Source organism: Equus przewalskii, chromosome 3 (genome assembly GCF_037783145.1).
Source record: "Equus przewalskii isolate Varuska chromosome 3, EquPr2, whole genome shotgun sequence".
NCBI classification, from domain to species: domain Eukaryota; kingdom Metazoa; phylum Chordata; class Mammalia; order Perissodactyla; family Equidae; genus Equus; species Equus przewalskii.
In genome coordinates, this window is record NC_091833.1 from 99,591,354 (window position 1) to 99,718,490 (window position 127,137).

The 127,137-nt window shown below is 40.8% G+C and overlaps 1 protein-coding gene and 2 long non-coding RNA genes across 5 annotated transcripts; 2 read left to right on the forward strand and 1 right to left on the reverse strand.

Annotated features, from left to right (window-relative positions):
* Positions 1-36,462: 36,462 nt before the first annotated feature.
* Positions 36,463-59,565, reverse strand: LOC139082345 (uncharacterized). 2 transcript variants are annotated; one of them, XR_011538248.1, is made up of 3 exons: positions 59,122-59,259; positions 56,908-57,038; positions 36,463-36,888 (listed from the first exon to the last, which is right to left on the reverse strand). It is a non-coding gene; the product is annotated as an uncharacterized lncRNA (long non-coding RNA). The 2 variants fall into 2 exon arrangements; XR_011538247.1 differs by lacking the exon at positions 36,463-36,888 and adding an exon at positions 49,526-51,745 and having other exon boundaries at positions 59,122-59,565.
* On the forward strand, positions 51,440-93,427 carry SEPSECS (Sep (O-phosphoserine) tRNA:Sec (selenocysteine) tRNA synthase). 2 transcript variants are annotated; one of them, XM_070613051.1, is made up of 15 exons: positions 51,440-51,560; positions 52,511-52,613; positions 53,448-53,511; positions 57,563-57,891; positions 58,694-58,827; positions 60,386-60,540; positions 62,629-62,747; positions 63,068-63,226; positions 65,672-65,825; positions 69,656-69,758; positions 77,354-77,483; positions 77,617-77,708; positions 88,141-88,234; positions 90,175-90,265; positions 91,924-93,427. In XM_070613051.1, exons 6-15 carry the CDS (start codon positions 60,452-60,454, stop codon positions 92,228-92,230), a joined length of 1,338 nt encoding a protein of 445 aa, XP_070469152.1. In that variant the 5' UTR covers positions 51,440-51,560; positions 52,511-52,613; positions 53,448-53,511; positions 57,563-57,891; positions 58,694-58,827; positions 60,386-60,451; the 3' UTR covers positions 92,231-93,427. The 2 variants fall into 2 exon arrangements, with proteins under 2 accessions (XP_070469152.1, XP_070469151.1); XM_070613050.1 differs by lacking the exons at positions 51,440-51,560; positions 52,511-52,613; positions 53,448-53,511; positions 57,563-57,891; positions 58,694-58,827 and adding an exon at positions 59,330-59,575.
* A 27,367-nt stretch (positions 93,428-120,794) lies between these two features.
* Positions 120,795-125,083, forward strand: LOC139082672 (uncharacterized). Its single transcript, XR_011538882.1, has 3 exons — positions 120,795-123,146; positions 124,410-124,553; positions 124,913-125,083. It is a non-coding gene; the product is annotated as an uncharacterized lncRNA (long non-coding RNA).
* Positions 125,084-127,137: the final 2,054 nt, after the last annotated feature.

Below are 127,137 nucleotides of genomic sequence, written 5' to 3' on the forward strand. Positions count from 1 at the left end.
TGACCCACATACAAAATAGAGGAAGACTGGCACAGATGTTAGCTCAGGACGATCTTCCTCAGCAAAAAAAAAAAAGAGAGAGAGAGAGAGAAGAAAAAGAGAATTGACAGAGTTGAGGGTGATAATGATAGCTATTAGGCTCTCTGGGAGAAGAATGCTCCAAATACATGGTTAACTCTAAATCCCTTCTATATGGAAATTCTGGAGTTTCTACTTCCATATGCATTTTTGTGCTATTTTAATTTTTATTGCTTTTTACCAAAAAATTACATTAAAAATGATTTTAGTGCATTACCAGGTTTTTATAGCAATGGAAAAGAAAGAAACAAGAACTACTTCAGTGAAAGTCTTAATTAGATGTGGTTGACTTTAAAGGTTATGATTCAACTGATGTGCAATCAGTAATCACAGAAAACAGAAAGAACACTAGCCTTTGAGTAAATCTGATAATAGCCACTGGGTTGATAATCTGTACTGGCTTTGTTTAGCTAGCTGCAGTGGACTTTTGCTTCATGGGGAATCTATTATTGCCTTGAGGAAACACAGAGAGCCTCGGGATAAGCCCTCCAGTCTTTGTATTCTGCTCCACTTTGATATTTACATGTATATGCTGTGATTTGAATACAGATATAATTAGGAAAAACTTAATTCCCAGTTTTCTGTCATTCCCCAAATTTATCTTATACTGATACTGGATCTTGCTTCAAGCAGAATCTGTTCCCAAAAGCTTATGTACAAATAAAATGCCTGTGAAACAAATGTTGCTTTAATGTGGTAATAATGAAGGCTACAGTTTATTGAGAGCCAGATGCCGTTCCATGTGCTTTGGGTTTATTAGCAGCAATACACCTCACCACAGCCCACTGAGGCAGGGGTTCTTATTATCCCCTCTGTAAACACAGAGAAACTAAGGCATATAAAGGTTAAGTGGTTTGTCCCAGATTACCCAGATATAAGTGGCAGGGTTAATACTGAAACACAGGTGGTCTTGTTCCATCCTCGTAGCCATTCTATTATGCAGCCTCTCTTCACTTAGGAAACAAGTGGAAGGTTCTTTTTTTTCTTTTCATTTTTGCTGGGAAAGATTCACCCTGAGCTAACATCTGTTGCCAACCTCCCTCTATTTTTCCCTCTCCAAAGCCCCAGTGCATAGTTGTATATTCTAGTTGTAAGTCCTTCTAGTTCTTCCATGTGAGCCACCACCACAGCATGGCAACTGACGGATATGGGTTGTGGTTCCAGGACTGGGAACCAATCCCAGGCCTCTGAAGTGGTAAGAGCACCAAACTTTAACCACTAGGCCATCAGGGCTGGCTCTGGAAGGTTCTTTCTAAATCCAATTCTGATCGTTGTCACCAACTTCTAATGTTATCCCACTGCTCACCAAAAAACAAAAACAAAACAAACCTAGAAATTTACTATGGCATGTAATTCCTCCCAGACTGAACTCTAACCTCTAACATAAGCTTAGGTTTCACCTTGCCCCAGCTGCAGCCATTCTGAACTTCACCCTATTTCTAGAACCAGTTATTTCATGCCTCTTTGTCTTTATTCTTGCTGTCAGGATATGTTCACCCTGTTCTCCATTTGACCAACATCTTTTTGTTAGTGCCAAAGAGTCAATTCCAACTCCCAGTGCCCCTGTGGACAGCAGAGCAGAACCCTGCCTGGTCTTTTTGCACCATCCTCTCACTTTCTGGTGCTGTATCAGGCAATGCTTTGCTGCTACTCATAGGGTTTTCAGGGCCAAATTTTCTGGAAGTGGGTAGCCAGGTCCTTCTTCTTAGTCTGTCTTAATCTGAAAAGCTCCACTGAAACCTGTCCACCAGGGATGACCCTGCTGGTACATGAAATCTCAGTGGCAGAGCTTTCAGCATCACAGCAGTACACAGCCACCACAATATGACAATAGATAGATGACCAACATCTACCTGGCCTCTCAATCCTAGTTTAATGTCAATTCTTTTGGAACACTGTCCCCAGTTTCCTCAGCAGAGATTGTCATGACTGTCTTGTATTCTCCCCACATCCTTGCTCTGACCTCTGATGGCGCCCTCTCCCACTGAAGGTTAATTATTTCCCTAATCGAAGATAGCATGAAACTGTGTGAGCCCCTTGCAAGGAGGGATCTGATGTTCTCTTCTCTGTATTTCTCTCTCACTCCCTCCAATTCCTAGGAGAGTGACTAGAACATAGTATGTGCTTGACAAAAGTTTCATAAATTAATGAACGAATGAGTAAAATTATATTTAAAGGAATTCTGTAAATAAATTTTGTAGTGAAAGGCATTATCCCCCAACTTCTCTTTGGTAGTATTGATATTTACTCCCCAAATATCACTAAGACAACCTGTGTTGGAGGTCCTCAAGAGCACCCCCAGGTTTGACAATTCACTCGGATGACTCACAGGGCTCAGCACATAGTCACATTCACATCAATGACTTGTTATAGTGAAAGGACACAAAGGAGCATCAGCAAAGGGATCAGCAAAGGGAAAAGGCACATGAGACAAAGTCTGGAGGAAGCCAGGTGCCCACTTCCAAAAGCCCTCTCCCAGCGGAGTCACAGAGGACACTCTTACCTCCCCAAACTACAAGTTGTGAAAACATGTGTGAAATGTTGCCTACCACAGAAGCTCATTAGAGACACTGTGCCCAGGGTATTTATTGGGGCTGGTCATGGAGGCACCCTCTGCCTAGCATCTACCAAAGTTCCAGATCCCCAGAAGTAAAGCAAGTGTCCGGCATAAACCATATTGTTTGCACAAACAGTTTGCATGAGTCACTCTCATCAGGAATGGTGAGAACCCTCCCCAAATCCAAGTTCCCAGATGTCAGCCAAGGACCATGACGACCCCTTCAGCAATGATCACAACTGCCCAATGAGAAGAGAAACCTCCGAAGGGAAGGATATATCTCAGCAAGAAAAGAGGGAGAGGGTTGGTCAGCCCCATGCTCCAGAATGAACATAAAGGACCAAAGCCTAGTTCCTCAGGGACCATCTTAGAAGGGAGTTAAGAAAACAGCTGCCAGATTTTCTGTCCAAAATGCTGGTTTTGGATAGGGGTAGGGACGGGGATGAGTTCATGGGATGCAAGGCTGTGGTGGTGGTTAAAAATACGTGTACCTAATTAAAATGCATCAGTTTGTGCAATTTATATTATTTTTTAAACATTTAAAATATTTTATAACTGTGTAGAAGTATACAATTCAAATTTTGTTTGTTTTTCATTTTAACAGATAAAAAGTTAAAATACCCAAGTGCCAATTTAATTGCAGACACCAGATAAATCCACGAACTGAAGTGCAGGAACTGGTTTAACAAGTTTTGCAAACTTTGTAATTTCCCCAGGATTCTTTTTTATTTAGTTTATTTTTTTATTTTTAAAGATTTCATTTTACCTTTTTGCCCCCAAAGCCCCCTGGTACATAATTGTATATTTAATTGTAGGTCCTTCTAGTTGTGGCATGTGGGATGCCACCTCAACATGGCTTGATGAGCGGTGCCATGTCTGCGCCCAGGATCAGAACTCGAGAAACCCTGGGCGGCCAAAGCAGAGCATGTGAACTTAACCACTTGGCCACAGGGCTGGCCCCTCCCCAGTATTCTTATTTTTATGGTTGCCTGTCTGTTTGTCCGTAGTTACTAGTAAAAAAGCAATGAAAACAAAGAGAGGGCTATGAGCTCGTCAGCAGGAAAATGGGGAGCTGGGGAAACTGGTTACCACCACAGTGCTAGGCTTGGATGCAAGGAGGCTAGTGGATGATGGCTGTTGCTGAAATATCTCTTGAACCATCAACTTCTTTTTCTCTTTACCACTACCTCCCTAGTCCAAACCATCATCATCTCTGTCTTGACCACTCCAACAGTCTCCTAACTAGACTCTCACTTCCACTCTAGTTCCGAAAATAGTTAGGATGTCATGGGCAGCAAAACGAGAAATCCCAACTCAAATTGGTTTAAAAGAAATTTATTGGGGCCTGCCCAGTGGTACAGTAGTTAAGTTTGCATGTTCTGCTTCGGCGGCCCGGGGTTCGCCGGTTCAGATCCCGGGTGCGGACATGGCACCGCTCACCAAGCCATGCTTTGGTAGGCGTCCAACATATAAAGTAGAGGAAGATGGGCATGGATGTTAGCTCAGGGCCAGTCTTACTCAGCAAAAAGAGGAGGATTCATGGCAGATGTTAGCTCAGGGCTAGTCTTCCTCAACAACAACAAAAAGAGACATTATCTTGCGTAGTAGGAAGGCCAGCAAGAAGGCAAGTTTGGGAGCTGGTTGGCTTGGGCTCATCATTGTCACCAGAGACCCAGATTCTTTCCATCTTTTAGCTCATCCATGCTTAGTTTGTTGTCTTTACTCTTAGGCTATCACCCTCAATGGTGAACGATGACTGCAGCTATTGTCAGCAGCTTCATACCCAGACATGGCCACATCCAGAAATAGAAAGGGACTATCTCCTAGTTCATTCCCACAAGTGAAGATGCTGACCTCCCCTCAAATCTCATTGGCCACAACTGGTTCACATGCCTACTGTGGAACTAATCAGTGACAAGGAGATGGGGGCCATTGTATTGACTTGGATGAATCAGAATTTATCATTAGAGTTGGGAATATGATCTCATTTTCTTGAGTCACCTTAGAAGAGATGTACATGAGACCAAGTTATAATTCTGCCTGCAAGAAGTAAGGGAGGAAAATATGTCAGACAAGCAACCAAGGATGTCAGCCAGGACTTCTACCCTAAATCTCTTTTCTGTAGAGCAGCCAGAATGATCTTCCCAACTTGTGTTTGCAATTATGTTCCTCTTCTGCTTAAAGCGTCAGTGACTTCCCATGATACTTAGAATATAATCCAAAAACTGTATTTGGGTTTACAAAGCTGTGTAAGCTATGGACACTTCCCTCCTCACTAACTGTAACTTGTCCTTCTGACGTCCTCTCCCACTAAGACCTTGTGCATGTGCTTGCCTGTGGACTGTGTCAGTCAGTGTTCTCTAAAGAAACAGAACCAATAGGATATAAAAGATTTATGTCGAGGAACTGGCTCATGCGATTGTGGGGGCTGGCAACATCAAAATTTGTAGGGCAAGTCAGCAGGCTGGAAACTCAGGCAAGAGTTGATGTTGTGGTCTTGAATTTCTTCTCTGGGAAACCTGAGTTTTTGCTCTTATGGCCTTTCAACTGATGGGATGAGACCCACTCACATTATTGAGAGTAGTCTCCTTTATTTAAAGCTAACTGATTATTGATGTTAACCACATCTCCAAAATACCTTCACAGCAACACCTAGATTACTGTTTAATTAAATAAATGGGCACTATAGCCTAACCAAGTTGACACATAAAACTAATCGTTACATGGACCTGCCCTGTCTAGGCAGACATGCCCACCCCTCATCCAGGTCTCAAACTCCCCAGGAAGACTTCTGTAAGGGCCTCCTTCTCCAACTGGATTAGGTGCCCCTCCTCATTGGCTCCAAATGAATTCTCTATCTCTAACACAGTGCTAACGTCATATAATTTTGTCATAACCTGCATACCTGTTTACCAACCAGAACTTAAGCCTAAAGAGCAAAAACCGGGCTTAGTTCACTGTTGTGCCTTATTGGCCAGCACAGAACTTGCCACATATTAGGCTTACACAATAGTTACCAGTGAATGCACCTGGTCCAATTCCATTCTATGGTTGAAGTAAAAGGCTTAGAGAGGATAAGCCCATTACTAATGATTACCCTACAAATTAGGAGCAGAGCTGGATTAGAACTCACTGGCTCCTGCCTGTAACTTCAGGCTTCTCTCCACATTGTTACTCCTCTTTGTGTGGGAAGGTTAAGATCCACCAGATGTGGTGAGGTTTAGTTTTTAGAGTGTGTGTGTTCAGCTCTTTTGTATTAAAAAAGAGAGGCAGACTCAGGTTCCTGCAATAGGGTTTTATGTTTTTTTGAGTATACGCAAGATGATAGGAAGCTCATGTGCCAGGAACTGCCATCCAGACAAGCCTGAGGGAAACCTGACCAGGAACTAGGTTCTCTCCTTGCCATTCAGCAGCAAGGGGTCACCAATTCCCAGTCATCCTGCTGACTCAGCGCTGCCCATCTCTTCTGCTCTCTTTCTGCTACTACCTAAAAACGACTCCCCATCTGTTCAGGCCTTCCTGACCTCATGGCTGCTGCTTACGAGTAATATGGGTTCATTCATGACTTTTCTTTGCAAGTTTTCAGCTTCTCTTGCTGCCACACAATTGATTCTCTCTTTATATTTTCTGAATCTAATTTCTCACCGAGGCATTCCGGTTGGCTTCTTTTGCTACGATCTTTCCTGTTTGGCTAGAGCTTTTCATACCTGGCCACTTCACAGCTTAGCCCTAAACTGGCTGCTTTTAGGTCCAGTCGGCTATGATGGAGGAGGTCAAGAGGCAGATTACCCGGAATAGAACATCCTAGAGGCTGTGGGGGAGGCATTTTCTGGTGCCTGAAAATGAGGCAGGTACCCTCACCAACCTGTCCAATACAGCAGAAAAAAGATTACAAGAGATTTTGGATAATAGTCCAAAGTGTTACCTCACGGCAAGGTAGAGTAGTATTTTAAAGAGGTACAGGGTCCTTCATTTCTGGCCTATGGTGACTCTAGATTTTCCTTTTCCAGTTAAGAGGCTGGGAGTAAAACATGCTGGGGGTGGTGTGAAGAAAATGGGGGAAAAATGGAAAATGGAAAGAAGTAAAACAACCTCAAGATTATAACATTATTTGACTTGGACAATAACAAGCGAATTTAAATGAAGCTAGATCTCAAAGTGATTTCTATGAAAACAGACAACTAAGTTTTATTTTTCTTCCTTCCTTTTTTTATATAAAGATTTTAATCTAATCTGGTAGAGTAGAAGAAAATAACTCAATGTTCTGAAAATAAATTTCCCAGAGGAGGCCATTAAGGCAGCCCTTTTGTTTCCTGTCATACTCTGAATCAGTTACAAGGACAAACTCTATTTGTTTGGGTACATTAATTTTGCTCGATGGCCTTTCTATAAAATGAGCATCAAATTGATGGGACTGGACCTCAGCAAAGAAGAAGTTCCAATTTTCTCTGGGTGGATTGTTCTGGACGTGCAGTGGAAAATTATTATTAATAGCAATTCATGTTTACTATCCAGTGAGCACGAGAGAAAGATGAAATTTAGAAATGCAGCTGTATCCAACTAAGCAGTGAGCATCACAGGACAAATTACTAGGGAGTGATGACCTCAATCTTTGGCTCCCATGTGGCTAGTATTTGGGCCACATTTGGTGTGTTGGACCGTAGGTTTTATCTGACTGTGGCTTGGTTCAGGAACTTCAGGGAAGCAAGATAGATTTTGATATGATCTAGTTATTTGAGTTGTCTTCTTGCAGTTACCATGTGATGCTTATGCCCTGGATGCATCCATGTGTTTATTTCAATCATTCAGCTGGGCACATGGAGAGGGGCTGAACAGACAGGCATGCTCCCTTGCCTCACAGAGTTGATATTCTAGTGATTAAATCTGCCTCATAGGGCTTCTTGATTCTGATTCAGCCTTCAAAGTGTGTACCCAGCTAGTCCCTGTGGTCGGTGGGGTAGGAGAGTTGCTATAATGCTCATTTCTCATAAATGTATATGCCTTTGTCATTTGCATTCTGCATCTTAAGCTCATCCCGGAGTTCATTTCTCTTTCACTTCTCTGGAAATAAATGAAGACCAACCAAATGAGAATAGGCAAGGTGTCTTTATTTAGAGCTTGCTACAGCAAAAGAGTCAGCCACCATCACTTGTGTTTTGGCAGAGAGTGAAAGGCAGGCAGAGGGCTGAGAAAGCTTTATAGTGGAGAAAAGGGAAGACCTCAGGTGTGCCCTGATTGGAGGCTGTTGCGCTGGAGAAGCTGGAGGTGAGCTATCTAGAAGCAGGGCATCCTATGTGATTGGTTAGGGGTGCATATTGGGCTGTCTCTAGTTGGTCGTAAGTTAGAAGTGGAGACAAAAATAAGGGAAGCTCAGTTATTAATTTATTCTTAGATGTTTTAAGCCAATTGCTACAGAGGTTATTGTTTAGCTTCCTGGTTGACAGAGATAGTGGTCTGACTTATGGATAGAAGATTGGCTTCCTATACTGGTTATTATAGATAATGGGTTGGTTTCCTGGGTTGGTTGCTGCAGGTTGTGGGTCAGAGTTCTATTTTTATATATAATCTGGCCATTGTCTGCTTGTATTTTCAATCTCTCACTTATTATTTTACTTAGGTTGCTTCATCTACCTTATCTTTTAAACCCTTTACCTTATATATATTTATTAGTAGCCATCAATTCTGCAACTTTCATGGTACATTTTCAAAAAACCTTTAATTATAAGAATAATGCATGTTCATTGGTTAAAAATTTTTAAAATAGAAATAGGCAAAAGAAAAAATAATTTTAGTCCCTCCAATCATGTCCCTACTAACAATTTGTTGTGTGTTCTTTCTGTGTATATATATCAATATAATTCGATAGCAGTGTGTACATTCATAACACTCTTTATAAATAGTAGTTGGTGTATGGTCTCCCACTGGGGATTAGCAGAGATGGAGAGTATTTCTTATTCAATCCTTACTCCCCAAATCTTGCATAGTGCATTGAACATGGTAGTATGTCCAATAAGTATTAATTGAGTATTTTATATTGAACTACATGAAGTTGCCTTTTCTGTAAGTTAAAAATAATCAAATAATGACAATTTCATGTGGTTAAACCTAGTGAATGGATAGATAAGTGGATTGGTAGTTGGATGGATGGATGGATAGATAGTCAATGGATGGATGAATTGTAATACCTTTACCATTGTCAGTTCTATTCCACATAACTAAGGATTTAAGTATCAAAATTCTGGATGAATATGTTGTGGCCTCTTGACAATGACAGGGAAAAATTCTGACTTTTGCTTTCAACTTAGTTATTTCTTCCATTTGTTTCTGACTGTTATTTAGCCAATTACCAAATGGCAGTGTCAATTCTTTTCATCCATATGTGCATTCAACTTTTTTCTAAGACCGCAATCTCCCTGTCATGAGTAGATGGATTATTTTCATTTTTCAATTACTTGGGCTTCAGTTTAGGACTTTTGTTAATGGTTTTGCAAGACACTGATTAGAGAGGTCTTTTTATTTTCTGATTAAAAGCATGTATGATATCTTCTCTCCAGCTCTCTTTTATTTGTATCTAGTAATTGTGGATCTAAATATATGACTATGGTGATCTGTCGCATACTATATCAAGTGAATTTTTCAGGGCGCAAAATCATTTTTTAAAAAATCATTTCAGAAGGTTGTCATTAGTCAGACTAAGGATTTTGGAAGTAAATCTTAAGTAAAATGAATTGCTTTCAATAAAACACTATAATAGCAAATCACTGCTGCCAACTCCTATTCAATATTCCCCCATTATAATATTCGTGTATAATATCTAGAGAAGAGTTGCCACATAAATTATCTCTAAGGCTGTTGTCCTTAGGGCTTGGTCTTTAAAAACTACAACCAGTTGGTAGTTTAGTATGGTGGGCAAGAGTACAAGGTTAGCCGTCCTGACTTCTCTTTCCTTCCAGTTCTGTGTCTTACAAGTTCTGTTACTTCAGGCATGTTACCTTCCCTCTTGGAGTCTCAGTTACCTCCTCTGTAAAATGGTGCTATAGACCGAATGTTTGTATAACCCAAAATCCACGTATTAAATCCTGACCATCAATGTGATGGTATTAGGAGGTGGGGCATTTGGGAGATGATTAGGTCATGAGGGTGGAACACTCACAAATGGGATTAGTGCCCTTATAAAAGAGATCTCACAGAGCTCCCTCTCCCCTTCCATGATGTGAGCACATAGTGAGAAGACAGCAATCTAAGAACCAGGAAATGAGCCTTCACCAGACACCAAATCTGCCAGTGCCTTGATCTTGGACTTCCCAGCTTCTAAAACTGTGAGAAAAAAATGCTTGTTGTTTATAAGCCACTCAGTCTAAGGTATTTTGTTATAAAAGTCCAAAAGGACTAGGGGGTAATGTTATGGGGGTAATGTTATCTTGGAGTATACAGTCATTCATTCTTTCATTCAATATCCACTTACTCATGTGTCCAGGCCCTGCTGTTGGCAGTGCTATTGGGTAGCTCAATTCTATGCACAATACGTTCACAAAATACATTCACTTTGCTTTCTAGGTTCTGGAGATGCAACTGGAAAAAAGGCAAGCAAGGCGTTTTTGAATCTTTTGTTCTAGTGTAATATCACTGTCAACTCAAAGATCTAAGCCATTTCTCAAAACCAGCATGTTGCAGTTGGAAGGAGTACTTGGGTTCAAGTCTGTGGTTATTCAATCGTGGGAAACTTCTAAACTCTTCCCTCTCGACTCCCTCCTGGGCAAAATGTAAATAACGCTTTCTGCCCCTTTACCTCCCAGAATTGCCTAGGCGATTACATCTGTTAGCAATTTACATAACATTGTCATAATTTAATGAGATCATCAAAAGAGATTATCTCCACGAGTGCCCTTCCTAAACTGTAAATATAGAAGTGGCTGTTAAAATTCTTAAAAAAAACACAACTCAGGTTGGTTTGAAGAAACCAATGTTTTCCCAGTTTTCTGGTTAGAGTGAAATATTCCTGGAGGAATTTTAGAACTCTTCCCTGCTCTTGGTGTAGAGAATTTATCCACGGCACCACTGGAAGGCATCAGTCTCCACTCTGCTTATTAGCATTAACTGGGAACCATCTTAAAATACCCATGCTTGCTGGGGCCTCACCCCAAGGAATTAAATTCTAACATTTGGGGGTGGGCATTTAAAACAATTTCCCCAGGTGATTCTAATGTGCAGCCTGGGCTGAGAAGCATAGCCCCAAGAAATGCTTTTCTAATCTAACACCTGAGGTTTTGCCAAAAAAACCTCTTAAGGATTACAATTGTTCTAGGTGGGCAGGTGGCGGTTTGCCCAGACTCCCTTCCACCTTCCGGAAGGTGGCAGCTGTGGCAAAACTTAAGTGGTTGGGCCATTAGACAGAGGATCTGCCCTCTGCCCTTATAAATAGCATTGCCAGCATTTAATGTTTTACAGTAGTAATAAAACCACTTTTATAATTGAATTGCTTCACAGATTACAGAGTGCTTTCAAATGCCTCATTTCATTGAAATAAGTTTATTTTGTTCAGATATAAACATATGCTCATCATAGGAATCTTAGAATAGTATAGAAAAGCGAAAGAAGTATAGAAAAATGAAAGAATAGTATAGTATAGAAAAGTGAAAGAAGACATGAAAAAATCTCTCAAATCCCATTATCTGAAGACAACCATTGTTAATATTTTACAAATTTCCTTCCAGTTGTTTTTAATGAATTAAAATTTTATCATAAACTTATGATTATTCATTATTTTAAAAAACCCGAATACAGAGTTTACAAAGCAAAAAATGAAAGTCCTTGTCCTCTCCTAACTTCCTACCTACCCCAACTCCTATGACCACCTTGAGAAATCATAGTCCTCAGAGGCAAACATTGTTAATGTTCTTTACATGCAAACAGTTTCAGGCTTTTTCTTTCTATAGGCGTAAGTTTAAAACTTTTCAATTTTCATCATTGTGTTCTTAAGGTAAATGCAATTTCTATTCCATTTTACCCCATTGAACATTATATCATAAGCTTTCTTGAGCATAATTTTTAATGGCTGCATAATATTCTATTGAATATATGTAATACAATTTGCTTAATTATATGCTGTTGAATAATTAGGTTGTTTCCAGTTTTTCATTACTATAAATTCTGCAATGACTCTCTTTGTACACAAAGTCTTCTCTGTTCTACTCAGGCAATTTCTATAGAAAAATCCACACTCGGGGAGAGTATTCCTGGGTTACAGTGATGATTCTTTCCATGAGCCTGGGAAGCTGGCTATGCAGGTGCCTGCCTGTTTCATAGTAAGACAGAGAAAGAATCATGGGCTTTGGGATCAGATAAACTTATATTCAAATCACAGCTTTGACACTGATTAGCTGTGTGACCTTGGAAAGTAACTTAATCTCTCTGAGTCTCATATCTGTATTTGTGGTATAGAGATAGCAATGCCTACTTAATGGTGTTATTATGAAGGTTATTTTGTAGGACACTTAAGGTAGGACCTTCCTTGAACAAATACTGAGTAAAAAACGTTTCCCATACCTCCTTTAAAAGAAAAACAAAACGTTTTTTGGCCTTAAAAAAATTGAGGTGTAACATACACAGTAAGTTGCAAACATTTTAAGTGTACGGCTTGATGATTTTTCACATATATATAAACCCATGTAACCACAATTCAGATCAAGATATAAAAACACTTCCATCACTCCAGGAGAGTCTCTCATGCCCCTTCCCTCAGTAACCATCCCCCTCCCAGAGGTAACCACTGACGTCTCTCACCACAGATTAGTTTTTCCTGTTCTTGAGCTTTACTTAATGGAATCAAGTAGCATATACTCTTGTGTGTATGGTGGCTTTTTCTCAATGTTATGTCTGTGAGATTCATCCATGCTATTGTGAATATCAATCGTTCATTCTTTTATATTGTTGTATAGTGTTCCAATGTATGAATATTCCAACACTTATTTGTCCATTCTCCTGTTGATGGACATTTGAGTCATTTCCAGTTTGGAGCTATTATGAACATTTTAATCCATGTCCATGGTGGACACATAACACTCATTTCTTTTCTATATATACCTAGGAGTGAAATTGCTGGGTTATATGGTACATAAAGGTTTAGCTTTATAAATATTTATTTTTTTAATTTAATTCTTTTTTTTTGAGGAAGATTAGCCCTGAGCTAACTACTGCTAGTCCTCTTTTTTTGCCGAGGAAGCCTGGCCCTGAGCTAACATCCATGCCCATCTTCCTCTACTTTATATGTGGGACGCCTACCACAGCATGGCGTACCAAGCGGTGCCATGTCCACACCCGGGATCCGAACCAGCAAACCCCAGGCCATCAAGAAGTGGAACACACGAACTTAACCTCTGCGCCACCAGGCTGGCCCCTGGTAAATATTTCTTTTATCTTCTATGAGGACAGGTTTTGAAAAGTTAAAATCATTCACTTATTCATTCAATAGATGTTTGTTAAGTGCTAGTACGTACTAGGCACTGTTCTAAGTCCTGAGTTAGAGAGGTTCCAGGTTAAAAGTGGAAGTTAAAAGATGTCATTAAAGGCTACTTTTCCTTTTTACCATCTCTAGAGTGTTTTACTGCATTCAATTTCATCTTCAAGTTTATACCTTCACAGTCTCAAGAAGACTGCTGCAACTCTAGGTATCACATCATTACAAGACTCAGCCAAAAACAAAAAGTAGAGGGAAAGAGAGTCCTTCTTAGTGTGCATTTTATATTATTTTTTGATTGGGAGAAAACTTTCCCCCAAATCCCCAGCAGACTTTCCCTCAGGCCCCACTGACTAGGTTGGGTCATATGCTTATGATCTAGCAGCAAAAATGCGTAAGATAATGTGTATTCAGCATTTTCAACTTATTTAATGAGAAGCATGTTCAACTAGCAAAGAAGAAGAAGGAAAATAGTTACAGATGAGTAGCCAGTATCTGCCATAGTTATTTTATAGTTATTTAGACTTGGGTAAATGACTTCCCTATTTGAGAGTTTCCCATAAGAAAAATGGGGGCAATGACACCTGCTTTAAAGGTTAGGACGAGCATTAAATGAAATAAAATAACATATGATGTGATGAGCACATAATAGATGCCAAATACCCTCCCTTTATACCATTCTTATGCCCATGCCACTCAATGTTGTGGAGATTTCATCAAGAATTGTTAAAAGTCAAAGGGAATTAAAGACTTGAATGTAAGACCTGAAACCATAAAACTCCTAGAAGAAAACATAGCTAGTAAGTTCCTTGACATTAGTCTTGGCAATAATTTTTTGGATTTGACACCAAAAGCAAAGGCAATGAAAGCAAAAATAAACAAATAGAACTACATCAAACTAAAAGGCTTCTGCACAGCAGAGGAAACCATCAACAAAATGAAAAGGAAACCTACTGGATGGGAGAAAATATTTGCAAATCATATATCTGTTAAGGGATTAATGTCTAAAATATATAAAGAACTCATACAACTTAGCAAAAAAATAAGCAATTCAATTGAAAAATGAGCGGAGGATTTGAATAGACATTTTTCCAAAGAAGACATACAGATGGCCAACAGATACATTAAAAGATACTCAACATCGCTAATCATCAGGGAAATGCAAATCAAAACTGTACTGTGAGGGGCTGGCCCCGTGGCCGAGTGGTTAAGTTCGCGCGCTCCGCTGCAGGCGGCCCAGTGTTTCGTTAGTTCGAATCCTGGGCGCGGACATGGCACTGCTCATCAGACCACGCTGAGGCAGCGTCCCACATGCCACAACTAGAAGAACCCACAACGAAGAATACACAACTATGTACTGGGGGGCTTTGGGGAGAAAAAGGAAAAAACAAAAATCTTAAAAAAAAAAAAAAAAAAAAAAAAAACTGTACTGTGATATTACCTCACACCTGTTAGAATGGCTGTTATCAAAAATACAAGAGATAACAAGTGTTGGGTGAGGATATGGAGAAAAGGGAACCCTTGTGCACTGTTGGTGGGAATGTAAATTTGTGCAGCCACTATGGAAAACAGTATGGAGGTTCCTCAAAAAATTAGAACTAGAACTACCATATGATCCAGCAATTCTACTTCTGAGTATTTATCCGAAGAAAATGAAAACATTAACTCTAAAAGATAATGTACCCTCATGGTCACTGCAGCATTATTTCATTATTTACATGTCCAAGATTTGGAAACACCTAAGTGTCCATCAATATGCATATACACCCATTTTCTCAATTAATTCATGTGTACATATGTATACATATACATATGTATATACACCTGGAATATTATTCAGCCATAAATAAGAATGAAATCTTGCCATTTGTAACAATGTAGATGGACCTTGAGGGTATTACGCTAAGTGAAATAAGTCAGACAGAGAAAGACAAATACCATATGATCTCCCTTATATGTAGAATTTAAAAAAAACACACACACATACCAAACTCATAGACACAGAGAACAGATTGGTGGCTGCCAGAGGTAGGGAGTAGGGGAGGGTGGGTGAAATGGGTGAAGGGTCTCAAAAGATACGAACTTCCAGTTACAAAATAAGTAAGTCATGGGAGTGTAAGGTACAGCATAGAGACTATAGTTAATAATACTGTGTTGCATATATGAAAGTTGTTAAGAGAATAAATCTTAAAAGTTCTCATCACAAGAAAAAATTTTTTGTAACTATATATAGTAACAGATGTTAACTAGACTTATTGTGGTAATCATTTTGCAATATACACAAATATTGAATCTTCATGTCGTACACTTGAAACTAAAAAATAAATAAATAAATAAACAGTTAAAATGAAAGACCACTTGAGAAAGGCTAAGAGGAGAAACAAAGAGAATGAATTTCCTATTGTAAGATGTCTATGTAAGCTATAAATTGTATGGCCAGAGAAATTGTAGCTTATTATTTTAGGACGTAATAGAGAATGTGGAAATCGGAATCAGTCACAAGGAGATGTACTGCAGTTAACCAAATTCCGTTGCTTCACAAATACGTGAAAAAATATGATCATGTGAAGGATATTGGATACCAAATGGGCTTTATTTTTAACTGTTTGTTTTAATAGCTCATGAAAATATGGTGGTGCTTTTTATGGCTGTAATGAATTTTAGGGATATGAGACTTCACTGCGGCTTTCTAGTACTAAATCTTTTTAGTGGAAAGATAACATACTCAGTATGCTGGTGTCTCTCCATGTATCCTGGTGGCCAATTCCTCCTTCTGTTGCTATTCATGTTTTTCTAAAAATTTCAGGCTCTGAGTATGGGTAGAAGGGGTGATAATTTTAGAAGTTGGTGTCTAGGAAATTGGTATAATACCCCATGAGCTTCCTTTGCCTTCCTCAGGCTTATTGTCATTTTTTAAATACAAAAATCCTTCTCCCTTCCTGTGTGGGGCATATGATTGCTTCTTTGGCATTGGAACTTTAAAAGGGGGAAGAATAGGGGCCAGCCCAGTGGTACAGCAGTTAAGTGAGCACGTTCTGCTTTGGTGGCCCCGGGTTCACAGGTTCAGATCCCGGGTGAGGACATGGTACTGTTGGCAAACCATGCTGTGGTAGGCGTCCCACATATGAAGTGGAGGAAGATGGGCATGGATGTGAGCTCAGGGCCAGTCTTCCTCAGCAAAAAGAGGAGGATTGGTGGCAGATGTTAGCTCAGGGCTAATCTTCTTCTTCAAAAAAAGGGAAGAATATATGGGTATATTAAGACTCTTTGATTTCACTATCAGAAATTCAGCTTAAGTTCTTAGCCATAAAAACCGAATTAATTGGCTCCTATAATTGAAAAGTCAAGGTCATACTGACCTCAGGCATGGCTGGATCCAGGAGCTCAAATATCATCAAAAAGCATTGGTGTGCATGTCTTGTTTCTTGCCTGCTTTCCTCTATAGTGGGTCCATTCTCAGACACGCTGATTTCTAGTGGTGACGGGACAGTTGACACCATTTTGTCTTCAAACCCAGCAGAAAAAAACCACAGTGCTTCCTCAATAGTTCCAGGAAAAAGTGTCCACTCTGGAGGATGAGGGGTAAGAAGAGGGCTGATGCTGAGCCAGATAGCACCAGTACAGGTAGGACAACAATTTACAGTTTACATTAGATTGGGTTAGGGTTAGGGTTGATTTTTTTAAAAAAAATATGCCAACGTGAGAAGGTCATATAGATATTATTGGTCTACACATGTGGACGCTGGAGGCTGGCAGGTCATTGATGACACATGGAAAACCACACAGCACAAAGGTGATTGCAGAGTTTTTGGGCAGAGGGTGTTTACTTTCTGGTCCACTTTATACCTCTCACTAAATATCAGCGGTCATGTTTCCTCCTTGTTATGTGGATGCAAACGGGATGTCAGAAACTGGTGTGCTAAATGGAGGAGGAGTGTTATGGGCTGAATTATATCCCCCCAAAATTGGTATGTTGAAGTCCTACCCTTGCACCTCGGAATGTGACTGTATTTGGAGATAGGATCTTTAAAGAGCTGATTAAGTTACAATGAGGCCAGTAACATGGGCCCTAATCCAATCTGACTTGTGTCCTCATAAGAAGAGGAAATTAGACACACGGAGAGACACCAGGGATGTGCAAGCACAGAGAAAAGACTATGGGAAAACACAGTCAGAAGCAGAGAGGCCTCAGAAGAAACTAAATCTATTGACACCTTGATCTTAAACTTCTAGCTTCCGGAACTATGAGAAAATAAACGTCTGTTGTTTAAGCCATCCGGTCTGTGGTATTTTGTTATGGCAGCCCTAGCAGACTAATACTAGGATACTCACACTTTTAAGTTTTTGCATGTTGAAATGTGTAAATATTTCCACTCAAATATTTTCACAGATGCGCCTTTTTTTGCCTTCATTCAGAGTACTTTTCTTCAACAAATATTTCATAAGAAAAACCTCATCAAATAAGTTGTCTCTATTTATGATTCTGCATAATTACAGGCCTCCTACATTTCATTTCATTCCAGTACAGAACATAAATTTATCCAATTAAAAATAGGTGCTTCAGCAAATGATTCATCCCACAAGTTGAGATATTCCAAAATGCAATTACAGAAGTCCAAAATTAATATTGTATACTATTTGAGGGCTTATTGTTCAATTTGTCCAGTAGCTTCTGTGCTTATGAAAGGATAAATTTCAAGTCTCCCTATTTGCAAATCATGCTTTCCAACAACTGCATTTTGGCAATTCATTTGATAAATACTTTGATTAAAAATTTTCATAAGCACATGAAAAGATGCCCAACTTTATTAAATGTCAGAGAAATGTCAATTAAAATCACAATGAGATACAACTATACACTAGAATGGATAAAGTGAAAAAGACTGCTACTATCAAGTGTTGACAGGGATGTGGTGCAACTGGAACTCTCATACATTGCTGGTGGGAATACATTCACTTTGGTAAACAGTGTGGCATTATCTTATAAAGTTAAAGATTCATTACCATACGACCATACCGTACAAACAGAAGTTCTACTTCTGAGTATTCACTCAAAAGAAATGAAAACACATGTCCAAATAAAACATGCACATGAATGGTTGTAACAATATTATTCCTAATACCTCCAAACTGGAAACAACTCAATGGTTAATCATGGATAGATAAACAAAGTGTGGTGTATCAATACCATGGAAAACTACTCAGCAATAAAAAGGAAGGAAATATTAACACAGACAACAACATGGATACATCTCAAAAATATTATGCTAAGTGAAAGAAGTCAAACACAAAGATTCCATACTGTATGAGCCCATTTATATGAAATTCTATAATATGCAAAACTATAATAATAGGAAGCAGATCAACAGTTGCCTAGCGCCAAGGTAAGGGAAGATGATTGAATACAAATGGGTAAGAGGAAACTTTTTAGGGTGAGAAAATGTTTCCAATTTCTTGACTGTGGTGGTTTTTAAATGATTGCACAAAATTACAAAAATTTACTAAACTGGACACTTAAAATTAGTGTAAATATTACTTTGATTAACAAAAAACAGGAAAATATTTTCAACTAACTTTGAAAAGCATACAACCAAAATTCAGAGGACTTGTTTACAAAATGTTTGATATACTGGTAGAACACATATTGATTTACAAAGTAGTTATTTCAAGGCTCAAATATTTTTAATATCAGATTGATGTGTTGGTTCGTAACTCTGGAGTTCCCTGGTAAAATCTGAAACTGTTTCCTGTATATAGAGGGCAAGGAGAGACCAAAGAAAGAGGCAGGCCACTTCAGATGGGTAGGTGGCAGGTTTAAGAAGCAAAGGAACTTACGTATGAGGCTTGTCTCCGGCAGCCACAAGACGAGATCTCCACACCTGCCAGCCAGAATCTTAAGAGTTTATACAGAGGCCTTGACAGGGTTCAGTCACTTATATAGCCCAGATGGTCTCAGTAAGACATTGCTGTCTCAAGGCTATGTCCTTGAAGTGGCTCCTAGTGTGGGAACAGTGGTGGAATGTATATTCCAAGGACAGGGGAGTGGGTAAGGAGCCTCCGACTGCTAGAATCTAGCTCTCAGGTCAACCAGCAGTCACATCCTCTCGATGACCTCCTACAACATGATGACATCCCATCAACGCTTTGAGGAAGTATGATCTTCATTTTGAAGATGATAAAGCAGGCTGAGAGGACATGAGTGATTTGCCCAAGGAAATAGCTAGTAAGTGGTAAGGCTGGGATTCAAATTAGGTCTGAGTTCAAAGCTGACATTCCATCTTCTACATGCCTTTGACTTCTTAATTGGACCTGATGTTAGTGTTTAACATTGTCTTTTGGGGCCATTTGAACATGTTGTGACTAGCATTTAATGATAAATCTCATTTTTAGCCCGTTTTAAATGTTGTTTTCCTATTGCATCCTCTACTACAAACACGATGCTCTGACAGTGGTCCAACGATGAGTCTCACGTGTCCCTCATCCACCCTTAGTCTCCTCCATTTGAATCACCCTCTCACATTCCCTTTGCTAGCCATCAGTGGTTCACACCCAGGAAAGTACAGTTCTCCAGGGAGTATTTGGAGATGTGTGTGTGTTGAGGAGCACTTTGGATCCAGAGGAACTTAGTGGGCGTGAGTTGGGGATGCTAAGCATTATGCGTGCATAGCACGTGAATGAATCATTCAGACCAAATTGCCAATAGCACTCCCCCCAAAACTTTGGCTAAATCCCAACTATCTTTAGAAACTCAACTCGAGTCATCCCTGTGAGGCTTTCTCTGCTCAACCTGGCCCCAAGTCCTCTCTCCCTCTTGAATGACTTCTTCAGGAAGTCGGTCTGCTATTCAGGTGTATTGAGCACTTCAGAGGCTCAGTGCTTTGCTTGCTCAGTCACTCAGTCACAAAGTGATTTTAAAACGGTTCAGTTCGCAGTGCTGTGGGAATTTCTTTAGCGATAGTAGCTAGAGAGACTCAAAAAGGGGTCCTTTCTAGAGAATGAGTATGAATATGTATGTGACAGACGCCTAGAGAGACCTGGGGGTGGGAGGCGGTTGGAGTGGGGGACTTTAGCCACGGCTGACCTTTGCTGAGGGGGGTCCAAGAGGCATCAGAGATGGCTCTCCTGAAACCTGTTAGCACTTAATTCTGCGCGGGCAGTCACCGTGATTCATGCACCAGGCCATTAATCCAGTAAGAAGACGCTAAATGGATAGACGAACAAAAACAGGAGGCCTTTTGAGAGCCATAAATTAGCTCTCATAACAGCTTTATATACTTGAAAGTGAAGGGTATTCAAGGAGCACCATGGAAAGTACCTGGCACCTCAGTTTCTAATAGAAACCTAGGAAATTTGATTCAACCACTAACAAATTGAAGACATTTTATACAGGTGGCTGGGCTGGCATAGAGATGAATAAAAAGACAGTACTTAATCTTCAGGAGTTCAAAAACTCCGCAGAGTCATTCTCAAACACTACCTTTCCCTCTCCTGCCCCCACATCTAGTCTTAAGAACTAGCCCCTTAACACCCTCTCCAGACTTTCTCCTCCTCTTCACTCCTACTGTGGTCGCCAGATTTTCCAAAAGTCTGAATGGATGGCTGCAACAGCCTCTTAACCTGATTTTCCTGTCTACTCCTGTCCCGTTCTGATCCAGCATCCACACACCAGCAGATGAATGTTTCCAAAAAGCAATGTGATCATATCACTCAGTAACGGATGCAAAACCCTTGAACGGTGCTCTGTTGTTTTAAGGATGCAGTTCGAACCCCTTACCAAGGCCCTTCACCATAGTGGCCCTGTTTGCATCTCTAGCCTTTCTGTAATATAATTCTGTAATCCAGACATACTGACCCTCTGGCAGTTTCCCGAACCTCTTTGCTCTTGCTCCTGCTCCCTTACACCATGTGTCCTAGCCCCCAGTCCAGCTAACCAAGCTTTCAAGATTCAGCCCCGGTTCCATCTCCTCCTCCTCTTGTACACTCTCATTCGTGCTCCCACCACCACTGTCACCACTGTGCTTTCTCACTCATCACATGCACCAGATCTACGTCCTTATTTATCTCTCTCAGTAAACTTTGATTTCCTCAACTAAGCCACAAAAATTATACCTGATTCCTCTTTGCTCAGCACCTAGCAGAGTGCCTGGCACCTGCTTGGTGCACAATAAATGCTGCTGACTGTATCTGAATGAGTGCCTATGCAAGTTCATAAGAAATAAGACAAGAATGGCTTGTTCAGAGATGCTGTGATGCACATTTATCTCTATGTGGTCCCTGCTTTGTTTCTAATACTGCATTCGGAAAAGATGTCATGGACAATTGAATGCCTCATTGTTCCTGAATGATGTATGGGAGTCGTAAGATCTTAGAAAAGAGATAAGGTCTGTTATCTTTGAGGAAATCAAAATACAAGTCTCCAAAATCATTCCGCCTCACAAATGGTATGAACATTCATGTTCAAAGTGATATACGAACAGAAAATCTATAGTTTAGTAGGTCGAACATTTTGGTTAAGTAGCTGAGTTTGAAAGTCATGATTTTATTAAACAATCTGCCTTACTTTTGACTCGGTTTTATTAATTTGGACAGTGTATTGGTTTCTAGGACTACCATAACAAATTACCACAAACTTGGTGGCGTAAAACAACAAACATTTATTGTCTCACAGTTCTGGAGGCCAGAAGTCCAAAATCAACATGTTGGCAAGCCGTGTTCCCTCCGAAGGCTCTAGGAGAGAATCCTTCCTTGTCTCTTCCAGCTTTTGGTGGCTCCAGGTGTTCCTTGGCATGTAGCTGCATCACTCGGATCTCTGCCTCTGTCTTCACATGGCCTTCCCCTCTTCTCCCTGTGTCTTTTCCTCTTCTGTCTCTTCTAAGGACACTTGTCATTGGATTTAGGTAATAACCCAGGTAATCCATGATGATCTCATCTTGCAATACTTGACTTGATTATATCTGCAAAGACTCTTTTTCCAAATAAGTTCACATTCATGGTATCCAGAGATTGGGGCATGGACATAACCTTTTTTTGAATGGGACACAATTCAAGCCACTACTGACTGAAATGGTATTTTAAATACATTTATAAAAGCCATGGGGATGAAATTCCAAATTACATGATTATTTCACCTTAATTATAAATAACTATTTTGAAATGCTTGAGAGGGGTCTTATTTCCTCAAGTTGGAAGGGGCTGCAATTGAGTGAGCATTCAGTATTAATATTAAATGGGAATGCCACCTGCTGGTTGCTAAGATCCACCACTGGGAGAGCCCAGAGCTAACACTGAATGCAGAATTACATGTGGTGGTACAGATAATAAACCTAATTATGTGGTGCCTGTTAGCACATTTGAAAATGTAAAATGGTTATTCAAATACATTGGATATGTTGAGTCCAATCAGGACACTTGGCAGATTTAGTTTTCTCTTGAGTTTTGAAGCCATGAGCTTGAAGGGGTAGGGTGGAAGCCATTTTTTTCCCTTAGAGCTGAATACTTCATGTTCATTAAGGAAGAAGCAAGGAGAGGCAGATTAACTCTCTCGGAATCCTTAACCATCAATCTCAGGGTCTATAACAAAAAGGATGGGAAAAGTAGTTGATTAATATTACTGTGGTACCATGAAATCAATAAGTTCATCTAGTCTATGAGTTGGCAAGCTATAGTCTGGGGCCAAATCTAGTCTATTGCTTGTTTTTGTAAATAAAGTTTTATTGGAACATACCATGCCCATTCATTTATATATTATTTGGAGCTACTCTTCCACTGTACTATGAAGTTGAATAGTTGGGACAGAGACATCGTGGCTCTCAAAGGCAAAAATATTTACTATCTGGCCTTTTACAGAAAAAGTTTGCCAAATTCTGATTCTACTCAAAGCAATAATATTTAACATTTTTGAACATATATTATGTGTTAGATGCTGCGTTGTTTCATGTAATTTTATTTCATTGTTAAAGCTACAATTGGTTATTATTACTGCTATTTTATAGATGAGGAAACTGAGGCTTGGAGAACCAAGTAACTTGCCCTAGATCACAAAGCTGCTAAGGGACAGAGGTGGCACTTGAACTGATGTCTGTCTGATTACTAAAGTTTCATTCATCAGACTAAATGCAAGCTTTTTGTGTCTCTTAATTACCTAAATTAGCACAGAAGAGTTTTACACACTGAGGACCATAAGGAATATAGTATATATTGACATATATTTGTCGTTGCTTTTTGAAAAATACAAAAATGCTTTTTAAGCCTTACTGGAACAATATCAAAGAATAAGCTTTAGCTTATTTTAGTTAGTTAGTATTTAGTTTTTTAAACTGTTCTGTATGCAGAGAGGCAATGAATTTGCCTGTGAAGTGCACCCTATTCTCTTGGTTATAAAGATGATCAAAGAAAGTCTCATTCAAACACTACACACGGGATGGAACTTGACCAATAGGGAGAGAGTCAAGGTGGCTCATTGGTTTCTTGGCCTGAGCATGGGGATGAATGGTGGTGCTGTTCACTGAGATGGGTATTCTCCCCATTTATAGATTTCTAGAATCTCTTGTGCATAAGTCAGAGGGCCCGCATGATAATTTGCATTTGTAGGGGAATCCCTCACTGTATGCCTGAGAAGACTTACGACGAAGTAGAGGAGAGAGCACTTTAGTTAATACAAATGTGCACTTGATTTATAAGAAATATTCCTGGTAGGGAGGAGAGAGCTGAGGGAGTTTTGCAGACAGGATCATTCTGCTTTTATTATTACTAGGAGAATTGTTATCGCAGTTATAGAACAGAATTAGGAATGACAAATAAGCTTCAAAACCAGAGGAGTACAGAATGCATTAGGCCTCTCTGGTCAGTTCTGCTGACTTCTGTTGATATAATTATTGTTTTCTTCTTTCACTTGATGTAATGCATTTTACTGATACATTTCATAATGGTGAACCATTCTAGCAGTGCTGAAATAAAATCCACATGGAAGTGGTATACTATCCTTTCAAGATACTATTGGATTTGATTTGCTAATAATTATTTAGTTAACTTATTTATCAATATTCAGTGTTCTTTCAAAAACAAGTTATGGGTATTTTCTATTGTCTTTGACTTTCTATTTTGTTAATTTTAGCTTTTATCTTTCTTAATTACCTTCTCCTACTTCCTTTGTTTTATTTTATTCCCTTTCCAGTTTCCTAAATGGACCACTTATTTCCTTTGTCTTCAGATTTTTTAAACAATGAAAGCATTTAAGTCTATACACGACCATTTGAGTCATGCTGCCTGTATGCATAGGCTTCGGTATGAAGTAATTTCCTTATTTAATTTTGTTTTGTTTTCAAAATACAGTTTAAAAATTCCCAGTTGCTTAAGATTATTATTATTATTTTTTGGTCATAATTTTGTTGTTGACATAATTATATTAGCTTATAGTCAAATGAATTAGTCTATAGAAACAATATATTTCAAATTTATTAAGGTTGTCTTTCTGATCAATTATATGGCCAATTTTTGTAAATATGCCATAAATATAAAAGTAGAAGGTATGTAGGAAAGGAAATTTCAGTTCCTCATAAGTTTTCCATGAAATCTTGCAATTCTCTGTGGAATATACACAATGTATTTGATTGTTACCTTCTACTGGCACCTCTATCTTAAGCTACGTCTGCACAATTTTCTTCATTATGAGATCTCACTTGGTTCCATTCCTTCCACCCCATTTTAGACTTATTAAATATTTTAATTGGTCATTTTTTTCTATTCTCTTTACTTTTGCAAGCGTGGTCAAGTTTCTCTACATTCACAACACTTCTTCCTCATTTTAGTCCCCAGTTTTCTGAAAGCTTTTCTAGGCTTTTGAATTCTACTAGTATTTACTTTTAATTAACTTACATTTTTCATTATTAAAAAAATTTATTAATAAGCTGTTATGTGCCAATGTCTTTGTTAGGAACCATGAAAGATACAAGGGAGGGTCTTTTCACTTCCGTAGCCTTCAAGATCCTTACAATTTTGTCACCTTATGGCAGTGACTACCAATCAATGACCACTTACCTTGCTACATTTCAGCTCACAAAATTAGGTTCTACTCTTCTCTTTCTTACTCTATCCTTGTGGGTTTACTTTTTTTTTTTTTTTAAACCATTTATTGTAGTGTTTAGTGAGGACTTGGTAGAGAACAGAGTAAAATTACATCTTCAATTTTCCATCTTTAACCAGCAACCTTTATTTTTTACTGATGCAGAAAAATTAAATAATTTTTATGACACTCTAATAAGCTATTTTACTTGTCCACTTTCTATAGGCCTTTATATATATATGTGTGTGTGTGTGTGTGTGTATGTATGTATGTATACATTTTTTTTAACTTATTTAAAACTTTCTTTCTCTTCCAGGTTCCCTCATCCTCAACTTCCAGGTTTTTCTGAAAGAGTATAGAATTTCAGTTTCAGGCTATTGTAAATTTTCCCCTGCAATGTATTTCATCGGTTTCAACAAACGTTATGGAATACTTAGATTGTAATTCTCTCTCCCACTATCACAACTTTAACTATAGGTACTATAAGCTACAATGCTTATTATTTCTTTATTTTTGTGCTTCCCTTCTCTTAAGATACTTGTTTTGACTTCATCTTTATTACATTTAGTTTAATTCCTCAAGTATTTTCCTCAGCTGGGTTTTATGGATGGTTTACTTTATTTATGTCTGGTCATGTCTTTCTTTTATCCTTTTGTATCAATGATGTCATTGCTGAGTATGGAATTCTTGGACTTCCATACTGTTCTACTAACAGTCTATAATTTTATAATACTATCTTTTAGTCACCAATGTTACAGATGAAAAGATGGATGCCACTCTGACTCTCTTTCCTCTGTAAATAGTGTTCTTTCTGCTTGAAAGTTGGTAGGTTTTTCTCTTTCTCTAAGTAGTTCAGATATTCAACAGGATATAATATGTCTAAGTGTGTGCTTTTTTTTCTTACTTATCCTGCCTGGTTCTTTGGGGGTCCTTTCAATCTGAAGATACAAGTCCTTTTAACTCAGTGAAGTTTTCTTTTATGATTTCTTTTACAGTATTTCTTTGTTGCTTTTTCCCCTTTTGGAACTTCAATAACTGCTAGTTACCTCTACATGGCATACTTAAATCTTATAAAAAATAAGATATTTACCTTTGGTCAGTATCTGATAGTGGAGGTATATTATCTACAATTGGGATAGCAGGTGTATATTTCATAGTCGTTAATTCAGTTGTGCAAAAATTAAATTTTCCTCATTTTTCTCTAATTGAACTGAAATTTCGTTGGAGTCTCCTAATATCAGAAAACTAAATCTTGTTGCTTCTAAGTAAACCCAGTCACTTTTGGATTTTTAAGTTGATCAGTTCAGGATTTAAACTCAGATGGGAGAGAGCAGAGAAGAGAATGCATTGCTCAGCTGCCACCTCTTCTTTCTCTTCTCTCCGGGTTGGACTTTGTGACCTAAGCTCTGGTGCTTACAGATCATTCTGGAATTGGCAGAAACATGTCTGGTCCTTGGTCCATGTCTATGCTGGCTTCTGCTGACGTGTAAAATCCTTAGCAGTCTTTGGCCATTGGTATATTTGCTCCTATATCTGCTGCTGAAAAATCTCCATCCTGCACGCTTTTTGGGGTACTTCCAAGTCCATGGGGCTTACTCTGCATCCTCTTCATCTTGACTATGAGGCCCTTCCATGGCCACCCTGCTCTTAGCAATTCCACACCCTTCTCAGGGACATGGGAAACTTTTGGGTGCCCTCCAACAGCTTGCTGGTGCTGTGGGAGATTTAGGGTTTTGTCTGGGGCCTTTTTGTCTAAATGCACCTGGCTTCCATTTCTAACTTAATGCTACAAAGCCATGCAGATGCCAGGAGCTTCTCAATGAAAAAATTAAGTACAAACTCTTTTGTTTTGAAGACTGCCATGAACCTATCTGTGGTTTCCATTGTCATATTCAGCTGTCACCATTAGAGGGTTGGCCTTGAGGGCAGGAATGAGCACTGGGTCCCTTTCAAAGGTGAAGCTTTAGCTAAATACCAGTTGCTTTGCTTTCTTTCCCTTGTCCCATCCACTGCTTTTACTTCATCTATTTTCCAGCTGGAAAACTGAACTTACATGTTTATGCATTCTTTCTCAATCTATGCTTTACGGTACAAATTATTCTCTGAATCCTCCAGAGTCTTAGCTTCTTGAAACTTAAAAACTGCTTTTGCTGTCAAAAACCCTAGCTCTTACAAATTAAAAACACTTAGGCTTTTCAGGCTACACCATCTCTTCAGAACTACTCAACTCTACCATGGCCGCATAAAAGCAGCAACAGACAACATGTAAATAATGGGCATGGCTGTGTTCCAAAGTTCCACAACTTTATAAAAAAAGGCTGTGGAGCCAAATTTGGTCTACAGGCCATGGTTTGCCAACCCCTGGGCTAGAGAATAATTTTACTTTGAACTCTTCTGTAATACCTTAGAAATTCCTGATTATCTATGCAACAGAGGGTAGTATAATTTTGGAAAGTGAATGGCAAATGAAGTTCTACTCTTTCCATGCAGTTCTTATTGGAGAAACAAGCTCTGGAATTTAGCAAGGGAAGGAGAAAGTCCATGATCTGACCCAAACGGAGCTTTAAGACTCATGAACATGAGAACAAGGATTTCTGAAGGTGCAAATGTGGTAACATCGGGAGTCTCTCCTGCCTGTCAGTTTGGGCCTGTTCCACTTCAGGGCTAGCTTTCTGAGACGGAAATACTCCTTAGCTTGTTTATGCTGAGACCTTGCTTCTGGACCATAGAAATAAGTTGTTCAGAGTGATTATCGTAACCACCGTCAGCAACTCTTCACCACATCCCTGGGGTGTGAGTTACCGTTAGTGAAGGGGATCAGATTACTGCACCCCAAAATATGGCACATTGGCATAAGGATTATTTTGAATTGGAGACAAATGAGAATCAACAGATGCAGAAAGAAGCCTTCCCAGAACTTCCTCTATCTGACTAAAGGCAGAAACTTCTGAGAAATGCGGTCTGCCATAAATCCCCTCTCCCAGGGGAGTTTTATGGCCATGAAGAAGACAGAAAGTCAGCACTGAGACAGATCTGTGAACAAACCTTGTAAAATAACCCTTATCTTCCATTAGTTTCCCCCATATATTTCCTAGTCACTTTCCTACAATTTACCACCCTTAGCCCAAACTCCTTTTTCCTTTGTCTTGTCAAGTCTCCACAATTTATCCTTCTTTGTTAAAAATGCATATAAGCTCTTAGGCCTATCCGCATCTTTGAGTCTTTACTTTTCTGCAAAGGGCTCTGAATGCGTAAGTAATAATAAAACTTTCTCCTGTTAATCTATCTTTTGTTGGTCTAATTTGTAGGACCCCAGGTACTGAACCTATGACGGTAGAGGAAAAAGTCATTTTCCCCCCTCCTTTACATTAGTTATGCTTTTTCAATATAACTGGAAAAGAAAAAGTTTATGAAATTAAGTGGCTTGATTTGGCCAATGAGACCCAGTCTCCGGGCAATTGTTTTTATCACTGGTCATATCATCTCTTTGGGGGAATTCTCTAGAAGCTGTTTACTGTGAGATGAAATATGTTAGTGATGATTTGCTCTTGAAAGTAAAGCTGCCACTGTGAATGTAGAGGCTGAGTCTCTAATTTCGGAGGGAATCAGCGTGTCCTCAAAGTCATGACTTGTTGAATGTTTGAGGAAGCAAGCCTTATAAAGGAGAGACAAATGGTCTGGTAAATGGGTACCAGAATATTAATAAACAATTTATGTCCCATTGTTATAAAACAAAACCACATCCTCTCTTCAGGGATGAAGTGAGGGACTTAGGTGCTGTGAATAGTGTTAGCCGTGTGGGCTTCTGCAGAAGGCAGACCTTCAAATTGCAGCTCTGCCACTGACTGGCTGTGCCATTGGGGCAAGTTCCTTTCCCTCTCTCAGCCTCAGTTTCTTTACCTGCAAAGGTGGGGATTCAGTCACTCATTGCTCATTTATTGAAACACTATTATTTGGGCATCCACTATGTGGTAGTGCCTGAGGAGGCAATGATAAGCAAACACAAACACAGTCCATTACAGATAATAACATCTATTTCATAAGATTGTTCTATGGATTAAATGGAATAATTCAAATAAAGGGTCTGGTGCAGTAGTTATTAATATTGTTATTATTAACCTTAAATTATATTTGATCCAAATGACTAATTATAACAACCTGCCTTGGAACTTGGTCTTATTTATTGAAGATCTCCAGCTTTGAGGGGGTATGCTTATTGGTTCCTACTTTCCACTGCTCCCTCTGGCCTAAGAAGACCCACTACCACCTTATCTAGTTTGGTTAACTCATTGGATCTGAACAAATAGGTACTATGAATTTCAAAGCAAAAAGAAGGAAGGGGCCAGGAGATACCCTTTCCGCCCCCTCCTTCCACCCCATTCTAGATTCCCCTTGGTTAGTGCATTCTAGAAGAGATCTTTCAACATTATTGAATATCTTTTATACATTGAATGATGTACTAAATGCAGAATATACAAAACCAACAAACTATGGTCTTTGTCCTTGAGAAGCCAAGAATATTTCAAACCCAAATTCTAAAAATGGACCAGAGTCTCCAAGAGTATAAGAAGAAGAATGATCTTCAATAAATGTTCGGGACAGTGTTTGGCAAAACATAGGTCTCATGATTCTTATAAATTCAAATATAACACAGTGTCACATGAGCATAGAATTTCCCTTGATGTCTTAACCATCTGTAACCAATGTAGGGGAGGAAGACATTTCCTCTTCCCAAATTGGGGTTCGTCTGGCCGGAGAATGAATTAAATTCACATGAGACAGAATAGCAAGAGAAAATTAAACAAAGGTTTATGAGGAACCATGGCCCAGGGCCTTTCTTCCTGAAAGAAGAAAGGGCACCGAAGAAGTGGGGTACACATAGTGGTTATATACCCCCAAACAGGGTGTTTCACATGTGATTGAAATGTCCCTCCCACAATAGTCACAAGATTGCCCTGTCGGCACAGTGCTTGATGGACACAGCATGTAGTGGTCTGCTATCTCGGGGGGCGTAGCAGGAGGCAAGTCTATTGTCTGGAGCTGGGCGGTCACAGGTGAGCGCAGCAATCAGTTCCTTCCCTAAGGAAAGATGCTTAATCCTTAAAGAAATGCCAAGGTTGGGAGGGGGAGGGAAGTCAGCTACAGGAGGTTACCAGAAACAGGCACAATAAAATGCAGATTTTAAGTCCTTGCCTTTGGTATTGATTAAGAGTTTCTAGAGAGAAGGTCATCTCCTTTCTTCTTCCTGGTACAGAGAGGGAGGCACCTTTTACAGATAGAGATTTACCTTACAAATGTAAACGTGTCCTAACAAAGGGCAAGTTCCATTCCTCAGAGCCTCCTTCCCTGTCCCAGTTTATCAAAAGCAATCAGCCTCAAATAATCCTGATGCCAAAGAGACATATCTTGGGGTGGCCATTTCCAGGTCCCCACACCAGCTTTGTGCCTCCATTTGTATTCACTTTTATTTCAACTGAACACCTTTAAACATTCTCAGAAGGAAATATTTCTAAGCTATAAAGATCTTGGAATGTGTTTTTCAAAAGTACATTTTTCAACATTCAAGGAAGTTCAAGAAAGTACCATTTGCCTAAGGGCAGATGATTGAAAAAAAATCTCTCTTGTGATGGTGTCAAATAAGTTGGTGATTGAAAAGCTGATGCATGAATATAAGGCATTATTATTCTACACTGATGCTTCAGAGGAGGAAACTAGTTAGGGGAATATTTTCCTCCCTAATATTTTATCCCTGCTGAAGTAAGTCAAAATACCCAATGTTCTTTGTATTCAGAGGTGACACCGGTACCAGTACGACTGTCGGCTGCTGTCAGTCCTGGGCTTTTGGAAGCAATGTCACGGTGCTTTACCTTGCTTTTCAGTTTGCTTAGCATGTCTTTGAAGCATGGCCTCTACTCATCTCTTCCAACAGCTCACTGTTCAGCCAAATTGCACTATTTCAGCAGGAACTCAGCTAAATACTTAAAAGCTAGCAGGCTAGGCTCCTCCTTGTTGAGGACTTAAGTCTGTCTTTTTAAAAGAGTGATCCTCAGGCAGAAAGCATCCACAGGGTCTGAGGTGCTTGTTACATTGCATATTCCTAGACCTTATCCCCAGACCAGGGTTCAGAAACTCTGGGAATGGGAGACAGGTAATCTGCATTTTTAACAAATGCCCCTGGTGATTCCTATGCACTGATGTTATAACCTCTGAGTTGAGAGCTTTTAGTCATCAGTGATGTTTTGGTTGAGTCTCGTGAATTCCTTTACAATCAGGGATATCACCAATCTGCAGAAGCCCATTCCCAGAAAGATACCTGAACATCTCTGCAAAAGGCTGGTCTGTTCATAGGATTCAAAGCTTGCCAGGAAATTCTCTGTCCCTTAAATATATTATGGCTTATATTTTGAAAATGTCCCACATGCAATTGAGTATACCTTTCTAAATGGCTAGGTAGATCCTGAACAACAACAGAAGACAAGCCAAATTCAAAACATTAACATACTTTGAAAGAAGAGGAGCTTAAAGAGTGGGAGTAGAATTATAACCTGCCACAGGAAAGGAAAAAGCCCTCCACTTGGCTGATACACAGCAAAAGCCCCTTCGGGTATTTGTTACGAAAATAAAAATGAGTGCAACACCTTGGGCTTTCTTCCAGACAGGTGTACTTCCAGCCCCACTCAGGGCAGGTGGCACTTCCTCTGGCCGCCTAGGTGCAGTCCCACTGGCTCAGAGTTCTGTTTCCATCTCTATTGTTTTATAACCATAGAGAGTATTTCTGCCCAATTTTTAAAAAACTTTTTATTTTTAATTAAACACAGATTTGTAGGAAATTGCAAAAAAAAAAAAAAACTGTACAGGGAGGTTCCGTATACCCTGTATCCAGTTTTCTCAAAGGTAACACCTTTCACGACGACAGTACAATATCAAAGCCAGGAAACTGACGTTGATCATTGGTACATTCCACAGAGCTTATTCAGATTTCACCAGTTTTACATGTATTCTGTGTATGTGCATGCGTGCGTGAGTGTGTATGTATAGTTCTGTGCAATTTTATTACATGAGTGGATTAGTGTAACCGCTACCGCAACTAAGCTACAGAACTGTTCCATCACTGCCAGGTTCCCTTGGGCCACCCCTTCATAGCCATGCCCAGCCCCTTCCAACACCATCCCTAACCCCTAGCAACAGCTAATCTGTTCTTCTTCTCTATAATTTCCCACAATTATTTTTTAACAGCATTTTAATAGCCTTGAGGCAACCTCCAACCATGCTGAGCTTCTTGCCTGGACTGTCTAAGTTGTCTCTCAAGGTACCAATTATTGCTTTTGTTACTGCTCTTGTTATAAAATTACATAAATTTTTAGTGGTTGGACTACAATCCTAATATTCCTAAAAGTATTATTTTGAATGTACAATTTTGCTGAATATGTGGTTTTTCAGCAATGTTTATTTCATGTCGCAGCAGAAATATCTGTATAATGGCTCCAACACAATAGAATTTTATTTTTTACCTACAGAAGAGTCCAAGGAGGATGTTCTGTCTGGCAAGTGTTTCTCTTCCAATTGGCCGTCAAGTCACTGGACCCCTTTCATCTTGTGATTCTGCCACTTTGATGGCTAATTTTATATGTCAGTTGGACTGGGCCACAGGGTGCCCAGTGATTGGTAAAACACTATTTCTGGGTATGTCTGAGAGGCGTTTCGGGATGAGTTTAACATTTGACTCTGTAGACTGAGTAAAGCAGACTGAGCTCCCCAATGTGGGTAGGTCTCATCCAATCTCTTGAAGGCCTGAGTAGAATAAAAGGCTAAGTAAGAAAGAATTCTTCCTCTCTGCCTGTCTGTGAGCTAAGACATCGGTCCTCTTCTGTCTTTGGACTTGAACTTGGACTATAACTATACTATTGGCTCTCCAGGGTCTCCAGCTTGCCAACTGTAGATCTCAGACTTTCCAGCCTCCACAATCACGTGAGCCAATTCCTTATAGTAAATCTCTCTCTCCCTCTCTCTCTCCACGAATATATTAGTTCTGTTTCTCTGGAGAACCATGACTAATACAGCTGCCCTCTAGGGCCATGATATAGTTACAGTTGCATCTCTCTAGTGGATGAGTGCAGAGAGAATGGAAGAGAAACACTGCTTTTTGGAGCTTTGACTGGAAAATGGCACATATCACTTTCACTACATCCAATTGCTACAACCCAGTCACATGGCCACACTGAACTGCAACAGGGGTTGAGAAAAGTTGTCTAGATCAAAGGACATCTCTCTTCTAACTTCTAAAAATGGAGATTTCCTTAGGAGGAAAAAGGGGGAGAGGAAATGGCTTTGAACTAGGGCAAAACTAGTGTCTTAAATAAGGTTGAATACAAAGATGAGACTACAAAAATTTTCATCACAGAAGTTTTATAATAGGGAAAATACTTTAACAGCCTAAATAAGCCATAATAGGAGATTAGTTAAATACATTATGATGGATGCATAAAACAGAATAAAATGCAATGTTAAAAATGGTATTATAGAAGAATACATGATTTAGAATGACGTGGAAAATGTTTATAATGCATTGTTGAGTACAAAAAGCAGGTAAAAAAACATGTACAATATGTTCCATTTTCTGTAAAATAATCACAACAACAAAAACCAGTGAGTATGTACACAGAAGAGAGAGTGGATGGATATATAGCACAATTTTAACAGTGGTTATCCCTCTGTGGAAAATTATAGGTGATTCTTCTTTTCTTTCTTTATCTGTATTTTCTAAATTTTTGAAAATACAACAAAAATGTATTACACTTGAAACAGAAATAATAAAAAGTTATTTAAAAAGAAGGCAATGAATATAGATGACCATAAAACAAGGATGAAAGGGACAAGGTTGAAAAAAGGAACTGGTGACTTGGGTTTGACTCTTCACTCTGTCACTTACAAGTTGTGTGACCTTGGATGAGTTATAAGCTTTTCTAAGTTTTGATTTCCACATCCATTATATGAGAACACTGGTAATAAGAATACCGACTTTGACCTCACTGGCTTGTTATGAGGATTAAATAAAATATTGTTCTTACAGTTCAGTACTTGGCACACAGTAAGTGCTCAAAAACCTTAACTATTGTTATCATGATCACTATTAATGGCAATGATATTGGGTCTTAGGGCAACTCAATGTCATGGGGTAGCATGGAAGTCTTTGAAGTTCTCTCCACTCCTGGGTCAAATATCAATCTTCATCAATAAAGTCCTGCTTCCCCCAAAACTACATTCCTTTTCTTTCATCTCAGTTGTGGCACCATTCTTGTTCAAAATTTTCAAACATGTTCTTTGTTATCAGTACCATTCAGCCTAAACTCGAATCTCGTTTTTTAAAACATTGCAAATTAAAATCCTCATTATTTCATTGTAACATATCATACCATCAATCAGTCATCACTAAAGACCATTTCTAAAGAATTTTGCTTTTAAGAAACATCTAAGCAATTGTGATGACCACATTTTATAGAACACCTCTCTCTTACCACCACACACACACCTATCTCCATTCCTAGTGTTTCCTTTTATGTGGAGGTGACTCTCCTGCCTCTCTCCAGACCCTCACTTGCTCCCATCCATCCCCCTAACCAGGCCTGTCTTCTTCCCTCTCTTTGGGGAAGGCAGCTGCAAGACCACCTTGGGCCAGCACTGATTATAAGTAAGTCTGGTTGATTCTGGATGCTGTATAGAAAGTTCAATAGGCAGTATCGCTAACCTAGACTTTACCAATGATAAGGATATTTTGGCCTCTATCTGCCTTATCCTTTGTTTTATTTCCTAATTGGTTCAAAATCTGGATAGGGAAAGCAGTTTTATTTATTGGGCCCTACTCAAAGTTCCCAAGAAAACACACACACACACACACACACACACACACACACACACACAGAGTTTCTTGATAATACAACTTCAAAAAATAAAGGTGGCTATTTGTTTTTGTTTTTACTAAAACAATGGTAGGGCGCAGATGGAAAGGAAGGTATATGGAAGCATCTAAAGAAGTAAAAAAAATCTGACCAGAATTTGAAAGATTAGGTGAATGCTCAATGTGGCTTCAGTTTGCATTTTTAGGATAAGACAGTGCTTTACCAACCTTAATAGTGCCAAAGAATCACCTGGGGATGTTGCTGAAACTCATATGCTGATTCAATAGGTCTGGGGTGGAACCCAAATTCCATATTCCAATACGCTCCAGGTGATACTAATGCGTCTGGTCCACAGACAACACCTTGAGTAGCAACGGGGTAGCGTATCATGAATTGCTAACTTCTGCACTCAAGTACCTAACGATGTGAGTGGTAGGAGGGGGAAGTATTTGCGGGAAGTAGTTGTGGCTGCTTGAATTCAACTATTTAAGTTCAAATTGGCCCATAAGGTCTTCCCCAGAATGGCCTGTCAGGCTTGTTTTTATCTCTACACTATTCCTCTTTCACGTCCCTCCTACTGGAACAGTTTCTTCTTGTCTTTGGACAGAGTCCTAGTCCACTTTCCAATGCTGCCTTCTACTTAAGCTTGATGTCTAAATCGGATGAGATCTTCAGTTATATGGCACATCTCATTCAGACTATTATAGTTGCTTGTATACAGGTTGCACCCTCCCCTACTAGATCAGATATTTCTAAAGGGGTTTGATTGTGGCTTGCTCATTTTTGCATTCCTGTAACATCCAGCGAATAATATCAATTGCTACTATTTATTGAGTGTAGTTACTTTATATATCTTCCATCCCATAAAAAGTAGGCATTCTTGTTGGCTCCTTTTTGCAGATTAGGAAAGTGAAACACAGAGAAGTGAAGAAACTTGTCCAGATCACAGAGCCAGGAAGCCAGAGAGTCAGGATTTGAATCCACATCTCTTGAAGTCAAGAGCCTGGCCTTTTCAACTAGTCTCCTCATTGAATGAAAATAAATGGCTTGGAATAAGCCACATGCAGATAATTAAGAATTGACCAAGGAGCGTATATTTGTCCACTTATTGGGAATATAAGTCAGGCTTTGGGGGTAGAAGAAGGTCCCAGGGTTAATGAGCTTCTCATAGAGATGAGCTCAGATTTTGACTCAGGTCTATGGGTTCACAAATTGTTCTCAGTTTTCTGTAGAACAGTTTTCAGGCTCTGTAGAACTGAATCAGTGATAATATAATTTCAGACTCACAAAAGGCTAGAAAAAGGCCTACAATGCTTACCTATTAGTGTCCAGGGAGAGAGAAAAGTGACAACCACACCAGCACAGGTGTCAGAGGATCAGCATAATCTTTTATCAAAAGGAAAACTAAGTTGAGAAAGTTGCAGAGTGTGTTTATTTTCTGTCTTCTTCCAAAAAGGATTTGAATCTATTGCAAAGGGGATGGCAATTTTTAATTAATACAGTCACAATGACGCACGGTGAATCATTCTCGATGAACAGGCTGAATCTGCCAAGCTGACTGGAAGACTCATATTGAGTCATCAACGCTCCATCTCTTTTGGGCAGTACTGAAGAAGTTCTTTTCTATCAACGTCTCCCCATTTTCAGTATTCCATAAGAACGTCAGGGCTGACTGGGCTCCACTTTCTTGGTTTGGGGTTGTGAAGTCTGCTCTATTCCGATTACTCCGACTCTGATTCTTCCCTTCCCAGCACCGCAGGTGCAGTTTGGGCAGCTGTCACCAGGGAATGACAATGTCTTTGCTTTAGTTATATAGGGAGGAGGTAATTGGTTGGTCTTTCTGTAGGTGTGAATAACGCAGAAAAACAATATTATCAGGTGAAGCAAATGATGCTTTCAAAAAAATTGTTTTTTTCACTCATAAAAAAACGTGGTACACAATTGAGGTTGTGAAGAAAAGAAATGCAAACTCCTAGTGTAGTGGTCAAGATTGAATGCAGGAAGCAGACATAACTCTAGATGTTTGAACTATGAAGGGACTTCATGTAGGGAATAAGATGGTTACAAAACCACTGGGAAGTGTAAGGGTGTGGGCTCTAGACTGGGCTTCTAGAAAGGACTCCCAGAATACTGCAGAAGTGACCCACCAGGGGCGCTACCACCTCCGAGGCCACCGCTAGGGCTACTGTGTCAAGAACCCACTCCTGAGACTGTGTTCCTGGTACTAGAAAGCCACACTGCCCCTGGCCCCCCAGGAGGCTGCAGGACTCTGAAAGGCAGAAAAAAACCTTCACGTCTCTACTGCCTTGCTTGCCAATGACAACACACAGTTGAAAGAAGCAGGAAATGCCCTCCACTTTCCAAGTCCCATGCAAGTACATCTAATTGGCTAAACTTAATTTGTTTCTAGAATGCTAGTTGGGAGGGAGTCTGGAGAATGTAGTCGTAGTTGTCCAGCCTCTGGTAAGGCCCATGAGGAGGCGGCTAAGTGAGCCAGTCCACACTCCACATCTAGGGACAAGTGGCTTACTTCCTACTATGGCCATGACCAGCTGTAACAGCAGAGATCATGGTTTCACATTTGCTGGGTGCTCCCTCTGCGCCACGAGCTGGTTTGAGCACTTCACAGCCATCATTGTCTTTCCCTCGCTGTTTCACAGGGGAGTGAGCTGGGGCCTAGAATGATTCAGTAACTTGCACAAACTTACACTGGAGGAAGAAGAGGAGCCAGGCTCCGAACTCCAGCTGCCTGATTCCCACCACTGCTTGACCACTTCCGTCTACTGCTGCTCCACTACCTGCCATCACTCTGAGTCAAAGGCCTCTGAAACTCTTCCTCACTCTCTTTCAAGCGTCGGCAAACCCCAGGCTCTGGGCCAGTTCACAGACTCCTGACAAGTCTCCTGCAGCTCTTCTCTTGCTCCTGCTTTTACGTGGAATTGTAACTCTCTCTGCAGTTCCAGTCTTGCAGGAAGCTTTCTCTACCTACCTCTCCTCCCTTTGGAGAGAGAATTGCTTTGCTCATCCCAGGGAAGGTCTTAAATTACCTTCTGCTACATCCACATCTACTTTTATTTCATCTCTCTCCATCTGAAATAGAGACTATGCTTTCTGAATTCTCTGAGTCTCAGCAACAGGTAATCACTACATTTTTTCTTTTTCTAATCACAGGAGACTTCTCTGAGCAACCTAGTTACTGATTCCACTCCTCCTTCACTCCCCCCTTCCGACTGCTCTTTGAAGCTTGGCATTGGCGTGGAAGTTATTTTGCTTCAAATTGTTTAAGAGGCCTCATTAATGAAGTTGACAACAGCCAGATCCTCCTGCCATGCTTCTTAAGAGACTTGCCATTTCCCATACCCCCCTAAGCATTTTAGAACACACGTAAATGGAATCACAAAGGGGGTGGTCATTATTTGTCTATTTATATCTGCCACTGGAAAATGTCTCCTCCTCGATTTAAAATACCCTCATAACATGCGGTGTCCCCTATTCATTCCTGGTCTCTGCTCTCTCTCCTCTCTCCACATCTGGATGCATTCAGCAACCATCAAATGATAAGCAATCTTTGGGACCCATTCTTCCCATTCAGTCAATTAAAAAATGTTTATGAATGTTTACCATGTGCTAGGCACTGTGCTAAGTGCTAGAAGAGTAGGTGAATAGTCAGGGTTCCTGTCTTCCAGAAGCTTCCAATCCAGACATTACAAAGGCAATAAACTCATAAAAGAATTTCAAGTGAATATATATATATACATATATATATATATATATATATATATAGCATTTACTTCAAACTAGATTCCTACTTAAATAAGGTGGTCAGGGAAGTGCTTCTCAGAGGAGGTGACATTTATACTGAAGGAAAAGTAGGAGCCAGCCATGCAAAATGAGAAGGGGAAGATCATTTAAGGCAGCAGTCACAGCATGTGGGAAGGTCCAGAGGTGGGAAAAAAAAAACTTGGTGTGTTTCAGGGTCTGCAAGGAGGTCAGTGGGGTGGGAGCCCACCAGCCAGAGGGAGGATAGTGCTCCATGTCAGGGCGGGGAGGCCAGACCTTGCAGGGCCTTCTAGGTTAAGGTAAGGCATCTGGATTGTATGCTGAGTGTGATGGGAAACTGTTGAAGAGTTCCAAGTAGGGGAGGGATGTGATTTGATATATACTTAAAAAGAATTTTTGCCACTGAGTGGGGACTGGACTGGGATGAGGGGTGATAAGCAAAAGCAGAAGCAGAGAGGCCAAGCAGTTGTCCACAGGGAGATGACACACCTGGACTAGGTGGTGGTAGGGGAGGTAGAGAGAAAGGGGTGGGGTGAGGCATGACAAGTTTGCTGATAGATGAGATGTGAGTGGTGGAGGAGTGGAGCAGTCTATGATGCCTTCTGGGCTTTCAAATGCTATTGGGGCTCAGCATCAGTGAATCCTGGGGACCAATACAGTGGGGGGCTTTTCTGCCCAAGAGGTTTAATGGGCTTTATGATTTCACAACACACTTCCTGGCAACCTGTCCTCTCTCCCCTTCTGATTATATTCTTATTTCTCCATTCACATCCCAGTAGACAGAACCCTGATGCTACATATTTGCCTGCCTGAAACCTAGACCATGAAATGCCTCTTGGCTCTGAAGTGTGGGGCAGCGGCTAAGAGCACAGACTCCAGAGCTGACAGCCTGGTCAGAATCCTGGCTGTTTCCTCCACTAACGGTGCTGTCTCATCTGGCTTTCCCGATGCCCAGCTTCTTTAGTTGCAAAATGGGCTGGGTATAATAGTACCTAACTCATAGGGTTACTGGGAGGACTGGACGAGCTACTGCAGGTAATCTTAGAGCAGAGCCTGGCACAAAGGCTCAGTGTTAGCTCTTGTTAGTGTAAATCAGAGGGGACCGGGTGCTTTTGAGCTGCCTTTATTTCACTCTGCACTCACTCTTACAGCAGGATTTAGTGCTTCAAGTCATCCCCTTAAGCAGATCCAACCCTATAGTGTATTAACAAGAAAAGACCATTTCACTAAGTATTTCGTAGGGAGATGGAGGATGGGGGTTTCCTCAGCATTTCACTTCAAGATCCCCATTGAAAATCTGGCCCTTCACCCACTCCCTGGACACTTGGTTCCTATCTACCTCTCCCCACACGTCCTTATTGCAGTTTCCTTGGCATCTCCTTCCCACTTCACCCTTAGTTTTTTCATAGAAACCACTATTGGTTTTGCCAATCTTCTCTTTGTTTTCAATTTCCTTAATTTCTGGTCTTATCTTTATTCTTTCTTTCCATCTATTTTCTTTGGGTTTATTTTCCGTTCTTTTACTAACTCTTGAGGTAAAAATCTTAGTTCAGAAATGTTTAGCTTTTTTTTTTCTTTTCTACTATATGCCTTTAAAGTCATATGTTTCCCCCCAAGCACGATTTTAGCTGTTCCCCATGAGTCTTGATATGTGGTATTTTTATAATCGCTTAGTTCAAAATACTTCCTAGTTTCTATTATAATATTTTCTTTGTTTTATGGATTACTTAGAATATTGCTTAATTTCCAAATAAGCCTTGTTTTTGTTATTGATCCTTAGCTTAGCTGCATTGCGTCAGAGGATGCACTCTGCATGATTTCACTGCTTTGAAATTGGTTGTAACTTGTTTTATGACTCACAATCTAGTCAATTCTGGTAAATGTTCCATGTGAGTTTGAAAAAATATACTCTGCAGTTGTTGGATACAGCACTCTACGAATGTACATTAGGTCAAGTTTACTAAACCTGGTGTTTCTATATCTTTACTAATTTATTCTGTTAACTTGTTCTATCACTTCCTAAAATGTGTTTTACTGTAGATTTGCCTATTTTTCCTTTTATCAGTTTTGACAATATATTTTGAAACTATGTTAGTAGGTGTATACACATTTAGAGTTATTATATCTTCCTGGTGAATTACATCTTTTATCATTATGAAGTATTCCTCTTTATGTTTAGTAATGCCATTTGCCCTAAAGTCTACTTTATCCAATATTAATAATCTATGCCAGTTTTCTTTTTGTTAATATTTGCATGTTGTATCTATTTCATTCTTTTACTTTCAACTTTCAGCCTTTCCATAGCCTTTTGTTTTACATATGTCCCCAAGAAACAGCATGTGATTGTTTTTGTCTTTAAAAATCTAGCCTGATAATCATTGTCTTCTAATAGTAATATTTAGCTCACTTATATTTAATGTGGCTTCTATGTGTTCTACCTGTTCTGTTTCTTTTTCTCTTTCTTGCCTTATTTTGAACTGGTTATTTTTTCTTATTCCACGTTTCCCCTGTATTAGATTAAAAATTACACAATCTTTTACTATTCCTTTATTGGTTATTCTAGAGATTACAAAATAAATTCTAGATTTTCAAAAATCTAATATCAGTTGGTACTTCTACTTTCTTTTGAGACAATACAACCACCTTTGGAACAGCACTTTCCAAACTTTAATGTACATATGCATCACAGGGGACCTTGTTAAAATGGAAATTCTGATTTAGTAAGTCTGGGGAGAGGCCCAGGATTTTCCCTTCTAATAAACTCCATGGGCCACTCTGAGTACTAAGCCCTCAGAACACTTCAACTCTATTTACTCTATTTAGCCCCTCCCTACTTAAATGCCAATCACGTACTTTAATTCTCTATATATTTAAACCTCTCAACACATTACTATAACTTTTGATATAGACAATATGAACCTAGATTCACCCATATATTTACTCACCATTTTTTATTGCTTTTTACCTTTTCTTGCATCTCTGATATTTCATCTGGAACCATTTTCGTTTTGCCTTAAGGACACCATTTAGCATTTCTTTTAATGGTGTTGTGTTGGTGAAAATTTTGTTTTTGTCTGAAAATGTCTCCATTTTTTTTTAAATAAATTTTTTTATTTTGGAATAATTTTAGATTTATAGAGCTAGAACAGAGGGTTCCCATATACCCTTCACCCGGTTTACCCTAGTGTTAACATCTTATATTACCATAATATACTTGTCAAAACTAAGAAACCAACGTTGACACACACTCTTGACCACACTTCAGGCTTTTATTTCAATTTCTCACTAATGTCCTCTTTCTGTTCTGGGATACCACATTGCAATCAGTCATCATGTCTCCTTAACTCCCTTTGGTCTGTGATAATTTCTCACTGTTTTCCTGTTTTTCATGACTATGACAGTTTTTTTTTTAAGTTAATTTTTATTGAGTTAATGATAGTTTACAATCTTGTGAAATTTCAGTTGTACATTATTGTTTGTCAGTTGTGTTGTAGGTGCACCCCTTCACCCTATTGTAAATAATGCTGCAATGAACACTGGGGTGCATAGGACTTTTGGAATTTCTGACTTCAAGCTCTTTGGATAGATACCCAGTAGTGGGATAGCTGGGTCATATGGTATTTCTATTTTTAATTTTTTGAGGAATCTCCATACTGTTTCTCCATAGTGGCTGCACCAGTTTACATTCCCACTGGCCTTTTTCTCCACAACCTCTCCAACATTTGTTACTATTTGTTTTGGTTATTTTTGTCATTCTAATGGGTGTAAGGTGATATCTTAGTGTAATTTTGATGTGCATTTCCCTGATGATCAGTGATGATGAACATCTTTTCATGTGCCTATTGGCCATCTGTATATCTTCTTTGGAGAAATGTCTGTTCATGTCTCCTGCCCATTTTTTGATCGGGTTGTTTGATTTTTTGTTGTTGAGTTGTGTGAGTTCTTTATATATTATGGATATTAACCCTTTGTCAGATGTATGACTTGCAAATATTTTTTTCCCAGTTAGTGGGTTGTTTTTTTGTTTCAATCCTGTTTTCCTTTGCCTTGAAGAAGCTCTTTAGTCTGATGAAGTCCCATTTGTTTATTCTTTCTATTGTTTCCCTTGTCTGAGAAGACATGGTGTCCAAAAAGATCCTTTTAATACTGATGTCAAAGAATGTACTGCCTACATTTTCTTCTAGAAGCTTTATGGTTTCAGGTCTTACCTTTAGGTCTTTGATTCATTTTGAGTTTATTTTGGTGAATGGTGAAAAAGAATGGTCAATTTTCATTCTTTTGCATATGGCTTTCCAGTTTTCCCAGCACCATTTGTCGAAAAGACTTTCTTTCCTCCATTGTATGCCCTCATCTCCTTTGTCGAAGATTAGCTGTCCATAGATGTGTGGTTTTATTTCTGGGCTTTCAATTCCGTTCCATTGATTTGTGCACCTGTTTTTTGTACCAGTACCATGCTGTTTTGATTACCGTAGCTTTGTAGTATGTTTTGAAGTCAAGGATTGTGATGCCTCCAGCTTTGTTCTTTTTTCTCAGGATTGCTTTAGCAATTCTGGGTCTTTTGTTGCCCCATATGAATTTTAGGATTCTTTGTTCTATTTCTGTAAAGAATGTCATTGGGATTCTGATTGGGATTGCGTTGAATCTGTAGATTGCTTTAGGTAGAATGGACATTTTAACTATGTTTATTCTTCCAATCTATGTACATGGAATGTCTTTCCATCTCTTTATGTCGTCATCCATTTCTTTCAGAAATGCCTTGTAGTTTTTGTTGTATAGGTCTTTCACTTTCTTAGTTAAATTCGCCCCGAAGTATTTTATTCTTTTTGTTGCAATTGTGAATGGTATTCTGTTCTTGAGTTCTTTTCCTGTTAGTTCGTTATTAGAGTATAGAAATGCTACTAATTTATGTAAATTGATTTTATACCCTGAAACTTTGTTGTAGTTGTTGTTTATTTCTAAAAGTTTTCCAATGGATTCTTTGGGGTTTTCTATATATAAGATCATGTCATCTGCAAACAGTGAGAGTTTCACTTCTTCCCTCCCTATCTGGATTCCTTTTATTCCTTTTTCTTGCCTAATTGCTCTGGCCAAAACCTCCAGTTCTACGTTAAATAAGAGTGGTGATAGAGGGCATCCTTGTCTCATTCCTGTTTTCAGGGGGATGGCACTCGGTTTTTGCCCATTGAGTATGATGTTGACTGTGGGTTTGTCATATATGGCCTTTATTATGTTGAGGTAGTTTCTTTCTATGCCCATTTTGTTCAGAGTTTTTATCATAAATGGCTGTTGGATCTTGTCAAATGCTTTCTCTGCATCTATTGAGATGATCATGTGGTTTTTACTCCTCAATTTGTTGATGTGGTGTATCACGTTGATTGATTTGTGGATGCTGAACCATCCCTGTGTCCCTGGTATGAATCCCACTTGATCATGATGTATGATCCTTTTGATGAGTTGCTGAATTCGGGTTGCCAAAATTTTGCTCAGAATTTTTGCATCTACGTTCATCAGCGATATTGGCCTGTAGTTCTCCTTTTTCGTGCTGTCCTTGTCAGGTTTTGGTATCAGTGTGATGTTGGCCTCATAGAATGTGTTAGGAAGTGTTCCATCCTCCCTAATTTTTTGGAATAGCTTGAAAAGGATAGGTATTAAATCATCTGTGAAAGTTTGGTAGAATTCCCCAGGAAAGCCATCTGGTCCTGAGGTTTTATTCTTTGGGATGCTTTTGATTGCTGTTTCAATCTCTTTCCTTGTGATTGGTCTGTTCAAATTGTCTGCTTCTTTTTGACTTAGCTTTGGGAGATTGTAGAAGTCCAAGAATTTATCCATTTCCTCTAGGTTATCCATTTTGTTGGCATATAGTTTTTCATAGTATTCTCTTATAATCTGTTGTATTTCTGCGGAGTCTGTTGCTATTTCTCCTCTTTCATTTCTGATTTTGTTTATTTGAGCTTTCTCTCTTTTTTCCTTTGTAAGTCTGGCTAGGGGTTTGTCAATTTTATTTATCTTCTCAAAGAGCCAGCTCTTTGTTTCATTGATCCTTTCTACTGTCTTTTTTGTTTCAATAGCATTTATTTCTGCTCTGATTTTTATCATTTCTCTCCTTCTGCTGACTTTGGGCTTTGTTTGTTCTTCTTTCTCTAATTCAGTTAGATGTATTTTAAGATTGCTTATTTGGGATTTTTCTTGTTTGTTAAGATGTGCCTGTATTGTGATGAATTTCCCTCTTAATACAGCTTTTGCTGTATCCCATATGAGTTGGTATAGCATGTTATCATTTTCATTTGTCTCCAGATATTTTTTTGATTTCTTCTTTAATTTCTTCAATGATCCATTGCTTGTTCAATAGCATATTGTTTAGTCTCCACATCTTTGTGCCTTTTTCAGCTTTTTTCTTGTAATTAATTCCTAGCTTTATAGCATTATGATTGGAGAAGATGCTTGTTATTATTTCAATTTTTTTAAATTTGTAGAGACTTGCCTTGTTTCCCGACATATGGTCTATCTTTGAGAATGTTCTATGCGTGCTTGAGAAGAATGTATATTCTGCTGTTTTTGGATGAAGTGTTCTGTATATGTCTATTAAGTCCAACTGTTTTATCTTTTCATTTAGCTCCACTGTTTCCTTGTTGATTTTCTGTCTGGATGATCTGTCCAATGATGTGAGTGGGGTGTTGAGGTCCCCTACTATTATTGTGTTATTTTTGATATCTTCTTTTAGGTTTGTTAATAGTAGCTTTATGAACTTTGGTGCTCCTGTGTTGGGTGCATAGATATTTATAAGTGTTATTTCTTCTTGATGAAGTGTCCCTTTGATCATTACATATTGGTCCTCTATGTCTCTCTTTACCTGCCTTATCTTGAAATCTATTTTGTCTGATATAAGTATTGTGACACCTGCTTTCTTTTGTTTGCTATTAGCTTGGAGTATTGTCTTCCACCCCTTCACTCTGAGCCTGTGTTTGTCCTTGGAGCTGAGGTGTGTTTCCTGGAGGCAACAAATTGTTGGATATTGTTCTTTAACCCATCTTGCCACTCTGTGTCTTTTTATTGGAGAGGTCAATCCGTTTACATTGAGGGTGATTATTGATGCATGAGGGCTTAATGCTGTCATTCTGTTGCTTGTTTTCCAGTTTTCCTGCATTTCCTTTGTTTATCGTCCTGTGTGTTTTAGCCTACCCATTGACTTCTGCAATTTCTCATGCTGGGTTTCTGAGCTTTTTCCTTATTTATGTTTTGTGTCTCTGTTCTATTTTTAGTTTAGTGGCTACCCTGAAGTTTGTATTCAGAATCTCGTGCATAACACAGTCCATTTTCTCATGGCCTCTTACTTCCTTAGCCTAAACTGATTCAGTCCCTTTCCTCCTCCCCTCCTAAGTTATTTTCATCTCTTATTCGAACTTGTGTTGTGAGTTTGTGGTTAGAGTGATAAGATTGTCTTTGTTTTTGGTGATTTCCTTCCCTTTATCCTAATGCTATAGTTGAATATTTGCCATCCTATTCTGATTCTGTTTGTCTCCCTACTCTGTGTTTTGTGACCCCTTTCTCCCTTTTTTCTTTTTTCAGGTGTGAGAGCCTTCTTGAAGATTTCTTGTAGAGGGGGTCTTGTGGCTACGAAGTCCCTTAGCTTTGGTCTGTCTGGAAAAGATTTAATTTCTCCCTCATATCTGAAGGATATTTTTGCTGGATAGAGTATTCTTGGCTGAAGATTTTTCTCCTTTAAGGTTTTGAATATGTCATTCCAATCTCTCCTAGCTTGTAAGGTTTCTGTAGAGAAATCTGCTGAAAGTCTGATAGGGGTTCCTTTGTAGGTTATTTTCTTCTGCCTTGCTGCCCTGGGTATTCTTTCTTTGTCCTTCATTTTTGCCATTTTTACCTTGCAGTAGGTCTTTTTACATTCACAAATCTAGGAGATCTGAAAGCTTCCTCCACACACATTTCTCTCTCAATCCCTAGATTTGGGAAGTTCTCTGCTATTATTTGGTTGAGCACACTTTCTGCTCCATTTTCCTTTTCCACGCCCTCGGGAATACTGATGATTCTTAAGTTGCATTTTCTCATTGAGTTGGCTGTTTCCCAGAGATTTTATTCCGTTTTTTTGATTCTTAGTTCTCTTTCTTCCTCTGTCTGGAGCCATTCAACCTATCTTCGATTATGTTAATTTGCTCCTCTATGGTGTCTACATGGGCATTCAGGGAATCCGTATTCTGTTTTAATTGATCCATTGTATTTTTCATCTCTAGTATTTCTGATTGATTCTTCTTTATAGTTTCAATCTCTTTTGTGAAGTAACTCCAGAACTTGTTGATTTGTTTCTCTATATTTCCCTTTATCTCATTGAGTTTTTTGATGATAGCTATTATGAATTCATTGTCGCTTAGTTTACCTATTTCCAAGTCCTCAGGACATAATTCTGTGTTTTTATTGTTTTTCTTCTGGTCAGCAGCTTTTATAAATTACTGGATGGTAGAGGAACGGTTTTTATGCATAATGCTATTATTTGGTTGCAATTACAGCCTATAGCCACTAGTTGAGTCCTCCGCCTTCAGCCATGATGCAGCGCACAGCACAGGTTGGGGGAGGAGGGGCACTTTCTCTTGCCTGCAGACCTGGATTCCAATCAGCTCTCGGTCTCTGGTTTCCTGGGGCCTTGGCTTGATGGGGTCCCCCACGCGAAAGCTTTCCCCCATTAGAGGACTTTGTCTGGGCTGCACAGCCGTGAGAGTCCTGGGTGAAGCCCCGGATGCGCAGCCCCTCCCTGCTCCTTCCCTCATGGAGCCTCCCGCAGTGGCGATCCCAGTCTCGAGGGGAGGGAGTGAAGTTCTCTCTTACCCTGTCCCAGCTCCTCCGAGGGGGGTTCCAGCCTCTCCGCCCTCCGTCGTTTGGCTGCTGTGGATCTCTGACGATTTCTGTGCTATTAGAATTTTTTCTTAGAATGTGGTTGCTCCTTTTGGTTGTATTTTGGAGGGGAGAGAGTCCTGGGTGAGCTCAACTATGACAGTTTTAAGGAATACTGGTCAGGTATTTTCTAGAATGTTCCTCAATTGGGGTTTTCTCAGGGTTAGAGAATATGTTCTCATGGTTAGACTGGGGTTATTGGTTTTGGAGAAGAATACCACCAGAGGTGACATGCCCTTCTCATAGCATCATATCAGGGAATACACGATAGCCACATGACTTATCACTTGTGATGTTAACCTTGATCACTTGGTTAAGAAGTGCTATACAGATTTCTCCACTGCAGAGTTTCTATTTTCCCCTTTGTTTTAATCATCTTATATTCACCCTATTGGTGTGGAAGGGATTCCCCCTGTAAGGTTATAGGGATGGCCAAATGCCTGACACCTGACACAGGACTGATGAGATTGACAGCAGTTTATTGGTCACATATACTTGCAGCCTGGGAAGCAGGACACTGCATGACATGCAGGGCCACATGGGGGTTGCAGTTTGGAACAGAGTGAACAATGAGGGGCTGTGGGAAGCAGGGTGGGGGGCGGTGCTTCCTGGTTCCAAGGAAGGAAGTGATGGGCTTGTCTGAATAATTCTGTGGGCTGTCAGGGAAATGAAACTTGCTACTCAGGGATAAGCAGGAACTGTTCCTGGTCCCTTTGATAAGGATGATTGTTTGGCTAAGGGATCTTATTGTCAGGAGCAGAGTGAGATGGGAACTTGGGGCTAGGCCAGTTGAGGTCCTCCTGATTTTACCAGATGTCAAGGTAACATATAAAATTGAGCCTTAATTTTAGGCCTTCTACCACACCTTTCCACAATCTATTCTTTGGAAGCAAGTCTTCTTCATTTGTGAAAGATGTGTCCCAGCAAACAGAATTCTAAATTGGCAGTTATTTATTTCAGCACTTTTCTTATTTCATTGTCTTCTGGCTTCCATAGTTTCTTCTTACTGTAACTCATGTGCCTCTTACTCTTTTACACTCTTATATTTCCATCTTTTTTTTTCACTTCTATGCTTTATTCTGGATATTATTTTCCAGCTCTCTTTCAGTTCAGATATAAGGGTCAAATAGAGTGTTTGTTGACTATAAGCAGCCTGCATCACTGGAGCACATCCATGGGGGAATGGAAGGGCAAACTCTGGTGAAAATTCAGTGCCTACAAGTCTAGATTCCTTTGCCTGGCAAGGAGAGCCTTTTAACATAGAGCTTCAGTTTAGCTTTGTAGCTTTTCCTCTTGTTATTTAAGGCCAACCAGACAGACTCTTTTATTTGTGAAATGCGTCTTTATCCCTGATTCCAAACTTAACTCATATCATTTCCTCCTTGAAAGTGTTGATTCTTCCTTATCTCTACTAAGCTAATTCCCAAAGTTTCAGCCTAAGTACTCCTTGTTCCATGAGGCCACCTTTGATCGTGTCACAGGGACTCCTGCTACTTAATACATGTTAACTTGTGTTGTTAGTTATCTTTTAACTAGGCTTTGTTTATGCCCTATTTTCAAGGTAAATAATATTCCTGAAGGAAACATACCTCTTGTACCATTTAGCACCTAATACTTTAGGCTCAGCACTTAAACGGGGTTTTGCATATGTTATGTTAACGAATTCACATTGACGGATTTTTTCCCTTAGTTACTCTCAATATGCTAAAGAGAGATCCTTTAGTTGTGTACGTGATACATTTTAGCTTTTCATCAATTTAATTGTATAAAGGTACGGAAATAAATGAAGACCACCCAAATTATAATAGAACCTGTTTATTCACAACTTGCTACAGCAAGACAGTCAGTCACCATCACTTGTATTTGGCAGAGACTCAAAGGCAGGCAGTGGAGTGGGAAAGCTTTATAATGGAGAAAAGGGAAGGCATCAGGTATGCCCTGATTGCAGGCTGTTGCTATGGGGTATTGTTGCTATGGGGTAGCTGCATGAGGGTTAACTAGAAAAGGGGTTATCTTATTTGATTGGTTTGAGGATCATATTTGGCTTTCTCTGGTTGGTCCTGAGTTGGAAATGGAGGCAAAATAAAAGGATGCCGATAGTCATTGACTATGCCCTGACTATTCTGGGCTGGTTGCTGCAGAGATTGTGGTCTGGCTTGCTGGGCTGGTTGCTGCAGAGGTTTTAGGTCAGAGTTCTACTGCCATACATGGTCTGGCTAGTGTTCCTTTGTATATTCAGTCCCTCAGATGCCCCTTTTGGTCATCCTTTTGGTCATTCTCTTACTTGCAAGAGGTTGGCCAATTTAGGGAAGGCTAGAGATCCACATCTTCACCTCCTGGGGATTGTTCAGTTGCCCCCATCGTCAATCTTATTGTAAGAGCTTCTTAATATTTTTGTTGTTTTATTATTACGGTGATGATATAACAAGAGAGTGGCTACACAGAACTTAAAACTCTCCACACAATGCAAAGACCAGCATCAGTACCATTATGACAAAATCAAGAACAAGTAATAGTTCCTTTAATATGCTTCAGAACCAGGAACCCAATAGCCCAACTCAGGCCAAAAGAGCAAATCTCACAGGCCATGAGGATCAACTTACGACAGCCAAGTAGTTTTTTCCTTAAAGAGATGTATAGTCTCTTCTACCTTGGATTTTTCATTGATCCAAGTACAGCAAGAAATTTTAGCAATGACACAGATGCCACCATGACTGGCCAACAAGAATCTGGAAAAATGCAATTGTCCATTGGCTCATGCCAATGAATTGCAACTGATTTATACTCCATCTAGAGCAGAAGTGATAACATTGTTAACTCCTGCTTGAGTCAGTAATAAGTTTCTTACAGTCTTTTCTATTTGTATAATTCTCACCATTGGGAATACTGCATAAACAATGGATCAGTAATTCCCTCAGGTAGAGTGCCTGAATAAGCAAGAGTGGCCTTGTTTTCGAAGAACTCATGTATGAGTTAGGATTTCTAGCCTTGGTGATTTATAGAATCAAGATCTCTGTGTACAGACAAGTACATGGGATACTATTCCTAAAGTGCATGAGGTGTTAATCAGAGGCAAACAAGACCAGGTATCCTGGCTGCAAAGGAAGTGGTATCTGGGAGGAGCACATGAAGACACAGGAAAAAATGAGTTGCTCATGATATAAGGTTGGAACCAAGGCCTTACATAGCTGGGATACATTTCTGGATTTCAATTAGCTTCTTCCAACTGGCAAGTACCTGGCCCATCACTCTACAAATATTGTTGAATTTAAATTTAGAAATACCCAGGGTCTAATCAATAGATTATAGTAACCGATTATTTTTCAGGGAGAGAGGGACACTAGCAAAGCCACAGGTTGATTTGTTTAAGGTCATTTGTCCATGTAATTGCAAGAAGAACATGACTGGCTACAATTCCCTACGGTCTTGTTTAATCAGATTGGAATTGCCCAGAGATATTTATCATGGGGGTCTGGTGATGGATGGTATATCCAGCAGTCAGTAAGAATGAGGGAAGTGGCTACTGTTTGGGATAATCTAAGAATGGCATTAGGTAAGTATGTTCTGACCTAACAATTAAACTAAGTAGACAATAAAAGAAAAAGTGGCCATTCTGAATGGACAAAAGCCAGGGGCTTAAATAAAATGAGAAGAATGAGTATAAACAAACAGATAAAAAATGGAACAGGAATAAGGCAGGGATCTTGGTCCAGTGTCTTGGCAGGAAGCTGTCCACTACTTGCGGTCATCCACTTGTTCTGAAGGTCTTGGATCTGCTGTCAACTTCCAAAGACTGGCTGCTTCTAGAAGATCTTTGAGAATCTTCAGTATGAGGTACCTTATTGGAGCAGTCTCCCAATTGTATGGAATTCTGAATTACTTCTTTAGTTGTGAAACTTGAACCCAATAATTGGCTCTCTGTGCTGTCATATTTGTTGTTAACAGTACTTAATAAGGTCCCTTCCAATTAGGTTCAAGAACAGTTTGTCTCTCATACCTCTTCCAATAGATGAAATCTCCTTGCCAAAGATCATAAAGAGGCTGTTAAGGAAGATGTTGTGGGAACAATGGCATAATGATCGTTGTGATGGGACTGGGTATAGTACATGAGTCCTTGCAATATTTTGTCATGTTTGTATGAAGTAGGACAGTCTATTATTGGAGGTAAAATCCCTAAATGTATGGACCTTCCACTGGCCAATTCATACTGGGACAACTGATATGTCCCCAGGAGAATGGACCACACAGCCATAAAGGCTAGTGGGAAAGAGGCTACCTTTGGCTGAGGAATGGCAAGAATTTCTGAAAGTTTTGTTAATTTAAATTTAAGGATGCCATTGGTTCTTTCAACCTTTCCAGAAGATGGTGGGTGGTAAGGGCAATGTAGTTTCTGAGGAAGGGGTAATGCCTTACAGAGTTCTTTTATAGTGATTACCATAGAGTGTGTGCTTCAGTCACTTGATATAAAAGTTGGTATGTCCCAGGTTAGAAATACAAAATCAAGTCGCTTTTTAGCAACTGTAAAGGTCTCAGCTTTTTGGCAAGGAAATGCTGCAGCTCATCCTGAAAATAGACATACAATAACTAAAAAATATTTTAAAAAATCCATCTGAAGGTGTGCAAAAGGCTACTGGGGCCTTGGTTCCGGGCCAGGTGTCACCTTTATATTTTTTCTAGGATTATGTTGTTGACAGGTGACACATGACCTAAAACTAACCTCAGCTATCTTTTTAAAGTTTCCCAATCAATCTTGATTTAAGTTTCCCAATTAATCTTGTCTGTAGGGTGATGAGTAGTTTGTGGAGAAATTTACCTAATTTCCATTTTAAGTCATCTAATGCCACCAAGCAGCCATCTTGGGAGTTCCAGAGATTATCTGAGTGAAAGGTACAACCAGATTTTTCCATTTTTCCTTTTCCAAATCAGGGGATAAATGTTGATATTTTATAATGGCTTCTTTGAATACCTCCATAGGTTGATGCTTTGAGGTGTAGGTGGGATCATAATATTGGTTATGGCTGCCTGTTTGGCACAATGATCTGCTAAAGCATTTCCTTTAGCTTCCATATTATCTCTTTTTGCTTAAGCATCTATCTTTCTAACAGCCACCACTCTAAGAAGTAGGTATCCATCTAAAGTTTCTTAACTTGTCCATTTTTTTTAATGGGAATTTCAGCATTGTTTCCAAAGTTGTTCTCACAGTCATCTACTACTTCAAAAGCATACTTTCTATTTTTATATGCTTACTCTTTGGTCTTTGATTAGTTGACTAGCTCTATTAAGTGCAATAAGTTCTGCCATCTGGGCTAATTTTTACCTCAGGCAGAGGACTATATTCTAAAGGAGAGTTTAAATTAGTGATAGTATATCCTGCTTGATAACCTTCAAGTATGAGCCATCAACAAATTCTATAAGATCAGGGTTCTCAATGGGATCCTCTAATCAATTCAAACAAGGTACAGAAAGCTCCCTAGCTAAGGGAAGACAATCATGATGTTCACCTTCTTCCGGTAGAGTGGCAAGATTCAGCGAGTTAGAGTGATGAACAGTAATGCAAGAGTAAGACAGTAACAATGTCATAGGAGGTTAACCAGCTGGCTGAAAAGTGCTGCATGCTCTCAGTCAGCAGTAGTTGTCTTTACTGTATGAGGAACTGTGAAATCAAGTGGGGAGCCTATAACTAGTTCAGCAGAAGCATTAACAAGTATTTTTTTTTTTTAGCAGCAGCTATTGCTTCAAGACAAGGGGGATAAACCTTTGCAACCAGGTCAAGGGTAAGGCTATGGTAAGCAATAAGTTTTTGACGGTTCCCATGAAGTTGAGTTAAAACCCCAAAGGCATGTCCGGATCACTTATGCACAAACAAACAAAAGAGATTTTTGTAGTTAGGGATGCCCAGTGAAGGGAGCTATTGAAGAACTTTCTTCAGGTTACAGAAGGCCTGTTCTATATTTGGGTTCCCAGAAGAGAAGGTCTCTTACTGAGAACTTAGTCAACTCATAAAGAGATGTTGCAATCTAAGAAAAACTTGTCTGCAATATCCAGTTAAACCTAGAAATCCTGTTGTATTGTTATTTTGTGACAAGTCTAGGGTTTGGATAGTCTTTATTCTATCAGGAGAGAATATTGTCCCCTCTGTAGATATGCCATGACCTAAATAATGCACGGTGCTTTGGAAAACCCTTTATCTGTTGAAACTTTGAGTCTCTTTTCTTCTAAGGCTTAGAGAAAGTAAATGAAATCCTTTTTACAAGCTTTCTTGTTCTCTGAATAAAGCAGGAGATCATCAACAGATTGTATCAAAAGGAATAAAAAGGGAAATTTAGATCTTTTAAGACTTATTTGAGGAACTCAGAAACATAGGAGGGGGCTTCAGTGAACCCCTGGGGCATGGCTGTCCAGGTATATTGTTATCCTCCCCAAGTGAAAGTGGAAAGGGATTGACTGTCCTAGATGTGGTCTACAGAAACATCAAAAAAGGCAAAGCAAAGGTCCACTACAGTGAAGCAAGCAGCTTCTGGTAGAATTGATGCCAAGATGGTATTAGGTACTATTGGACAGCGAGGGACAAAAATTTTGCTGATTGTGCTGACGTCTTGAAAAAAATTGATGCCCTTATCGATTCAGTTTCTTTATTGGCAAGACAGAATGCTACAGGGCCATTACAGGGTATGAGAAGACCTTTGGATATAAGGCCTTCAACTAAAGCTTTGAACCCTTCCTTTGCTTCTGGCTTCAAGGGAGGTTGGGGATGTCTGGGTAACAGTTTGGTAGATCTATCTACTCTCCAGGTTCTGACCCAATTAGTTTTTCTATGTCAGTGGGATTTTAAGGTCATAGAATGTCAGGTACAATGTCAAGACCTTTATCTGGGGTATGCATCAAACAGAATGAGGAAGGCAAAGGTATATTCAGAACAGACATAACTTGATTATGAATAAAGGAGTCCTTTGGAACTTTAAGAAACAGTCTCTCTGTTGTGAATTTAATATTAGAATTCCATTTGCAAAGTAAGTCTCTTCCTATTAAATTTGCAGAGGTGGCATCACAGAGCAGGAAGGCATGTTTTCATTCAAGAGTACAAGGGTTACAAGTAAGAGCTGGGAGGTAGGAAAAATCTGTGGGTTATTTGAAAGAACTATCTCCTGTGTGTATGCTTACTCTGAGGAAGAGGTTGAGCAAAAACGATGGGGTTCAATGTAGTAAGAGTAGCACTCCTACCCACCAAAAATTGATGAGGTTGACCATGTATATTTATTCAACTTGAGTGGTTAAGTGTAAGTCAGGATATTGGGAGCGTTTTTCCTTCTTCAGGGCACCCTCACTGATCAGAATTGAGGGATTTCCTTTGGTTTTTCTTTTATATGATGGAACATTCTTTTTTTTCCAGTGTCCCTTCTGTTTACAATACTACAGCGTCCTTGTCAAAAATGGTTGCTTGGGAAGCGGGCCACCTAGCTGTTTGATCTGCACGATTATAGTTTATTTTGGATTCTGTCTCATTTTTATTCTAAAGTCCTTTCAAAATGTTCTGACAGGTATTTTAGTCAGACAAAGGGGCTATTTTCCATTCCAATTTCTACTTTTGAATAAGGCTTCCAGTTTCATGTTTAACTCCTTTGACAAAATGAGATGAAAGGGTTGTTTTCATGCCAACACCTTTGTTAACTCCCAAATGTTGTCAGAAGGTATTTTCTAGTATATTATTAAAATCTTCTATATTTTCATCTCTTTTTCTGTTTGTATGATTGAATTATGGTCCCATCAATTTTTATCGGGAATATTTTGGGGATGCTACTTTTAGGGGACTTTGCCCTGCTTTTCATGCTTTTCTTTTTGACCCTAGGTTTATTGTGAAAAGAGACGTCCTGTAAATCCCTTTCTGGGTCAGTCCAATCAGCTTTGCCATCCAAGGTTTAGCATCTGAGGTTCTGACCAGCATATGGACAAGCTTATGTAGATTAGGTAACCCTGAATCATATGCACCAAAAGTATTCTAAATTCTTCTATGAATAGTTGCTGGTCTTGTATGGGAGTAGGGAGATCCTTAAGTATAGCTCTTAATTCATCTTGGGTCCAAAGTTTAAATTCTACAGTTGTCTGCATATGTGCCTCATAGGAGGGATAGATCTTTAGAGACAACTGGCATTTTGTGGTCTTAAGAGAGTCATTGGGAATCGTTAGGAGGTCTGGACAAGAGGAATAGAAGGGAGGAGTTGATGGAGGTGAGGAAAGAGAGAGATCAGAAGGATAAGGAGGAAGAGGGGCATCTGGACATAGGGCAGGAACTGGAGGACAAGGTGGGTGGGCAGGATTTACTAAGAAACCGGTTTAGTTTGTTGCTGCTTAAGTTTGTCAAATGCTTATTAGCTGTGGCTAAAGAATCTCATAGTGAAATAATTTTTGAACCAGAATTTGCTTTAGAGATCTCTGCATACCAATCAAAAACTGCTGCCCATTGTGCCTGAGAAATCTTAATGCCCTTTCTTTTCTAAGGTGCCTATCGAATAAAACATTTATTCAAGTCAAATGTTCCCCAGAGTGGCCACTGAAGGCCCAAATCCTCATGGCTGAAGTTATGCCATTTAGAGAGATAGGCACCAGAATTAGGACTATAATGAGAATACGTATAAAAAGCAGCCATTTTTCCTGGAGGAGCAGAGAATCTAGGCTTCGACGACCCAGGAGAGCTGGCAATGGTTGACTGAAAGCATTGCTTGTGCTCCTTCTGTCACAGGGCCCCTCCGAACACAGACCCTGGGCCCCCTGGCAGGTAGAAAATTAGAGTAAACTCTCTTTAGATCAAAAGCCAACTCTCAGGACAAAAAATCAAGATGGAAGGAGAACCTCATCCAGTTTTATAGGTGACCAACAAAAAAGGTTGTCTAAATGGATGCTGGTCTGGTAGGAGCTGCAGACTCTGTGAGGCTGGCTGAAACCACAGGCTGACACGGCCTATGCCTTATGCTACCCTATGATTCTCCTTCTTCTGACAACTCTTAGACAGCATCATACAAAAGAGAAGTACAAAAGAAAGCCAAAAAGGAAGAAAAGGAATGGCCTGATTCCACCAAGAATGCAAACGAAGGCAAACTATAACAAATGTGGGTACCATACTTAGAATAAAGAGCTGGGGAACTCAATGTAAAGATTGCAGAGTTCAGACCTGGCACTGACTTACCATGTTGGCACAGACTTGAAAAGTCACAAGTAGCAAGGCACAAGCAGCCTGTGTGGGTACCACATCTGGTTTAAGGTGGGGTCCATGTGATGGACAGCACACAGCGTGTCTCAGTGGAGTCTCCAGGAAAACTGTGGAAATAAATGAAGACCATCTGAATAACAAACAGACATTATTTATTCAGAGCTTGCTAGAGCAAGGAGTTAGTCATTATGACTTGCATTTGGCAGACTCAAAGGCAGGCAGGGGAGTGGAAAAGCTTTATAGGGAAAAAGGGGAAAGGTTCAGGTGTGCTCTGATTGGAGGTTGTAGGCCTGGGGAGGCTGGAGGTGAGCTAACTGGAAAGGGGGCATCTTATGTTATTGGTTTGGGGGGCATATTTGGCTTTCTCTGCTTAGTCCTGAGTTGGAAATGAGTGAAAAAATTGGGAAGCTGGCAGTCATCGACTGAGTCCTAAATGTTCTGGGTGGATTGCTGATGGAGTTTTGGTTTGGCTTCCCGGGGGACTTGCTGTAGAGGTCGTGAGTTAGGGTTCTGTTCTATACGGTCTGGCCTTTGTCCATTTGTGTAATCAGTCTACCAGGGCAAAGACGTCATTGAGCAATTCTATCTCATTTAATCATCCTAACTGTCTCTCCATGTTCCTATTTTACAGATGAGGAAAGCAAAGCTCAGGGAGTATGAGTGATGTATCCAGGATCATATGACTAGTGACACAAGCAGAATTCACATCTATGAATATTGGACGTATTTTTAACTGTTTCATCTTGTAAAGACCATGAGGTTATTGTGATGTCGCCCTATCTGTTAAAAATATTAGGGTGCTCAATAAATACTCATTGGGTGAGTGAACAGATGAAAATAATTTTTGGAACACTTCTGAGACTGCCTCCAGATCCTGCATTTTTTGAATATCTTCAGTGAAGGCGTATCTTGATGATCGATTTAGTTTTAGAAAACAAACATTTTTCCAAATTAAGACTGGTGAGTAAGGTGAGAGAATCAGCTGGCTCCAAAACCTAGTGTGTCCATTCAGTAATGAAATGGATGTGATTTTTTGCACATTTTGCCTGTGATTGACAAAGCAGCTTTGAAGGCTTTTCCAGGGGAGAAGTGGCAAAAATGGTTGCACTTTGGGAATAAGAACTCAACTTTCCAAAAGTTTGTAGGGTAATGCTCATTTAAAAAAATAAGCTAAATTCTCATTATTTTTGTGGTTGATCTTTCTGTGTAGTTTTATGCAGTTCTCAAATGGTCTATGTCATTCAACAAATATTTGTTGAACACCTATTATGCGTTCAGTGCTGTGCTTTGAACACAGATATCAAATATAGCCCTTATCAACCAGGAGCTCACAGTCTAGTTGAGGAAGACAGAAAATTAACAATTGAAATGCAATTTGACAAGTATAATGGCTTGATAAATGGCAGGATGCCCTGGGAACATGCAGTAGGAACAGTGGTGAGTTGGTACATGTTAACTGACTTCTGGGGGTCAAGGGAGTAGGTAAGGGCCTGATTTGTAGTTTACTGATTTCCATGGTGTAAACACTCTCATGATGGCCAATTTCAAACTTCCAACATGATGCCACCAAGGGCGTTTGAAAGAGATGTGCAGAAGTACACTGTAATATCTATTTCCACCATACAGATACAATAGATGTAAATAATCTCCAGAGCATAGATAACAGTAAAATGTAGTAAAATGGGAAGTGGTGAGTTTGAATAGCTATTACTTTTGTTTTTAACATACCTTAATTTTAAACTTACATAATTTCTTTTTAAAGAGTAAGTGTATTTAAAAACTGGCTCACAAAATTACTGAACACTTAACGATCAGCTCCTGGAAGAGACTATGAACCAGTGCTAGCGGGCTCTAGCCACCGGAGAAGAGCAATGTCGGGAATTACTCTAGGCTCACGTAAGATGAAGATTGCAAGTAAGCTGAGGCAGGGACCCTGCCTTTTCATTTCTCATTTCTGGATCTCCAGCACCTAGCGTGTGCGTATAAACAAATGTCTGTCATATCAGGTGGTGGGTGGTAAGCGTTACGGCTAAAAATTCTGTAGTGCAAAGGAGAAAAGGAGTGGGGCATTGCTATTTCCCAGGGAGTTATCAAGCAACTGTAAATGTTGAGGCGTATGAAGGTAAGGATGAAAGGTTCTGGAATCTGAGAAACAGAGTCTGAGTAAGGCGGAAGCACAGATCTACGCACCATTCAACAGGACTGGGACAGCGAGTAACTTAGGAATTTTTTTCTTCTGAGAAGCCCAGGCGGTTGCTTCCTACTCTCCTCAGCCCGAGTGCACCAACTGCAAAGTCCTTTCAAGTCCGTCTCCTTCAGAAGCCCGCGAAACCGGCAGACAACCCTGCGCATGCTCAAATCCTCCAGCTTCTGGCGCACTGTCTGGGGCGGTTTGCGCATGTGCGAGAGCAAGCCGCACATTTTTGCCCCAAGGGCTTGCCGTACCGTCCAGGCGACGAGTTGCGTCCTGGTTCGGCCTCGTGTCCTGGCGTGTGGCGACTGTTCTGCTGCCACAGTCGCCACCGCCGACATGAACCGCGAGAGCTTCGCGGCTGGCGAGCGGCTGGTGTCGCCGGCTTACGTGCGGCAGGGCCACGAGGCCCGCCGCTCGCATGAGCACCTCATACGGCTGCTTCTGGAGAAGGTACCGAGCTGTCGGGTCCCTCCCAGCCGCCGCGCCCCCGGGCTCCGGCCCCGCCCCGCTACCCGGTTGGCGCTGGGCCCGCCGCGCTCGCTCCTGTTTGCTGGTTGAGACCTGTCCCCAGAGCCTGTCGCAGCTTGGCATGCACTCTGCTGCCTTGCTGCGCTCAGCGCCTTCTCGGCCTCGCCAAAGCCAGCAAGATCCAGGAAGTGCGGTTAGGGGGGGCGTGGGGGCAGCGTTTTGCGGCCCGCGGTTTCCTAACTTCGGGATGCGCAAGAGACGGGATTCCCAGTTGGGTTACTTTTTTGTTTACCAAAAGGGCGAAGTTCGCACCTTCCATCTTTCCCTCCTCCCAAGGACTCGGCATACATTATGTTTGCAAACCACTATGTGCTAATTCGAACCAGGTCTCTCGCGGAGCTTCACAGGTCTCGCTCCTGCCAGCCTTCCTGAATTTTAATTTCATTAAAGTTTGACAAGCCTAGTTTTAACACCCTGCTTTGAAGAATTTTCGTTGAAGATAAGGTTTATTGGTTTTCAGTTACTTTAACTTACTGCACCTTAAAACCTGAGTAAATCTCATCGTGTGCATTTATCATCACTTTTCACAATCTGTACATAATTGTAACGTAACGTAACACAAACGTTTTGCCTATTCGAGGTTTCTTCATAGTGCTGAATTTATATCTGAATTTTAGAAAGGCAAAGAGCATGGCAAAATACACGTTAAAAAGTTTTAAAATGCATTAAATAGGGCTCTAGGGATTATTGGTTTTCTTAAATATAGTTATAGTATTTTATTTCTTTTTTAAGGGCAAGTGTCCAGAGGATGGTTGGGATGAAAGTACACTTGAACTCTTTCTACATGAACTTGCAATCATGGATAGCAACAATTTCCTGGGCAATTGTGGTGTGGGAGAAAGGGAAGGGAGAGTGGCATCTGCGTTAGTTGCTCGGCGTCATTACAGGTATTTTTTTCAAGTTGCATGTGAAAACATTTGTTTTTTCCTTTATGGTTAAAAGCAATGGTGGCAGTATTTATCATATTAAATTATAAAATGTCCGTTTATAATCTGCTTTTTCCCTATTCAAATGTTCACTAAAATAGAGGAAACAGGGCGATGGAAACAATTTATCTGAGCAGGTGCTTTTCAAGACAGTAGAGTAAAGTTGTATATGGTTGTTACCTTGTCAGGTTCTGGGTAATTAACGATACTGGCTATATATTCTGATAAGAATGTTTAACCTAATAAACCTCTTTGGTTGTAAGAGTTTAAAATAGGTTAAGGTTTATGGTTTTCCATGTTTCTTTTCTAACATTGCAAATTTTTTTTTAGAGAATTATATAGAGGTAGAACCTTAAAAGGTTGTTTTTCTGCATCTAAACTGAATCCCATTTTATAAGTACCTTGCTTTGTTGTAATAGATGCAGGAAAAGTTTTATTAAATTTAATTTTAGATTATTAAATTGCTTTTTTCTTTTGCCTTATTTCAGAAAGTTTTTCATCAATTATGATAACCGTTTAACTGATAGTGGCTCCAAATATGATGATTTCTCTGTTCTCCAACCTTTCTGTGAAATATAGATAAACTCTTAAAACACTCCTGTCTTCCATGATTTTAAATCATGATGAAATTTTCCTAGGGATAGTAAAATTTTACTTCAATCAAAACCATCAAACTTCTAGTTCTATCAAAAGGTGCAAACTTCCAGTTATAAAATAAATAAGTCATGAGATGTATAGCAGGTGACTATAGTTAATAATACTGTATTGTATATTTGAAAGTTGACAGAGTAGATCTTTAAGGTCTCATTACGAGAAAAAAAATTTGTAACTATGTGTGGTGATGTATGTTAATTAGATTTATTGTGGTGATCATTTCACAATATAGACAAATACTGAATCATTGTATTATACCTGAAACCAACATAATGTTATATGTCAATTAAATCTCAATTAAAAAATTGCAGTCAAAACTAATGGTGAATGTATAACTTAGATGAGAAATTCATGGTTAAAAATGGGCTGATAACATGGTTGATGATATATGTAAAATACTTTGTACACGAGGTTTCAGTGGTAATGAAATGTGACACTAGTGTTCTGTGATAATTCTAGTGTGGAGAATTTCCAATCTGACTATAAATTACAAACAGATTTTTGATTTTGAAGAGTATTTAGAGGTATCTTTAATGTATAGCATCATCTAATTTAAAACGAGTGGATTTGTGCGCTAATTTTAAGGGAGCATATAGGTCTTTTAAAATTAAGGCAGTATTTGAAACATCAACTCATCCCCATGAGCCCACTGCTCTGGTTAGGGGAAAAAGAAAGAGAATTTATTGGTGTGTATATTCTGGTTTTCTACTGCTGCATGACAAACTTAGTGGCTTAAAACAATTGATGCTTTTTCTCTCTCATAGTTCTGTGGGTTAACTGGGCTCAGCAGGGTGATTATAGCTTTAGGTCTCTCATGTAGTTGCTCTCAGATGTTGCCTGAGAGTTCAGTCATCTGAAGGTTCAACTGGGCGATTTATCCAAGTTTTCTGACTTAGATGGCTGGAAGCTCGGGTGGCCTCTCCCTGTGGCTTGGGCTTCTCCCAGCATGGCAGCTAGATTGTCAGAGGAAGCCCCCAAGAGCAAGGCCTTCAAGAGGCCAGGTGGAGAGCTTTAAGGCTTCCTGTGATCTAGCTCACCAGTTCCACACCATCACTTCTGCTAGATTCTTCCTGGCCAAGCAGGTCACTAAGGCCAGCTCAGGTTCAAGCGGAGGGGAATTAGACTCCACCTCTTGGTGTGGGAGTAGCATATGGGCATAGGGAGAAAAGGAATTGGTAGTGGCCATCTGTGGAGACTAGCTACCACAACATAACTGATGAATTCATTTCAGTTTAAGTAAGGTATTTTCGTATTATTAATAGTTGATAAAATGCATCTACAATAGTCAAGTATTGCTTCTGGTCTTTTTTTGGTTGTTGTATTTGTATACTTACATGATGGGTTACTTAGAACACTGAATATTTTTGTCCAGTTATTGGCCCATTTTTTGCTTAGGTTCATTCATGGAATTGGACGATCGGGTGATATTTCTGCTGTGCAACCAAAAGCTGCAGGTTCTAGCCTTTTGAACAAAATTACCAATTCTTTGGTCCTGGACATCATAAAGTTGGCTGGTATGTACTGTGTTAATCATAATACTTTTGGCTGACCAGCCACAGACAGCTTTGCCTAATTTCTTTTATTAATGCTTCTTTCCAAAAAGGATATAAATGGCTTCTGAAAAGACATATATATGTAAAACGTTTAGAATAAGATGGAAAATCAGAGCCATAAGCCTGGAGGATGACTTTGGAGTGAGCTTCCTGAGAGCGAGTACAGAAGAAGAAGCAATAAGCCTACAACTCTTATTATTTGGTAGAAGTATATCGTCTCTTCTAGAAGGATGCAGTTTTACAATGGAATGACTAATTTACTTTTTACTTTTTATTCATAGGTGTCCATACAGTGAGCAACTGCTTTGTAGTTCCTATGGCAACTGGTATGAGTCTAACTCTGTGTTTCTTGACATTAAGACACAAAAGACCAAAGGCGAAATATATTATATGGCCAAGAATAGACCAGAAGTCCTGCTTTAAATCCATGATCACTGCAGGTAAAAGAAGAGAAGTGGCATATATCACAGTTAGAAAATTCAAACTTTTTATATAGAGGTAGATAAATGGAAAAGAAACTAAACTTGTTCCTATTCTGTCTTTTTATTGTGGTAAAATATACCTAACAAAATTTACCATTTTAACCATTTTTAAATATACAGTTCCGTGGCATTAAGCATATTCATGTTGTTGTGCAACTGTCACCACTATCTGTCTCCAGAACTTTTTCATCCTCTTAAACTGAAACTCTACATTAAACAATAACTCCCCCTCCCTAGTACTCCCAGTCGCTGGCAATCACCGTTCTACTTTCTGTGTCTATGAATTTGACTACTCTAGGTTTTTCATATAAGTGGAATCATGGAGTATTTGTCTTTTTGTGACTGGCTTATTTTGCTTAGCATGATGTCTTTAAGGTTCATTCATGTTATAGCTTGTGTCAGAATTACTTTCATTTTTTAAGACTGACTAATAACTCATTGTATATATATCCCACATTTGGTTTATTCGTCCATTCATTCATTCATTGATGGACACTTGGATTGCTTCCACCTTTTGGCTGTTGTGAATAACGCTCCTGTGAAGAGGAGTGTACAAATACCTGTTTGAGTTCCTGCTGTGAATTCTTTTGGGTATATTCTCAGAAGTGGAATTACTGGATTGTATGTCCTTATTCTTTAAAATGGGCATATGGTTGCCTGCCTCATGATATTGTTTTGAGGATTAAATGGGATGACATATGAAGTGCCCAACAATAATCCCTGGAGCTTAAAAGGTGCTTCAGGAATGTTTGTCATCTATACATGAGTGGAGTATACATGAATTATTACCATGAATCAAAGTACAAGGATGTAGGCATCATTAAGTATAGATGAGACAAAAACTTTAAATTGATGTTTTAATATTTGGCTTGCTTAAGTCGAATTTGAGAATTTATGGTTATTTTTGAATGGCCTCAGTCAGTTGTATGAAATGAGCAATATTGAGCTCTAATTAAACAGCACAAATAATCCTATAGAAATTCATGTAAAGGGATTCATAATAAGGACATATAGCAGAAACTGATGGACTTTTAAAAAACATACTGACTTATTTTCAGTGGCATAAAGTTGTCTTTTAATTTACATCCTGTTAACCAAAGATCTGATAATCACACTATGGAAAAGTTTCCCATATTGAAAAACTGGAAGCTTTTTTCTAAAAGATGTTATGATTTGGACTACAATTTACAGTTCATTCTTATTTAGGATAGCTTATATTCTTAGGAAGCAGGATAGTTGTGTTGTTAAAAAAGCTTGCATTTTAATTGTTTGAAAGCAAGAATAGGGTTGCGTGTAGAGAATTTGAGAAATAATAGAAAATTAGCTGTCCTTAGGAAGCTACCTACTTAAGTAAAGTTTTCTTTGTTTTAATAGCTGTGAAGGTACAGGTGTAAAAACTAGACATCTCTGAACCAATATATTTGAATTGATGATTTTATAGAGGCTGAGGTTTTATGTTTCTGTAGATAGAATGCAGACAACTTGATGTGGATTCTAAAACACAAAAGAAAACTACTTGCTCTTAACTTTGCTTTAACTGCTGTGTGACCTTGGGGAAGCCACTTAATCTTCCTGAACTTTGGCTCCCTTATCTTTGAAATGAGTGAGTTGAGCTAAATGGTTTCTAAATCCCTTACAGTTCTTCAATCCGTGAATCTAGCTTGCTGATAGATTTGGTATTTGGGAAGGCTGCAGATGTGACTACATAACTTTATGTGCAGAATTTCCCGTTTATTTTCTATCCAATTTCTAGGACTTAAACACTTAGATTTTACTTTTACTGTGAGTACTTACTAGTATTGCAAAGTACTTAGTTATGTAAGTGCTTTGTACATTATCTAGTGTATATATTTCTTGTATAACGTAAGTTTATAGATACCTGAATATTTACCATACAAGGTTAAATAGTTATTATTTGGGTGGACCTTTGATCATATGCCAGTTGAATTAGTGTACTAATTCAATTGGAAATTTGAAAACAATTTTTATATTTAGATTATAGAAGGCCCTTGTAAGCTATGAGATGGGTTAGAGATCTTTACGCTACTGAAACTTGTTATGTTTTTCTTTAGAGGTAAAACATGAAGCCAATGATTGTGATTTGTTTCAGTACTTGAATTATATTATTATTTTTGTCCATCTCTGAAATAAAGTGAACTTGAAAATAAACTTACATGTTGCCAGAGAATGAGTTGGTTTACTTTTCTAGTTGTCCTTCACATTATTTTGACCTGCATTTGACTCATACCAGTGTTGAGCCAGGTCTTTATTACTAGAGGAGGATTCATCAACTAAAATAAATATTTGGAGTTTTTGTGCAGAATAGCACTGCTTCCTAGAATTCCAGGATCTTCCCTCATTTTAGTTTACATTAACATTTTGATTTCTGGTTGGCTTGGTTAGGTTTTGAGCCTGTGGTGATAGAGAACGTTTTAGAAGGTGACGAGCTGCGCACAGACCTGAAAGCAGTGGAGGCTAAAGTCCAGGAACTTGGGCCTGATTACGTTCTGTGTGTTCATTCGACTACATCCTGTTTTGCTCCAAGGGTGCCTGATAGGTAAATGATTTGTGAATATTGTCCTTTAGGTGCTCATCAGTCTTTTGTATAAAATGCAGATATACTAATTCTCAAATATGCCTAAATAACATTTGACAGTAAATAGGTGCATGGACTTTTGTAAGAGAATGGATTGACCTTGTGGAGAAGCAGCATAATGGCTTAGGAAAATAAAAATTTGATATAGAAGAAGGAAAAACTGTTAGTGTCAAGTGGAGATCCCTTTATCTCTGAAGTAGATGCGGAACGTCTCTGTTTTCTTGCTTTTTTTTTCTGTTTCTGATGTCTTCGCATCTTTTTCCTCATTATTTAGTAGAAGTTTCTAAGCTAAATGTTGGATTTACATGTTTCCATTCCTATCTCCACTTCTTTGATCTTACAGTTAGTTTTCATGTATAGGCACTATCAGTATTAACAGATGTTAAATAGAAAATTTCAGGATTATTTACTGTCCTTTGAATTTTCTTTTTAATTGGAAGCCAGATGTACGCTTAGGTATATACAGAGGTTGTCTTTGCATTTTGAGAAAAATGCAAATATTTAAGAAAATAAAAGCAAAAAGAAAAAAAGTAAATGTTTTCTAAGAGATGGCTTCAAATTTTCATTCTGAAAATGCAATAGGCTTAGATCTAATAATGCTACTTATTAGTTTGGTTTTTGACAGCAGGTCTGTTTCATTTTAACATTTTGAACAGAAATGCTAATAATTTGTAAAAACCACATTGATTTTGTACTTTTTCTGTAGCATAAGTTATACTTTGGTTTTAATTCATAGAATCACATAATTCAACAGTAACGAATGCATGTTATTTTATTATAAGCAGATATGAGACAATTTTAAAACCATGCTGTTGAAAATTTACCTTCATTCATGAGTCTGTGAATTCTATTTTAAGATTATATTGCATATATTTTAGTTGTTTGTTCATTAATTACCAATCAGGTTTTAAATTTGTATTAAAGTATTAAACATCTCTATACTTTCTTCATGATGGTTTTGATATCTAAAAGTCAAATGTGATAGAAGTAAATCACATTTCCAAAAATAGCATATGGATATTTTTGTTAGATTATTTGTCCTTGAGGATAGTTTTGTTTCTGTTTCATTTTGACTAACTTTTTTTGAATGTTTACAGTCTGCCTGGTGCAGTGTTAAATATTTTACATGTATTATCTCCTTTGGAAAAAATTATAAGGTTTTTGTCAATCAGCAAAATTCTCATTTGCCACTTTTTAGTGGTGTTATGTAATGAATGTTTCTAATAAGAATGAACTTTAGGAAAATGGTGATGCACAGTTGTTAGTAATACATTTGAATTTCTGATTTTATTAAATTTAAAATACATTTTAATTTCTTTACATTAACCTTATTTCCTTTATAGTCTTAATTTGAATGGGTGTATATATATGTGTGTATATATATATGTCTTTATTAATTAATTGGACAGAGTATTGTGGGGCAAAATCAGTCAAACGAAATGTTAAAAAAAGAAGGATATCATTTCTTCTCACTGATAAACACCTATAATTGGCTTCTAAGTTAGAAAACAGTTGGATTCACATGGAGAATATTTTTTCTGCCTCTCCTTGCCTTTCATTGAATACCTTTATACGTACACTAAATATTAGCACATTAGATCAATTCAGAATATTTTAAACTGCTCACAAGTGATTTTTTTTTCCTTTTTACAATAGTACTTTATGTTATTATGGTGCTTTACTTTCAAGGAAGTTTGTTTTTAAGGAATGCTTTTATTAGAACACAAACATGTGAAAGTGCCTTTTATCTTATGAAGAAAATACTTGTGTGTATTCCAGAAGTCTGTTTTGTTAAAAACAACATTTGATTAGTTTAAGTAACAGACAGGTTTTCTTTTTTTTAAAGATTTTATTTTTCCTTTTTCTCCCTGAAGCCCCCCAGTACATAGTTGTATATTTTTAGTTGTGGGTCCTTCTAGTTTTGGCACGTGGGACACTGCCTCAGCATGGCTTGATGAGCGGTGCCATGTCCATGCCCAGGATCCGAACTGGGAAAACCCTGGGCCACCAAAGTGGAGCGCGTGAACTTAACCACTCGACCACGGGGCCGGCCCCTAGAAAGGTTTCCTGTGTTGATTTTGAGGTTTATGAAAATGAATGATAAAATGAGTTTTAGTTCATAAAACTTTAAGGAAGCAAATCAAAAACTTCTAACAGATGAACAGAATGTTATTTCTATTTGTAGTTTAAAGAATTAATGCACATCTGTTAGAAAAAGATGTATTATGCATAAATAGATAATAAAACTATGTAATGTATATTTGAAAAAGGTCTTTGTAGAAAAGAACTTTTATTGTATAAAAATACTTTGCTTCCAAACTATATTATAGAAAGAAAAAAAATTTTTTTTTTTTTGAGGAAGATTAGCCCTCAGCTAACATCTGCTGCCAATCCTATTCTTTTTGCTGAGGAAGGCTGGCCCTGAGCTAATATCCGTGCCCATCTTCCTCCACTTTGTATGTGGGATGCCTCCCACAGCATGGCTTGCCAAGCAGTGCCATGTCCACACCCTGGATCCGAACTAGTGAACCCTGGGCTGCTGAAGCGGAACGTGCGCACTTAACCGCTGCACCACCAGGCTGGCTCCTAGAAAGAAAATTTTTTAAAAATGAATTTTATTGAGCCAGCCCTGCTGGCCTAGTGGTTAAGTTCGGTGTGCTCCACTTTGGCCTGGGTTTGGTTCCTGGGCACGACCTACACCATTCTGTTAGCAGCCATGCTGGGCTGGCAGCCCACATACTAAAAAAAGAGAGGAGGATTAGCACAGGTGTTAGCTCAGGGTGAATCTTCCTCAGGCAAAAAACAATTATTAAATCACAGAATTTAGTTTTAGCTTCATTGTGTAAAGACATTTCTATTAGAGATGACCCCAGTCACAAGTAATATTTGGTTTTGTGAAGGAACTTCTACAGTTATGCACTGCATAACAACATTTTGATCAGCGACAGACCACAGATACAAAGGTGGTCTCATAAGATTAGTACCATATAGCCTAGGTGTGTTGTAGGCTATACCATCTAGGTTTGTGTAAGTACACTGTGATGTTCGCACAACAACGAAGTCACCTAATGATGCGTTCCTCAGAACGTAACTCTGTTGTTAAGGGACTCATGAGTGTATTTATTATGCTCTAATTGAAATTTATTACCTTACTTTGCATAAAGTTAGACTTTCAGATTGCCTTAATATGGAGAATGTCAAATGAAAAAGTAAGAGTGAATTTAAAACCAGCAGCTATTTAAAAGATTCCTTAGTATCCAGGTTGTTGGAAAATGTTAGTTATTTTGGTACAGAAACATTTTAATGTTCTGTATTTTTTAATATATTAAAGTCTATTTAAAAATGTATTTTTTATGTTGTGAGATGTTTAATATGAGATTTCTTAAGATTTCAAGATATGCTAATTATTTAGCAGATATTACCTTTAGTATGATAAGCAACCAAAAGCATTTAAAAATGAGCACACCACCTTGTAAGGGGTCATTATAAATAATTTGCTTCTTCTTTTTATATAGGAAATTTTAAGGTGATTTAAAAGCTACCATCTATATAGATTTTTATAAATACATATTTTCTTATTGGTAGCATTAATTTAATACTTTTTTAGGTTTATTCTAAAGTGCCTGTTATGTATTTCTAAGTTGCCTAATTACATGCTAAAATACTGCAGTAGAAGTTTCAGTTTTGTCATTTTTTTTTCAGTGTACGTTAAATTTTAAAAAAGTTTTCACTCCGTAATTTTTAAAAGCACAGTATGAATATGTCTTTCTGTTGAATATTTATGTTTATAGAGTAGAACAACTGGCTGTGATTTGTGCTAATTATGACATTCCACACATAGTCAACAATGCTTATGGAGTGCAGTCTTCAAAGTGTATGCACCTCATTCAGCAGGTAAGAGAATTTAAAAAGAGATGTCAAGAAAAAATGGATTTTAACATATTATGGGATTATTACTTTTTTTTTATTATAACCTAGTGTAATAGCAGTTATCTAGCACCCTCTACTTCATGGAGCATTAGAAATTTGCATACAGGGGCCAGCCAGGTGGCACAGCGGTTAAGTGTGCACGTTCCGCTTTGGCGGCCCAGGGTTCACTGGTTTGGATCCTGGGTGTGGACATGGCACTGCTTGGCAAGCCATGCTGTGGTGGGTGTCCCACATATAAAATAAGTAGAGGAAGATGGGCACAGATGTGAGCTTAGGGCCAGCCTTCCTCAGCAAAAAGAGGAGGATTGGCAGCAGTTAGCTCAGGGCTAATCTTCCTCAAAAAAAAAAGAAAAAAGAAATTTGCATGCAGTGTTCATTCAGTAAAAGTCATCATTCTTTGGTAGTCTGGTGGTAATTGGACTAGTAGCTTTGGTCAGAATCAACGTAGAAATACTTAGTAGTTTAGTTTTTAACTTTCTGAGAACACTTCATTACCAGTATTCTCATTTTTCTAATGTACTAGATCATAGTACATTATATAGATTTTTACATAGACATAGATTATATAGTTTTTAAAACTGTATTGATGATTTGTTCTATATTTAATATTTAAGGAATCGCTTTACCTTATTATCCTAGACTGGAAATGACTTCATTTATAAACATTCTAGCATGTAACTGTGGAATTGGCAGGTTTTTAGAAATTTTATGATTTTATTTTATTTTTATAAGCATCAAATAGATCTGGTCATCTGTTTTAAATTCTTATTTTGAAAATATGCTTGGACGTTCCATCCTACTCAGAATAAGAGTCACAGCCATGGCCTGTAAGGCTTTGTGTATTCAGGCCTTGTACCTTTTCTAATTTCATTTCCTACTGCTTTTCCTCTCACCTGCTCTCTCCTGGCACACTTGTCTGTTTTCTTTTCCTCCGTGGTGCCACACATGCCACACCACCAGGCATTTACTCTTGCTCATCCCTCTCCCATGATTGCTCTTCTTGAGAGTTGCATGGCTTCTTACCTCACTTTAGGTCAGTGAGACTTTGTCAGACACCCTATCTAAATAACACCTCCCTCTTCCTTGCCAGCATTTTTTTATCCCTCTTTTCCTGTTTTATCATATTCATTGATTTTAAGGTGCACATTTTTCTACAGTATAACATCTCTGGAATTGGGATGTCTCACAATCATTGGTGTTGTATAACACTAGTTTGGCAATGTTTTTTTTTTAACCTAGTGGTGTGTAAAATAATGTTGCTTCTTAAAATCAATGGCTTCTTGCTCTTTTTCTCCATAACACTTATCACCTTTTGATAGGTTATTTGTTTATTGTCTAGTTATTGACAGTAGTTAAAATTAAGGTTCTTTTAGGGCAAGGACCTTGTTTTGTTTGCTGTGTCCTCAATACTTAGGACAGGGGTTGGCCCCATGGCCGAGTGGTTAAGTTCTCGTGCTCTGCTTTGGAGGCCCAGGGTTCGCTGGTTCAGATCTTGGGCACGGACCTAAACACTGCTCATCAAGCCATGCTGTGGCGGCATCCCACATAGAAGAATTAGAATGACTTACAACTAGGATATACCACTATGTCCTGGGGCTTTGGGGGAAAAGAAAAAAAGAGGAAGATTGGCGACAGATGTTGGCTTAGGCTCAATCTTCCTCTCACACACAAACACACAAGATACTTAGGACAGTACCTAGTACATAATTGACTCTCAACAACTAGTTACTCAAAAAAGTGAATGAATAAATGAAGTATTATAGTTACTTAAAATGATTAATTATTCATATTATATTAGGATATGGATATATATCCACATATGATGTGAGTTATACAATTTGTGTGCATAATGATGTTAATCACATATTCAGTTTTGACATACATGTGATTGTTATTATGTGGACATAAGTTATTCATGGATTATCTGTGGCCTCCAAGGTGGTGGCAAATGCTCCTTAGCCCAGCAGATCCTATCTAGCAAATTTTTTTGTTTTATATCATTTTGAGTGTACTAATATCATCTCCAATAAAAATGTGGTTTATATGAGATAGTAACAGCCAATTTGCTTAGTTTTCTTTACTCAGAAGTTGTACCACTTAGGATGTAATTGGCTGCAAGTAATAGAAACCCAATTTCAATTGTCTGAACAAGTAAGGAAATAGATTTGTTTACATAACATAAGAAGTCTAGGGGTAGAGTGGATTGTAGGCGTGGTATATCAGGGTTTCTTAAAATATTTGGAGAAAACCAGTTAGCATTTTCTTGATATCCTTTTTTATTATTCCTTAACTTTTTAAGGCTTCATCACAATTCTAAATGAGATTATATCTAATTTGAGTGGTGGCAGAGGAAGGTTGTACAATTCTCTAGGCTGGAAATCTTGGAAAACGTTTTATTTCAGTGCTCCGTGTTTATTCCTTCTCCTTCTTTTCTGTCTTTCCTTCTCCTCTGTAATTTTCCACAGCCTCAATTCATTTAAAAGTCATCAGCATTACTAAAAGTTTGGAAAAATGAGGAAGGAGTAGAAGATCATTCATAAGCCTGTTACCCTAACAAATTAATAATTTCCGTGTCCACTGTTTTCTCTTTTTATATTTATTGCTTTTTTACGTAGTTACAGTCATTGTGTACATATAGCGTTAACTTCTTTAAACTTAGTGAAAAAACTACATTTAATTTTTAAACTTAAATATAAACTTAGATTATATTTCTTTGCCCTCCGCATGCCTACAGAGTTTTCATAATGATCATTTAAATAGTTCTTTAACATTTACTCATATATTCTATACTTACCCCAGAAGTGCTCAGTGTTTTGGTGCTCACAGCGTATCTTTGAATACTAGAAATTTGGTGGTGTACTTGAAGAGATTAAGGCTAAAAGAAGATGAGTTCCAGGGTACAGTATGAAAAGTGCTCTTGGAGTTGTACATCACAAATACCCTGCTCTGTCATCACCTCTCTTCGTTCATGAGGTGGTTTTACTAAATTTTTAACCAGAAAATAACACTATAAGATGGATGAATGAATTTTTTAAATGTAGCTATTGTATTGTTGCAGATACTGTTACTTTCTAAAATTGACATTTCTTGAAAGAAAAAAAAGCAGTACATAAACATTCCAACTTTCCTAAATTGGCCCTCACAAAAAGAGGTGGTGGCACTGTTGCTTTAAACCAAATAAATCCTTGGGTCTCACTGAGTGCTCGTTGCTGTTTCATGACGTTCTAAAAAATTAAAGTTAGCTTTAATTCACCTCAGTGGTTCTTATTAGTAATATATACCACTTACTGAGTACCCACCATGTGTCAGGGATGCTTCTAGACTTTTAGAGTTTATTAACTTAATCCTGACACTTTAAGGTATACTTCCATTCTACAAATAAGCAAACTCAGTAGGATTAAGTGACTTGCCCAAGGTCCCAAGCTACAAAATGGCCCATCTAGTTTAGTGTGACTCCAGAGCCCCATATTTTTCTCTAAAAAACAAAGTACTAAAACTGCAAATATTTTTTTTTTCTCTAAAGATTGGCACCTGCACTATCTTCTGTTGCCAGTCTTCTTTTTTTTTTTTCTTCTCCCCAAAGCCCCCAGTACCTAGTTGTATATTCTAGTTATAAGTCCTCTGGCTCTGCTATGTGGGAGGCTGCCTCAGCATGGCTTGATGAGCGGTGCCAGGTCCACGCCCAGGATCTGAACCGGTGAAACCCTGGGCTGCCAGAGCAGAGTGCGCGGGGTTAATCACTTAGCCATGGGGCTGGCCCCTGCAAATACTTTCTTGAGAAGATAGTATTGTAATAACCAAGCAATTGGTGAAGATGAGCTGTAACTAAAATATTACAGAATTCTTCTTTTTTAAGGGCGATGACCCAGAATGAGTTAATGCTCAGCACATAGAATGTTCTGGCATATACATATAGTCCCTAGGAAGTCAGCTTTGAAGAACCTATACTTCTGTTTATATACTAAACTTATTTAGGAGACTCATGGAATATGGATGTTATGACAGATTAATGGAGGGGGATGTGGTAGAGTTACAAAAATACATAGGCTTAATTATTTTAGAATCAAAATGGATTGTAAAGCTTCAAAGTGTGGGAAGCAGCAACTTATTAAGAATTTGAGAGAAGTAGGTGTTAATACTACTTATTCACAGACTTAATTGTCAATTTGTTCAATAAATATTTACAGGGTTCCCATTGATGTGCCAGGCACCAGTGTAGGTGCTGGGAGTGCAGTAGTGAATATAACAAAATGCTGTCATGGAGCAGCAGCAGACAGTAAACAATACGTATGACTGGCCTTGATTAACACTCTTCTGTTTTGAGGGGAGGGGTGTCAGGCTAGCTGGAGTGATCCAGGAAGGCCTCTCCAAGAAGGAACATTTGAGCAGAGCCCCTAGTGATGTGCAGGAGTGAGCCATGCAGCTCTCTAGAGTGATTCCAGGCAGAAGGTACAGCAAGTGCCAAGGCTCTGGGGCAGGAGTGTGCTTGGGATGTGTGAGGAACAGCAAGGAGGCCAGTGTGGCTAGACCAGGGCAAATGAGGGCAGCAGTGGTAGTAAAGAGATTTGAGGTGTGTTAAGGATTTGGCATTTTATTCTTGGTGTGATTGTCAGCCATTGGAGGGTTTTGAACAGGAGAATGACAAGTGATTTACATCTTTAAACCATCATTTTGGCTGCTCTGTGGGGAATAGACGTAGGAAGGCAAGAGTGGAATGCTGTTACAGCAGCCCATCTGAAATATGTTGGTAGTTTGGGCCAGAATGGTAGCTGTGAAGGTGGTAAGAATTGGTGAAATTCAGATATATTTTGAGAGTGGAATTTACGGGATATGCTGATACGTCAGATGTGGGGTAAGAGGAAATGAGAATTCAGGGACTCCAAGGCTTTTGGCCTAAGTAACTGGAAGAACAGAAATGCGATAGGAAGGGTGTTTTATCTTTTAAACATGAGCTCTTCATTCAGATTACCTAGGTTTTAGTCCCTGCTGTCATTGACTGCCTGAGTGACCTTCTATAAGGGGCTTTAATTGCCTGGATTTGAATCCCAACTGTGCTGTTAACTACATTTCTGACCTTGGGCAGGTCACTTTAATTTCATTGTGCCTTAATTTTCTCATCTGTAAAGTGGCTGTTATACTAGTATCTACCTCATATGGTTATTGTGAGGGTTAAATGAGTTAAGAAAAAAGTAAAGTGCTTAGAACAGTGCCTGATGCATAGTAAGTTCTCAGTAAATTCTGGCTGTAATCATTTCATGAACAATTATCTGTTTTATTCACTGCTACTATCCCAGAACCTAGATCAGTGTTTGGCATGTGATAAGTGCTCAGATATTTGTTCTGTGAATAAATGAGTAAATTAATGAACTGATAAATGGCAACCCTTTACTTCATAGAATATGCTCCTCTGTTTCCTCTTCTCTTAAGCCCTTCCATCCTTATGGTGTTTTTATCCTCTTCATCGATAGCCTCTGACTTCAGTGTGGGGAATGAGGTCTATATTCCATTCCTGAGATTGGGTCCAGCGTGTGTGTTTTCATGCCACAGAGTGTGCTGCGCTTTCGCTGCTTTCTGTGTTTTAGGCTGAAGGGTTCTAGCAAAGTCTGGTCTACTGATGTTCTCTTAGTACTCCTCCTCCCAATTTAGATTCAGGTCTCTCTCAGGAAGCCTTGGACAGCACTTAGATGTTAGTAAAAGGGCAACTCTAACTCTTCTGCCTTATTTTTACGTGCTGCTACTTGGCTTGTTTTTCAGTTATTTATTCTATTAGTCTTTTTTTCTTTTGAGGAAGATTAGCCCTGAGCTAACATCTGCCGCCAATCCTCCTCTCTTTGCTGAGGAAGACTGGCCCTGAGCTAACATCTGCCCATCTTCCTCTCCTTTATATGTGGGACGCCTACCACAGCATGGCTTGCCAAGCGGTGCAGTGTCTACAGCTGGGATCCGAACCGGTGAACCCCGGGCTGCCAAAGTGGAACGTGCACACCTAACCACTGTGCCACCAGGCTGGCCCCTCTATTAGTCTTATATGCTTCTCTTTGTTTTCCTGTGATATGGTGAGATTTTCTCCTATCAGAGTTTATGAGGAAATTAGAAGAGTAACGGGAAGGTTAAGATTTAAACAACCATGTGATAGCCCAGAGTGCTTGGCTCCACTTCTGTGCTTTTGCTGCTTCTACCTGTTTCCTGGTCTGGTCTCTTAGATTAGGCCAGCTATCTGCTCTTTCTGTTCTCCCTGAGATACTGATGTGGAGAGAAAGTGTGAAGATGAAGGTCAAATGTGCTTATAATATTAATAGGAATGTAGATTGTGAATACAGATTGAAAATCTGTGGCTACAGATAAAGAAAAAACTACCCTAGTTGAAATTTAGATAGTATCTATTTTTAAGAGGAGAAAATTGAAGCACATTAGACAAAAGGTCATAGACTATGTTGGATGGGGACTAGAACCCAGTTTTACATTTCTAGTAAGTATTCAGTTTTTCACCAGAATATTAGATTATCACTTGAAGTTCGTTTGCAGTGGAATGAGATCATCTAAGGTTATAACATTAGGAACCATGAGTTATGTAGAAACATTGCCAAGAGTATATAAAAGAAATTTCCATTAGTTGATGTTAAAAATAAAATTTTTCTTTTCTCTTTTGTTATCTGAATGGTGATAGGAGCAGAGCTTATTGCCTAAAGTGGTCGTGCAGGTGTAGTAGATTATCCAAACATCAAAGAGTACCACCTACCAGTATAACTAATTGATTGGCAGCATGAGTGACTAAAGTCCATTAGATTATGGTGGCCACTCTTGAACTCACAGAGGGTGTTTAAGATTACTTAGTAGTTGTAGGACCCACTGTTGACATTTATTGTCAAATAGAAGATATCACAGATGAGAGGCATAGGAGAAATCCACTCTTACCCAATTTTAAGGTGAAATGCTCTGTTTCGGTATAGTTCCCACTTGAACTGATCCTGAAACCCTGCCTTCCTCAAAGGGTTGTTTTGAGGATTAAATGATTTATGTGTGAAAGCAGGTTGTAAACTGTAAAGTGCTCTTCTACACAGAGGTGGCAGCATTTAAAAACTCAGTTTAGGGCTGGCCCCGTGGCTGAGTGGTTATGTTCACGAGCTCCGCTTTGGCGGCCCAGGTTTTCACTAGTTCGGATCCTGGGTGCGTGGACATGGTACCGCTCGTCAAGCCATGCTGAGGTGGCATCTCACATGCCACAACTAGAAGAATCCACAACTAAAAATATACAACTATGTACCCGGGGGCTTTAGGGAGAAAAAGGAAAAATAAAATGTTTTTTTTTTTTAAAAAAAAAAGACAATTTGGAAAATTTGAATGTTGGCTAGGCATTTAGTGAAATTAATTATCTCTTTAAAAAAAACTAAAAAATAAAAGCTCAGTTTAATACTTAAAGATATTTTACAAAGAAAATAAAACTCTTTGATCTCTTCTTTATTTCCATGCATTGTTTTAATGGTATTTATTTATTAATAGCAGTTGTTGTCTGTTCCTCTAGAAACTAATATGCAATACTACATGTTATTTCCTTCTAGGGTGCTCGGGTTGGTAGAATAGACGCTTTCGTCCAGAGCTTGGATAAAAATTTTATGGTTCCAGTAGGTGGTGCTATAATTGCTGGCTTTAATGATTCCTTCATTCAGGAAATCAGCAAGATGTATCCAGGTAAATAAATCGATTCCTCTCAGAAAAAGTAACTAACAAACAAAAATCCATTTGTATGTGGGGTACTATAATAAATCTTAATTTCCCAAGCTTTTTTCCCCTCCTAAATATAACTTGTTCATCCTTATTTCAGGCAGAGCTTCAGCTTCACCTTCTTTAGATGTCCTTATTACTTTATTGTCACTTGGATCAAATGGCTATAAGAAACTATTAAAAGAAAGAAAGGTAAGCTTTCCCTTTAGGTATAAAATAATACACTTGACCAAAACAGTACTCCCGGTTATTGGTGTTTTTGCGTTTGCTTTATCACTTTGGGAGTATAGATATCTAGTACGGTCCTAGGGGATTTGCTTTGCTCTGGAACCACCCTAGGTGGTTTTCAGTTCATCATTGGCATCCTGTCTATCCAGATATTCTGAGGAACCTTGGACAGGGGATTTTTGTGTTTTGAGAAACTCCTGCATCAGGGATTCTTATTAGTTCAGTAAAATTCAGTTCACTTACCACTTAAAGATAGAGGTTCTTGGAGACAAATGGACAAATTTTTTCTTTTTAGTTTCTGGAAGTCTGAAGACTTGTATAGGTTGAGATATCAGTTGCAGGAGGAAGAACCAGGTCACAACTTGGCCAGCTTCTCGTTCTGAAATAGTAAATCCATCCCTTGCCATTATTGCAGTGCTGCATTCATTGCTTATGTTGGCTATGATAAGTGACATTTGTGCTTGAAATCTGGGCTTTGTCTCCAATGCTGAAAGCTGGCTTAATTCAGGACAATTCCAAAATTGTATTCAGAGACAGTGTTGGCAGGGCAGGTCAGACAAAGATGTTTTATTCATCCTGTCTGGGAGAGCTAGAGGTCCCTGGTGTAGTTTTTGTATCGGTATCACTTTCTAACACTTAGTAGCAATTAGAGTCCCTTAGATTTAAAGTAGCACTTTACATATTTTAAAATATTTTCATATGTATTATCTGATAGATCCTCTCAACAGCCTTATGGGTACGTAATAGAAGTTTAAAAATTTGAGGGCTCTATTTTACCCTAGTCCCACTCCCCCCACTAATTCAGTCCATAGGAAAGTAATTGTTTACTTTTTATTGTGAGGATATCTCTTGAGATTTACATGATATAGGAAAAGATGCTCACCATCAATCATTAGGGAAGCAAATTAAAACCACAAGAAGGTACCACTATACACCTAGTCGAAGGGCTAATATTAAAAAAAAAAAACTGACAGTACTAAACACTGGCAAAGATCTCAAACAGGTAGAACTCTCAGACATTGCTGGTAGGAAGGCAAAATGGTACAGCAACTTTGGAAAACACTTTGGCACTTTCTTACAAAGTTAAACATATACTTAGCACATAAACGGGCTGTCCCACTCCTAGCTATTTACTCAAGAGAAATAAAAATTTATGTCAGTACAAAAACCTATGCGTGAATGTTTATAGTGATTTTATTCATAATTACCAAACCCTGGATACAATTCAGAAGTCTGTCATCTGGTGTATAAACAAACTGTGGTACATACATACTCAGCAATAAAAAACAAACTACTGATATTTGCAGCAGCATAATGACTCTCAAATGCATTATGCTAAATGAAATAAGCCAGACTCAAAAGGCTCCGTATTCTATGATTTCATTTATATGCCATCCTGGAAAAGGCAAAAAATATTGAGAAAGAAAAAAAATCAGTGGTTGTCAGAGACTTGGGTTGAGGGAGGGGACGAGTGGGGTGGTGAAATATTCTGTGTCTTGAGAGTGGGAGTAGTTTCATGACTGTATATGTTTGTCAAAATCCATAAAAGTGGACACCTGAAATTTTACTGTATGTAAGTTATGCCTAAATAAACTTGACAAAATTTTTAAATGATTAGAACAAAAGTCCAGTTTGATAAACTCCAAAAAGTAATGATTATGGTCATAGATTGTTAAAGTCAAGAGAAGACGTCAGCAGATCTTTCAGGGAACCTTCTCCATAAGACAGATGAAGACCGTTTACAGATGAGGAAAACTGTCATCTGTTTATATGAGAGTTTAATTGTATCAGATGCCAGGGGATCTTAGCTCTCCTGTAACTAGTTGTTTCACTCTGGGAAAGGTATTTGAACTCAAAGATTTTACTTGAGGTAAGTGCTACCGTTATCCTCTTCACAGGGAATGGAGGGGTAGAGAAGTAACATGTGTGAGGTAAATTGTAGGACATGGATTTAAACTGAGGCAATTGGGCTTCTGATCCTCTGCCTTAATTGCTAAACTCTACTGCTTTTTTTCTTAGATGGATTCATAATCTAGCCTGGTAGCTATGTAGCTATTTTACAGAGCTGTAAACCTGAAGACTTAGGTTGACTAATATCCAAAGGAGGCAAAAACAATGAGTAGATTTAGCTACCCTGGCCAAAAAAACTGGGTTCTGTTTCAGAGAGGATAGAAGCTGTTTGTTTTTTAGAGTCACTGTTGTTGGGGAGCTGCCTCTCCCCGACTCCAGGTAGTCCTGGTAGACTGTCACTCACAGTGTCCCTTCCTCCTTTTTCAGGGTGGGCATATGATCTGGCTAGCCTGGTTTACATGTAGGCATGCGGAGGTAAAGTCCTTCCAGCAGATTTGATAGATCCTTTAGAGATAAAGGGTCTGTTAATGTGCAGATAGTAAACTTTAAGGATGAGCGTTATGAAAGGACAAGCAGAATGTATGAGAACATGGGTCACCTAAGCCAGCTGGGGCACCTAGCCTACCTCTGGGAGGGTCAGGGAAGGCCTCTCCGAGAAAGTGACATCTAGATCACTTCATAAAATTAGCTTTCCTTTAGGATAAATTCAGATTCACTAAGTCTGGAGTGGGGCTCAGACAACTGCATTTTAAAGAAACTTCCCTGATGAATCTGATGTGCACTCAAGTTTGAAACCCATTGTTTTTGGGGCACACAGGTTACTTGTATCTCTAATAGAAACTTGGAGAGGAAAGATACAGTGTCATGGCATTTTAATACTTTACATAGGTAGATAATGTTTTATGGAATTTGAGATGGACTGCATAAATATCCCAAATATCAAAGCTTGAAATTATAGCTGCTGCTGCTTTTCTTTTTTTTTTTAAAGATCGGCACCTGAGCTAACAACTGTTGCCAATCTTCTTCTTTTTTTTTTTTCTTTCTCCCCAAAGCCCCCCAGTACGTAGTTGTATATTCTAGTTGTGAGTGCCTCTGGTTGTGCTGTGTGGGATGCCGCCTCAGCGTGACCTGATGAGCGGTGCCATGTCCGCGCCCGGGATCCAGACTGGCAAAACCCCGGGCCGCTGAAGAAGTGTGTGTGAACTTAACCACTCGGCCACGGGGCCGGCCCTGAAATTATGACTTCTTAGGTGTCTGTTTATTTCTGATCTCTTTAGTTGTCATAGTTGTAGTCTTTTCTTATGTTCTAGCTGCTTTTTACCTTATGTTGATCACTCTGCAGATTTGGCTAAAAATTCATTTTTAAACTAAATAAGTGGAATATATGATACTCTGACAGTAAGACTGTTACACAAAGTTTTAAGTTAGACATTTAAAGAATATACTTTATTGTAGATAGAAACTTTAAAAATTTTTATATACTGTTATAATATCAAATAAGCATACTATTTATTTATTTTTTTGGTGAGGAAGATTGGCCTTGAGCTAACATCTGTTGCCAATATTCCTCTTTTTGCTTGAGGAAGATTGTTGCTGAGCTAACATCTTTTCCAGTCTTCCTCTATTTTTCGTACGTGGGACAGTGCCACAGCCTGGCTTGATGAGTGGTGTTTAGGTCTGCATCTGTGACCTGAACCTGGCAACTCTGGGCCATTGAAGTGGAGTGCTCGAACTAAACTGCTACACCACTGGGCCAGCCTCTAAGCATACTATTTAGTATTTCCTGTTTTTATTCTTCTTGAGTTGAAACTATAAATAATAATAGTTAATAATATTAAATATTTACTCTAATAAACTAATACAGTACTTGAGTGATTTTGTAGTTAAATTAATTTAACTAACACAATAAACTGATTATTTGAGTGCACACCCCTAAAAAATTACCATCTGGTGTGTGAAATGAAACTTGGTCTTTGATTATGGGCAGTCTAGTAGATTAGTGTCCACCTTGGAGTTGCCATTGATCCCTCTACTCTTAGTGTCCTTTGCTTGATAATATGCTAGATGCTCAGCAGATGTTTGTTGAATGAACTAAGGAAAGACATAGGTTCAGTATTGTATGTTCATCTCTTGTTTTACACAGAATAAGTATTTTTCTGGAAAATTAGAAAGCAAACAACATTTTGATACCAACTTCTGTTATGAATTAGATGTTCTTATAGAAGTATTTCCATATGTGGATATAGTTGAAAATTTGTGAAAAGGAATGAGTTGAAATGGTGATTACCAGCTGTGTGTAACAGGTACTGTACTTCTGGGAGTGAGACCTTTTCCCTAACAGGGACTCCTCTTCCAAAGCACTTTTCTTACGTTTGGATTATAGAATTGTTGATTTCATGGGTGTTCTCTTATTTTTTTGGAATCTAAGAATTTCTGTTATGCCATGGTTCTTCTGACTTCTGACATTTAGGGTTCGACTTTAAAACTTTCAGCTATTTCTGGATAATTCCAAAGGTCCACGCATGTGTACATTTTGCTTAGCATGAGTGAAAATCCAGCTGCTTTGAGAAAAACCTGCGGGAATATGTAGCTCAGCTGGTGAATGGATCCAACAGGCAGTCTGTTGGGCTGGGACTTTATTCTTTATTAATCATTGGATAAATATTTTATGGGAAAAATTTTATATTCTAGTGGTATTTGTGAATTGGATGGCTCCATCTCAGGTGTCAAGAGGTAACTCTCTTTGTAACGTCCAGAACTTTGTTCTTTTGTCTAGATAGAGTAGAGTGGAATAAACAGGGACAGGACAAGAATAGTATTAGAGCTAGAAGATATTAGTACATGTCTGTAGGAGTCCTGCTAGCTAATGTTAGTTACTGTAACCTGAAAACTCTTTTATGCTAAGGAAAAAGTAGCTGGGTGGGGAACTAACACTTTTATGAATGTCTGTTGTATGCCAGGAACTCTGCTAGGTTCATTATGTTCATTATTTCATGTACTGCTTAGAGCAGGTTTATGAGGTAGATATTATCCTCACTTTACAGATGAAATTGAGGCTTGGAGAAGTTAAGTACTTAGCCAGAGACCACATATAAGTGCCAGACTGCCATTGAAACCCAGGCCCATGTGATGCTAGAGCCTCTGTGCTTTAGCCACTCTCTTCTTGCTGCCTCTAGTCACTCATCCAGCATTGAGGGGTGGTGACCTACTCACTCCGGGCGAGGCATTTCATCCATAAAAATGATGATCTCGTGACCTCCTGTTTTTATCTAGTGGAAGCATGTAAAACCCCAAAGACTCTAATGTATCAATTGGTTTTATTTAAAATTCTTTGTGTAGAATTTACTTAGAACAGAGGCTGTCTGTAGTGGTAATCTTCAAAGTATTAAAATGCTCATTTGAGAATTCTGTCATTGTAAGTGAAGGAAAGTTTGCTCTTTAACAACTTCATTCAACAGGCAAGTCTTTGAAAAATGTGCATGTCCTCCATAAACCATAATTGCATATATGTAGCATAAATATTGTTTTTTTATTGGATTTGTTGCAGAAGTAAGGGCCTCTTTTGTTTAAATGGACTTGCTTTTGAACTGTGGAAATTTAATCGTGATAGTTTATTGGTTCAGCTCTGGAGAAGCTGAGGCAAAGCTATTTTGTTCCAGCCAGAGCTATTTATATACCATCACTGAGAGCTCCTTTTTATATTATTGGTGTTATTGCGTACTAAAAAAGGAGTGTTAAAAGAAAACTTAGGATTTGTTTTTATTCTGTGCCCTTATTCACCACAGTGATATTTTTAGAGGTTATTTCATCTAGCTATATCTCTTCAGAAAAGGCTTTATCTTTTTCACAGTAGAGCAGACAAGAACTCAGCTTGAAGCCATTCCTTCTCAAGCCTTCTTTTTTGAAGGGTGAAAAGATCAGAGAGAATGGAACTCTGTGTGTGAATTGAGCTTCTTTGCCCTTAGCCCTTTCTTGATCAACACATCTGCTTCATTGAGGGAGAAATGTCCATGAATTTAACTGAAGAGGCCTTTAAGAAAAGGGGTTAAAATTTAAGAGACTGTTTCTTTGAGTTTTTCTACGCAAAAAGAAAGATCAGTCTTAGAATTCTCTCCTCACTTCTGTTTTGCTTCTGGAGAAGACCATTGTTCTGCGTGGCTTTCCTTTTAGAATAGTGCTTTCCTGCGCAGGGCAGGCAGATCATCATTCATTGTTGCAAATATCTGCTGAGCTGGACAAGTGCACAAGAGGAGTGACAGCCGAATGGCTGTTCCAGTGGCTGGAATTTGTTAGCTGAAGCTACGAGGAGAAACTAAGTTTTAAAAGAACCTCAGACATATAACTTCAAACGGTGTCTTATAACAAAGCTAAGGTTGGAAACATTAGTAGATTTGCGGCCCTAAAAGTGGAGTAGTTGAATCTCAACAAAAGTGTCAGGTTTCAGCCCTGGATGTGGGGCCTCAGCAGAAGAGTTTGAAAGCATTGCTTTAACCTGTGATGCAAGGACTGCCTGGATCCTGTCAGCTGGCCGCAGTCACAGAGAGCAGCATATTGCTTTTGGTGCTGTTATCTTCAAATATGGACATCTGTGTGCCTGGATATGTACCTGTAGTCTGTTGTCCATCCATCATTTCATGTTATCATTGAAATATTAGACTACTTGTTATGTTTCCCTTTTGATTTATTACCCACCTTATGAGACATTATGATAATATGGTAAGTTCTATTTTCATGTTATCTTGTAATATGAAACAGTATGTTTCAAAAAACCTGACTACATAAGACCTTTTTTTTAAAATTTAGTGAATTATTCACATTCTTGGGTTATAGGGAGGGATAGGCTAAATGTTGGGCTTCATGACTGCAGATCAATTTGCAAGAGGCCGTGTAACAGATAGTGCTTAATATAATTCACCTTCTCTTCCATTAACATCTGGAATTGTGGTGTAAAGTTTTGCATTTTTATTCTAGAAATATAGCTGACGTTAGCATTCAGGTATACAGTTCAGTTTATCTCTAGTGAAGAGTCTTTTAAAATTAAGTTAAATATAGCACAAAAGACATAGGAAATCAATAATATTTCATTTCTTTTAAGTAAGATCTTTCTATATACTTTTGCTTGGGGTGCTTGTAAATTTCTCCCTTTATAGATGTATTTTATAATAAATGTCAGTTATAGATTGAACTGTAGCAAAAAAATAGTGCAGGTTCTGTAGTACCTTTAATATATCAGATAAAAAACTGCTTAGCTAAGTATTAGTGTAGGAAATAGTGGTACAGTCTCCTAAATGATATTTTTTTCTTTTTTTTTTTTTAAAGATTGGCACCTGAGCTAACAACTGTTGCCAATCTTCCCTTTTTTTTTCTTTCTGCTTTTTCTCCCCAAATCCCCCAGTATATAGTTGTATATTTTAGTTGTGGGTCCTTCCAGTTGTGGTACATGGCACGCCACCTCAACGTCACCTGATGAGTGGTGCCATGTCTGCATCCAGGATCCGAACCAGCGAAACCCTGGGCCGCCATAGCAGAGCACATGACCTTAACCACTCGGCCATGGGGCCGGCCCCAAAATGATATATTTTTTTTTTTTTTTAAAGATTTTATTTTTTCCTTTTTCTCCCCAAAGCCCCCCGGTACATAGTTGTGTATTCTTCGTTGTGGGTTCCTCTAGTTGTGGTATGTGGGACGCTGCCTCAGCGTGGTCTGACGAGCAGTGCCATGTCCGCGCCCAGGATTCGAACCGACGAAACACTGGGCCGCCTGCAGCGGAGCGCGCGAACTTAACCACTCGGCCACGGGGCCAGCCCCCCAAAATGATATTTTTTAAATGTAGTTATATTAATGGGAGAGCAGTTAAGACCTTAATATGTGGAATATTGTAGGATTCAGTATGTTGTGCTTTAAGATGCTTATTACCTGTCATAACCTCATAACCTTTTGCACAGAGTAGAAATACTATACATATTTGAGGATGGATGTGAACTTGACTCACAAATATTTTTCTTGTCTAATTACTCCCATACTAGTGAAACATGAGATTTAGTTACCTTAGTATTATGTTTATAGTCTAAAGATTTTTATCCTAATGCTAGCTGCAATTAAAACTGAATTCAAGTGCCATTAGCAAGTAATTGATAGAACTGGATAAAACTAATTTTTTCAAGTATGAGAAATCGAACATTGGGAAAATCTCAGTTTTTTAATAGCCATGTATGCATCAATAAGTTTAAAAGCATCCGCTAGGGGTGTTCCTAAGGAAACATTTCATCTTTTTTTAGGAATGGCTAAGTACAAATTAAGTCCTCTGCAAGTTAACCACGTTGGTGATTATGGTGGCAGCCATACTAGATAAAATAATGTTTTAAATTGGTCCTCACCAGTGAAATAAGTTTTTTGTTGTTACTGTTAGGGGGTAAAATGTAGGGTTCTATAAAAAGTATTTCTTGGCTATCAGATTTGTTTCTGCTTGTGAGAAACCGATGAATTTGAGAGTAAGAAAGAATTAGACAGATAGATGCAGATTAAGCCTTTGGTATATAATGTAGATGAAGAAAAATCGTCTGAACTGAATATCGGAATATTAGTTTAAGAAGGAAGGGCCAGGAAATCTTTATATGTCTCAGAAAAGATTCCTGCAACTTTCTTTTTCTGTTTTTGCAAATGTTGATAAAATTGCCTCCTTAAATGTTTCTCTACACATATTTTTAATTATGAAAGAGAAAGCTTATCACATGTAACAGTAACATTTACTCGTAGCTTCATTAGGTATGACAAATGTGGATGTTAACTCTGAATATAAAAAGAATTTATTTTAGTGATCTGAGATTTCATAATTCTTACATGCTGAGAATTGATCTTACAAAATGTCCTAAAAGTTTAAGAATGACTATTTATAAATTTTTCAGGTTGGAATATAAAATATACTGTGTTGACAGGGTAAAAATGTTTGTGGTCTTAAGTAGATTCATTAATAATTCATAAACTTGGTAGGAATTTTCCTCTTAATCTTTACTAACAAAAGATGGAGTTAGTTATCTATGTGCTTTAGACATGAAAAAGCTACTCTGGGTCCCAGTGTGGGATCAGATTATCTAACCCTTACCTTAGAGAAAAATGAAGCAGCTTTTGTCACCTTTGAAGTTAAAGAAGTATCATTTCCTGCTGTCTCCACTTGGGTACTCTGTTGGCCCTTGGCTCTTTGGTGTATCTTTAGCGTTTATATGTTTTGACTATGGCTAGAGGAGGTCAGCACAAAATGGGTTTGTTCAGGGGCAGACTTACTTGGGCAGATTTTCATTTCAAAACTTTTTAAAAGACTTACTAGGAGAAGAAAATAGAACTTTAGGTCAAACAGTTGCCAACTTAATATATATTTGTAACTTTGTTAAACTTCTACTTACATGTGCACATGAAATTTTATGCTTGTAAAATATTTTTATTTTCTGTTATATATATATTATTTTTCAGAGTAGGATCAATAATACAATTTTTAGTTTTTAGTTGCTATATTCTTTTATTTGAGTTAAGGGATTTGTTAGTTTTAACTGCGTATGATTTAAGGAAAAAACATTTTTAAATGACCTCTTCCTAAGTTACTGACATGCTAAAATCCTGGCACATTTTTCTTGGTGTTGGGAAAATAGTGGTAAAGAAGACAAATTCCCTGCTTTCAAGGACTCTTTTCCATTCTAATAGGTCGACATAGGCAGTATTCGTTTAAGCAAGTGAGACAATTTCAGATTGTGGTAAGTACAGTGAAGGAACCAAAATAGATATTCTTGTTGGAGGGAGATTGAGAGTTGGGAGTAGGCAGAGTTGGAGAGCTACTTTAAAGGGAAGTAATAAAGGAAGGTCTCTTTAGTCTGTGACAAAAGGGACTATTCATGGAATAATCTGGGAGAAGAGCTTTCTGAGTCTGGGGGAAAGCACAAAGGTTCTGACAGTTGAATGAGCTGGCATGTTCAGCACTTGGAAAGGAGGCTGATGCCGTAGTCAGTGTGGGCAATGACAGTTGCTGAGTTGGGCATGTTGGCTGGGCCACATCATGTGGGGCCTTATAGATGAAGAGTTTGGTTTTTTAATACTTACAGGAGGAAGTCATTGGGAGAGACATGATCTGATTTATGCTTTTGAAAGATCACTCTGGCCTCTGTGTGTAGAACAGATTGTAGAGGGGTGAGAAAGTAGGCAGATAAATCATTTAGAATCTATTGCTGTGGTCCAGGGAAGAGGTTGATGACTGCTTGGACTAGAGCAGTAGCCCTGGAGGTCTGAAGAAAGGATGGAATTGTGATAGGTACATAGCCCCAAAGCAGAAAATGTGCTGGATCTTTGCCTTCTTTGCCTAAATCCTGTAGTTTCTGATAATTGTGGCAACTTTGAGTCTCTCTATATTGTGGCAAAGGAAAGAATTGCTCCTAGGGCACGTGGATGAGTTAATTTACAGCACAGACTTCACACCAATCAGATTTTGTCTCACTAAATCTGGCAAGTTGCAGTAAGTATTTATTTGATTTTCTTTAAATGTAACATTTTGTTGTTGCAGGAAATGTTTTCATATTTGTCCAACCAACTGAAGAAGCTGTCAGAAGCCTACAATGAAAGACTGTTGCATACACCTCACAATCCCATATCCTTAGGTAATTTTTTCTTTTTAAAAAGATCAGTACTTCTGAACCATCCCCAGCAGGAAGCTGGTATTTCTAGAAAGAGTATGAATTCTTTCTGGTTACAATGATATTTCTAAGTTGATTATAGTATTAACTTGTAAACTGAAAAAGTTTAGTTAGCCTTTAGAAATGCTTTAATGTATTTCTAAGGTAAAACCTTTACACTGAAAGAATCCAAATCAATATTAAGTATTATAGTGACTACAATGAATATACAGAAAATAATACTTTAATTTCTGCTTCTAACCAAAATAATTTGGTCACTAGTAAGAACTCTATATAAATATTTAAAAATTTCTACCAGTTAACACCATAATATTAGAAATTGAAGCTATGCTTATATTTTTTGTTTTGTTTTGTTTTTGGTGAGGAAGATTCACCCTGAGTTAACATCCACTGCCAATCTTCCTCTTTTTTTTGCTTGAGGAAGATTAACCCTGACCTAACATCTGTGCCAATCTTCCTCTAGTTTTTGTGTATGGGATGCTTCCGCAGCATGGCTGATGAGTGGAGTAGGTCCATGTCCTGGATTCGAACCTTCGAACCCAGGCCACCGAAGTGGAGGGCACAGAGCTTTAACCACTCAGCCCCGGGAGCAGCCCTCTTACATTGTTTTTAATGCTGCTATTGTTTGTTTTCTTAAATGTCTCTATGTTAGAGAAATCTGTATTTATGATAGTTTCATTTGTCTGTATAAAGACTGTGTATTTTTGTCATTTAGTACAAGAGCTACTAAACAGGATAATATGAATGTTGACTTTTATGCACTTAATTAACTTCCAAGCTTCATAGTTTCCCCTTTTAATTTGTGAATATATGTAGTATGATATATTTCATGTATATCTGAGTAAAGTAAGGAAACAATCATTTGTAACTGAAGCGTTTTTCAGGAATGAGCTTCCATGGAAAACTATTTGGCCACCAATATGTAATAAAATCCACCCCAGTAAGTCCCTTGCTGGTTTATAATCCATGTAGATGTTATAGAAGGTGATATGGTGTGGTTTGAATCTCAATTCTGCCATGTACTAGCCTCTCACCTTCTTTTCCCTATCTCTAAAATAGAGATAGTGATCCCTCCCGTGCAAAATTATTTAACAGTGGTTGAGAGTGTATTTGTGAAGTATCTGCTAGGGAGAGTCTCACTTCTCAGGAAATGGTAGCTAGTGGTGGTGGTATGAGTAGAATATAGTTTGCCCACATAACCTTAGAAAGGTAGTTTCCATTTCCATATGCAGAAGTTGATCTTTCTTCTATATGTGCTGAAATATGTTCCATGTTCTCATTTGACAAGTTCTTAAGACATGGTTGAATTTGAATAAACTGCCATATTGATCATGTCATTTTCCCATCTACTTAATTAGAAAATTCGCTCTTTGGAAGGGTGATATGGAAATTCTGTTCCAATTCTGAGTTAGTTTACATTAACATATTTTTGTTTGATATGCAAACAGATCCTTTCTGTAATTTATTAAGTGCATTAAAGTGAAATCATGCCACTTGACAATGAATAAAAAGTAATGTCTCTGTGAAATAAGCTGGTCACAAAATGACAAATACCATATGATTCCACTTATATGAGGTACTTAGAGTAGTCAAAATCACAGAGACAGAAAGTGGAATGGTGGTTGCCGCGGGCTGGAGGGAGGGAGAATAGTGAGTTACTGTTTAATAGGTATAGAGTTCCAGTTTGACAAGATGGAAAGAGTTATATGCATACACAGCAATGTGAATGTGTTTAATACCACGGAACTGAACACTTAAAAAGGATTAGGATGGTAAATTTTATGTGTGTATATATTTTAACACAATAATAAAAAAGGTAATGTCTCCATCATTAAGTGTTTGTTTTTTGAGTGATTTTTGTGCTGGAGAACCAAGGCTCATGGGGATGCTTTTTTCTTTTTCAGCTGTGACACTTAAGACACTAGATGAGCACCGTGAAAAAGCTGTCACTCAGCTTGGCTCAATGCTTTTTACCAGACAGGTTTCTGGAGCCAGGTAAGAATGTTTAAAAGAGGCTTGGATTTATTTGGCTTTTCAAAGTTAACTCTAATAAAGTACCTTTCCTTAACAATAGTCCACCAAGTACACTCGGAACTACACCTGAGAATTCAGCATGGAGTAAAAGAATGAGATAGAGACTCTGTAAGGCCGTGACACACTCACCTGTGGACTGCATATGCCTCAGATAGTCACAAAAGAGAGGAGCATTGTTTGTTTGAATAAACACACAGAAATAAAGTTTCCTAACCTCTCTGTACAAATTTTTGTCTTTATTTTCCTGTGTTAGATAATCTTCAGTAGTGTCACGTTATGGTGTTAGAAATAAGTCATCTTCATTACTAAACTTAAGTGAAAATGTTTCTAAGGAAAAGTTCATTTTCTAAACTAAAGAGGTTATGCAATTTTTGTCTAAGTACTGCCTTTGAAAAATGTACTTTTTGCTCTTATATATACGTGGCTTAAAAATGAATTTCGATTTTTATTTTATATTTGATGAGGTCAGAGAAAAATGACTTGAAAAGAAGTATGTTGTTCTAAGTACTCTTCTTTACATACTTCTATTCAAGAATTTCTCCGTACCAGAGGTTAGAGATTTCACATCAAAGGACAACTTTTTAGAAGAAAAGGTCTTAGATTAGTTTAGCTTTTCCCTTGATGAACTATATCTGTTTACAGCATAGTTTTGACACTTCTCAAATGGTTTCTTAGCCTTGCTTTTGGTGTTGCCACTATTTGTATGTTTAGGTTGATCTTAATTGACTTCTTAAAAAAAAAAAAAGGACCACTAGAAATCTGCTTATATTGGGGCCGGCCCGGTGGCTCAGCGGTTAAGTGCGCACGTTCTGCTTTGGCGGCCTGGGGTTTGCCAGTTCGGATCCCGGGTGCAGACATGGCACTGCTTGGCACGCCATGCTGTGGTAGGCGTCCCACATATAAAGTAGAGGAAGATGGGCATGGATGTTAGCTCAGGGCCAGTCTTCCTCAGCAAAAAGAGGAGGATTGGCAGCAGTTAGCTCAGGGCTAATCTTCCTCAAAAAAAAAAAAGAAAAGAAAAGAAGTCTGCTTATATCAAGCATGCCAGTGAAATCAAGCCTGAAAAATGCAGGTACCATTGCTGAATATTACTGATTGCTGATGACCACCCCACTGTGAGGAGTTGCATAATTTCTGGATCTTTGCTTTGAAACTCTCCATTGCATAGCACTGATTAGATAGGTGTAATTTTCCTTTATTGATTATTTGAGATGACACAGCAATTAATTAAAGTGCTTTGACTTACAAATTTCAGTATTCCATTAAAGTGTGTATATGTGAAGTCAAATTCCATATTTTGTACAAAAACAGGAATAATTTTCTTCTCCTTCTTTGAAGAAGATGTAAAGGTGTTTGTGATTCCTAGTGCTTGTAGCTCTTTGATAAAAGAAAAGTAAATGGTAATCACTAGGCAGTACTTTTTTATGGAAACTAGCAGTGTATTGTATAATTTTTATTTTAAGACTCGCAGTCTATTTTCATAGGCCATGAGTTATGGCTCTTTTTAAACTTATTGATAAGTAGATTTAAGGCTTAGTAACTCAGATATCTTTTGTTTATGGTGATGTTCTGTTAAAATTACCAGACATGTTAAATGGGTAACTCTTTTCCCCTTTCAGAGTTGTGCCTCTTGGGTCTGTGCAAACCGTGAGTGGCTACACTTTCAGAGGCTTTATGTCACATACAGATAATTACCCTTGTGCTTACCTCAATGCTGCATCAGCCATCGGAATGAAGACACAGGATGTGGACTTGTTCATAAAGAGACTTGACAAGTGTTTAAAGACAATAAGAAAAGAACAAAATAGAGAGAGTGATGTATCTGGAATTGACAGTTATGACAAAACTGAGGATGTGGATAATGAAGAAATGGCTTTAAAACTAGATAATGTACTTCTTGATACATACCAGGCTGCTGCTTCATGACATGTGAGGGGTTTTTTTTTTTAATAATTTGAGAGAAATGATGAGGCTGCTGTACAAAAAGCAGTTTAAAGACAAGACTTGAGATTTTTGAATTGGAATTTCATGAAGAATACTTGGTCAGGAACTGAATATGGTCTGAGCTAGCTGTTGATGATTGTTATGTTTTTTGTTCTTAGACTGCCTCAATCATGATGATCCTGAACAGATTATAATATACAATTAGCGTTTTTCTAATTGTTAGAACATTTGTCAATTCAGCATTATGATTCAGATAATTCTTACGAATATGACAGTAAAATTACCTCTAATTCTCTTTGAAATGTGTAGACTGCTTCCTCCTAACCATTCTCTCTACCATTCACAAATTACTTATGTTTCTGATCTCACAGAATTTAGAAGGATCTCTAATGCTACCAGTCACTAGGTGTTTGTTGGTGTGTGTCAGTCCCAGTATGCCTGTGAAGCAGGCATTTCCCAGGGAAGAGAGACAAGGTGTGAGCTTTACTTTTCACTCAACAGCAGTGGTTCTCAACTGGGGTTGCTTTGCTTATGTGGGGACCTGAAATTGGCCACCCCAAGATATGTCTCTTTGGCATCAGGATTATTTGAGGCTGATTGCTTTTGATAAACTGGGACAGGGAAGGAGGCTCTGAGGAATGGAATTTGCCCTTTGTTGGGACACCTTTGCATTTGTAGGGTAAATCTCTATCTGTAGGGGGTGCCTCCCTCTCTGTACCAGGAAGAAGAAAGGAGATGGCCTTCTCTCTGGAAGCTGTTAATCAATGCCAAAGGCAAAGACTTAAATCTGCATTTTATTGTGCTAGTCTGGTAACCTCCTGTAACTGACTTCCCTGCCCCTCGCAACTTTGGCATTTCTTTAAGGATTAAGCATCTTTCTTTAGACTAGGAACTGATTGCTGTGCTCACCTGTGACCACCCAGCTCCGGACAATCGACTAGCCTCCTGCTACGCCCACCGAGATAGCCGACCACTACATGCTGTGTCCATCAAGCGCTGTGCCGACAGGGCAATCTTGTGACTATTGTGGGAGGGACATTTCAATCACATGTGAAACACCCTGTTTGGGGGTATATAACCACTATGTGCACCCCACTTCTTTGGTGCCCTTTCTTCCTTCGGGAAGAAAGGCCCCGGGCCATGGTTCCTCATAAAGCTTTGTTTAATTTTCTTTTGCTATTCTGTCTCATGTGAATTTAATTCATTCTCTGGCCAGACGAACCCACATTTGGGGAGAGGAAATGTCCACCTCCCCTACAGTTACATGTAAGCAACATCTGGGGCCATTTTTGGTTGTCAGAATTACTGGGATGCTAATGACATCTAGTGGGTGGAGGCCAGGGTGCTGCTCAACATCCTACAATGGACAAGTTCCCAAAACAAAGAATTATCCAACCCAAATCTCTTTAGTGCTGAGGTTGAGATTAAAAAACCCTGCTCTAAAGTAAATGAACTCCTCAAGTAAAAAGAAATTTTCCATAGCAACTTCAATTATTCAGTAGTGCTTCCAAGAAGATAGCTCTATAAATGTTATGAAACTAGACAGTGTATAGACTCCAAAGTGATAACCAGGGTTATCAGTTCTAAACATGTAATTATAAATTGTTTTATATGACACTTGTGCATTTTTCCATTTGGGCAAGTGAAAACTTTGACTGTTTTTGTTTCAAGCAGCTGTTGTATATTGGTTAGTTTGTTCAGGTGTTGTGCATGGCCATCATCAAGAATGGTTAACGTGGGTATTTTTGAACATATTTTTGCTAGGGAGGTGAAGGTGATGTAGCATGATAATGATAAACTAGTGTGTTGCCCGCTCCCTGTGCACATCCTCACTTCTGAGTCTGAAATTCCAGACATATTGGCTATAATGATTATTTGTGTTAATTTTAAGAAGTAGACTGATTTCTCATAGCCTGGAGAATTAATGAAGCTTCTGAATACACCCAAGTGCCAGAGCTGTGTTTCTCAGGACTTGCTCTCTGGAGCCTTATTCCTGAGATGCTTGAGGGGATAAAAGGTTCTGTGGCCAAATAATGTTGCGACTTTGCAAACCTGCCTATTGGCGTATTAAAGGTTCTAAGAATTCCTTTGAAGCCAGGTTGAATGTATCCTTATCTAAAGATGGAACCTGTTTTTTAAATTAAATACTTATTGACTTCTCATTGAACATACTTTTGAAAACACTGTGGTGGAGAATGCCACCTTGATTTCTAGGTTGTATTTTTCTCTATTGATTTGGCAGTGTAAACTGTTAAACATGAGCTCAGACAGATACCACTCCCATTAATGTTAGAATTAAGTTAGAATGTTTTAGACACTGGCTTGACAACCTTGGAAGTCAAGATTGTGTTGAGATAAAGTACTTAATTATAAATATTGTCAAAGTTACTTTAAATTATATCTTTGGGATTCAAATATTTTCAATATCTGGGTTTTTTAAAATAGCTATATTAACTCATTTCAGAGGAAAAAATCCTGGATTAAAAAGTTTTGTAATTTTTTTACGTGAATTTGGGACTGAACTCTAGAAGCAATGGAACCTCTCGAGTCTACGAAAGGGAAGGAAGTGATGTTGCAAATGTAAATGCTGGCAGTGCAGCTTACCACACACATAAGCCAAAGTTGTTTTATAGAACAAGTGATCTATATTGTGTGATCATCATTTAGCTTAAGAAAGGCCAGAGCCGAGAGACAAGCAAGTGTTTTCTCATCTGCAGTGTATCAGCAGTTCTCAGGCTTCAGCTGCTGAATAGATAATAATTCTAATTGAAGATAAATTACATGAACCCACATGTGAATGATAGATATGTTATAACGTTTCATTCCTGGTGCATAAAATCAGCTGCAGTTTTTATTATTAGCCCTTTTGTCCAGAGGTTTTGGAATTCCAGCTCTGTTCCTACTGGCTTAAATTTGACCTTGGGGTCATAGCATTCATAAGAATTTTTGAGGAGATGTTGTAGGTTCTACATTTTCAGGCTTTCCTTTGCCCCCACCCCAGTGTTGTTATAGCTTGCTCTCTCCCATTTCCACATATGAGTATAACAAAGTATGTACAACCAATTATTATTTTAAGGTGCTGGTGGTAAGCCTCATGGTTGGCCTTAGTCATCCTTGAACTGTGGCAGAGGGGCAGCAGATGATACCTTTTCCCGTTATTGGCTAAGACGACCTTTTCTATCTTTGTGATCCAACTGCCCTTATTAAGGCTATCAGGGTGAATTTTGGAGTTTGGTTTTTTAAAGTCATTGGGCTATGGTAGTCTGCTCAGAAAAGAAAACTGAGTAACATGAAAAATCCTTTAGGTCACTTCACAGTGTGTTACTTACACACACAGCAGGGAAAGGTACTTTAAATCCAACTCTCAGTTTGGCTCTACGTCTTGTGCTGATGAATTCTCCATCAGGGAATGATGTGTGATACCAGCCTTAGGAACTCAGGTTCAACTATAAATCTTGCTATCTAGATTTTTATATTAATTGAGTGCAGTTATAGAATATGAATTGTTGAATACAGTTTTGTTCAGCCGATAGGCATTTGATATACAGAATAGTAAATTTAAATATAAATTGTTTTTTCTGATATTTTGCCCCAGCACATAACTCTACTGTGGTTCTGTTTCTTTAACCACCCCGTAAACTGTCATGAGGCCTATGCCACAGGATGGGCTTTTGTCTTTTTGCTTTCTTTTAAAGATTGGCACCTGAGCTAACAACTGTTGCCAATCTTCTTTTTTTTTTTTTTCTGCTTTTTCTCCCCAAATCCCCCCAGTACATAGTTGTATATTGTGGGTCCTTCTAGTTGTGGCATGTGGGATGCCACCTCAGCATGGCCTAATAAGCAGTGCCACGTCTGTGCCCGGGATCTGAACCAGTGAAACCCTGGGCCACCGAAGCAGAGCACATGAACTTAACCAGTCTCCCACGGGGCCGGCCCCTGGGACTTTTGTTTTTAAACAATATGCCTATGATAGGTTTTAGGAAATTTTAAATTAAAGGTAATTTTTTTTCCCAGTGATGTTACATTAATATTGAATTAGTAGCTCATTGTGAGAGTTAAATTCTTGTGTTCTTTCATAGAGGAAAATAGCCAACAATTTACAACAACAACAAACTCTAATGAGTCTCTTTCATGTTACACTCAGAGAAATTTTTTTGACTATGTAAACTTTTGGTGGGTAATCTGGCACACTCTGCTTCAGTGGCCTGGTTTTGGTTCCCAGGCATGGACCTACACTACTCATTGGCAGCCATGCTGTGGCGGCAAGCCACATACAAAATAGAGGAAGATTGACACAGATATTAGCTGAGGGCCAGTCTTTCTCGGCGGGGTGGGGGGGCGGGGGGGAGTTGAGTTTTCTTTTTTCACTTTCTAAGATACACTTATTTCTGCCAGGCTCTTAAATGGTTTTGTTATGTTCTGCATTCATGAGGCTGACCTCATTTTGTAACTAAAAAATAATCCAGTTTGCATACACAGAAGTTTGGTCATTTCAGAAGTTTGATACTCTGAATATTTTGGTAAGAACAATTGAATACACTGTTAAGAGTAAAAAGAAAAAAAACCTTCTGTAAACAGTCTTTTCCTTGTCTGTCACATTGTGTTGATTTTATGTGTCTTATGGCCACTCTTAACATACATGTCTAAGACTTACCCACTGCATCCTTTTCTATCTTCCTTTTTATTTTCCTGCTCCTTTTGGCCATTACAGATGTACACGTGTAAGATGATGAGTTCAAGGCTGATGAATATAGCTTTATAATTTCCCCCCTAATGCTCTACAGTTCAGTCCAAGGCCTTAGGTGAAATCTGGAAATGTTTATACTGTCTTGTTCTTATCAAGTGGTGTCAATTTGAACTTCTAGAGAAATGTGAAGAAAAGTTTTAACTGTATAATTGTGGGGGATGTTCCCATAAGAATTGAAACTGATGTCAGCCTGCTAACGTACATGTTTTGCCAAAAGAAAAAGCTTTTTCCAAAATTATTTTTGGTGTAGACTATTTAAAAATCTAAATGAATTATATAATTTATTACATGAAATAAATTTTTAATAAATCATTGACAGTACATTATTTTACCTCGTCATTGCTACAGATAAAATCTGAAAGTACAGATCACTAACACTAAATTACTTGCCCATTTTTTGATTCGGTCATCAGTGTCAAATTGCCCAGAAATCAGCAAGAAAAGTCATACTTATAAGGAGACTCATGAGTCATGGTGGGGGGTGGCTGCCTAAGAATATTTAAAAAAAAAAAAAGAGGAAAAAGATGACATTCCAACCATTTTGCAAAGGATCTATTGACTATAGAAAGTTGAATACTTAGAAGTTAATCTTTTCTAAAAGAAACATCTTTTATTTGAAAATAAAATAGATTAGTATCACTTCCTTCTCCAGCAGATTTCATTTCTAAATTGTGCTGTTTGAATTTTGCAGGTATTTCTCAATAGGTTTGGAGTTAGATCTCTGCACTTGTACTTATTAACCATGTGGGCGCATGTATTTAAGCTCTGAATCTCAGTCTCATCATACGTGAAATGGGTACAACATTATGGGATTGAGGATTAAATGGGTTGATGGTTATGTAAAGTGATTAACTCAGTGCCCGAAACAGCGTTTTCTGTTAATAATTGCTATGATGCTCTGCATAAACTATATTATATCAAGTTGTGCTAGATTTAAATTAAAATATATTCATCATCTAGTTTATTTAGTAGAACTTTTTTGAGAGGGAATCATCAATGAATTTTGTCCATTCTCCAGTGGAAAGTAAAAAGTATATAGTTGCTTTTAGATGACCATCTTTTTTTATTTGCAGAATTTTTCTATTTGGGTTTCTATGAGTTGCATTTTTTTTCTGCATTTACATTTGAGAGTATTAAAAAATATATTTAAAGTGCATTAACTATTTTACACACCTAATATTTCAGCTCACAGCCTAGGACAGATGTACAGAAAAAGTTTATCACAGTGACTTTCATATCAGTTGTATTATCTGACCAAAGGTTTTGGTATAATCGGCAAACCTACCAGCATAGCAGTGGTTCATTATATTTAGCCCTCATCTTAGATGACTTTGTAGGAGAATGACTGATCACGGCTCCCAAATTTACATCTTTAGCAGACCTCTTTCCTGAACTCCATGCTCGTGTGAAACTGCCTAATCATGCCCTGGATGTCTAATGGACATCTCAGCTTCTAAATGCCAAAGTCATTCCTTGAGCTTCCCCCAAACCTGCTCTAGCCACAGCCTTCCCCTCTTCAGTTGGTCACACTTCTGTCCTTTCAGCTTAGACCGAAAACCTTGGATTTATCCTCGACGACTCTCTTTCTCACATTCTACATCTAATCCATCAAGAAATTATGTTGGATTTGCCTTAAAAACGTATCCAGACTCAAACCGCCTCTCACCTCCTCCTCTGCTACTAACCAGGTCTGAACTAACAATGTGTCTTGTCTGGATTATTACAGTACTCCCCCTGTCACCCCATGCCAAAAGTCCCCTTGCTTTCTACCATGCTGCTTTACAGTCCAACCCCAATACCCCAGCCAGGGGGATCCTTTTAATGCATGTATCATAGCACTTATCTACCCAGACTCTTGCAGTGGCTTCCCATATCATGGCCTATCAGCCAAAGTCCTTGCTGTGTGTCCCCAAAGGGCTGACAGCATCTGGCCATCCTACCCCTGTGCCTTCTATCTTTCTGACTCTATCCTTCTGCTCTTCACCCTTGCCTCCTCTGCTCCAGCCAGACTGGCCATCTTGTTGTCCCTCTAGCACTCCAGGCACGCTTTGCCTTGGTTCCAGCTGTTCCCTTTGCCTGGAAGATCTCAACCCAGACGCTTGGCTAACTCCTTCACCACCTCGATGTTTTTATTCAAAGCTTTCCTTTTCAATGAGGCCTACCTAGACCACCCTTTTTAATACTGTAGTTATCTCCTCCACTTTAACATTGTCTAAAAATTGTCTTAAAATTGAGAATAGAGCCTTTTTTACGGAGCATAAGAATCACCTGGGGTTCTTGTTAAACTGCAGGTTTGAATTCAGTGAGTCTGGGGTGAGGTCGGCATTTCTAGCAAAGCCCTGCATGACACTGGTACTGTTAGCCCATGGACCACAGTGAGGAGCAAAGGTCCCACATACTATATGTAATTTACGTGTTCTGTTGTGTCCTGTTGTTTATCTCTCTCCCTCTGGCTGGAGCATAAGCTCCCCCAGAGCAGATCTTTGTTTTGTCCACTCAGGTATCCCAGGCACCTACACAGCACCTGACACATGATAGACACTCAAATATTTGTTGTATGAATGATTCAATAGGAATTATTAAATATTTATGTAACTATGTGTGAAATTCCATCTTGTCTGATTGAAACTATTCAGTGATTTTCCGTTTCTTTTAGAACAGTGCTCCAAAAATTCTCCTTGGTGTGGCAGACGTAAAGAGGTACTGCTCCGATCTCGCTTCAAGAAGGACTTGCTATCCCGCCGTGAGGAGTGTGCTTGGCTGACAGCCTCCCTGCTGTTCGCTCCTTCAGGGTTAGCTCAAACCTCAGTTATTGAGCCAAAATCTTGCCCTTTGGCCGATTTCTGAGCAAGGCGGTGGTACAGGGGCCTGGTTGTTTCCACCCCGTGCAGGACTCCTCCAATAGGCAGTCTGCTTCAGAGCCCCCGCGGGTGGCTGAGCTTTGTGGGGCCTGCGTGGCAGTCAGGTGGCTCCCCTGCGCTGGCCTGCTTCTCCCCTTTTCTTTTACAGGTGTTAACGCTCCCATATCAAACTCCTGCATATCAGACTCCTTTCGTACTCTCAGCATCTGCTTCCCAGAGAATCCACCTGTTGTGCTTTGGCCTACAAGGTGGTCTGTGCTCCCCCGCCTACCTCTCTAGTCTCTTTCATCTCCCAGCCCTCTTCTCCCTTGCTCTAGACAGACCTGCCAAACCCCAGAGTGTACCCACTTACTAATATTTGAGTAACACCAGTCCCTAGTATAGTTCCTCATTAGCCTCATAAATCTTCCCTTTGTTGGCCATCACAGATTATTATGTTGTTTTAGTCTGGCATCATGTTTCAGCTGTTTCATAATTTAAAATGTTACTGTTTTTAAATAAGGGGCAAGACTTAATGATTTAGCACACCTTTGATAATTGGTCCATATTCTGTGAGAGAAAGTAAATCATCCAGTAGCAAACCTTCAGGAAGAGTTCCCTTCGAGGCACTATTGTGACCATGGAGTAATTGAGAGGCCAGACTCTATCATTTAGCGGCTGAGTGACCTTGCACAAGTTACTTTTGACTCATCTGTAAAATGAGGATAGAAATATCTAAAAGGGTTACAATAAAGATCAAATGAAATCCTGTGTGTAAAGTACCCAGCAAGGTGTCTGATGTCTAGCAAGTGCTGTGATAGTCGCTATTGTTAAAAGGTGGCTGACAAAAAAAAATGGAAAATAAAGTAGCATTAGAAATAGCTTTTACAAAATGTAGCTGTGTTTATTGGCATGATCTTTATTTGGTCAAAGGAAAAAAAATTGAGATGGGAACTGTATTCAGAGCTCTGGGCTTATGTGGCCTTTTTCCAGTGACCTGCTCCCCTCCTCTTCTCCTCTTTGTTCCTGCCTGCCTCACCACTTTGAATTTATTTCTTTGTCTTTTTTCCCTGTTAAAATGCAGATACATCAGGAAATAGTTAACTGCTATTTATCCTTATCAGTTAGCAACATCTTAGGGTGAGTTTATCAGATGTTTCCCTAAGAGTGGGTTATTTTTTTTAAAAGAAACAAACCTTTTTATTATAAAAAATTTCAAGCATATACAAAAGTAGACAAAAGCATATAGTGAAGCCCAGTATCCATCACTCAGCTTCGACACTTATCAACTCAAGTCCAACTTAGTTTCACCTACAACACCCTGTTATTTTAAAGCAAATCGCAGGCATCTTTTCAAGGTGTGGCTCACATTTCAGTATGTATCTCCAAAGTAAAGGATTTATTTTTTTTTAAAGTCACAACACCGTTATCACACCTGAAAAAAAAATTAACAATAATGTCTTTATCATCCAATATGCTGTCTGTGTTCATTTCTCTAATTACCTTTCTTTTTATGTTTGAATCAGGATCCAAATAAGATCCCGTAAAGGTAGATTTTAGTGGAAAAGGGAAAGAGGTGAGAAACAGTGTGAGGAACCAGTGAAAATTAGGCAAGTGCAGAGAAGAGAGATTTGAAATACTTGAGACGGTGTTTTTCTAACAACTTCTCAGTGGGTTAATAATAGTGGATTATGGAGGATGTTCGTACTCCATATGGGCTCCTAAAGATCTCCTAGGATGCTGGAGAAATTACAGTTTGACCTGCTCCAAGTTTCAATGGTTATCATAAGAAATGGACTTGAGTCCATGCCCATGTATAATAATTCAATTTCAATGCCAACTTCCTTAACATAAGGCTGCGAATTAGAATCCCAAATTGGATTAGGCCTGCAAGACAGTAGGGGTAATCGTTTTAGCTATATAGAAGGAGCCTTTATTCTAAATAAATGTATTGAAGGCTAATCCAGCCATTGTGTTGGATTCCAGCCAGCCAGGCTTAATGAGCAGTGGAAGGTACAGTGCCATCTCAAAACCAGTTTTCAGGGGAAAAGGGAGGTAGACAGGCTCCCCCTGGGATAGATCAGAGGAGTTGAGTGTGATGCTCTGGTGGGAAGAGTCTGCCTGATGTGTCTCATGGATCACATTAGAGAGACAAAGGAACTTTTAGGAAGTACTTGGAGCTTTTGACCAGATAAAAAACTGAGGAAGGGTTATTCACACTCCCTCTCCAAAAAATTTGACCATAGGCAGTAACCCGGTTCTTTACATCATAAAGACAGAAGGTGCTTTTAGTTAGAAAGCTGAAAAAAAGCGAGAACAAAACAAAAATAAAACCTCTCTTTGCAGAAGTTCCCCTGGAAATATGAGATCAAAGGTCCCTGGGAATATATTGCTCTAGTGAAACTCCCCCTTTTAAGCTTTCCCAGGTAAGAAAGCAGGCTCTGAGAGTGACCCCAAAGTCACACAGCTACTTAAGGTCCTGGAGGCTGGAGCCACTAGTGGGCCCATGATGGGCAGGGGCAGGTCTGAAGGAGGTGCGGAAACCCTTTGCAAGATAAAAAGTTGATCCAGAAAACACTTTCACAGCTTGTGGGTAGACTTTCTTTTCTGATTATCTGCAAAATGCATCAGTTTCTCTTTGTTCCTTCAATTTCCCATGCCTGCTGTCACCAGGTAGAGTTAATGCCCTGTTTGCCATTGCCTAGTCACTCAACCATTTTGGGGTTGGGGGTGGGCGACAGTGGGGGAGATAGGAGCCTTTTGCACAGCGACCTTTGCTAACTTTTCTTGAAGGCCAGTAAAACTACTCTTCAGTTTTAATCTACTAATTATAAGCAAATGGACCTTTTAACATTAGGAAATTCAGCATTTTTTTGTTTGCATTTACAATCGTTGTCTATTTTCCATTTATTCCCATCTATTTGCAATAAGTGTATTTTCGAGCCAACTTGGTTTATGCTGTTCCCCAGGAAAAAAAGCAGAAACCTACAACCAACCACATTGCTTGTATAGCCATCCCCATGGAGCCCAGCGCTTCCTAGGCATGAAATTGACTGACACACACAAAGGCAGCAGGTGCGGGGCCACATGCCACTTGCCGCCTTTTTTTTAGTGTGTGTTTATAATCAGTAAATGGCTGTGGATGTTTAAATGGTTCCCTAATACTGATGGAGAGCGGATGCCATTATAACTTGAACTTGTATTGCCATGCAGATGGTGGAAATAAACATCCAATTCTGCACAGTTTTGTTTGTCTCTCACTTGAAAAGATCGGCTGAGTGTCAGGCATCCATGGTGCCAGCAGGGGAACCTGGGGGAGGGGCAAGGGAGAGCAGGGCTGCAGTCTGGTTCCAGATTGTCTTCTGTGTTGAGCCCCTAGAACAGCAGTTTCTGTAAGCAGGAGGGTGTTCATTGCAGTGGTGGGCCTCGCCCTGGAGTTAACCAGGCGGCAGCTCCAAATATCCCTTCCCCCTCAAGATGTGCCTCCTGCCCTCGCCCTTCACTATGACAAAACTATTCCAGACCTAACCATGCCTCCTGGAACTCCTGCTGCACCTTCTTCTCTGCCTTTCACTTTCTTAGACACCTTGAAAAATGGGGTTGGTTCAGCACAGTGGTGATGGCACCAGATTCGATTTCACCCTCCTAGCTTCCCTGCCTGTCCCTTGGATTGCCTCCTTTCTGGGGGCATCGATCTACCATATTTTCCTTTCTTTCCTCGGCACATTGGAGGACTGTATTAAATATTTGTTGAATAAATGATCAACTAACTGCTCACGCTATAGAAATAACCAGTAGTGTTTAACATTAGCCTATTCCTGAAACACTTGTTTTAACAACCTCAGGATAAAGATAGAAATGAATCTCTGAAATTTTGCAAATCAGAGAGCAGAAAGAACAAGGCACATTTGGGAGCAGGGAAGACTTCCTAGCACCTTAAGATTCCCCAGGAGGAACCACACTTCTTGGAAAGAAGGCCAAACCTGGGAAGGGCCTGCAAACCATTTCTCTGGGGCAGAGGCACTGGCCCCACATAGGAATGCTTAAGGGATGATTCCACTCTGCAGGGCAAAGAAATGACTGCGTGAGTGAGAGGCACAGGGTTTATGACAAAGGCCATATCCAGCAGGTTTGATCTGTTTTATTAATGAATCATGCAAAAGCAAGGCCGAACTCCCACCTCTCCCCAGCTGGCTTATTTCCCTCATACCAACCTCCTTTCTCTGAATCAGGCAATGCGGTAATCTTGCCCATTTCTGTAGAGTGCCTTCAGGATAACAAAATACTTCCACGTGTGTTACCTTGTTTTCATCTTCTGACTGTCTTTGGGGCCTGGCGGGGTGTGATGGTGATCTTTATTTTGCAGCTGAACCCCAGAGAAGTCTGGTGACTTAGCTGGCTTGTCTGGTCTCGTTCCATAGGGGTAGGATCTAGAAACCCTGGCACTCAGGGCTCTGATGCTGGCCTCCGAGCTTTCTTGGAAACTTTCAAACAAGGGTTAAGATCCTGTGCTTTAGAGCAGGGATAGGCAAACTTCTCCTGTGAAGGGCCAGGTACTAAATCTTTTAGGCTTTGCAGGCCATGTGGCCTCTGTTGCAACTACTCGAAAGCAGCCACAGACAGTATGTAAATGAACAGACGTGGCTGTGTTCCAGTAGCACTTTTATTTATGGACACTGAAATTTGAATTTCATATAATTTTCATGAGTTGTGAAATATTCGTCTTCTTTTCATGTCTTTTTTCAATCATTTAAAAATATAAAAACTATTCTTAGCTCCTGGGCTGTACAAAAATAGGAGGCTGGTTGGGTTTTGCTCATTGGCCCTCGTAAGCTGACCTTTAGAGCTGGTTCTGCTGTTTATTGAGTGTGTCATTTGGGGCAGGTTACCTAAATAAGCCTCAGTGTCCTCAGCTACAAGATAGGAAAAGCGATGCTTTCCACCTTCAGGGACTGGAGGATGAAATGCAAGTACTACGCAGTGGTTAGTATGATATTGTTACATAGCTAGCCCTCAGTAGATGGGAGGTCTTCTGACTCCATGATGTTAAGATTTGGGGAGTTGTTTGTCCTCCAAAATACACTGATAGGGGATTCTGATCTCTTTAAAATAACCTCAGCCTTTTTTACACCTGGTGCTAGTGAAAAGCTGTGTGTTGAAATCTAAACATGCTCACAGGACAGAAGTGCTTTTTTTTTTTTAACCAGAGATAAGCCTTTAAAAAATAATAACTTGTCAGTGACAAGAAAGGCCCAAACAAAATGAAAACAGGCTGCATGTTTGGCCTGTTGACACGAAATCAGGCTAAGGAGCTTCTGCTTCCTGGCCTTAGTTTCTTCATCTGTAAAATGGGGCTAATAACAGTAGTCTCCACCTCCCAGGATGGAGGAGAAGATGAAATGAGATAAGAGGTGTCAATGCAGAGCACAGGGCTGGGCATGGGGCCAGCGCTCTTCTAGGGCAGATGAGGAGCCGCCTGTTCTCCCCTCATTGGTGCCCGACTCCAAGCTCAGGTTCTGAAGAGACCAGTGTCAGTGCTGATGGTGGGGGTGGCAGTGGTAGGGAACTGTCTGTTAGCCAGATACACACCTTTTGTTCCTGAGGACTAAAAAGACCGAGAACTTTGGAAGCCCTCTGCTCCCAGCACCCTGAGGATTCAGCCCCAGGCTGAGGTCATGGTCTGTGGGGCTCTGGCATCACGAGGAGGCTGGGATGGCCACAGGCAGAAGACGTCTGTGAGCACAGAAAGCTGCTGAGGAACTGAATCCAGGAAAACGCCCTGAGTCTGTCCACTCAGCATCTGTAAACTTTGCCTAGATGTGCCCAAATCTGGCGCCCTGCTCTCCCCTTGCAGAAGCAGAAGCTTGTGACTTGGCACCTGTTTCTGGAACTGTCTATAGACCGACCTTCTTAGATGATTCTACACCCTTGAGCCAGGGAGGATGCAGGCGTGGGGGTGAGAGCACGGCGCCTGGGACCCAAGAGGCTGAGTCAGGCATCCACCCTCTTGGGCCTGAAGTGCCTCGTTCATCAGCTGGAATCCCTGTGCCTGCCCAGAGGGCTGCTGCGACTCCCATGGACCCGGCCGCAGGGTGACATTTTGCATCTGTGGTGGTGGATGGTGAGAACGATTGATAATGAAGCAGGTGAAGTCCTGGGGTCAAGTGCAAATGCTTGGCCGTCCCCACTCCATCAGACAGACTCCTTGTCAGTCATTCATCCCTTCCATGCCCAGGGGCTGCTCTGGCAGTGATTTGGGTGCCTTACGTATGGGAAGGAGGGAATACGCCACAGACGAAAGAGTGGCTGCTTCTGCCTTGCCCATCCCTCTGGCCTGAGCCAGCCTCCTACCTCCTGACTTGCACTCAGTCAGGCAGTAGTCACAGCCTGGCACAGGCAGGGCTGACACAAATTACAGGTCAGCCAGCCTTCTGTTCACTGGGACTCCCTGTTAGAAAGGGCTGAGGCTGCTGGACCATTTATCTGTCTGACCAAGATTTACTGAGCACTGGCCAGAGACTGCTAGGTTCTTTTCAATATCCCCACCTCTTCCTTAGAACCCTGACTTTAACTTGGAATAATGGCACCTTTCCACTGGGTTAAATTTCCTAGCCTGCCTTGGAGTTAAGCCAATGAGATGTAAGGTGAGTTATCGTGTGGGACTGCTGGAAAGTTTCCTTAAAAGATGGGCAGTACACATTTTTGTGCTTCCTGGTTCCGAATGCAGAATTCAGATGTGATAGCTGGAGCTCAGGCAACCACCTTGGACCATGAAGTGGATGTGCTAAACCTGATGGAGTAGCCAGGTAGAAGGAGTTTGGGCCTCTGATGATGACAGCTCCACAAAACTTTCCCTGGGCTGCACACCTGCAGACATGAGAGGCAGATAAACTGCTACCTTTTGAAACTGCTGTTGTCATAAGTTCATTTGTTGCATACAGCCAAACCAGATCTAAACTGATACAAGTCTCCACTATGTGCCAGCCACTCTTGTAGGTAGTAGTGACACAGCAGTGAAGATGGTGCCCATGGTGCCTGCCCCTCGCACTCACATTCTAGTGGCGGGAGAACTGTAAGTGAGGAAACACGATAAATCCGGGAAATGGTGCCATGGAGTAAAGAAAACAAGATAATACTGAATGAGACGTGATTCTGAGCTGTCACATAACTTAATCAGTATGATTTTCATGACGATTCTGTGAGGTGGGGGCTATTATCATCCCCATGGTACAGATGGGGAAAACAGAGGAGCAGAAAGGTGCAGTTGCTCGGATAAGGACACTCAGCCCACGCGTGGATGAAGCAGCACATGAATCCGGCACTCAGCCTCAGGTGCACACACTCTAACCGTGTGTTCTTCTCCCCCAACAGGCTGGAGAGAGGAAGCACTGCTCAGGGCCGCTCAGCCAGCACTGGGCCCTCTGATTCCCATCCCTGGTCTTTATACCAATGCTGTTCCTCCTCAGGCCTGGCTTGTTCAGCATGGCAGTCCTGGGCTGTGAGATTTCTGAAGAGGTGGCTGCCCCCCAAAAGCAAGCATCCATAGACTACCAGCTGGAAGCTGTGTGACCTTTCTCATGTGAGTCATGCTGCCTGTCTGCCATTGCATTTTATTGGTAACAGGTGAGTCCCCCTGGCCCAGATTCAGGGGGAAGGGACATAGACCTCCACCATTCTATGTAGGACTGTCAAAGAATTTGTGGACATATTTAAGACCACCACAATTATCAATAAGGCTCAGTAATGGTCACTCTGGTTGGGGAGGCCCCTGGGGAGCAAGAGCACAGATGTAATGGCTGGAGCTCAAGGAACCATCTTGGACCATGAAGACTCCACAGAGAGACAGCAGGAGCCAAGAGCATGGCACAGATAATAAGGACCAGTCTTTCCAGATCTAACCTAACGTGGATGGGTTTTGGGATCTGGGAAGCCAAGGAGGCCTTTGTGCTGCCCTGGGCATCAATACCAGCAGTCAGTGCTTGCTGAGTCTCCTCCCTGTCCCTGATGGCCTGTGAGCTGCCAACCATTGCACCAGGTGACTTGGTAAGAATTGAGGGGCTGTGCCCACTGCAGATATGCCCAGGCACAGGGCGTCTACTGGCCCCCAGGTAGGCAAGAACACTTAGAGATGAGCTGGTGGGAGCATCAATGGACTGCTTTCAACCACTGACATCTTGGAAGAGCAGTTTTGAGATCAACCTATGTTTGTAGGAACCAACCCCAAATCCAGGACAAGCTTTCTTACAGGAATCCGTGGAGAGTCCCAAAAGGTGTGGAATTGTCTGAGGTTGGAGAGTATGGACCAGTGCAGGAGAAGCTTGGGGTCTTGCTGTAAAAGTCTTCCAGTCCTCCATCCCCATCACCCCCACCTCCCACATACCACCCAGGAAACTGTGGGCCACTGGCCTCAAGAAGTATCACCTGATAGCTCATGGAACAGCAAACATGGGAATAGTCGCTATTCATTAAGGGCCTAGGCTTTTCATATATTATCATATATCTGCATCTTCACAACAACCTGCAAGAGAAATCACTATTCCCCTTCTACAGGGGGGGATACTGAAATTCAGAAAGGTGTAGGTCACATGCCTAAGGTCACAAAGCAAGTGGCAAAGACAAGACTGAAAGCCAGATCCGCCTAGCTTTGATCTCGTTTTCCTTCCTCTACACTATCCTAACCCTCACCCTTTGATAAGGGAGAGAGAGCTGGGCTTGGACAAGCTTTGGGTGACAGCAGATATATCTCTGCAGGTGACTTGAGTCATTTAAGAATAAGCTCAGCCAGGTTCAAGGACAAACCCTATAGGAGGGGGGCATTCTCAATGCTGAGCAGGTCCCAGGAGTTGCCCTGGGGGCCCCACGGGTGCTCCATTCAGACACTACCCAGACCATCTGCAGCTTGGGACAGCTGGGCTCTGCACAGCTGGGAACATTCCTGTAGAACGATTTCCCAGGAAAGGAGAACAACGGAAAATGTAGTTTACTAGGGGGCAAATGGTGGGGAGGAGTCTGGAACTAAAGGAAGGATTTCCTTTTCAATAAGAAGTCTTCTCTCCCGGCCTCTCAGTCTTCAACTTGCTTTGAGAACAAAGCACAGTCTTTTTATATGTTGAACGAATGGTTTTTTTCCCATCAGTTTCTTGGGAACCCCCACCTCAAACTCACCCTGGCTGTGACCTTCGAGCACAATGGCAGGGAAAGGCTGTCTGCCCTGGGCACTTCCCTTCTTAGAAATGAGAAGTGTGAGCCCAGGTTCATGTCACAGCTTGGCTTTCGTTCCACTGCAGAGTCACACTCCATTAACATTATCCCAAACCCCAAACCTCTGAAAACGTGACGTTTAAAAAAGTCTGACTTGACTTAAGTATAACAGGACTCTTTTTAGTCTTCATTTATCCTACTTTGTGTAACTAGTCATCCATTTTTGCTGCAGAAATATCCATGTGTTTGTGTATAGGATGCTGCCCCATGTGAGTTGTGCCCCAAGGTAGCTTTCTTAAAACCCCCAAATGCTAATATGCAAACACCTGGTCCCCAGAATATTGGATAAGGAATTGTGGATCCGCATCAGGAAAATGGCTGAACATTACTCTTCTCACCCTCCTCTCCTTTCTTCATCCTCCTCCTCCTTTTCTCCCTCTTTTTACCACCTCCTTATCAAACAATTCTCTTTCTTCTTTTCCTTCACTTTCTGCTTTTCCATCTTCTTAGTTCTTTGGTCCTTTTTTCCCCCTGTACACACATGCACCCATCCATCCACCTAACAGATATGCACTGTGGGCCAGGCACGTCGTTGGCCATGCGGGTACAATGGTGACTGAGTGGGCTTGGTCCTGAGAGCTGAGTCTAGTGAGGGAGCTGACAAGTAAAGAGCTGATCATCAGGCTGTGCCATGGAAGCAAAGACAGGGGAAGCATAAGGTGCTGTGGGCGCATGTGGCTGGGGTGCCTCACCCAGACGGGGGCAGGAGAAGGACGGAACCCTGTAGGCAGCCTCATTCCCTCCTAGCTTCACAGTCCTTCCACCCAAAAGCACTGCAAATAAGTATAGTGGCACATTACCCTTGCACCTGTCTCAACACCCTCCCCTGGCCTTCTCTTCCTCCAGTGAGCTGCCCCCTCTGTCGGGGCCCAGGGAAGGCTTCCTGAGAGAGAGGCGTCTAAGTAGGGGGTTGGAGCATTCCATTAACTGGGATTTCGTTCTTTCCTCTTTATTATTTAATATCCAGTGTATCAGTTTGCTCGGGCTGCTGTAACAAAGTACCACGAAGTGAGTGATTTAAACGACAGAAATTTATTGTCTCACAGTTCTGGAGGCCAGAGGTCCAAGATGAAGGCGCCAGTTGGGTTGGTTCCTTCTGAGGCTGAGAGGAAGACTGCTCCGGGCCGCCCCAGCTCCTGGTGGTTTCCTGGCAACCTTTCGCTTTCCCTGGCTTCTGCAGCGCCACCCTGATCTCTGCTTTTGTCTTCACACCTCCTCGTGGTCTTCTCCCTGTGTGTGTCTGTGTCCAGATTTCCTCTTTTTATAAGGACATCGGTCATATTGGATCAGGGCCACCCTACTCCAGGATGACCTCATCCTAACTTCACTAATTACATCTGCAAGGATCCTGTTTCCCAAGAAGGTCACATTCTGAGCTACTGGGGGCCAGCACTTCAATATAGGAATTTGGGGGGACACAATTCAACCTGTAACACCAGGTCTTTCCTTCTGGATGATGCTTCCTGGAAAGAGACTTCTGTCCCTGTCATCTGGCTTAGTCTGGGCCTGTGGCTCCTCGAAGGACTGAAGGGGCATGAGTCAGGAGGCAGGAAAGGAGGCTGACTGGCTTTACTGGTGAAGAATGGAGGAGGGCAGCAGCCTGAGGTGGGGAAAGCGGGGAGGGGCTCCTAGCCAGGGGGAGCTCAGGAGACAGGGAAACCAGGGGCTGGTGGGAGGAAGGCTAGGCTTCCGTGAGGACAGGGCCCATCAGTGATGCTAGAGCCCCCTAAAACAGCTTTAAAGACAACTAAATTTTAACAGAAAACTGAAAATCAACTCCCATAATTCCATCACATCATAAAGAGCTTTATAAGCTAAGTTCAGGAAAAGTGACAGAGTGGATAGATCAGTGTAGCACAGCAGTTCAGGACATGGGTTTGAATGCCAGCTCTGCCACTTATTAGCTGTGTGACCTTGGAGAAGCTACCCTCTCTGTGCTTCAGTTTCCTCGTCTGCACAAGGGGGTTAAGAGCTGTACCTACTTCATTAAGTTGTTGCAAGAATCTCTCGTGAGCCTGTGAGCAAAGCTCTCAGAACAATGCCCAACACATGTGTGTTCTTCAGTAAACATAGCTGTTATTATATAGAATGTGAGCATGTGAATGTGGGGGCCCAGAACAGACCAGGACCACGTTTCGTTTGCCTCTACCTTCTTCAGAAAGGTTTATCTTTAAACAACTGTTCAGCGAACCAGCGAACTGATCCTTGAGACCAGCAGGCTAGGGAAAGTGTATCGAGCTGCTTTCGATGCGTGCCCTTCCCAAAGCACAGCCGCACTGCACCCCAGGACACTGAAGAACAGCCGGCATGGCCACAGAACCGCTGTCAGGTCCCAGGAGGGATCAAGAGACAGGGGAGTGGCAGGAGAGAGCCAGGGATGAAAAGAGTTTCTCTAGTTCTTCTTTAAGAATGAAAGAGTGGGTTGTAGAAACTCCAGACTGTTGTGATAACAACCCCTTAAAGATGATTCGACACTTTGGGCATCCTTGTGGAAGAAAGGAGTGCTCACCCGGTCCTCTCATGGGTTCACTATGAGCAAGTCATCCTGACCCACCTCGTTTCTTTGGGGGATGGGGTTAATATGGATTTGGGAAATGCTAAAGGGTCTTGGTCTTGCGAGATATTTATTAGAGCCACTCACAATCGCCTTTTGGACAAGAAGGAGTAATGTGATCTGGCCACAGAGCACAGGGAGGCCCATTCGTGTTTAGTTGGAGCCAACGGATGTTGAATGATGACCAGTTTGAGAGGAAAGCCTTAAGAGCTGAGTCCTGGGCCCAAATATCGTTCTGTTGCCTTTTAGAAGTAGCTACCATCCTCTCCAGCACTGGACCTATTATTCTGGGTTTTTTCCCCTCTGAATATCGTTTTAAAGTTTTTTAGTTTGTTTGTAGAAGCACATTAAAATACTAACAGCAAATGTAGGATAGTTTTGTATTTGCATTTTTTTGCTGAATTTCACCCCAATGGTGAAATGTTTCATCAAAATTCAAACAGTTTGGTAATCATTTCACGTTTCTTGTGATCCCGGAGTCCCTGCAGCGTCCTGCCAGTGAAGAAGGAGCCCAGTTGGCCCATTGGTGTTCTTTTCTGCCCTTTTTTTTTTTCAAAAAAAAATATATATATGCTTCTTACCAATGATGCCAGGTACTGTGTTAGACACGAGCGAATCGTGGGATCGAAAAATCGGAAGGAACCTGGCGATTTTTAGAACACGCACAAAAGGCATTTTCCTGCTAACACAGGAGTTGCAGCAGCATTTTAGTGAAAGCCCGTGCTATCCAGCCGTCCTCAAAAGGTTTGCAAGCTTCCCTACCCTTTGTGCTGGGGTTTTACTTTTGGAATAAAAGCTGATCTCATGGGAGAGGCCATAAAAGCAAAATTGCAGTCCAGGCATTTTTTTTCTTTCTTAAGCAAGAAGAATGTTTGGAAAGAAGTCCTGAATGATTACATTTGGCCAATCCCGGAAAACAAACCACCCCAACCTCCTCGCCATCCCCCGCAGCCCTAACAACTGAAAACCCAGATTGCTCCCAGACGTGGAGTGCTGGCTCCTGCACTGGTCTCAGCCAGCCCCTTTCTGGCCCTCACTGCAGGATGTGTGGTGGGACCAGCTGTGTACAGCGTTCCCTGCACATCACAGGGAAATTTTGTTTGTAAGTGGAGTGGAACAGAACATGGATCATAGTGATGACAAGCCAGGAGCCAATGTCCCCCTGAGTTTCCCACTGCAGCTGCTTTTTGTTATTTCATAGCTCTATAAAGCGTGTTTCCTAAATGACAGGCCAAATAAAAAAGAGAAGGAGTGTTCTCCTCTTTTTGCCTAGCCCATCCCCCACCCCTCACTTGACCCTCTGGGTCAGACGGCAATTCAGCAATTCTGTCGATCAGGGGCTGACTGGACTCATGTAGGTGATCCAGATGGAGGCATTTGGTCGAACTTAGGGTTGCCCTGAGCTCCTGGGAGTTTGGGAGGTCAGGGTCACATGGTTTAGTGCAACTAGCTGAAAGTAATTTACAGAAATAGGAACTGCATCCCACATGACCTCGTCGCAGGGGTTCCCCATCCTGGCTGCCCGTTGGGAGTACCACGGGAGCCTTGAAAAATACCAGTGACCCACTCTAGACCAAGCGACCCAAATCTCTAGGGGTTGACCTAGAGTCCTGTAATTTCTTAAAATCTTCCCAGGTGTTTCTGAAGCGTTGAGGCAGCAAGAGCTTGGGGTTCAACATCAGGGAGACCTGGGGTTGAAACCTGATTTTGCTGCTGCCTTGTGAGAGGGTCCCTGAGGAAGTTTCTTCCATTCTTTGAGGCAGTCTTCTCAGCTATAAAATGGGGGACAACAGGAATTACCTTTCAGGGTTGAGAGAACTAAAAGAGAAAAAGTACGTTAGCGCTTGGCTCACAGTAAGTACTCAATAAATGGTTTTTGTGAACGTTATTATCAGATTTTAATCATCGCCAGATGCTTGAGATGCTTGGGCTCACACTCTGTCTCACAGAAGCCTCCTCCATGTTCTGTGGGCTGTGTTTGAACTTATGGGAACCCATCTCCTCTGCCTTCTCCTCACACCAATGTGTGGGCTTCAGTCCCAGACTCCACGGGGACGTTAGCTCCACTTCTGTCCCCTCTCTTATGGGTGGTGAGAGGAAAAGAGTGAAACTCCAGCTCACAGGGTATAATTGGCTCCGTTGGTGTCACATGTGCATTCTTGACCAATCTCTCTAGCACTGACAGTGTGAGGCTCTGACTGGCCCAGGACTGGGTCACATGGTCCCTCTGAGAGCCAGCGGTGGAGTCCAAACTGCAGAGTACGGGCTAGAGATTAGAGAGGGAGTAGTTTCCCAGAGAGAAACCATGGTAGGGTTTACTGGATACTGGGGCAAACGCAGTAGATACCTGCCTCCCACAGCCGGCCTTCCTCATAGTTCACTATAACTGGGCAAAGAATAAGTCAGACCATAGTGAACAGGAAGGGGGAATGGGACAAGAAAGAAGACATTCAAACAGGGTGCAATGGCCTTTGTCTACTCTGTTGATTGCCATATTGCTTGTTAATTCTCTACACGACTACAACCAATTCCTGGCTGCTCTCTGGACAGGTTCTAATCTCTGTTTTTTTTTTTTGCTTTTGCTCTTCCATCTATCTGGTGTCATGTTCCTCCCTCTGTGTGCACCCATCCAAATTCTGCTCGTCTTTCAAGATCCCATTTCAAATTTTCCTCCTCCTGAAGGTCATCTGTGAGCCCCTTGCTCCTTCACCTCCTCCTCCTGGTCAAAGGGAATGCATTCAGATTTCCAGCACTGATATCTGTCTCTTTTCTGGTGTGTATCACTTCCTACCTTGTACTGCTATTCTAGTACATAGTATTGCTTCTCCTACTAGTCTATGATCTTCTTGAGGGCTGGATTTATTCAGCTCAGTGCCTTCATTACTATGATACTTAATTTTATGTGTCACCTTGCCTGAGCCAGGGTGCCCAGATATTTGGCCAAACATTATTTTGGATGCTTCTGTGAAGTGTTTTTGGATGAGATTAATATTTGAATCAGTTTAAACTGAGTAAAGTGGATTGCCCTCCATAATGTGGGTGGGCCTCATCCAATCAGTTGAAGGCTTGAATAGAACAAAAGACTCACCTCCCCTGAACCAGAGGAAATTCTGCCAGCAGATGGTCTTTGGACTTGAAGTGCAACATTTGCTCTTCCTGGGTCTCAGCCTGCTGGTCCACCCTGCAGATTTTGGACTTGCCAGCCTCCATAATCACATGAGTGAATTCCTTAAAATAAATTCTTCCCTTTATATATACACACATCCTATCATTTCTGTTTCTCTGGAGAACCCTGGCTAATACAATTACCTAACAAAGTGCCTGAAAAAAAGTAGGTGCTCAGTAAGTGTTTGTGAATAAGTGAATGCATGAATGAATGAATGCGTGGATCCTGCATGGTTGCTGGGCACTATGCATCTAAGGGATCATCTGTCTTTTCCACCACAGCTGGTGGGATCGTCCATGGAAAGACTTTTTGTAAAGGGCCAAGCTCTACACAAATGTTTGTTATTATAATTGTTACTTCTCCCACCACTGCGGCTACTGGTTCTAGGACTTGTGCCACTGCTGGCCTTAAAATGGTCTGAAGCTCTTGCCCTCATGGACTACCAGATACCTCGTTCCAAATGACCATCCCTCTCTTTCCCCAAACACCTAGTGCTGGTGTTTAATTTCCAGCCCCCTCTCACATCTGGGCCCTGTTGTTTGAAGCTGCACCTTAGTTTGATGGAAGGATGCTGTGGGGAGGGGGGCGTTCTCTGTCCCCTTTTGTTTCTCATGAGAAAATCCTGTAGCCACGGAAGAACCAAACTATGTTAGCAGGTAGGGGTGGGGTTTTTTTGCCAGTATATCTGGTAGTAGGAGAAAACCGGTTCTTCAAATTCGTGGTGTTGCCAAGATGTGTTACTGTCTCCACTGAAAAGCCTCTTCTGAAACTATGGAGAAAATAAAAAGACCTGTAGTTGCCAGGGGTGGGGGAGGGGGTGGGGAAAACAGGCAGGGCAGAGAGGATTTTTAGGGCAATATTATACAGAGTTGAAAATCCTCTGTATAATACAATGATGGGTATACGTCGTTATACGTTTGTCGAAACCCATTGAATGCATGACACCAGGAGTGAATCTTTATGTAAACTGTGGACTTGGGTGATTATGATGTTCAGCGTAGGTTCATCCTTGGTAAACAGTGTACCACTCTGATGAGTGATGTTGATTATGGGGGAGGCTATGCATGTGTGGGGGCCGGCAGTATATGGGAAGTCTCCACACCTTCCTCTCAATTTTATTGTAAACCTAAAACTGCTCTAAACAAAATAGAGTCTTTTTTTAAAAAAAGCTTTTGCTGAATGAGAACAGTTTCTGAAAGCAATGACAAGCCCCAGATGAAAAATCCCCCGATTTATTACCAGTCCAAACAGCTTGGCTCAGCCAAGGGGGCTGGCACGGCATCTGAAGAACAGCTGTGAGATCAATTTGGGTATGGGTTTATTAGCCATGAGTCGGGCTTGGAAGGATGTCTTTGGGGAAAAGGGGTCTTGGGCAGGGGACCCAAGCTACTGTGAATATCCTGACAACTCATGCAAGAGGATGGCTGGGGAGGATTTAACTGCCTCAGCTGTGCCTCGTCGGTGGGCCAGTTCCATGGAGCCTCCAGCAGATAAGGAATAACAACGCAGGGCCGGGGCCAGCCGGCCTGCTCCCAGCCCGCCATCAGGCCTGGATTGATTTCACTTGTTGTCTGCAGGCAGTCTCAGCCTCTTAGAGCCCCAGTTGGAAGAGGCCGGGAAGGTCATGGAGTCCAGCAGTTGTCGGATTAGAGGAGACCCGTGAGGCTTTCTAGGGGAGAGTGTTCCACCGCAGGACACACAGGAGGGCAGCAGCCGCACAAATGCACGAATGGTCGTTGGACACCTGCCACACGCCCGCCCGGTCCCTCCCCTCCAGGAGCTCCATCCTCACAGGGCAGAGGACCAGGAAGTACCAGGTCTCTTGTGAAGGCCGCTTTGCCTTTACTTCCTTGGTTGAGCTTTGATGCTATTTTGCTTTTTCCCTAGGCATTCATTCATTCATTCATTCATTCTGTTTACAAAGATAATATTTGCGTTCTATGTACATGCTCTTGTAGAAAATTTAAATACAGAAAGGTAGAAAGAAGAATGCAAAACACTCCATCTGTGGGAAACCAATCCTTTGAACATTCTGACATTTGACGGTGACATTTTTGACACTATTCCTCTATGTATGTACTCATGTAGACATTTATGTGTCACTCGACATGATGAGACTTTTTCTGTTTCCCAATTTGCATTTTTTTTACTCAACAATGTGACAGAGAGCTTCCTCCAACAATGACTGTAGATACACAGCAACATTCTAAATGGCTGCTCAGTGCTCTGTTATGTGGCTACATCCAAGTGTGCTCGCAGCCAGCCGTGGATGCCCTTTGAGGCTGCTGCTGGCCTTTAGCTCTGATAAACCCCACCGAGGGATTCTCCTTGGACCCATCCGTGCTCTGACAGACATTCTCCTGCCCCTAGGAGTCACACTGCATCCAGCACTAGCTCCATGCCCCATGTACAGACGTTCTTGGTACATGTTTGAGGAATAACCCGAGACAACAGCTTTGTGTCCTCATTCTCTCCTCCCCTTAGGAAAAGTTCCTAGAACTAGGATTTTAGGATCAAAGGAAATAGACATTCTGATTTTAGGCACATATTGCCAGGTTGCCACATATAGCCTCCAGAATGGTCTTACCAATATACAATCCTACACACGCTGTCAGAGCTTCTCCTCACCTCTGCCAGAGCTGGGTGTGTCCTTTTTTCAGCCTCTGCCAATCCACTAGATTCAATGCTTTATATTCTACTCTAAGTTCCATTTATCAGTTTGGGTTAAAAGTATTTGGCAACCTTCTCTTTCTTCTCATTAGCAGCTGGCCTAGGACCTGAAGCAGGGTTAGTACTTTATATGTAACACAATTGCTCAGGAATGTTTATAAAGCCCCTCACCATGCTAGGCACTCCTGGACATGAAAAGGAATATGGCAGCATTTCTGCCGCTGCACACATAGAGACTCAGTGCATGAACTGGCAAGGGGGCCCTACCTCTGGAGAGAAACAAGTAATGCTGTGGAGGGACGTAAACAGGAAAGCAAGAGTTATTCCAGGGGTGGATTGTAGAGGATGCGTCCTGGGAGCCACATGATTTCCAAGGGATGGGAAGGAGGAAGCAGGGAACATCCCGCCCTTGCCCTCCTTGCTGTGGTGCTCAGGCTGAGATTCAATGCAGGGGGAAGCGACTGTGTGTACTGACCACATTTCTTAAACTACAGCTGAGAACCACCTGCCAGAGAACCCTGCATGGTGCTTGTTCAAAATGCATTTTCCTGGGTCCACCTCAAAGCAACTGAGTCAGAACCCCTGGAGATTGGACAGGTCTTGACACACCCAGCAGCAAATTCCTTTACACGCCAAAACTCGGGAGCCATTGCTCAGGGAGATACCCACACAATAGGCACTGGAGAGAAATAGTCAGAAAAAGTGGATTCACGGTTTACACAAAAGCAGATAACCAGTTTGTCAGGCATCTCGTTCACCTGCACACCCTCCCACTAGCCCATTGTTCTGGTGTTAAGCAGACAGCACAGGAAAGCTCCCTGCTTCCCGGTTCTTATGTCACCTTGCTGTGGGTGAACATTCTTTCGCGTGAGGGATTTAGAGAATTGGCCGGGTGGGAACGCTGATGTTGAGTGAGTGTGGGTGCTGATGTGTGTTTCCCACCACCACGCTCACCGTGACGCCCATGGGAGCCTTTGTGTGGCCAGGTTGTCAACAAAATGGGAAATCCTCCTGGGCATTCTCGGGATGCTCGGGGGAGATCTCCATATAGCTCTTCAGTGGCCACAGGGAAGAGCACACTCTCACCTCCCTGACTATCCCCAGAGCCAAGCTTCCCTTCCTGGGTGCAGACGGTTCCCCCAGAGGAGTTGGCCAGGGCAGAGCGACAGTGGCAGCCACGGAACCTTCCCAGGTAGCTGCCTACAGAACTGAGGAAGGAGCCTCCCAAATAAGTGGACTGTGAAAATTCAGTCTGCATGCTTCTACCTGCAGCTCTCGGCTGACCGGCCGCAGAGGGAAAGCCGGGAAAAGCTATGGAAACGTCAGGAAGCAATTGACGCAGCTAAATCATGGCTGTCATCGCAGGGGTGTCCATACGTCCTGATCTTGCTTTACCGACAGTCTTGGCTCAGGACCCCACTCCTGATGGAGGACGGGGTGCCGCGATTTCAGAGGCTGCCAGATGGCGGTGAGAGGCCCGGTGCACACATGTCACACCGGCTGACAGCATCGGGAATTATGCAGAAGCAGAAGGAGCCCTTTAGCCACAGTGGATGGTGTTTCTGCGGTTCACTGAATACCTCTGCGGAAAGTAATGCACCTTGATAACTGACCGTAAACTCGCACTAAAGGTCTGATATGCCGAGACAGGGGCACTTTTTCCAGTCGCCATGATGGCTGTACCGCCAGCATATCAGGATAGTGTTTGTTGGAACCATCTTTCCCTGGGACCAAATAAACAGTTGCTCTTGCAAGTTTACTGACTTAAGGGCAGATGAGTGAGGAACAGAAAAAAGGCAAACGGCTTTGCCCATGGACCTCCTTCTCCTCCTTGTTTTTCTCTGCCTGCTCCCACCAAAAAAAGCCTTTAAATACCACGGAATCTGCCTCTGCCTTCAAGAAGCCTCCCTTGATTTACTGAGCTCAACCAGCCAACACCCTCTCCTTAAAATGCACTTTTAAAACCAGGCAGTCTCCAGTGCTGGATTCTCAGCTCTTTCTTGCACTGGCTGTGTGGCCTTCGGCGCCCTCAGTGCTGCTGGGACAATGAATGTGTTAATATGCGAAGAATGTAGAACTGTGTCTAGAATAGAGGAAGACTAATTTATTGTAACTAATATATGTAATGTATATACCACATATATATAATATATAATATACAATATACATATATTAGAGTAAAATATATTACACATATACATTATATACAACATATAATGTGTATACATATATACAATATAATAATTATTAGTAGTAGTACAATAAATATTCATTAAGTACCTACTATGTGCCAAGCACAGTACTGGCCACTGGAAATGGGGATAAGAAGTAGGGGGAATAAATATAAAATAAAATGTCTCTTGATCTCGTTGATGTGTAATGAACACCCAGCCCGGGAGGAGGATGCATGTGCAAGTCACTCTAACAGAAAGCTGAACAAATCCTTTCTAAGCAGAGGAGGTGGGCATGAGGCTCAGGGAGCGGCCTGGGGAAGAAAGGAGGAGCTCTCCAGGTCATTCTGACTGCTGGAGAGGGTGGGAGGGCGGCCTGGAAAACGTGAGTGTGTGCTGGACTTGAAGGATAAGTCGGATTTTCTAGGGAGAGTTGGGGTGGGGGATGGGCCAGGCACCCCAGGGACAGAGTGAGGGAGGGAACAGAGGCATTTACTCATCCAGAGCACAGTGGTGAGCGCCACCGTGGGCCAGGCACTGAGCTGGGATCCTGGGAACAGAGCAGTGACCAACATGGATGGGGAAGGCTTAGCTGGCATGGGGAGGGAGGCGGTGGAAATCCTTTTCCCACCCTTCTGACCCCATGCGGTCATGGAGGAAAATGTCCTTATGGTTTAATCCAGTAATAGGTGGCATCTGATACTTGGAGCAGAGCACATTTTAGCAGATAGACTAAGTGTTAGGAAAACAAAAACTACGTCTACACCAATTATTTTAACAGAGATAATTTAATACAGGGAATTGGCTGAACAGAGGCAAAAAAGGAAGACTGAGGATTGAAGAGGTAGTAACTGAAGCAAGTAGCTACCACCCTTAAGACTGAGGGTCAGAAGAGGTCGGGGCTACTGGGAATGAGAGGCATGGAGCAGGAGCTCTGCAGAACTGGCATCCAGGCTGGATCTGGAAGGGTGGAAAAGACTGGAACCCACTGCTGCTACCGGGCTGAAGGTGGTTGCTGAGGCTATGCAGATGGGAACGGGAAGAAAGTAGGAGAGAACAAGCCCCTCTCTCTCCCCTCCTGCCTTCCAGTTTCCCTCAACCAATAGAATGTGGCAGAAGTGACAATAGGTGTGTTCTGGAGCCTAGGCCTCAGGAGACCGTATGCCTCCAGCTCACCCTCTTGGAATATTGCCCTGAGACCACCATGGCACAAAGAACCCATGAGGAAAGACCACGTGGAGAGAGACGCCCAGCCCAGACAGCCCAGCTGCCCCAGGCCACCTGCCAGCTGAGTATGGCTGCATGAGCGAGCCCAGATGAGCCCCCCAAGAACCAACCAACCGACTGACAGAGTTGTGAGAACTGAATGTTGGGGTTTATTATGCAGCAATTCACAATGGAAGCCCTATACAATGAAGAACACAGTCAGTGAGGGCGGGGCACCCTGCAGCAGGACTTACTGCTGCTGGGCAGGTGGGAGGGGTGCTGGGCAGGGGCAAGGACAGGGACAGATGGTGAGAGGGAAGGGTCTCAGTCTCTGGTCTGACTCTCAGTGAGTCTCAATGAGACCATAGCTGGTGGAGGGTTTCTTTGAGTTTGGAACTCACACTTTCTATATTCCCTCTTTTGCTCTCTTCTCTCCCTTAGCAATGTAGCTCCAAGGCATGGGCTGGGTCCCCTTCCTTGCCATGCTCTTCACTGGCTCCTCATCTAGTTAATTCCAGGCATCCTCATTCTCAGCTTCTATGGTCGTGTCCTCAGAGCAGTCCTTCTTGATCCTAAACCACAGCCCCCTGTATACTCTCTCAAGATACACTGAGTTTTCCTACACAGCACACATCTCAATTTGTAATTATGTACCTATTTTTGTGTTTCGAAGATCCAGACTCAGCAAAACCTAAACAGCTTATGCCCTGAGACTCTATAAGACGTGATGAGTAATAGCAGAATTTCTAGCCCCTCACCTTCCATAGCGCTTTCTGTAGCCTGCTGGGTCTCAAAGTGTGGCCTCTGGATGGGATCAACGTCGTTTGGCATCATCTGGGAACTTGTTGGGAGTGTAATTCTCCGGCCCCACCCCGTCCTCCTGAATCAGAAACTAGGGGTGGAGCTCAGCACCCTGGGGTTTAACAGGGTGATTTTGATGACACACTAAGTTTGAGAACCACTGGTCCAGACAGTGAGGAGAAAGGTGACTTGGGGAGGAAGCAAAGAATGAGGACACAGGACCTGGAAGAAAGACAGCCCTATGCCAGCTCCCTTCCTGCTCAATTTAGCCATATCAGGGGATGGTGTCAGAAATGCCGGATAGGTTCGGAGGGGATGGTCTGACAGCACAAGGATCTTCACCCAGTGAGAGAGAGAGACAGCCAGGCCCCTGTTTAACAGATGAGGAAACTGAACTTTAGCCGGATTAGGTAACTTCCCGAGAGTCACACAGCTGGGATGTGGCAGGGCTCCGACTTGACCTCAAGTCTCTCTGTCCCAGGGTCTGCACTGCTAGCCAGCCGGCTCAACTGCCAGCCTCAGCATTATTTGGAAACACATTTCACACTTTTCTTAAAGAAACAGCAAAGTGAGCATCTCAGCAGAGAAATTCCCGGCCGCAGTGTGGGCTCTGAAGGTGGAGAGCGTGTCAGAGGCTTGGCGGGCAGCTGGCAGCTCAGCTGTGGATGCCACGGGCACCACGATAGGGCTCTGCGTCTCTTTCTCTAAGTCCTTTGCTGCAAGCATTCAGCGAGGCCGAGGAGAGAAACAGCAGCCAGCAATGCATCTCCCCAAGTTTATTTACTAAAACAGCATTTTTTATTACCAGGGCATGTTCGCAGCGAAAATGTGACAGCCTACATTTTATGTGGCCATTGATCTTTAATCCGAGCCTGCCTTGAGGTTCCCTATAAAATCAGGGCTTCCTGGCCCCAAGTGCGGTTCCGCCACGGGAGTGAATGACAGCCCAGGCTGCTCTTTTCTCATCTGAAAGGGCTGAAATTGCTTTGTGTAAATGGGTGGAAAATGCTGATATTTGGATTCTATAAATAGCTCGCCTCCCGAGCGAGCAGCGCGGGGGTTTCATCTGCGTCTCCTCGGAGTGTTTGGGACCTGATCGCTTTTATCCAGGGTGCGGCATACAAATGAACTTGGCCACTGTGCGCCCCGCTGGGCAGGGCGGATTTGGAACATTTGGGCACATCTGCGGGTCTTGAGGGGGGGATGCTGCTGAAGGAAGCAGGATATGGCCCACGAGAGCGGCGGGGGCCTAGAGATGGGCACGAACCTCCCTTTAGGGGAGAGAGAGCTGCGCATCCCCTTCTCCCCACTTCCATTTGCAGCCTGTGCCTGCCTGCGTGGGAGAAGCGTCTATCTATAGCGTGCTATTTTTAGCTCCATCAGCTGAAGAACCTGACAGCCAGTTAATGACTGGGACCCATCGGCGTGTCTGCCAGGCTGTGGAATGCGCACGCCGGGAGCAGATGTGCTGAGAGGCTCAAGGTTGTTGCATCGGAAAATGCCCTTCCTTCCCTGGAGGCAGGCCGTTCGAGGGGCTGCGCCCTGCACTTTCCCAGAACCCTCATATGGCAGGGAGGGGGCATCTTGCTCATATCTGGCGCAGTAAATGACATCTTCCTAACCCAGGATCCCATTCCTAGACACTGTTAACACAGCCTGGAGAGGTGGAGGGGACAGGGAAGGCTGGGGTGGCAGCCCTGGTTGCTGAGAAAGGAGTCTCATGTCACCTTGGGGAGATCAGAAACCTGGGAAGAAGACTAGCGTACAACCACTCTGGTTGCGAAGCTGTAATTTTCCCCAAAGAGGGAAAATCTTGTGTTTCAGAGATTTCATGCCCTTCAGAGGCTGTACTCTATATTGGCTCCAACCCCTGAGTCTATAGATTGTGTGCCACATGCTCAGAGAGGCCCAGCGACCTGCCCAGGACCACACAGCCTACCTCTCCTGCCCTCACACCCTCTGCAGCTACTGCACCCAGGACTAAGTTACAAATCAAAGGGCTGCTTATACTCAGTGAGTGAACACAGGAATGTGTTCAGTGTTTGTCCATTCATTCAGTCTCTCACTCACCCTACAGCCAGAGGCCAGGGAGGGCCAGCCTCTGGAACACCAGGAGATCAGACTCAGAGCAAAGGGTAACGTGGAAATGCCAGTGTCAGGGCCCCACTCATGAAGCCTCGGCGCATTAACCAGTTGGCTTGAGGGTTAACACAGTAGATGTGTCCAGTGAGGCCCCTCTGGAGGCTTTCGCCACCAGTCAGGCCTCCTGGATAATGCTGGTGGCTGACACATGGAGCAGGCAGCGTGTACCTTTCTAAGCACATTACACGAATCAGCTTACAGTTCGTGCAACCTCAGGAGATAATACCCTATCATCACCCCCATCTCACAGGTGGGGAAAGAGAGCATGCGTAACTTGTCCAAGGTCACCCACCCAGGAGGTGGGGCATCTGGGATTCAAACCTGGGCTGTCTGGCCCCACAGTTCATGCCCTTAACCACTCTTCCATACTGCCTTAGTTCGGGCCCATCTGACTTGCCTCCCTCACCTGGGCCTTGAAACTCCAGTCTCTCACTCACGGGCTCTTCTGGAACAGCGTCATCATAGACGGAGATGTTCCATATCTGTGCTGTCCTATATGGTAGCCACTAGCCCCATGTGGCTACTGATGATTTGAAATGTGGCCCGGGTGACTGAGAAACTAAATTTTTAATTTTGTTTAATTTTCATTAATTTCAATTTCAGTGTCAATAGCCACGTGGGGCTAGGAGCTGCCGTACTGGATGGAGCAGCTCTAGAGGACTGGCAGCGCCTTTTAATCTACAGGGAGCTTTCGAAGATGATAACGCCGTGATGTGTTCCCAGAGACCCTGACTTAAGTGCTCTACGGTAGGGCCTGGCATCATCATTTTAAAAGTCTCCAGGTGATTCTAATGTGTAGCCAAGTGTTGAGAACCACAGGGCCCCATGATATCCTGAGTCATTCTAGCCTCTTCTAGCCTCTAGGAAATGGTCCTCTATTCCTGTTGTGGCAGATACTGTGGGTAACTCATTTAAAACCATTCTCGAAATTTTCATCCCTTACCTTCCTCTACCACAAAGGTTAGAAAGCTCTAAATACTTGATTTCACCAATAGCCATATAGCTGGCCATGCAGGTTGGCCATGTGACAGACACTGTTCTGGCCCAAAATACACAAGCAGAATTCTGCCGATGTGGTTCCTTCATCCTTCTTTTTTCCTGCCTAGAATTCAACTAGATCCCCGGAGCTGTGGCAGCCATGTTACAACCATGAGGGAAGACCAGAAATTTTGCAGACAATCACCTTGACATCACTGTGCTAATGAATCAAACCCAGCAGCTGCCTACCTCTGGACTTCTTGTTTTGGGAAAAAAATACAACTTATTTGCTTAAGCCACTCTAGTTATGTTTTCTGTCTCTTACAGCCCAAAGCTTTGCTAATACGGTTCTTTTATTTTCCTTGGCTTTGAGATTGCTCTAAAGACTGAACACATTGGTGTATGTGAAAGCACTTTGCAAACTGGCAAACATTCAGCAAATGGACTGGACAGTGTTTGCAGTGGGTTTGGAAACACTGCCAATCTCCCCTTCATGCAAGAAACCCAAACTCGAGGGCTTGAAATCCGTGCTGTCCAGGGCAGGTTGAGGAGAGTTCCCAGGGGGACTCCAGTGAGGGGAGGGGCAGAGTCCTGGGAATAAGGACTTGTCCTGCTTGTGACTTGTCCTGTTTTGCTTTCCTGGTTTCAGCAGTGAAAGTTGGGTGTCCCAGGAAAGCCCCAGTCCCTAACCAGGATAGTTGGCTGCCTTTCCTGGGAACATGGGGCCCAGAGACCTTTCTTCCACCATAAAACATCCGCTCGTAGACGAGGTTGCTAACTGACCCCAAAGGGCCTGGCCATTCCTTGCTGGAAAATCCATCAGCCTATACTCTCTGGGCCGGAACATCCTCCACTCAGCATTTCAGTTGTGGTTGCTGAGAATGAATTAGTGGCTCTTAGAAATGCTCGCACACTTCCCTTAAAGCCTCCACTTCTTCTTTCTCAGGAAAGAAGGATCCGCCCCTCCAGGGGAGGCAGGGCTGGCCTGAGGACTGAGAGCTCAGCGCCTCGCACAGAGCCCGGCCCAGAGCCGCCCTCCGGAACACAGCTGCTGGAGGGAAGTGCCTCGCTGGCCTTTGCCCCCTACTCCAGCTGCTCTGTCCACCTTTGGGCCACGCCACCTCTGCCTCGCCTCAGTCGCATCCCAGCCGGCGTCTCCGGGAATTACGCTCCCCTCTTTCCGTTGAATGGCGCGTCCTGGTTTGCAAAGGCAGCTCGTGCGTGCGCATCATCCCCTTTGATTCTCCCAGCAGCCCTTATTCTTCACTTCCTCCCAATTATACAGAAAACCGAGACGCACAAAATAAACTAACTTGTCAGTTTCCCTCCAATTTCTGTCCGCTCCTGCTGAGGCGTGAGAGGTGGTTCTGGACAGGGCTTGGGGATCAGACGGATTTGGGTTGGAATTCTGCCTCTTCTCTGCCGTGCAGCTTTGGGCACGCTTCTGAGCCTCACCTCTTGGGTGTCAGGAGAAGTAGATCAGATAGCGTTTCTGAAGTTCCCAAGAGATCCCTCCCTTCTCCCTTTCTTCCTTCCCACCTTGCCGTCCCTTCCACAATGTTTCAATTTTAACAACTTATAAAGCACTGAAAGTCCTTTAATAGGAATAGCTGACAACCATGTGCCAGGCACTGTTCCAAGCATTTGTTAATTCTCCTGGCCCTTGAGGTCCATACTATTTTCATTTCCATCCTCAGATGAGGAAACTGAGGCACAGGGAGGCTAAATAATTCGTTTATAGTCTCACAGGCTGCCAGCTCCAGAGGGCACTTTCCTAACCATCATGCTGTCCTGCCTCTACTGATTTCCTGGTGGGGAGTTCCAGGAGCTGACGAGACAGGGAAGCTGCAAGGCCTTTCTGGATCCTACATGCCTTCTGTGCTGTTTCCATCAAGTATGAATTCGCTTAAAAGTAACATGCTTCTTGAAAACATCATGGTGCGCTGGCAGCTACTGAGGGTGTATTGGTTTCCTGTTGCTGCTATAACAAATTACCACAAATTTAGGGGTTTAAAATAACACAGGTTTATTATTTTACAGTTCTGGAGGTCATAAGTCCTAACTGAGTCTAACTAGGCTAAAATCAAGGTGTTGGCAGAGCTGCATTCTTTCTGGAGACTCTAGGAGACAATCCACTTCTTTGCCTTTTCCAGCTTCTAGAGGTGGCCTACATTCCTTGGCTTGTTCTCCACCGTTTTCAAAGCCAGCAGCGGCTTCCAATCTATGACTCTAACCTCCTCTTTATAAGGACCTTTGTGCTTAGGCCCAGCCAGATAGTCCAGGATAATCTTCTCATCTCAAGATCCTTAATCACATCTACAAAGTCCCTTTTGTCATGCAAGGTAACATATTC

Bases quoted from the DNA above. Each gene is read 5' to 3' on its own strand.
- SEPSECS (XM_070613050.1), top strand. From the start codon at position 59,330: ATGTGCGAGAGCAAGCCGCACATTTTTGCCCCAAGGGCTTGCCGTACC. The intron at 59,576-60,385 runs GTACCGAGCTGT...TTCTTTTTTAAG, and splicing joins TACGGCTGCTTCTGGAGAAG to GGCAAGTGTCCAGAGGATGG. The intron at 69,759-77,353 runs GTAAGAGAATTT...ATTTCCTTCTAG, and splicing joins GTATGCACCTCATTCAGCAG to GGTGCTCGGGTTGGTAGAAT.